Genomic DNA, 140,991 nt, shown 5'->3' on the forward strand with positions numbered 1-140,991 from the left:
TTAGCTTTTCTTCTTAGATATTTAAAACATATTTAAATATTTTATTTTTTAAAGTAATCTCTACACCCAACATGGGGCTTGAACTCATGACCCCAGGATCAAGAGTCACATGCTCTGCTGACTAAACCAGCCAGGACACCCAGCTTAGTTTTTATTTTTGTTGTATGTGCACCAAGTTGAGAGTATCAGATAGTTCTACAAGGCCTGGAACACTCATTAAATTTCCTTTTTCCCATAGGCAACACTTTGAAACTTTTAACTGATTGTTTTTTTTAAAGATTTTATTTATTTATTTGACAGACAGAGATCACAAGTAGGCAGAGAGGCAGGCAGAGAGAGAGAGGAGGAAGCAGGCTCCCTGCTGAGCAGAGAGCCCGATGCGGGGCTCGATCCCAGCACCCTGGGATCATGACCGGAGCTGAAGGCAGAGGCTTTAAACCACTGAGCCACCCAGGCGCCCCAGAAACTTTTAACTGATTGTTTTTGTACTTATCTTTATATTTTTAATTAGCATGCATATACTGCTACCTCTTGATTTTTCAGTTTTAAGCATCTACTGATCTCTCATGATAGATGATGAGTATTTCAATCTCTCGCATACCCTCTCCTTCTCCTATCACATCTGCACACATCCTGTCCCTCTTTCCTTGCTTTCTGCTCCAGTTACTTATTTCTGGTTAGATCAGCATTCATTGTTTAAATTATTATATTTATGCAAATATTACTGAGCCTTGAGATTTACCATACTTGTTTTCTTTTTTTTTTTTTTTAAGATTTTATTTATTTATTTGTCAGAGAGAGAGGGAGAGAGAGCGAGCACAGGCAGACAGAGAGGCAGGCAGAGGCAGAGGGAGAAGCAGGCTCCCTGCCGAGCAAGGAGCCCGATGTGGGACTCGATCCCAGGACACTGGGATCATGACCTGAGCCGAAGGCAGCTGCTTAACCAACTGAGCCACCCAGGCGTCCCTACCATACTTGTTTTCTATGCATCATTTTATTTCCCTTGCAGTTAATAAATATATATGAATATTTGCCTCATTCTCTATGACTTTATCCGTAATTTATCTCAAAATCTTCCCAAAACTATGTATCTCTCTTTCTGTACACTCAACACATTAATTTCATCTTGACGAGGTCTCTTAGAGCCTCTGGCTGCTCCAGTCTGGGCTGGTTGATTTCCAGCCCTTTTGCACTGGAGTCCCTGCCCGCCTCTCCCTGGGCTCTTCCCCGCCTCTCTCTAGACAGCATCCACCCTTTCCTGCATTCCACATCCTTTGTTTCCTTGGTTTAAATCCTAATTCTGGTGGAGTCCTCCAGCAGCCTCCTGAGGAAAGGACAAAGGGTGTCTTGCATGTCTGAAAGAGACATCAACTTTTGTACCTGATTGATCCTCCAGACAGAACCAGATTTCAAGGTGGGGATCATTTTTCCTCAGGATGTGGAAGGGTTTGCTTTATTTCCTTGTAGCTCCCAAAGTTGCTGTAGAAAAGTCTGATGCCTTTCTGATTCGCAGTCCTTTATAGTGAAACCTGCTGTGTTCCTCTCTGTAACCTTGAGAATCTTCTCCTTGACAGTCCCGTGGGCCTGCGTGCAAGTCCATGTACATTCACTGTCCCGGGCAATGTCCAAAACTCATATGCTTTGGTTCTGGAAAATGTTATTGAATTATTATGGTTTCTTCTCTCCATTTCCTTGGTTTTAGCTTTATGGAAGCCATACTATTCTATTATTCTCTTGGACTATTTCTCTAATTTTCCTTTCTCTCATTTCCCATTTCTTTGACTTTCAGCTCTACTTCCCATACAACTTCCTTTCAATTCTTCCATTACACTTTTTTTTTTTTTTTGCTTTCATATTATTTAGCATCCAAGGTGATACACATAGACACACACAGATACATAGTTTTCAGTATGGTACTCCTCCCTTCACTGTGCCTAGTGATCAACTCCTACATGGCTTGGTGCTGCCCGTTCCGGAGCCCTCTGTCCTGTGATATAACCCAGGTTGTAACTCAGCTTTTTCCTGTGCCAGTTTAGGGTTTAGCTTTCTTAGATCTGCTAAGTCAGTTATTACTTGCCCATTTGCTATTCTGTTTCCAACACTTTGTTGCTCTTGTCTCCCATGCCCATTCTTTGTCCCAGTGTTTTTTGTTTTGTTTTGTTTTAAGATTTTATTTATTTATTTGACTGAGACACAGTGGGAGAGGGAACACAAGCAGGGGGAGTGGAAGAGGGAGAAGCAGGCTTCCAGCCAACCAGGGAGCCTGATGTGGGCTCAATCCCAGGATGCTGGGATCATGACCTGAGTCCAAGGCAGACGCTTAAAGATCTAGCCACCCAGGCGCCCCAACCCAGTGGTTTCATGCTAAAAATAAATAAATAAATAAATAAATCCCCCATCACTGTCATTTTACTGGGTTTTGGGGAGACAATAGAGGCCAAAGCCTACATCCAACCTATCATCTTTATCTGGCAGTCTATTTCCAGATCCTAGTATATTTCTTAGCACACAGTAAGTGCCCAATACAGAGTTCTTGGTTGAATAGAGTATTAGAGATATTGGTTTTCCCTTCTTTGGTAACCTAAAGGTGAAAGCCCTTTAAATGGAGATCTTTTTATTTATGATGTTTACTGCATCTCAGCTTGGAGCTCACCAGGCTATCTACATTATATCTTAGGCAACATTGGTGAAAAGTTGGTACTTGGGTTCCGCTCACCACGGAACTGTGTCGCTGGAGACAAGCTACTACCACCCCTGAGCTTTAGTCTGCCCTTCTGAAAAATGGGAACAATAATACCTTCTTCAATTATCTTGCTCAGTGCCTAGAGTGCGTAAGAGTTCAGTACCAAAGCGACAATTCTTAGAAAGTCAGTGTTTTACTTAAGCTTAAAATTAGCCTTCACACTTGAATTGCAAATTGGTCCCTAATTAATGCCCGTCAGAGCAAAAATCTGTACTCAACCTGACTTGACGATTAGAAAGAGATTGCAAAATCTTTTCAGCAGAGAAGCAACTAACGTTGCTTACGGAGGGTCTACAATGTGCTAGCGCCCCTCTACGGTCAGGACGGTGGATCCAGAACTTACATCGGGAGTTACAAATATTTATCGTGTCTGTTCTGCAGACCTCGTGCTGAGCGACCCCTCATTCATTCTTTCACTCCCGCAGCACTCCGTCTGGCTTCAGTTCTGGTTTGTTGCAAGGCTCCCAGGGAGGGGATCCAGACCCTTAGCTTCCCTCTAACCCTACCCACCCGGGACCTAGCACCGCTCGCAGCAGGGGGTCGCACAGCACTTCTTGGTCTTCACCGGGAAGTCTCCCAGCCTACTGCAGAGGATCCCACTCTCTCCAGAAGAGAAACTAAGGCAGCGCCCTGGGAAAGCAACTCTGTGCAGTCTGGGTTCACTCTGATGCTCCCTCAGCCCTCATTCCTCTCCGCCCTCACGACCCCCTCACTCGCACGCGAGGATGGCAGGATTTGGAACGGGTCCTTGCGGCCCCAGCGCACAGGCAGGTGAGGGCGGGGTCTGAGGAGACGGCGCCCCGCCCCGCCCCGCCCTCCCGAGCCCCGCCCCCCGAGGCCCCAGAGGCGCGGGCCCTCGCCCCCTTCTCGCCGCAGCCGCGGAGCGCCGCCGAGCGGCCGGCGGGTGGGCACTCGCTCCGCCTCCTCCCGGCCCGCCGCGCCGGCTCCCGCCTCCTTCCCTCTCCGCCTGCTCCCGCCTCCCTCCCTTTCCGCTGCCGAGGCGGCGGGAGCCGAGCCCGAGCGGACCGAGCCGCGGCTGCAGCCGGGCGGCGGGCGCAGAGGAGGCGGCGGCGGCGGCGGGGCGGGCCGCGGGCGGTCAGGCAGGCGGCGGCGGCGATGCGGCGGCCCCGCTGAGCCCGCCAGCTCCGGGCGCCGGGGGCCGGCCGCGCGAGGCGGCCCGGGGCCGGGCGGCAGCATGCGGAGCGGCGAGGAGCTAGACGGCTTCGAGGGCGAGGCCTCGAGCACCTCCATGATCTCGGGCGCCAGCAGCCCGTACCAGCCCACCACCGAGCCGGTGAGCCAGCGCCGCGGGCTGGCCGGCCTGCGCTGCGACCCCGACTACCTGCGCGGCGCGCTCGGCTGCCTCAAGGTCGCCCAAGTGGTAGGTGCCGGGCGGGGCCCCAGGTGCGGGCGGGCGGCCTAGCTGGGCGCTTTCCCTCCCCGCTCCCGCTTCGGGGGCGCAGGCCCGGCCGGCCGCCGCCGCGCACCAGCGTCCCGGGGCCAGACTCCAGTCCTTCGCGCCCCCTCTTCCTCTCGGGGTCCTGGGCCACCCTCCCCCCTTCCCTGGGGACCGTGCCCTCAACAGCCCCGCACTTCACCTGTGCGCCTCCTACTCGAACACCTGCCCCCCTCCCCCGGGCCTCCCTGTTCACTCCCGCCTTCGCCGTCGCGAGCCTTTTTCATTTTTGGGCTTCGTGGTCAACAACGAAGTCCAGCGCGGAGGTCATGCTGTCCCCTGAGTGACTACTGGTCACAGCAATTTGTGGCAGGTTTTCGGGGCCCGCACAACCTCCACCTCCCCTGAAGGCCCTTCTCTGTGTCTGCTTCCACCACTGGGGATTGTGGCTTTATTTCCTGCGCCGCACCTAGCCCAGTGCGGGGCATAGGGTAGACACTCAACAGATGGGCTGAATGGAGGCATGTAGCCTAGATGCAGTGGGGGGTGCCCAGATCGGTCCCTCAGAGTCTCCAGTTTATAATGCGGAGGTTTGATTTCCCCTGATTAACCTAGAAGACCCAACCAGCATCCTTGAAGCCTCTGTCCCGGCTGGGTGGCTGGCATTGCCCAATTGGTGCCCAGAGTTAAATCCTCGAGGAGGGCAGCCAGTGTTGGAGGCAACAGCAACAGAACTTTCCGTCAGACTTGTCGCTCATTTCTCAGAGTTCTTATTTTCCGCTTCCAGGGTATTTAGGGCAGGGGCCTGCCAGCCCTGCTCCTCTTTATGGTTTTGTAACAGGCCTCACTGGGTAGTTGCTTACCTCTCTTGTGGACAAGGCATGCTCCAGTTCAGGAAAAAAGTGTGTCCCCACCTTCCGTGTCACAGGTAGGCCTTCCTCTGAGTCCCCACAACGAAACTTTATAGCCTTCTCAGCTAGAGAAGCCATTTGCTTGGAGCTGCAATGTATGTACATTTTGTTTCTTCCAAGCTCTGGGCTTATGCTTACTTGAGTACATAGATAAACATCCCTTAGGAGTAATACAAAATGTGGATACCCTTCAAGTAAAGGTCTCAGTATTTGTAAATTGCAGAATCTGAGACTGTTTTCTCTCTCTCCTGCTTGTTCTGCTGATGGCCAGGGGATATTTTTGAAGGGTTCTAAAGAAAGACGAATGGAATAGGTTATCCCTCCCTAGAATTTTAAACTGACCTTATCCGGTAAGCTGGAATGTTCTCAGGGATATGTTGGTTCTGTAGTTAGGCACTGCTGTTAGCAAGGAGAATGGAGGAGGTGGGGGAGGGAGGAGGGTGGTGCCTTTTAAGAGGCAGCTAGCCAATGTTTGAGTACAGCCCGATGATCAGAAATGAGTAAAGAAAAGAGCAGGGCGTGAACTTGGACCCAGGTGGAAAATAGGACCTTCTTACCTACCTTCCTTTATTTATTCCGTGGACTTTTGAAAGTAAAGAGAAATTGCCACTCAAAGGATCTATGTAAAAGAATGAAAATAAGTAGTTTGTATAAAGCTCTAATTGCCTTCTCAGCGCTGGAACTTTGTCACTGAAGGCCAGAAATGGAAACCGGTGGTGGTGTTTGTCATGGCCTTTTGGTAAGGTGCTGTTTTGTTGTAGAAATTTGCTTTTCATGTGGAAAAACGTGCGGGCCCAGTCCCTAAAATCTCACGTAATTCTGCCATTTGTCTCATGTTTGAATTTAAACGCAAGAGGATGTGTGGGTGAGTGAAAGAAAGGGACCTGCTGGAAGGCTATGGTAGCTTGAAACAGCCTCCCATGTATGTGGCTTCTCGGTCTTGCTCTCAAGTCAGGGAGACAGGGACCTGTCAGGGGACAGGGACCTTCACAAAGCTCGGAGAAATTGGCTTCTAGGTTTAAGAAGTCCTTATGAAGATATTTTAAAGATGTTACAAAGTTCAGAATCCCATCAGGAAATATGCATAAGTTTTAATTCTTACATTAGAGCTTATATTATGGTTAATGTATTGTTTTGAGAAGAATCTGACTCTTTCATTTTAGTTTTTCATGGATTTTTTTTTTTTTTTTTGGTTTGTGACCTTCTTGTAACCTGTAGCGATCCTTGGTACTCCCAAGTGTGGTCCACAGAACAGCCACGTTGCCAGCATCACAGAGCTTGTTGGAAATGCAGGATCAGAGAGCTTACCCAGGACCTTCTGAATCATAATCTGCAGTTTAACAGGATTCCCCCGGTGATTCACATACACTTTAAGTTTCAGACTTTTTTTTTTTTTTTAAGATTTTAAAAATTTATTTGAAAGAGAGTGGGAAGAGAGACAGAATGAGCAGGGGGAGAGGGAGAAGCGGACCAGGCTCCCTGCTGAGAGGAACCAGGTGTGGGCCTGAATCCCAGGACCCCAGGATCACGACCTGAGCGAAGGCAGATAGACTGAGCCACCCAGACATCCCTCTCTGTCATTTTAATATTAAAGGGTCACATTGGTGTTAGCAATCAGTTCCTTTTTGTTTGTTTGTTTCTTTTTAAAGATTTAATTTATTTACTTGACAGAGATCACAGGCAGGCAGAGAGGCAGGCATGGGGGGGGGAGAGCAGGCTCTCCTCTGAGTAAAGAGCCTGATGTGGGGCTTGATCCCAGGACACCCCGAGATCATGACCTGAGCTGAAAGCCGAGGCTTAACCCACTGAGCCACCCAGGTGCCCTGCAATCAGTTCTCTACCAGAACTCAACCTGAGGGCTGAGGGTTTTTTTTGTTTTGTTTTGTTTTTTAAGATTTTATTTATTTGACACAAAGAGAGAGATCACAAGTAGGCAGAGAGGCAGGCAAGAGAGAGAGGGGAAAGCAAGCTCCCCGCTGAGCGGAGAGCCCAATTTGGGCTCTGATCCCAGGACCCTGAGATCATGACCTGAGCCGAAGGCAGAGGCTTTAACCCACTGAGCTACCCAGGCGCCCCAGGGCTGAGGTTTTATTGTTAAAACAGGCCTGTGCCTCTTAAAAGTATTAAGAGAATGAGGTGATGTAGAAATTAGCACCTACGATTTTAGGTGCTTAGTTAAGAAAAGTTAGATACCACTTAGTATCTAGTGTATTCTTAGTGTAAGAAAAGATAGATACCACTGTTGCTAATTAATAAATATTTCCTGTCTTTAAAGAAACTTGGTGAAGTTGCCATCCCCAAATTACAATTCTATGTTTGAATTAAAGATAGTTTACTTCATAGTGATTTCTTTCTTTCTTTATTTTTAAGTTTTATTTATTTATTTTAGAGAGAGAGAGAGCACGAATGGAGGGGAGGGTCAGACGAAGAGGGAGAGAGAGAAGCAGACTTCCCCAGTGAGCTTGGAGCCTGAAGCAATCTCAGGACCTTGAGATCCTGACCTGAGCCGAAATCAAGAGTCAGTTGCGTAACCAACTGAGCCACCCAGGTGCCCCAGCTTCCTAGTGATTTATTTTTATTTTTTTATTTTTTAAGATTATTTATTTATTTATTTGAGAGAGAGACAGTGAGAGAGAGCATGAGCGAGGAGAAGGTCAGAGAGCGAAGCCGACTCCCCATGGAGCTGGGAGCCCGATGTGGGACTCGATCCCGGGACTCCAGGATCACGCCCTGAGCCGAAGGCAGTCGTCCAACCAACTGAGCCACCCAGGCGTATTTTTTTTTTAAAAGATTTTATTTATTTATTTGACAGAGATCACACATAGAGAGGCAGGCAGAGAGAGAGAGGAAAGCAGACTCCCTGCTGAGCAGAGAGCCCGATGCGGGACTCCATCCCAGGACCCTGAGACCATGACCTGAGCCGAAGGCAGAGGCTTAACCTGGCTTAACCTACTGAGCCACTCAGGTGCCCCTAGTATTTCAGTTCTAAAAAGATTTCTGAGGAAGCTCTTTCACCTCAGATCCTTTTCTTAAGCCTCTCCCATGGCTTATCGACTTTCTGACATTGCATTGCCATTATTTCAGAACTTTTTATAAGCAAAGTTGGGTGATATGAGGTGTTTAAAATCAGATTTTAGTTCTACTGATCTTGAAATCTCTTAACCCCATCCTTGGCTTGGCTTCCTCAATAGTATAATGTGGTCAGTAGTGACGAAGCCTTTTAGGAATTTTAAGAACTCAGAAGTCCGTGTGTGAAAGGTGCTTTCTTAGGTAATTCAAAGGCAAATGTGAGTATTTACATTTCAGGGTGGAGTAATAACATATCTATATTTGTTGGAAACCTTGTCTGCTTTTTATCTCAAGCCAATTGGGCACAGCCCCTTCTCGTGCTGACTGGGGGGCGGGGGTAGGGGGGTGGCGATGTGATAGGGCCTTAGGGTGAATGAAGTAGTGGATTTTGCTGCATTGTACTCTCGGATCTACCTTAGTGGCTCCTTGTAAAACAATCTCACTTTCATTTAGGAATTTAACTTATCTTTGGAAGTTGTCTTCCTGGCCGGAGACTTAAAACCAAATTAATTCTACCAGAAAAGCAAAGTTAAAACTACTCTTCCCTTTTATGGTGTTCAAAATAGTAAATTATCCTCCCAGACCTCAGGAAAGTGTTAAGTACACATCCACTTTATAAAGCCAGACAAAGACAGTTCAAGAAAAGAATACTCCAAACCAGCCGTTCTCATGAACACAGATTCAAAAATCCTCCACAAAATACTAGGAAATCAAATCCAGGGATAGTATATAAAAAGACTAGTATACCACCACCAATTGGGACTTATCCCAGGAATAAAAGCCTGGTTCAGTTTTCCAAAATCAATAGATGTAATCCACCATATGAACAGCTTAAATAACAAAAAACACATGATTATGTCAATGGATGAAGGAAAAAAATTTAACAGAATTCAACATTCATTCATACCGGATAAATGCAGCCAACAAACTAGGAAGAGAAGGGAACTTCCTTAACCCAAAAATGGTCATTTACCAAAAATCTACAGCTGACATACTTAGTGGTGAAAATGAAAGCTTTCCCCCTGTGATGAAACCAGTGATCTCTACTCTCCCCACAGATACTCCGCATTGTACTGGTATTGCTAGCCAGTGCAGGAAAAATAAATGGAAGGCATACAGACTGGAAAGAAAGAACACCCGTAGGACGCCTGGGTGGCTCAGTTATTAAGCGACTGCCGCTCAGGTCATGATCCCAGGGTCCTGGGATTGAGCGCCGCATTGGGCTCCCTGCTCAGCAGAAAGTTTGTTTCTCCCTCTGCCACTCCCCCTGCTTGTGTTCCCTCTCTCGATGTCTCTCTCTTCAAATAAGTAAATAAAATCTTAAAAAAAAAAAAAAGGAAAGAACAACTGTCTCTCTGCAGATGTCTGTGTAGACTATCCCATGGGAATCTCTAGATAAAGCTCATAAGCTCACAAAAATCAGTATTTCTGTATCCTCACAATAAAAGCAGTAAATTGTCAGAAACGGGGAAAAAACAAACCAAAAAACTTGACAGTTACAACAGCTCTTAGGTATAAATCAGATGAAATATGTACAGGATGCACACTGAAAATTTCAGAACACTGAAGAAAGAAATTAAAGACAGCCTAAGTAAGTGGACAGATTTACTATGTTCATGGTTTAGAAGACTCATTATGTTTTGTTTTTGTTTTTTAAAGATTTTATTTACTTGACAGAGAGTGAGCACAAGTAGCGGGAGCAGCAGGTAGAGGGAGAGGGAGAAGCAGGCTTCTGGCCGACTGTGATCCTGATACCGGGCTCCATCCCAGGACCCTGGGATCATGACCTAAGCCGAAAGCAGCTGCTTAACCTCTAATGACCGAGCTACCCAGGTGCCCCATAGAAGACTCAGTATAGGTTTAATACTCTACACAAATTAATTTATAGGTTTAACACAATCCCAAAATTCCTGCAAGATTTTTTTAGGTGGAGACAAACTGATTCTAAAGATTTGTTTGTTTGTTTGTTTTAAGAATTTTATTTTTTTTTTAAGTTACCTCTGCACCCAGTGTGGGACTCAAACCCACTGCCTCAGAATCGAGAGTAGCATACTGTACCGACTGAGCCAGCCGGGTCCCCCTCATACTAAAATTTAGATGGAAAGTCAAATTAGCCAGGCAAACAGATGGTGAAGATTGGTGGGAGAGTATTTAGGGGACAGGGAACAACGTAACATCAAGTCACCTTTGGTTAGGGATGCACGTGTGTGTGTGTGTGTGTGTGTGTGTGTGTGTGTGTGTGTATGCATGTGCAGGTGTGTGTGTTGGAGAGTAGAAAGATGGGGATGGGTTCTGAGAGTGAGATGTTTGGCCAGTTTCTTGTTCATGTCATGTAAACAGGTCTCTTGACTTACAATTGGGGTTGATGATAGTACTACCTGCGCTGATGAACATAGCAGACAAAATTCTGAGCAAAGTGCCTCCAGTATAACTCGTTACACCCCTGTTGGCACTATAGAATATCTCTAAAATGATACGAGCTGGTCGTGGCTGAAGGCCAGAGTAGAAGGGAGACCGAGTTTTATTGTATGACTTTTTATATTTGTTGAATTGGATGCCACATGCAAATATCTTCTATTCAAAAATTATTAAAATGTTAGCTGTTATTAGTTCTACATTAACATACATTAGCCTGAAAGCTGATGTACTGACCAAAACCTTTATTTATTTATTTAAAATATTTTTATTTATTTGTTTGAGAGAGAGATCACAAGCAGGCAGAGAGGCAGGCAGAGAGAAAGGAAACAGGCTCCCTGCTGAGCAGAGAGCCCGATGGGGGATACAATCCCAGGACCCTGAGATCATGACCTGAGCCAGAGGCAGAGGCTTAACCCACTGAGGCACCCAGGCATCCCAAAACCTTTATTTTTAAAAGATTTGATTTATTGGGGTACTTGGGTGGCTCAGTGGGTTACGGCCTCTGCTTGGCGAGGGGTCTGCTTCCTCCTCTCTCCTCTCTCTCTGCCTGCTTGTGATCTCTGTCTGTCAAATAAATAAATAAAATCTTAAAAAAATATATTTATTTTTTTGAGAGGGAGAGAGAGAGAGTAAAAATGAGGGAGCAAGAGCACAAGAGCAGGGGGAGAGAGAAGCAGACTCCCCACTGAGCGTGGAGCCCTTTTCGGGACTTGATACCATGACTCAATCCCTGGACCCTGGCTGGGATCATGACCTGAGCTGAAGGCAGATGTGTAACTGACTGAGCCACCCAGGTATCCCCTGACCATAACTTACTTTTAACTTGACTTTAACTTACTTTTACCTACTTTGTAATTTGGAGGCCCTCAGGGAGAATGATTTAGACAATACAGAACTGTTAAAGAAACTAAAAGCTTGAACATTTTTTCAGTAGCTTTTCCTGTTTAAAAAAAAAAAAGAAAAAGGAAGGAAGGATTCTGCATGATAGCAGGCACTTGATCTATTTAATGTATTTGCTAAAGGCAAAATTTCTTTCGTTTGAGAGGAATTTACCCTCATTCTATTAGTTGAAATGTCATATGGGTTTGTAACATGCTATAGCATGGTGACTGTTGTTAATAATCCTATATTACATATTTGAAAGTTGTAAGGGAGTCTATATTAATAGTTGTCATCACAAGAAAATAATTTTATAGCTGTGGATGATAACACATATTAACTAGAATTATTGTGGTGATCACTTCCCAGTATAAACAAATACTGAATCATTGTTGGACACCTGAAACTGATAAATTGTTAAATGTCAGTTATATCACCATTTAAAAAAACTTTAACAGGGGAACTTGGGTGGCTCAGTAGGTTAAAGCCTCAGCCTTCAGCTCAGGTCATGATCTCAGGGTCCAGGGATTGAGCCCAGCAGGGAGCCCGCTTCCCCTCTTTCTCTGCCTGCCTTTCTTCCTACTTGTGATCTCTGTCTTTGTCAAATAAATAAATAAAATCTTAAAAAAAAAAACTGTAAGAGATAGGAAATGAGGAAAAAAGAAATCTTAGTATGACAGAGCAAATGAAAAGATGTTTGGAGTTTTTCTTTCCCAAAGGCTTAATGGGATCATGATTTCCAATTTTTGGCTATTTAAGAAGAATGTTCAGTAAATGTCCTGCACTCTTCTTTTGATTTGTTACTACTTTTTGTTACATTTCAAGGAATGCTTTTATTAGATCAAGGACAATGCCATTAAATTTCTGAGCATTAAAGAATTGTGGTGCTGGTCAGCATTTCTGTACAATATGTCTGAAGGTCCCAGTTTATTCCAAGTCTGCAGTGTGCCTAACCTCAAGCACTTACAGTGGGGAACAGTGAGCTCCATAAAACTTTCTGGCTCCTCCAGGGTCACAGGGCAAAATCACTTCTTCCTTGACAGGCTTGGAGGAGGACCTTTTTTCCTAACTGGAAAGCAGGAAGAGCCTTTCCCAGGTCATGCATGGCCCTGCAGAGGATGCTGAGGGTAGACAGACCGGGAATGTATGCGCACTGCCCAGTCCGTGATGCCTCTCCCTCCTGGTAAAACGAATGTCTGCTTGGGTGCTCAAGAGAGGCCTGTTTCCAGCCTCGGGGGAGTTCCGAAGACACCTGAGATACAGCACATGCAGGGCCTGCCCCCTAAAGGGCTGAGGTCTGTGTGGCAGCTGAGGCTGATGGTTTTGGACGGTGGACCGGCTACCTCCACGAGCTCTTCGAGTAACCCACAGTGCCAGCATTTGGGCCTGACGCCCGCCGCTGCTGTCAGTTCCTCTGTCTCCTCATTGCTCGAAGTAGCTTCAGATCCTTTTGTAGGATGATGTCCGACTTCTATGGACAGTCCAGTTGTTAGTTGGAGAATAGAGCTGTACTCCAAGGCCCCTGACCGTGATCACAGATTCTGAATTTTCCCAGATGGTCCCCGTGTGCTGTGCTGTGTCATCAGATGATGCATAAGTACATCTGAAGTTAAAAAAAAATGATACAACTTTAAATTATGAAATATTCCAAGCATTGAAATTATAATGATTCATACAACAAGTACCCATGTACTCACAGTGTGTCCCGATATTGTTTGGAAAATGAGATTATCCCCCGGGGCGGGGGGCGAGAAGTGAAAAGCAGGGCTAGAGGAGCTGGGATCTGGATTCATTAGCGAGCTGGGACTCCAGAGAGCCCAGGGGGAAGGAGGATAGACCCGGAGAGGTAGAGAATGAGGGAACAAGGCACCCCCGGAGGAGGGCATGGCCTCAGCCTTGTGTGTGGTGGCGGAAAGCCAATTTAAACTTTCAAAGGCCCCCGTTCAAAGTGGTCCAGGACTGGGAGCAGGCCTGCAGCTGGCTGAAGAAGGGACAGATGAGTGGAAGGGGACGGGATTTAGAGAGCAACACCTCCTTTGGGAAATCTTGCTTTATTTTTAAGCAGTTGAACTTCTTGATGGGGAGGATTCTTGGTGTGGAAGATTCTCACTTGAAGTGAGGTCCGATGTTCATGGTGGTCTTGTCTCCAGTCATTAAATGGTGGGGTCCATCCCTGGTTTTCAGAGTGGGGTCCTCTGGGAGCCCTAGAGTTTATTAATGCAGAAATAATGAGATTGAGAGACCGTGGTGCAAGGTGCATTCTATTTCCAAAAGTCCAGTGTAGCTACATTAACTAGTAATCAGGCCACTTTCTTTTTTGGCTGGAATTTTAACGGTACTGATGATTTTATGTTGATCAGAAGCTTTGACTGACGTTTTGAGTAACACACTCCTGCCTTAGAGTCTTTGCATTTGAGATTTGTTCTTGTGTCCTCCACTCCCTGCCCCCTTCCTCCAAAATGTCACTTGGCTCTGTTCTTCAGCACCGTTGTTCTTCTGTTCTGCTCCAGAGAGACCATCCCTGACCCCCCTGTGTTGATCCCCATCCCCACGCTTGATCCCCTCTTCCTGCTTCCTTTTTCTTCATAGTTTTTACCACCAGACTAGAACCTCAGCTCGATGAGAGCAGACGTGTCGTGTGTTAAGTTTCCTGCTATGTCCCTGGGGTCTAAAACGGTGCCTGGCCATAATAAGGCCCTAGGCAGCCAGTTGAATATGCATCTCTGTTTAATAAAAGAGAGAAAAATAAAGGAGGATTACTTAAGGGAGCTTATAAAGTCAAACTGTTGGAAAACATAGGATCTTGGAGGGAAAAATAACCTATATTTGTGTACTTAGAAATAAGCTTCTGGACTCAGTTCTGAGTGGAAAATATTGGGGAGAAAAGTATGGAAACAAAATGCCACTGTAATTCTTCTTTTCTTTTTTTAAACTGTGAGTTTTAGAAGGGTATCTACTGCTACTAGGAAACAGAAGCTTTTGCTTAGAAGGCAGATTTTTGTAAAAGGAGGGGAAACCATAAGAGGCCTCGCCAAGCTTTTTGCTTGGGAAAGTGTAAGATGAAAACCAGGGATTCTCCGATTATTGTCGAAGTTGTCTGCTTTCTGATTAACATGTTAAGAGAGAGGATCGCTCAGGATCTGCCAGGCTGGCATCTTTGAGAGCCCTCAGAGCAGACGCTTAACATGTATAAAGAAAAAGTCGCAACCAGGATTGAGGCTGAGGGTCCTAGTGGTTGTCTTTATAAAGACTTTTGGAAATAAAAGAACAGCAGTTTATGGGGCCTGGGAAGGGAGACCTCGATCTTCTGGAGGCTGGAGGGGGCTGGAAGGAAATACAGGAACCCAGAATTTTGTCTCTGAGCACTTCAAATAACTGGCTAAATTTGGGAATTATATGGGTTAATAAACACTTAAAATGTTCAGAGTTCAATCAGATGTGGATAGTTTTGGATGGCTTCTTTTTTACCACTACAGTTTGATGGCTGGCACAGTGGAAGCCTTCATTTTTGTGGTTTCCCGTTGATCCCAGTGCCAGCTATGAAAAAAACAGTTTAAGGCTAAAAGATTTTTGTGCCAATAAACAAAACAAAACAAAACAACAACAACCCAAGCCCCAGGAGCAAGGGCTGTCCCAGCGGTGGTAGTTGCTGCTTTAGCTCGCGTGGTTGGTCTCAACCGTTTTTGGTCCAAACCCCGTACGTGTGTGTCCTTTAAGAGTTGGCTGAATGACTTGAGCGTTAGATCAAGATCAGAAGCTAAATGGTAAAGGTTCTAACGTATTCTTCCGTTTAAAAAAAAATCTGTACGTGTTTGAAACTCTCCGCTGGGTCAGCTGCTGTTACACACGAACAGGACAAAAATCCTTGCCTCGGATGGGCGCTTGGTTGGCTTGGGAGTGAGGGCGTGGTGTGCGCTGGAAAAGCACACAAACCATTGTTCCCACCAGAGCCAGGGGTGCTCTCTTAGGGGCCGGGGACGGCTTGGCAAGGAAGCCCTTGCCCTTGGGAACGGGGCCGTCCCATGTCGAGTGGTGAACAGCCAGTGGCTGGCGTAAGGCGTGGTGTGTCCCGTGGAGGAGAAACACACCAGGTGCTGGGAGTTGGGGGACAGGAAAGCGAAGAGGGCTAAACCCAGGCAGAGTTGTGAGAAGGGAGGAGGACCCAGGTTGAAAAGGGCCTGATTTGTGAGGCCGGTGAATTTGGATTTTTCTGGAAGACACGGGGAGCCGTTGGAGCTGAGGCTGCCTGGAATGTGGGTAGTACGAACTGAGATACGCGTTAAGTACTAAATACACACTAGATGATGAAGCCGTGACCGGAAGAGAAAGAATGTAAAATATCTCAGTTTTTCATATTAGTCACATGTCGAAATAATACTTTGGATATAATTGGGTAAATATACTCGGAAAATTCTGTTTCTTTTTACTTCTTAAAAGTCTGGCTACTAAAAAAATATAAAATCCCTTACGTGGTTCTCATGTTTCTCTTGCCTGTTGCTGGGTTAAAGGGGGCGAGGAGGGGTGGTTTTGAGGTGGATGCGATGAGAACAGCCCGCTGACAGGAGGCGTGGAGTAATTCAGGTGAGAGCTGGAGACCCAGCTGGTCTGCTGGCAGTGGTAGTGGAAAGGATGTGACAAATGCGATTTATAGGTGGCGGTTAGGTTTTATTATAGTCCTTGTTTTTATTTTACATTATATTCAACTCACTCTCAGCCAGAAAACTACTGAAGCTGACATTTATTGTGCCTCTACTATGTGCCAGACTGCGGAGTGTGACACACGTGTTCTCTGATGTAATGCCCGCAGCCGTCCTCTGAGGCAGATGCTTTCTAGAGGAGAAAACAGGCTCTTTGGTATCACTAACTCGCCCATGGTCCCCACGGCTACGAGGTGGGGAGCCCGGCAGCCAGCCTGCAGAGACCACGCCCGGGACCCCCTTACGGGGGTTTCTATAACCACGAGGCAGGTTTTGAGCCTTGCTCCAACGACCTGTGTCTTTTCCTGTCCTGTGGGAACTTAGACGATTTCAGTTTCCCCTCTTCATCTCGCCCTGCTCCTGGTAGGTCTGCCAGCCTCGAGAGCCCTTCCGGCTCCCAAAAGTTCCACAGCGAAGGGGTCACATATGTCAGAGTCTGGAGAGGTGCTGGTTTCATTGTAAAGGGGAGCCTCTCAGTCCTTCTCTTCTGGCTCCTTGGATTGCCAGTGAAATTTAAGAATTTCTAGATCAGAGCCAGTGAAAGTCTTGAGGAAGCTGGAGGCTGCCGGCTGGTGGAAGAGGGGCAGAGAGGTGAAAATTGAGGCTTGATTGTCCTGTTCCCCTTGAGCCAGCACCTCAAAGTATGTGGGTTTGAAGGAACTGTTGACCTCTGGAACCTGTTTTTCCCTTTGTAGAACAGCTACTGCACAATATTGGCCTCCATTTGGACTTTAGCTTGTTTATGGGCCTTACAAGATTGTTTTTAAAGGATAAAGTCAGAACTCTCGTACAAATACAAAAAATTTTATTAATTAATGATGGGATTAGTAAGATTAAACTTGTAAGATTACAATGTGTTGGAAGGAGAAGTCAAGACATTTGCACAGAAAGAGTATGTGTGCATCCCCCCCCCCCCGCAACACACACAGATACACACTGACCATGAAATGAATTTCCAATACATGCCACTTTGGCTTTAAGGAGGGTCACTTGTCTCTCCACCAGAAGATTAATTTGCCTGTCTACAGACAAGAATCATTTGCACTGCTTATCAGTTTCGTACAACTTAACAGAGTTGCAGAATATCTCAAAGGTCATAAAAGGCACAAATCCCACAGAATCAGGTAACTTGGAAAGTTATGTTCTAACAAGGCCCCTTCTTGTATTAAAGGTACTCAATAACCCTTTTTGGTCCATTTCAAAATCTTTGAGAGTTTATTCTGAGATGTGGGCTATCTGGAGAGAGGCCCCTGTGGGCTGCGTTTTCATGCGTGTTAGGCCCTCCCAGTTTCATTTGTGCCTTTCATTTGTCCTCTGCTCCTCCCGCTGTGCTGTTGGGTGGCTGGAAGAGGCCCGCCATGGCTTTCTGTACCCCAGTCTGGATTTCTCTGTTGTTTTCTTGCTTCTCCCTGGTCACTTTTCCTTCCCAGACACTTAGGGCCATGGTCTCAGCCTGGTCTTCAGGGGCCTGAGTCAGGCCAGAAGGGCAGGGAGTACAGGTAAGAGAACCACCAGCCGCCTCGGGGTTGGCGTGAGGTTGAACGGGAAGGGCCTCGCGTGGAACCTGGCCGAACGAAGGAAGTGCCTGCTGAGTGCTGCTGTTACCCTTCTCGCCCATGGGTCCTGGCTCCTCCGGCTGGGTCTGTTTCATTTCAGGGTCTGTTGACCTAGATCAGGCGTTTCCTCCTGGCTGGAAGCTCCGCGTTCTCCCGCAGTAACACACGGACCCTGCAAGGGCGCTGCAGCCCTTTGCCCAGCCAGAAGGTACCCTGGCAAGGAGTGGGCTGGGGTGAGGCAGGGTCATCCTCTTCCCTCTTTGCTCTCCCCCAGCCTTCTTCCTCTGGTCCTGCCAGGCCCGTCCTGGGTTTTTTTGGTTCCAGTTTGTGTCCTGGGATGGAACACCAGCTTACACTCCGTGTGGCCCTCCCTCTCTGGACTCCCTCCCTCGCTTCCTTCCTCTCCTTTCTCTCTCTCTCTCTCTCTTTTTTTTTTTTTTTTTTAATTATTTATTTATTTATTTGACAGACAAAGATCACAAGTAGGCAGAGAGGCAGGCAGAGAGAGAAAGGGAAGCAGTCTCCCCGTTGAGCAGAGAGCCTGACGCAGGGCTCGATCCTAGGGCCCTGGGATCACGACCTGAGCCAAAGACAGAGGCTTTAACCCACTGAGCCACCCAGGGGCCCCTCTTTCTTTTAAAACAATGTACTTATTTGAGGAAAAGAGTGTGCATGAGCAGCAGGAGCAGAGGCAGAGGGAGAGTGAATTTCAAACAGACTTGGTGAGCTCAGCACAGAGCCCAAGGCAAGGCTTAGTCTCATGACCCTGAAATCACAACCTGAACTGAAACCAAGAGTTGGACACTTAACCAACTGTGCCACCCAGCTGCCCTTCTGGCTATTTTTTTTTTTTTTAAGATTTTTATTTATTTATTTGACAGACAGAGATCACAAGTAGGCAGAGAGGCAGGCAGAGAGAGAGAGAGAGGAAGGGAAGCAGGCTCCCTGTTGAGCAGAGAGCCCGACGCAGGGCTGATCCCAGGATCCTGAGACCATGACCTGAGCCGAAGGCAGAGGCTTAACCCACTGAGCCACCCAGGCACCCACCCCCCCCACTTCTGGCTTTTTAAAAATTTATTTAAAATTTATTTTTTCAAGTGTTATTTATTGAAGTAATCGCTGTACTCAGGGAGAGGGGCTCAAACTCACAACCCAGAGTGGGCTGGGGTGAGGCAAGCCCCTCTGACTGAGCCAGCCGGGCGCCCCTGGATTTTCTGGCTTCCTGAATAGATTCGGGTATACTTACAGTTAATTGTCCTAAGGCCGTAAACACCTGCAAGGCAGAGACCCAGTTTGCTCCTGTTCAGTTTTCACAGGAGCAAACACTTGGCTGCTGGGTAAGCACTTCCTGTTCATCCAAGTTCAGTTTGATCTATTAGCGAGTCTAGAACCAGCCCCAGATCCAGGAAGAAAAGAAAAACAGCTAATTCACGTTGAGGATAGGTCTTCACCTGCTGTACAAAATCCCATATATTGGGTAGCTTTAATAATAATAGTTTTGTTGCTCACAGTTTTGGAGGCTGGGCCAAGGTCAGGGTCCCTGCAAGGTAAGCGTCATTCTGAGGTCACTTCTCTTGGCTTGCCATTGACAGTCGTCTTGCCGAGTGCTCACACGGCCTCTTCCTGCATGCAAGGAGAGAGGCATTTCTCTCCCTCTTTTTTTTTTTTTTTTTTTTTCCCCCTATTTCTCTTCTCTTCTTACAAGGGCACTAACCTCATCTCACCAGCTCTGTCCTTAGGACTTCATCCAACCCTAATTACCTCCCGAAGGCCCCATCGCCAGATACCATCATTAGCATATGAATTGGAGAGGGGGGATAGACTTAAGTCTGTAGCCAGGTGAGATCATGGTATAAATCAATTGTGGAGGTCCAAGTTGGCTCAAGAGATTCAGAAAATTCTTGAGATTCAGAAACTCTCAGAATTTTGGGTGCCTGGGTAGCTCAGTCGATAAGCATCTGCCTTTGGCTCATGTTATGATCCCAGGGTCCTGGGATCAAGCCCTGCATGGGGTTGGTCTCTGCTCAGCAGGGACCCTGCTTCTCCCTCTCCCACTCCCCTAGCTTGTGTTCCCTCTCTCACTGTCTTTCTCTGTCAAATGAATAAAATCTTAAAAAAAAAAAAAGTCAGAATTTTATACTAGGAGGAAACTTGAAGCCATTCATGTATGCCCCTCCTTTGTTTTATGGGTAATGAATCTGACCCCTAAACAAGCTGTGACTTGCCTGTGGCCCTGGACCCTGAGATTCAGGCTGGAATTCTTAGTTGCTTCTCTTCTGTGAAGACAGCTGTGGAATAGCTCTCTGAATTCAGATCATCTTTCTTACCCTTTAATGATTATGGGGAGAGAGGATGAGTAGTAAATATCCTTGGGTGCTTCCTAGGGCATTACTGTAGTAAAGACCATATAGAACAGATCAGGTCTTTGGTTGCGATGTCAGGCGGTAAGTGCAGTTGTCTAACCAGTCCAGGCAGGGGGCCCAAGTGAGCATCCTGGGGCCGCCAGTTGACTTGGGGGCCCTAAAGTTTGGATTATAACAGAACCCAAATGTTGGTAGAAATAAAGTTGCCTTTTTGTCCCTTCGTCTCTCTGATAATAAATTGAGATCAATATAATTTGCCAGCAGGTTGGTCTGTCTTCTTGTAGAGTACGGTTTGGGAGCTGAAACTGGGAACACAGACCCCATTTGTCCCAGGGAAGTAGATCCGGATGGCTCTCTGCACTGTCCCGACACAGCATGGTGACGGTGGAGGGGGTCTGAGGCCATTACAGGGATGGCGGTGCCCAGGCTGGTGCCGGTGGGCCGGCTGGGGAGACACTACAGATGCCGCGTCTGCACCGGATGCTTTGGGAAAGCTTCAGCTGTTGGGGTGCGACTTTGGGGTCCCCAGGGGTTGCCACTCTGATTAGATGAGTGAGACCCACAAAGAGTGACCAGTTGCCAGTTGGAGGGAAGCCTGCGGGTATCCTGTATGGTCAGTGTTTTGTGCAGCCCCTCCTTTTTGTCTGCTTCCACAGAATTCTCTAGGAGCCCTGCAGTTCTTTTTTGTTTTTTGATGGACTGTAAAATCTACCATTGTGTCTCAGGCCAGATCAGTAAATATGAAAACAAAGTTAAAAAAAAATTTTTTGATTCTACCTGTTTGTAACGGTAAACTTCTTTCTTTTCCTTTCTTCCTTCCTTTTTCCAGTTCATTTATTTGAGAGAGAAAGAGAGTCTGTCCCAAGCACACTCCGTGCTGAGCACAGAGCCAGACACGGGGCTTGATCCCACAACCGTAAGATCACGCCCTGAGCAGACGCCAAGAGTCGGTCCCTTCACCGACTGCAGTAGAAAACATCTTACTACTGGACACACAGATGATTAGGGTCCGCCAGCTACGGGATTTAGCCGGAGTGGTTCGGCAGTGTTAGTGTCCCTCTAGGACACTAGAGAGTCTTCATCGTCCTGCTGTGTCCAGAGCTACTTTGCACAGTTGGGCAGGTTGTGTGCTGCACAACAGGTCTGACTGGGAGGGTGAGGGGGTGCTGAGGTCCAGCCTGCACGCTGCTCTTGGCCCGGCACATGGCTGTTGCTGGGCTGTGTCCACTGGGAGGAAGGGTTGCCTCCTCCACTTGGTCAGCCCGGGTGTGTGTGTGTGTGCCATTTTTAACTCACTGTTCTCTTACCGAGCCAGGCCCACCCAGACTGGGCTCCGTCTCTAACCGGCACAGAGGTACGGATGCGGCAGCTTGTGTCTTTGGTACTTAATTGGGAAACATACTGGCAACACGGCTTAGCTAAGATATTAAGCTAGGTAGGAAAGTGTATTTTTAAATAGGACCAAATAAAGCAAAAAAACCGTAAACTTGGAATTTAATTTTCCAGATAGAGTATTTTAAACAGATTTATTTTGAATTAACAAGCATGTGTGTGTGCCGGGCCTCCCAGCACCTTATGTGGGCCTCTATGGGGTGTGCGGATGACGCAACTGAATGAAGACAGGTACAGGAGTAATTCGCTGACTCACTTGGACAAGAGCTCCCATGTCATTGAAATTAAGAGCTTTCAGTCCTGCTCAGAGGATCTGTCGGACACTTGATGGCATGTGATGGGTCAGGGGGTTGGTGCAGATAACTGGTTGGGACTTCCCCCCCTAGGGAATCCTGTTGGGGGGTGTGCACTGGGCCGCCTATGTGACCAGCTGGGTGGGCTGCTCCCGAGGGTGAGCCCATCCCTGCGGCCTTGGTCAGCTCTTAGTTCTTTGGGGTTTGCTGCGGGACAGGTAAGCCAGGCCTTGGGGGGAGCCCTGGGAGGGCCAAGCCGTAAGGCCTCACGAATCTTGGGAGTTTAACTTGAGCGGAGTGTATGGGACTAAGCGTTTCTTTCTCGCTGCCCAGTCAAGGGCCTCCCTTGGCTCCTAGGCTACAGAGGGCCCGTGTCCTCTCTTCGTAGAATGGACTGTGGACTAACCACGTCTGAAAGAGGACTGGGCTCTGCCCAGATTCATGCTGGTCCCATTCTAACCTGAGGCTGCCAAGTGCTTCATCCTCTGCCACTGGGGCTGCTTGGGGATGGATAATCTTGGACTTGTATCTGGCAGGAGCTTATGAGCATGGACTAACTTGGCCTGAGGACTTGGGGGCAAAAACTTGGCGGGGGTCAGGGGCCATGACCCCCACGGTGGAGGGCGGCATCTGGCGCTGTGTCTGTCTCACAGAGCCAAGGACCCGCGAGAATCCCCGGAGCAGGTCTGGTCCAGGACCTGAGAGGAAGTTGAAGGTAGTTTTCCTAATAAAAGTGAATGCTCTGGTTGCTTCCAAGAAGAGAAGACTGGCTGAAGAAAACACTGTTTTTAAAGTAAGGAGACTGCAGGGGCGCCTGGGTGGCTCAGTGGGTTAAGCCACTGCCTTCGGCTCAGGTCATGATCTCAGAGTCCTGGGATCGAGCCCCGCATCGGGCTCTCTGTTCAGCAGGGAGCCTGCTTCCTCCTCTCTCTCTGCCTGCCTCTCTGCCTGCTTGTGATCTCCGTCTGTCAAATAAATAAATAAAATCTTTAAAAAAAAAAAAATAAAGTAAGGAGACTGCAGGGAAGAGTCTGTGAAAACCCTTGTTGCCTCGCTCGCTCGCAGAGGGAAACACCATTTTGGGCTGTAAGGAATGCCGGAGTGAGAGGCCCTATGGAACAAACGCATTTCGCTGTTCAACGGCAGCCCATGAGTACGGGACAACACTCGACTCTGCAGGGTGACACCTCGGTGTTTTCTGGAAATGATTGCATCACCCCAAGAATAGCCCTTAAAGGTCAGAAGAAGCATGAAAGAACGCTTAGGAAAGTGCAGTCGTGTTGTTTTCTGATAAAGCTATAGCTGTACATGTTAGAAGTATATTCTGAGAGGTTATTTATTTTATGGTATTTATTCTTTAAACTCTATACCCACCATGGGGCTTGAACTCATGACCGTGAGATCAAGAGTCATGTGCTTCAGTGACTGAGCCAGCCAGGCGCCCCAAGTCTGATAGGCTGTGCAAAATGTTTATCCCAGGTCTGTCTGCTCTCTTGGCCACCAGCTGACTGAATTACAGGCAGCGTCTGATTGGCCTGATTCCCACTGACTTTATTTGGGTGGTGTTTTCCCAGCCAGGCCAGATTAGAGGTGCCTGGCCAGCCTGTGGACTGGCTGCCCTAGGGTCAGGCGTCCACCCCTATCGTGCATTCAGGGTCCTGAGCGTGACACCCCTGTGCAAGGAGCAGCCTGGGATCACTTGTAGAGGAGGGGAGAGGGATGGATTAGTTAGCTCTCTGAGGTATCAGTGAGCAGGGACAGATCTTTTCCTATGAGACTACTGTTAACTCTCCATCACACGCCTTCCTTCAGCTCTCCTTCTTCATACCTCTTCCAAATTTCGTGATCTCCCCCTGGGTCCACTCCCCTGCCTTTTTCCCATGTCAGGATCCATTCTGCTTGCTCACCATCACTCATGGGCCTCCCTCCATCTGAACACCATTATCACTGGCCTGATTTCTTCTCCCTTCTTCATATACAAATACCAGAGAAGGCATTTCTCTTGAGAAGGCTGCTTCTTTTTTTTTTTTTTTTCTTAAATATTTTATTTATTTATTTGTCAAAGAAAGAGACAGCCAGAGAGGGAACACAAGCAAGGGGAGTGGAAACTGGAGAAGCAGGCTTTGCACTGAGCAGATAGCCTGATGTGGGGTTCGATCCCAGAACCCTGGGATCATGACCTGAGCTGAAGGCAGATGCTTAACGACTGGGCCACCCAGTGCCCAATGACTGAGCCACCCAGGTGCCCCTTGAGAAGCCTTCTATATTTCTGTTCTTCATTCTCCAGCCACCCATCTGATAAAGTGTCTTTTGGGATCTGGTACTATGTGCGGCTTACAAAGCTCCTTTATGTCAAGAAGCACACAATGTTAAGTCATATGTAATAGATCTGTAATATAAATACCACATTTTTAACTTGATTTCTGTTTTCCAAAGTGGAAAAAACTTACTTTCTTATTTTAAAGGTATTTTGTATTTGTTGTTTTATTTTTTTTATATTTTTATTTTTAAAGATTTTATTTGTTTGTCAGAGAAAGAGGGAGAAAGAGCGAGCACAGGCAGACAGAATGGCAGGCAAAGGCAGAGGGAGAAGCAGGCTCCCTGCCGAGCAAGGAGCCGGATATGGGGGATCATGACCTGAGCTCAAGGCAGCTGCTTAACCAACTGAGCCACCCAGGCATCCCTGTATTTGTTGTTTTTTAAAAAAAAGATCAGGGGCGCCTGAGTGGCTCAGTTCATTAAGCATCTGCCTTTGGCTCAGGTCATGAATCAGGGGTCCTGGGATCGAGCCCCATGTTGGGTTCCCTGCTCAGCAGTGAGTTTACTTCTCCTTTGCCCACTGCCCCCCCTCCCCTGCTTGTGCTCTCTTTCTCAAATACATGCAATCTTTTTAAAAACACATAAATAAAATTTAAGAAGATCAGATATAAAAAAATGAGCAAAAGAAGTAAAAGTCACCAGTACTCTATTCTCAGTCAGTTATAAAGAATTTCCATTAGCGGGTATATATTGTAGAAATGGGATACTATACATGCAGCTCTGTAACTTGCTTTTGGATATATTTATAATTCCAAAAAATATCCTGTTTGAATTTTTTTTTTTAAAGATTTTATTTATTTATTTGACAGAGAGATCACAAGTAGGCAGAGAGGCAGGCAGAGAGAGAGAGGAGGAAGCAGGCTCCCTGCTGAGCAGAGAGCCCAATGTGAGACTCGATCCCAGGACCCTGAGATCATGACCTGAGCCGAAGGCAGAGGTTTTAACCACTGAGCCACCCAGGCGCCCCTCTTGAAATTATTTTTGTTTCATTTAATGACTGAATGGCAAGATTGAAGGCTTTTACTCTGTATTTGAATCTGGAAGAACAGCATTTAAAGGCTAATTTAGAATTTGTCATATTATGGTTTTGAACTAAATCAGCAAGAAAATATTTAATTAGGGAGCACACACCATTTTCTTAGCGCATAAGAAAACTGACAGAAGTTGAGCTCTGGAGATCTGGCCACATGCCAAGGATTTTGGTGGTCTCCACGTGTTCTGTTTTTTTTGTTTTTTTTTTTTTAAAAGATTTTATTTATTTATTTGTAAGAGAGAGAGGAGCGAGAGTGAGCACAGGCAGACAGAGTGACAGGCAGAGGCAGAGGGAGAAGCAGGCTCCCTGCCAAGCAAGGAGCCCGATGTGGGACTCAATCCCAGGACGCTGGGATCATGACCTGAGCTGAAGGCAGCTGCTTAACCAACTGAGCCACCCAGGCGTCCCGTGTTCTGTTTTTTCAATTAAAATACACTGAAATGAACTTTCTTGGTGTACAGTTCTGTGATTTTTTAAAAACAGATACATACATTGACGTAACCACTGCTGTAATTAGGGCACAACGGTGTCACCAGCCCGCAAAAGTTTCATGCTCCTTGCAGTCACACCCAGCCCTCCACAGCCATTCATCTGTCCCGCATCACTGTACTTCCGTCTTTTCCAAAATGCCATAGAAGTGGAATCACCAAGTATGCCACCTTTTGAAACTGTCACTCAGGGTAATACACTCGAGATGTGTTCATGTTGTGTTTGTTATTATTTTTATTTATTTGAGAGAGAAAGAGAGAGAGAGAACACAAGCAGGGGAGTGGCAGGCAGAGGGAGAAGCAGGCTCCCTGCTGAGCAAGGTGCCCGATCCGGGACTCGATTCCAGGACCCTGGGATCATGACCTGAGCCAAAGGCAGGTGCTTAATGACTGAGCCATCCAGGCGCCCCTCATCTTGTATTTGAATCATAGTTCATTCCGTGAACAGTTTTCCATTGTAGGTATGTTACCACAGTTTCTTTATTCATTTATGTGTTGAAGGACATTTGAGTTGTCAGTTTTTAGTGATTATGAATGGAGCTGCTGTAAACATTCATAGACGGTTTTTGTGTGCACATAGGTTTTTATTTCGCTGGGGTTGGTACCTGGGAGTGGAATTGCTGATCATATGTTAAGTGTGTGTTTAACTGTCTAAGAAACAACCATGGGGTTATCTCGAGTAACTGTATCATTTTGCCCTCTCTGGGCGATGAGGAGTGTTCCAGTTGCTCTGTATTCTGGCCAGCACCTCCCCCCTTTTTCTTTTAAGCCAGTGTGATAGATGTGTTGTGATCTTTTATGGTGGTTTTAATTTACATTTCCCTAAATGGCTAATGATGACAAGCATCTTGGGTTTTTTTGTGATCTGTATATTCTTTTCGGTGAAAAATCTGTTCAGGTCTTAACGCCCATTTTTAACTGGACGCTTTCTTTTCTTTCTTTCTTTCTTTTTTTTTTTTTTCTAAAGATTTTATTCATTTATTTGACAGAGAGAGAGAGAGAGCACAAGCAGGGGGAGCAGCAGAGGGAGAGGGAGAAGCAGGCTTCTGCCAAGCAGGGAGCCCGATGCAGGGGTGCGATCTCGGGACGCTGGGATTATGACCTGAGCTGAAGGCAGACGCTTAACTCATTGATGCTTAACCACTGCCCAGGTGTCCCGACAATGTATTTTCTTTTGAATTTTGAGAATTCTTTATATACTTTAGATAGAAGACCTTTGTTAGATACATGACTTGTAAATATTTTAACTCATTGTTTTCTTTTCATTCTCTTAACAGTGCCTTTTGCAGAACAAGTTTTTAGTTTTGATGAGACTTGGTTTGTCAGTTGTTTCTCATGGATTGTGCTTCAGGTGTCCTATCTAAGAATTAATCTTAGGTCATGAAGATTTTTTCCATTGTTCTAAGAAATAGTTTCATGTTTTACATTTAGATCTATAATCCCTTTTGAGTTAGTTTTTATGCCAGGTGAAAAATGTAGATTGACGTTCATCTATGTGCCTATTGGTATAAAGCTGTTCAAATACTGTCTGTTGAAAGGGCTGTTCTTTGTCCTTGAACTGCCTTCCCACCTTTGTCAAAAATCAATTGCTCTGTTTTGTTTCTGGGCTCTTGGCACAGTTCCATTGATCTGTGTGTGCATCCTTGCATCAATATTATGGTTTCTTGTTTACTGTAGCTTTGTAGTAATTCTTTTTCTTTTCTTTTCTTTCTTTTTTTTTTTTTTCAAGATTTTATTTATTTGAGAGCGAGAGAACAAGAGCGCAAGAGCACTAGAGTGAGCACAGGTTTGGGGGAGGGGCCGCGGGAGAGGGAGAAACAGATTCCTCTCTGAGCAGGGAGCCTGATGTGATCCTGGGGCTCCATCCCAGGACCTCAGGATCGCAACCTGAGCTGAAAGCAGATGCTTAAGTGACTGAGCCATGCAGGCATCCCTATAGTAATTCTTACATCAGGTAGTGTGGATCCTCTGCCTTAGTTCTTTTTCAAAATCGTTGTCACTATTTTAGTTCTATATAAATTTTATAATCAACTTGTTTCTATCTATTAAAAAAAATATTGCTGGGATTTTGGGATGGTGTTAAATGTACAGATGAATTTGTGGAGAATGGGCATTGTCACTATTTTGAACCTTCCAGTCCATGGATGCAGTCTGTCTGTCCACTTATTTAGGTCACCTTTGATTGCTTTCTTCGTAGTTTCATAGTTTTCAGTATGTGGATCCTGCATACAATCTGTTAGATTCCTGTGTAAGTGCTTCATTCTTTTCAGCTCTTGTAACTGATACAGATTTTTGTTGCTGTTGTTTTAATCTTGGTTTCTGGTGATAAATTGCTAGGATACAGAAATATGATTGACTTGTGTGTGTTGACCTTGGACCTTACAACTGTGCTAGCTCACTCAGTTGTAGGAACGTCTTGAGAGATTCCCATGGGATGGTCTGCATAGACAGTCATGCCATCTGCACATAGGGACAGTTGTTCTTTCTTTCCAGTCTGTATGCCTTCTATTTATTTTTCCTGCACTGGCTAGCAATACCAGCACAATGTTGAGTATGCGTGGTGAGAGTAGAGATTGTTGCTTCGGTCCCCGAAGCATTCATTTTCACCACTAAGCATGTTAACTGTAGATTTTGAGTAGATGCTCTTTTTTTGGGTTGAGGAAGTTCCCTTCTCTTCCTGGTTTGCTGGCAGTGTTTCTCATGAATGAATGTTGAATTATGTGAAATGTTTTTCTGCAGCCATTGACATAATCATGTGTTTTTTGTTATTTAAGCTGTTAATATGATGGATTACATCTGTTGATTTTTGAAAATTGAACCAGTCGTTTATTCTTGGATTAAGTCACAATTGGTTGTGATGTACTATTCTTTTTACAAATTGCTGGATTTGATTTCCTAGTATTTTGCTAAGGATTTTTGTGTCTCTGTTCATGAGGAATAGAGGTCTAGTTATCTTTCCTTGAACTGTCTTTGACTGTTATCAAGGTAATGCCGGCCTTGTAAAATGAGTTGGGAAGTATTCCTTCCTCTTCTATTTGCTGGGAGAGATTTTTGTCGAGTTCGCATTCTGTTTTTGACGTTTGGTAGAATTTGACGGTGAAATCATCTGGGCCTGGAGTTTCATTTTTTAGAAGATTTTTAAACTACTAATCCAATTTATTTTATGGATATTAGACTATTTAAGTTCTCTTTTACTTCCTGGATGAGGTTTGGTAGTTTGTGGCTTTCCTGAAATGGGTTCCCTGTCACTGTCAGGCTTTGTGTATTGATTTGTTTGTTGTATTTCTGTATTACTCATTTAGTGTTTGTGGGGGTTCAGAGGTATATCTTCTTTTTTAATTCATGGTAGTTGGTAGATTTTGTCCTCATTTTCCTCCCTGTATCCATCTGGCTAATGAACTAAACCAGTTCTTTTTGTTTCAGTGGTATTTCCCTGTTTTTCATTTTAGTGATTTTTTTTTTTTTAAGATTTTATTTATTTATTTGAGAGAGAGAGACAGTGAGAGAGAGCACGAGCGAGGAGAAGGTCAGAGAGCGAAGCAGACTCCCCATGGAGCTGGGAGCCTGATGTGGGACTCGATCTCGGGACTCCAGGATCACGCCCTGAGCCGAAGGCAGTCGTCCAACCAACTGAGCCACCCAGGCGTCCCCATTTTAGTGATTTTTAACTCTTTAGTATTTCCTTTCTCCCATTCACCTTACGATTTCTTTGCTCTAGGAAAAGTTTCTTAAGGGGTGATTCTTAAGGTGGAAATTTAGATTGTTGATTTGAGAGCTCTGTTCTTTCTAAGATAAGCATCTCACAAGTTTTTGATAAGCTGTACTGTCATTTTCATCCAGTTCAAAATATTTTCTAATTTCTCCTGAGACTTACTCTTTGACACATCAGTTATTCAAGAATATGTTGTTTAGGGATGTCTGGGTGGCTCAGTGGGTTAAGCCTCTGCCTTTGGTTCAGGTCATGATCTCAGGGTCCTGGGATCGAGTCCCACATCGGGCTTTCTGCTTGGTGGGGAGCCTGCCCCCCCCGCCCCCATCTCTCTGCCTGCTTGTGATACCTCTCTCCCTCTGTCAAATAAATAAATAAAAATCTTAAAAAAAAAAAAAGAATATGTTGTTTAATTACTGAGTGTTTGGAGATTTTTCCAGTTTTTGTTGCATTATTAATTTCTAGTTTAGTTCTGTTATGGTCAGAGAACATTCTTGATGCAATTTTGTTTTTTAAAGTTGAGTTATGGGCACCTGGGTGGCTCAGTGGGTTAAGCTGCTGCCTTCGGCTCAGGTCAGGATCTCAGGGTCCTGGGATCGAGTCCCGCATCGGGCTTTCTGCTCAGCAGGGAGCCTGCTTCCCTCTATCTCTCTCTCTCTGCCTGCCTCTCTGTCTACTTGTGATCTCTCTCTGTCAAATAAATAAATAAAATCTTTAAAAAAAAATAAATAAAGTTGAGTTATAGTTGCATACTTTATGCAGTTTTGATGCTTTCAAATGCAGTAAGGTATGTTTTCAGTCCAGGAAACAGTTGGTCATGATGTTCTAAGTGTACCTGTGAAGTTTGTGTACTCTCCTCTTGACAGGTGACATATTCTGTAATTTGTTAGATTCAGGTGGTTGGTGGTATTTTTTAGTACTTCTCTGTATATTTTAAAAATTGTGATAGAATATACATACCATAAAAGTTACTGTTAAAACCATTTTTAAAAGTGCAGTCCAGTAGTGTTAAGTACATTCACATGGTTGTACAAGCAATTGCTAACACTTATTTGTCTTGCAAAACTGAAACTCTACACCCAGTAAACATTTGCCTGTTTCCCTCTCCCTTAGGTTCTGGCAACTGTCATTCTGCTTTCTGTTGGAATCATATAATATTTATTTTTTTGTGGCTGGCTTATTTCACTTGGCATAATGCCCTCAGTGTTCATCCATATTGTAGCATATCTCAGAATTTCCTTCCTTTTTATGGCTGAATAATAGTCCATTGTATGCATATACCACATTTTATTTATCCATTCATCTGTCAGTGGGCCTTTGGGTTGCTTGCATCTTTTGGGTATTGTGAATAATGCTGTGAGGAACATGGGTATGCAGATAACTTTTTCAGACCCTGCTTTTAATTTTTTTGGATATATACACAACATTGGAATTGCTGGGTCATGCAGTAATTCTATGTAAAAATTTCTGAGGAACCACCATACTTTTTTCCATAGTGGCTACATGGTTTTGTGTTCTCAACAGTGCTCTGGAGTTCCATTTCTCCACATTCTCACCAACACTCATCACTTTCTTCTTCTTTTTAAGATATATATTTTTTTTATTTGAGAGAGAGAAAGAGAGAGAGTCCTCAAGCAGACCCCCCCCCTCCGAGCATGGAGCCCAAAGTGGGACTCAGTCCTAGGACCCTGAGATATGAACTGAGCTGAAATCAAGAGACGGCTGCTTAAGGGACTGAGCCCTCCAGGCGCCCCAAGACTTGGGGTCTGTATTTTTCTTTTTTGTTGGATAGTAGTCATCCTGATGGGTAGGAGATGATACCTTACTGTGGTTTTGATTTATATTTCTTTAATGATTAGTGATGTTAAATATCTTTTCATGTACTTGGTGGCCATTTGTATATCTTTGGAGAAATATGTCTGTTTAAGTCCTTGGCCCATTTTTTAATCTGGTTGTTTGTTATTGTTGAGTTGTGGGGATTCTTTATATATTCTGGATATTAACCCCTTATCAGAGACACAATTTGCAGATATTTTCTCCCATTTTCTAGGTTGTCTCTTTACTCTGTAAATTATGTCCTCTGATGTACGGAAGTTTAAAATTTTGTTGTAGTTCAATTTATCTGTTTTTTTACTTTTGTTTCCTGTGCTTTTGTTGTTATATCCTAGAAATCATTGCTAAATCCAGTGTCATGAAGCTTTTCCCCTGTGCTTTCTTCTAAGAGTTTTATTGTTTTAGGTCTTCTGTTTCACTCTTTGATCCATCTTTCTTCTATGTTCTTGCTGATTTTTTTGTCTGCTAGTTCTGTCAGCTATGGAGCAAGGAATGCTGAAGTCTTCAGCTGTATTTGTTATTTCTTCTCTCATTTGGATCAGTGTTTGCTTCATGTATTTTGAAGCTCTTTTACTGTATACCTATTTAGGATTATTACCCCTTTTTAGTGAATTGAAGCTTGTAATTTTTATAAATTTCACATTTTATCTCTGGTAATTTTCTATGCTCTGAGTGTCCTTTGGTATTAATATACCGTTCCAGCTTCTCTTACTGGTGTTTGTGTGGTGTATGTTTTATCATCATTTCCCTTCTAACCTACTCACATCATTGTATTTGAAGTGAGTTTCTTAAAGACGGCATGTAGTTGGATCCTGTTTTTTAATCCATCTGACAGTGTCCATCTTTAATTGGTATGTGTTTAGACTACTTACATTTAGTGTTATTAATATGTTTCGATTTAGGCCTACCATTTTAAAATTTATTTTCTGTGTGTTCCCTTTGTGCTTGGTTCCTTGGTTTTCCCTTTCCTCTCCTCTTTTGGATTTTTTGGGTATTTGCTAGTATCCCATTGTATTTGATATGCTGGATTTTGACCGTCTATGTCTTTCAGTAGTTTTGTAAAGTGTTTGCCTTAAGAATTAATTTATAGCATTTCACAGTCTAATTATAATTACTGTTTTACTACTTTAGGTAAAGTACAGAAACCTTACCATAACATGGGTTCAGTTGCCTCTTTACTCCCTTCCCTCATTTTAGTTGTCATATATACACTGAAATCTCATCAAACAGTGTTAGAAATTTTGCTCTCAAACATCATATGTATTTTAAAAGCACTTGAGAGGAGAAAATTGTCCATTGTATTTACCCAGGTTTTTACCACTTCTGTTGCTCTGCTTTTATTCCTGACATTCCAGGTTTTCCTCTGGGATCCATTCTGTCTGATGATTTGAAATTTTAGCATTTCATTTAGAGCAGATCTGCTGGCTATGAATTCTCTTAATTCTTTTTCTAAGAATGTCTTTTTTTTTTTTTTTTTTAAGAGTTTATTTTTTATTTGACAGAGAGATAGAGAGGGAGCATAAGCAGGAGCAAGTGGGAGAAGGAGAAGCGGATTCCCCACTGAGCAGGGAGGCTGATGTGATGATGGGGCTCGATCCCAGGACCCTGAGCTCATGGCCTGAGCCGAAGGCAGATCCTTAATGACTGAGTCACCCAGGTGCCCCTAAGAATGTCTTTATTTCACCTTTAAATCTGAAGGATAGTTTTGCTGGATATAGAACTTCTCAGTACTTTAAAAATGCTCTTCCTTTTCTTTCTGGCCCCCATGGTTTCTGATGATAAATTTGCATCATTCAAATCATTGTTTGACTATGTAGAATGCATCTTTTTTCTCTGGCTGATTTTAGGGCTTTTTTCCATAGTTTTCAGCAGTTTGGTTTATGATGCATCCAGGCACAGACTTCTTTAATTTTTTGTTTAGGATTTGCTGAGCTTCTTGAATCTTTAAATTTATGTCTCTTGTCAAATATGGGGATTTGTCTGGCATTATTTCTCCAAATGCTTCTTTCTTTTTCATGTTTTTTTTTTTTTTTTTTTTACCTCCTCTCCTTTTGGGATGCCAGTGACAGAAGTAAGTAGACCTTTTGGTATTATCCCATAGATCCCTGAGGTTCTCTGCAAGTTATTTTACTTGATCAGCTCCATTCTGCTTTTTAGCCCATCCATTGAGTTTTTTTTTTTTGGATATTGTTTTATAAATTTGCACTTGCTTCTTCTTCTTCTTCTTCTTTTTTAAGATTCACTCATTTATTAGCCTGCACACATAAGCATGAGTGTGGGAAATGACAGAGGATCAAGAGAATCTTCAAGCAGAGTCCTTCCTGGTTGAGCGTGGGGCCTGACACTAGGCTGGATATTAGGACCCATGAGATCACAACCTGAACTGAAGCCAAGAGTTGGATGCTTAACTGACTGAGCCACCCCGGTGCCCTTGGTTCTTTATATCTCAGTTTCTTTGCTGAGACTTTCTTTCTCTTTGTTTCAGATGTACTCATCCGTCCTTTATCCTTGGATTATTTTTACTACAGCTGCTTTGTAACCTGATAATTCCAGCACTGTGTCATTTCAGCATTGGCATCTGTTGATTCCCTTTTTTCATGTGATTTGAGATTTTCCTGGTTCTTTGTATGCCAAGTAATTTTGGATTATATTATGAACATTTGATTATTATGTTTTGAGACTCTGGTCTTGTTTAAATCCTGTGAAGAATGTTGATCTTTGTTTTGTTTGCTTTAGAAGGCCATCAGCCTGCTTGGATTCAGGTGGCAAGCCAGCCTTCTGTGGGGTTGAGGATTCTATGTCAGTTCTGTTTCAGAGCCTTTGTGATGCTATTTGGATGGTCCCCTTATGTGTGCTATCCAGGGGTCAGTCTCAGAGCTATGCGGTGACCTGTCCCATAGTTCAGTTCTGAAAGTTTTCACTGTGCTGCTTAAGGTCAGGTCTACACATGTCCAGTTTGGAGTGAGCCCCCAAGTTTATGATGGATCGCTTTCCCTTTCTGCTAGTTCCAGTTCCCCTTTTCACCCCCTTTTTTAGACATGTGTCCAGAAGCTGGCATGTTAGTTGTTATTGTTCTCTTTTCATGGCTGTGCCCATGCCCAGTAGCAAGCAATAGGAGGACTGGGACAGGGAAAGGAAGTCGGACTCCCTCTTGGAATTCTGCTTCCTTGGATCATATGGGAAGAGTCTCCTTCGTCAAAATTTAGGGTGTCTGCAGGCTTCTGCTGCTGCAGCTGCTTCTGCCACTTCACGCTCGCCTGGGGTCTGGAATAGGAGAGTGAAGGAAAAAAAATTTTTTTAAGGAAAATTAAAAACAGGATTTCCCACCAATATTTATAGTATTAAATAGAATGCCCTCGACACTTCTCTAGCCAGAACTGGCAGGATTGGCCTAGAGCTCTCTCTGTCCATACCTGGTTCCCTTTTCTGAGTTTGAGGTTGCTTTGAGTCCAAGTTGGGCAATACTGAGAGGAAAAATAGGAAACTGGCTGCTGGTTCAGTGAACTCTGAGTTCTGGTCTGCTTCCCTCATCTGCCTACTACTGTTTAAAGTGTCCTGAAGGAGCTGCTCCGTGCACTGTTTCCAGATTTTACAGCTGCATTCAGTTGGAGAGACGGGGTGCACTGTACTTAATCCATTAACTGGAACAGAAATTCCCAAATTGTGATATTTGGAAGCTTTTTAATTTGTTTTTCTTTCTTTCTTTCTTTTTTTAGGATTTATTTATTTATTTTAGAGGGGGATAGATATGCATGTGAGCAGGGATGAAGAGTAGAGGGAGAGAGTATCGCAAGCTGACTCCACATGACTTGGTCTCAAGACCTTGAGATTGTGACCTGAGCCAAAACCAGAAGTCAGATGCTTAACCGGCTGAGCCACCCAGGGGCCTACATTTTCTATAGCAGATAGGCTTTTGGCTTGTAGGCTGCAGGGACCTTAGTATGCTGAGGCTAGAGAGAAATTGTAGTGCTGTGGTGTTTTTGTTTTTTCATTTATTTTTGTTTTAGAAGTAAGAAAATATTTAAAATACTGCTCTGGATCTTCCTGGCATGTGCAGGGAATCACAAAAATACACTTTTTTTTTTTTTTTTTTTTAAGTAAGCTCCGGGGGCACCTACTGGCTCAGTTGGTTAACATCTGCCTTCGGCTCAGGTCATGATCTCAGGAGTCCTGGGATCGAGCCCTACATCAGGCCACTTGCTCGGTGGGGATTCTGCTTCTTCTCCTTTTGCCCCTCCCCACATCACAAGTGATGCTCACTCTCTCGCTCTCAAATAAGTAAATAAAATCTTTTTTAAAAAAATAAAGTAAGGGACACCTGGGTGGCTCAGTTGGTTAAGCAGCTGCCTTCTGCTCAGGTCATGATCCCAGCGTCCTGGGATCGAGTCCCACATCGGGCTCCTTGCTCAGCAGGGAGCCTGCTTCTCCGAGTCTGCCTCTGCCTGCCATTCTGTCTGCCTGTGCTCACTCTCCCTCTCTCTCTCTGATAAATAAATAAAATCTTTAAAAAAAAAAAAATAAAGTAAGCTCCACACCCAGCGTGGAGCCTAGTGTGGGACTTGAACTCACAGCACTGAGATCAAGACCTGAGCTGAGATCAAGAGTTGGATGCTTAACCGACGGGGCCATCCAGGTGCCCTGCAAAAATGTACATCGAAGTGAGTTGGGTCTTCTTATCTTTTCAAACTAACAGACAGACTTCATCCTGTAGGTGTGAAAATGGAATGTCCAAGATGAGAAAAGATGTGTGACCCCTCAGTTCAACCCTGCCATCAAAGTTTAAGTCTTCTATCTCATCCTTTACTGACTTTTAGCTTCAGTGTGACTGATATCACCTAAAATCACCTAAATTCCCTTTTCACTTGACGCTATTACCACATCTGGCCTCTTCCTTATTCCCGCAGCTGAATCTTTGACCCTTGAGTGTGTGTCAGAAGGCACTAGCCTGGCCCTCTATCCCTTTGGGGTAATTTTAAAGCTTATTATCTTATGATTTGACAGTCCCGGATCTCTGATCCACAGATAAGGCAAGTGATAAGCCAGCCTTGCATGTTTTCTGCCAAATAATTTCTAGAAGCTTACCTGGCCAGGGGTCATTCCAAAAGCCTTTCACCTGAGCCTGTGTTCTAGGTTGACCCGAAACATTAATTATCTCCCTGTGGACAGTGTCTGGTTACCTTGTGGGTATGGCTTCATGGTCATTTATTCGATGCCTGTTCATTGATCGTTGGCCGGTCAGTCATTAATCAGCTGGTTATTGAATGCCCCTTATGGGGGGACGGAGCAGGGACCAGAGAAACACGATTCCTGAGACAGGCACCGCCATGCAGTAACTGAGTGATCACGGGAGCAAGGTATGTCGGAGGCATTTCCTCCTTGAGCTCAGTCAGCAGGAGAGCCTAAAGGGCCACAGAGAAAATGAGACTGAGGGCAGCCTGCTTGGAAGACATCGAAGGGAAGCCTGAAGGGAGAAGGGCTACTCGTGGAGAAATCAGGAAAAGCTTCCCAGAGAAGCTGGTGTTTATCATTTTATCTGTTTGTTTCAAGATTACTCTTTAAAGAAAACATAACGGTACCACAAACTTATTTTTAGGGGAAAAAAAATCAGAAAGTACCAGTACCTTAAAAGAAAACAAGCGAATTTCCTGGAATCTTACTAATCAGAGACGAGCACTAATCACGTTGTGCATAATGCTTGTGTCTCTGTGCGTATGGATGGGTGTGTGGACACACACATACACACACACACACACACTACCTGCAGACTGCTTTATAACGGGATGGATAACATGCTTCTTTTATCAACAGACTTCACAGCCTTTTTTTTTTTTGGTTTCTCATTTTTATTTAAAAATTTTTTAAGTTGACACACAATGTGTTTTTCATTATTGTTCATTTGAATACAGTAAATTTCACTTTTTAAAGTGTATACCGATCTGTGAGTTTTGATAAATATATAGTCCTCTCTCCACTCCTACAGTCAAAGTTCAGAGTAGTTGCATCAGAATTGTCTCGTTCTGGCATGTTCTTGTTAAACATTCCCTCTTCTTCCATCCAGCCCTTGGCAACCAGTATGTCCTGTTTCTATCCCTATAGTTTAGCCTTTTCCAGGATGTCACGTAAGCAGACTCATACAGTCTTGTAGCCTTTGAGTCTGGCTTTTTTCACTTAGCATGATCTATTTGAAATATTCTTCCGTGTTCCTCTGTGTATCAATAGTTTGATCCTTTTTTTTGTTGGGGGTGGTAAGTGGTATTCCAGTTTTATGGGCATACCACTATTTATCCATTCCTTGAAGGCCACGTAGATTGTTCCCAGTTTTTGGTGATTATAAGTAGAGTTGTAGTAAACCTTACGTATAGGTATTAGTGTGATCATAATTTTCCTTTCTCTAGGGCAGACACCTAGGAGTGGGATTACTGGTCATATGGCATTAAGTGTATGTTTGGCTGTATAAGAAACTGCCAGACCATTTGTAGAGTGGCTTTATGCCATTTTGCTTTCTCACCAGTAGTGTATGAGAATTCTGGTGGCTTTGCATTGTTGTTATCTGTGTGAATTGTTATTTGTTAATTGTTATTTATTTTTTAATTGTTATTTTCTAAATTGTAGTCATTCTGGTGAGTATGAAATGGTATGTCATTGTGATCTCAATTTGCATTTCCCTAGTGACTGATGGTGGTAAGGGTCTTTTCTGTATCTGTTTGCCATCTGTGTATGTATCTTCTTTCATGAGATAATCTACCCACATTTTTTTTTTTAAGATTTTATTTATTTGAGTGCAACAGAGGGAGAGAGAGAGAGAGAACATGAGCTGAGGGAAGGGGCAGAGGGAGAGGGAGAAACAGACTCCCTGCTGAGCAGAGACACACAGCAGCCCCCCCCCCCCACCCAATTCAAGACTCTATCCCAGGACTCCAGGATCATGGCCTGAGCCAAGGGCAGATGCCCAACTGACTGAGCCACCCAGGGACCCCTCTTCTACCTGCTTTTTTAAATTGGATTGTTTCTTACTGTAAAGATTGGAGAGTTCTTTGTATATTCTGGATATAAGTCCTTCAACATCTTTTTAAAAGATTCTATTTATTTGAGAGAGAGAGGGTGAGAGGTCACGAGTAGAGGGAGAAGCAGACTCCCCACTTAGCAGGGAGCGTGATATGGAGCTCAATCCCAGGACCCCAGGATCATGACTTGAGCCAAAGACAGACACTTAACCAACTGAGTCACCCAGGCGCCCTCCACATTCTTTTTAAATTAAGGTTTTTATTATGGAAACTTACAAGCATTTACTAGTTGTATTAATCAGCATTCTCTAGAGAAACAGAACTAGTAGGATATAAAAGGAGATTTATTGTGAGAAATTGGCTCACATGGTTGTAGAGGCTGAGAAGTCCCATGATCCGCTGTCTGCAAGCTGGAGATCCAGCAAAGTCGGTGGTGTAATTCAGAGTCCTTTTGGCCCAGAGCCGATGACGGAAACTCCAACCCAAGGGCAGGAGAAGATGGGATGCAAGCAGTGGGCCAGGAAGAAAGGGATGAACTCTTCCCCTCTTCCCCTTTTGTTCTGTTCAGGCCCTCAGTGGACTGGATGGTGTTCACCACGCTGGGGAGGGCAATCTGCTTTACCGAGTTTACTTAAGGTTCAAATGCTGCTCTCCCCTGGATACCCTCACAGACCTGCCCAGGACGCCTTTAATCTGGGCACCCCTTGGCCCACTCAAGTTGACACAAAGAATTAACCTTCATCCCAGTACAGTGAATTGTATTATGACCCCCCCTCATATCCCCTTCACCCATCCTCAGCAGTTACCAACATTTTATGTTCTTCTTTTACCAGTTACCACCCCCTCCCAACTTTTTCTGGCTGCCTGTTAAAACCGGTCTCAGATACAGCAGCATTTCTGCTGTAAATACTTAGTATGCATCTTTAATGGCTAAAGACCGTGTTCCCTAAGTGACACGCCACAGTATTGTCACATCTAAATAATTAACAGTTCCTTAATGTCTTTTTTTTTTTTTTTAAAGATTTTATTTTATTTATTTGAGAGAGAGAGACAGTGAGAGAGAGCACGAGCGAGGAGAAGGTCAGAGAGCGAAGCAGACTCCCCTATGGAGCTGGGAGCCTGATGTGGGACTCGATCCCGGGACTCCAGGATCACGCCCTGAGCTGAAGGCAGTCGTCCAACCAACTGCGCCACCAGGCGTCCCTCCTTAATGTCTTAAGATCCAGAACGTGTTTCTTTTTTCCAGGGATCTCAGAAGTGCCTTTTTGGTTTGTTTCAAGTAGGATCTAAACAGGTTCCAAACGTTGCCTCTGCTCAGTACGCTTCTTAGGCTCTCCTAGTCTGCAGGAGCCCTCCTCTCCTTTTACGCTGGTTGTCTGTTGATGAGAAGAGGTAATTTGTTGTGTAGCGTTGCCCACATCTTGAATTTGGCTGATGGTCTCGTAGGGGTGTAAAGTTAACGTGCTTCTCTGACTCTTGCCATTCCTGTAAACTAGTTCACTCTGGAGGCTTGGGTTCGGGGGATGGCAAGAAAGCTCTCTCGGTGCTGCCGTGTCCATCCTGTTGCATCGACATCAGAAGGTGAAAGTGTCTGATGGTCTTGCTTTCAGTGAGACCAGGATCGATGACTCAGTATGAGTGTATTGGTCCATCTACTTAAAATTCCTCATCGGCCTTTTTTTTTTTTTTTTAAGATTTTATTTATTTATTTGACAAAGATCATGAGTAGGCAGAGAGGCAGGCAGAGAGAAAGAGGAAGCAGGCTCCCTGCTGAACAGAGAGCTCTGAGCGGAAGGCAGAGGCTTTAACCCACTGAGCCACCCAGGCACCCCCCTCATCAGCCTTTTACTTAGTAGCTTAACAGCCAGTGATGATCATGACCTGGATCTGTGGTTCTGAATGGAGGTGGGAGATTTTGCCCCTCAGGGAACATCTGACAATATCTGGAGACATTATTTTTTTGGTTGCCACTGCGGGAGTTGGGCACTGCGGGGGTTGGGCACTGCAGGGGTTGGGTTGAATGCCAACACCTTTATCAGCTTTCCTTTTTTTTTTTTTCTTTAATAAAGATTTAATTTATTTATTTAATTGACAGAGAGAGGGGCGCCTGGGTGGCTCGGGGTCAAAGCCTCTGCCTTTGGCTCCGATCATGATCTCAGGGTCCTGGGATTGAGCCCTGCATGGGACTCTCTGCTCAGCGGGGAGCCTGCTTCCCCTCTCTCTGCCTGCCTCTCTCTCTGCCTACTTGTGATCTCTCTGTCAAATAAATTAAATCTTAAAAAAAAATTGACAAAGAGCGCAAGCGAGACAGTGAGAGGGAACACAAGCAGGGGGAGTGGGAGAGGGAGAAGCAGGGAGCCTGATGCGGGGCTCCGTCCCAGCCTGGGATCCTGACCTGAGCTGACGGCAGCCACTTAACCACTGAACCACCCAGGTGCCCCTTTATCCGTTTTCCTAATAACAAGCTGATGCTTTAGCAACCCCCAAAGGCGAACAGTGGGATTTTCCCCTTGAACTGTCCATTAAAAACTCATGGCTTTTGTGTATTTAATATATTTCATTATTTTGTGGTCTTTTAAAAAGACTTTGGAATCTGAAATAATTTCAGACTCACACAAAAGTTGTGAGAGCAATACAGAGTAATCTGTACTTTCTCCTAGATTCTCCAAATGTTAACTTTTTACCACATTTGCTGTATCCTTTCCCTTTGTGTGTGTACAGACACATGTGTATGTGTATATTTATGTAGTATTTTAAGACTTTGGAGTCTTTTAAGTCTTTGGTAGTGTGGACTTGACACCGGTTTATCCTTAAATACTTCATTGTCCTTAAAGACAAGACCCTGTTGTTTCAAAACCCCAGCACATAATGATCAAAGTCAGGAAATTAACACTGATACAATACTAAAGCTAAACTGCAGACCTTATTCATAATTCTCTGGTTGCCTCAAAACCATTACACGCAGGCGCCTGGGTGGCTCAGTCGTTAAGTGTCTGCCGTCAGCTCAGGTCAGGATCCCATGGTGCTGGGATCAAGCCCCGAATCAAGCTCCCTGCTCAGTGGGAAGCCTGCTTCTCCCTCTCCCACTCCCCCTGCTTGTGCTCCCTCTCTTTCTCTGTCAAATAAATAAATAAATTCTTTAAAAAAACCCCGACAACCTGCTATACATAGTACAAGAACATCCTGGATCGCATGTTGCGTTCAGTGTCATTATAGTTCCTCAGCCTTTGTGTTTTGTGACATTGACATTTGGGAGGAATGCCGGCCAGTTATTTTGTGGCACGTCCCTCAATTTGGGTTTGTGTGACGTTTTCTCATGTTTAGACTCTGGCTATCTTGTGGTATTGTCAGGAATGCCGCAGAAATAATGCCTTATTTTCAGTGCCTCCTGTCAGAGGCCGATGACGTAGATACCTGCTCCCTTACTGGTGATCTTAATTTGGTTCAAGTGATAGCTGCCAGGCTTCTCCACTCTCAGGTTACTCTTTTTCCCCCTGTATAATTAGTAAGTATTTTTGTGGGAAGATTCTTTGAGTATGTAACTATCCTGTAACTCCTCAAGCTTTCACTCATTAGTCTTAATATCCATTGATTCTTGTTTGAATCCTGTGTTGTTACGATGGCTGGCAAATGACCACTGTATGGATCCGTCTTTCCTTCTGTCTTATTAGCTGGATTTTTTTTTTTTTTTAAGATTTTATTTCTTCATTTGTCAGAGAAAGAGCACAAGTAGGCAGAGCAGCAGGCCGAGGGAAAGGGAGAAGCAGGCCTCCAGCCGAGCAGGAAGCCTGATGCGGGGCTCGATCCCAGGACCCTGGGATCATGACCTGAGCCGAAGGCAGACGCTTAACGACTGAGCCATCCAGGCACCTCTTATTAGCTGGATTTTCAACTGTAAGAAAGAGTTTTCTCCTCTTCCCTGTTTATTTATGTCAGTATGTGTTCATGGGTTCATGTTTTATTCACAGACTTTAATATTTAATTGTTACCTATTTTGATGCTCAGATTGTCCCAGATTTGGCCAATGGGAGCCCCTCTGAACCATTTCCAGTGCCCTTTAGACATGTTCCCTTCTTACTCAGACACAAGAATTCCAGGCTCATCTTAGATCCTCCTGCCTCAGCCCTGGAGTTGTCCAGGGAGCCTTGGTTCCTTTCACTGGAAAATGATATTATTTAGAAATCAAGGTTTGAATGTTACTCAGATGTATACAATGTCCTCAGGTGTATACATTTATTTATATAAGTATTTATGTGTATATTTTTATGTATATTGTATAAATACATCTACTTGTATTATCTTGTTGGCCATTGGGAGCCCCTTCAGGTTGACTCCTGCCTCCTTCTGACAAAACCTCAATGGACTTCGACCTTATACTTGCTTTCGCATAGGCTTACCTTGTGTGTGCCCTGCCCCAGACCTGAAATCCGTCATTTCTCCTAGAAGTTCTTGTTCCTGTTAGTGTAAAATAATACTTAGAGACCTCAGTCTGGGCACTAGTATGGTTACGATTATTGACCTTGTGTTTCTAGGCCTTTTCAGTGGACACAGCTATTTTTTAAAAAAAATTTAAAAAGATTTTATTTATTTATTTGACAGAGAGAGAAATCACAAATAGGCAGAGAGGCAAGCAGAGGGGGTGGGGGGAAGCAGGCTCCCTGCCGAGCAGAGAGCCCGATGTAGGGCTCCATTCCAGTACCCTGATCATGATCATGAGCCGAAGGCAGAGCCTTAACCGACTGAGCCACCCAGGGTACCCAGTTGCTTAACATCTTGCCCCTCATTTTTAAAATTTCATTAATAGGATGGGAGATTAAAAATGCATCCATGTTCCTTGGGGCACCTGATTGGCTCAGTTGATTTATAGTATCTGACTCTTGATTTGGGCTCAAGTCAAAGATTGTGAAATTGACCCCTGGGTTGGGCATTGCTGGGTGTGCTGCTGCCTAAGTAAAGCGTCTCTCTCTCCGGCCCCCCAAACAAACAAACGTGTTCCTCTTGGAATTACCTTATGGTGATGGTTGTGTAGCTTTGAATATACTAAATCCCACTGAGTTGTATACTTTAAATGGGTGGATTTTATGGCCCATATATTACATCTCGATTAAAAACAAGCAGATCAACCGTGTGTTCTTCACAGGGCGGAATGAAGATGAAATCAAGTGAGAATGCTTGTGGCAGTGCCCACCACGTCATGTGGCCTACAGTAGAAGCGCTCAGCAAACGTTGAATTTAGTAGGAGGGCCACCATCCTTATTGTCTGTGGAGCTGGGGACACCACTGACAGATCCTGCTGAGTGGTAGTCCCCTAATTTGTATGTCAAGGTCTGGAGGAAGGTACTTAAATCTGCAAGTCGCTGACTGTGCAGGGGCCTGAGGGCCATGGGGTTTGGCCCCTGAAGTAGGTTCTTCTCCTCTTGGACCCTCCTGCCGTTGAATGATGCAGAGGTCCCGGGCTGGTCGGGCTCTGGGTCTCCCAGCTGTGAGGGTTTTCCAGGCGGGCTGCCTCCTGGCCTCTTAGGATAACGCAGTTCACTGTTGCGGCCCAGATTCATCTTTCGCAAAAAGCTCTTGAATGACTGGTTTCTCATTCAATGGGAAAAACAGTGCCCTTTTCACTTAAGGTGGTTTGTCAAGGATGCTAGGGTGCGGAGCTGCCTGAGCGTTCAAGCAGGGGGAGGAAGGAAAGGGGGCAGGTTTTGCTTTTGAATCCAGTAGGGATGTGATACTACTTCCTGGGGCTTCAGCTTCATCTGGGAAGCAAGGACTTGAGAAGAGCAGCCGGGAGAGGAATGCAGCCGCACAGTTAACTGCCTTCACATGTGGACGGTTTGAAGGCATCGCGTTTCCTGTGTCCTCTACATGTGCGTTGTTTTTTGCTCCATTACTAATTGAAACAGTCTGAAAATGTAGCTTTTGGGGCAGGGTGGCATTTGCAGGAAAATGTTGTGGGCATTTTTTTGGCAAGAAAGATGCTGACCGTCCTGTGGTTTTCTGAAGTCATGTGCAATTCTATCATCAAACCGCATAATAAGTTTTCGAAACTTTTTTTTAAAGAACAAGAAAATGTTTTGCATTTCATTGGGAACACTGATGGTGTGCTCTGCGTCGTTGGATGTCCAAAAATAAGCCTATTTTAATCTGTCTGGGACTGTGGTGTGCTGTGGCTAGCCAGTGCATACAAGTGACCCATGGGTCTAATGTGTGTGTGTGTGTGTGTGTGTGTGTGTATGTGAGAGAGAGAGAGAGAGAGAGAGAGAGAGAGATCAGGCTCACTTCTGTAAATATAATCATTGGTGTTAAAGGTGAGAGTCAAGCCAAACAAAGATATTGAAATGCAGTCCCTTGAGTTCAGCTCTAACTTATGTATGTCTTTAGGATCATAAAATGGCAAAATTATTGACACAGCAGAGCCCAGCTTGGAAAATATGTCAGGATCACTGGGCGAGTTGGCCTGGTAACATGGGCCAAGCCCGGACCAGACCAGGCTGGCAGCTTCCCAGACCAGCCGCAGCCCAATCCCTCCTGTCCTTCATCGGAAATGAAAATGAAGCCTTCGGAGTTGGGAGTGGCTGGGAATGTGGGTGCCCGTGGGGCACACCTGGCAGAGCCTCAGGTGCCTGTCACCTCCCCTGGTCTCCTGCTTTCTTCTTGCTGCTCTCTGCCCCAAGTCCTTGGCAGCCTTCCCTTTCTGTGCTCTCTCTCCCTTTCTTCTCAACAATAAGGCATTTATTTGCCTCTGCCCCTGGGCTCCTTTGCCTAACGAATTCTCCTGCCTGATCAGTACTCCCTGCCAGCCCGGATGGCTCTCAGCCCTTCCTAAGCAGGTAGTTCTCTTATTTCTCCTAATTCTCCGCCTCTCTCCAATCTATAGCTCCAGTCCATTGACATTGCAGTTAGCTCCCTGGTTTGAGAACCACCAAAATAAATAAATAAATAAATAAAATTGCTCATTGCTCTACTGTCTCAGGGGAGAGGAGGGAAAAATTTTAAATCCACTTTCCTCAGGGGATGGCCTCCCTTGACAGGAGCAACTCGTGGATCACTTTCCTTAGGGAAAAAAAAAATGTGTTTTGTGACTTCTGAATTCTTTTTTTAAATTTATGCTCCATTAGTCACCATACAGTACATCATCCATTTCTGGTGGGGTGTTCTGTGATTCCTTGTTTGCATATAACACCCAGTGCTCCCCGCAGTCGGTGCCCTCCTTGATACCCATCACCGGGCTCACCCATCCCCCCACCCTCCTAGAAAAATTAAGATGTGACTGTGGTTAGATCCCTTTGAGAACAAGTAACCAAGCTGTGAGCTTTGTCACAGGCCCTCGCGGCCCTGGTTGCAGAGGTCGCATACTGTGTTTCTGGAAGAGAAACCATGCAGGGATGCTTTCCTCCAGGGGGGTGCAGGGGGGACTGGACCCTGGTCAGTCACAGGTTAAACATCTGGTGTAGGGGAACAGGGTATGTGGAACAATAGCTTGGGGGCCTTGGATGACTCTTCTAGCCACATGACGGAGACGCCCTCTGCTTCCCGAGGGGGCATGAGTGTGACAGCAAAAGGACGGGGCCCAGCCCGGGGCCTGAGAGCATCGTCTGTTACTGATGCTCCTCTACACAAACCAGCCCAGGCTCTCATTTCGGAAGTCAGACACCACCTCACACAGGCTTTCTCGCCTGTTTCTCCTCTAAGACCACCTGAGTCCAGTGCCCTCCAGGCAGACTTCTCAAGCCCTCTGCTGCCGCCCACGCCCTCAGTGACCCTCTGTCATCCAAGCCTCAATAACTCCTGGACACTGGGCCTTCGGACCTGGGTAGTTCTCTCTCTGTGTGTATCATGAGGTGTGTTGGCTGCGTTGGTACTGAGACCCCAAGCCCAGCAGGCCTCTAGGTGCCATCAGCGTTACTGAAGAAACTGGCCACCTAGGAGCCACTGCAGATCGCATTGTTGGAGATGGTCTTCACGTGGGCGGTCCCTTTTGCATCTGGTTGTTCTAAGGCTCCTTAAAATTATTTTTAAATATTGTGATTTTTGCTTATATGAATTTTTTTTTTTTTTTAAGATTTTATTATTCATCTGGGGCATCTGGGTGGCTCAGTGGTTTAAGCCTCTGCCTTCAGCTCGGGTCATGATCTCAGGGTCCTGGGATTGAGCCCCGCATCGGGCTCTCTGCTCGGCGGGGAGCCTGCTTCCCCCTCTCTCTCTGTCTGCCTCTCTGCCTACTTGTGATCTCTCTCTGTCTATCAAATAAATAAATAAAAGTCTTTAAAAAATAAAAAAATAAAATAAAGATTTTATTATTCATCTGAGAGAGAGAGAGAATGAGGAAGAGCATGAAAGGAGAGGGGTCAGTGAGAGAAGCAGACTCCCTGCCGAGCAGGGAGCCCCATGTGGGACTCGATCCTTGGACTCTAGCATCATGACCTGAGCCGAAGGCAGTTGCTTCACCAACTGAGCCACCTCGGCTCCCTTACATGAATATCTTTGAATGAGTTTCATCAGATCCATTGGTAAACTGGTGATGAAGGAAGGTTAGGATTTTGCTTAATCTTCGAAAATGTCTTCACAGATTTTAGGGTCTCTCTTCCTTCCGGGGGAGGGGTGGTGGTGGTCCCTGCCCTCACTTGAGTCAGAGTTGTTACATGCTGGCCTCTAGGCTGTTCTGTGCCCACGGCTTGCACTTAGAGTGCAGTGGTGGCTGGGCTGTGGGATTGTGCTCTCAAGAAGGCTTTAGAAATGATGAACTTGGGATGCCTGGGTGGCTCAGTTGGTTAAGCAGCTGCCTTCGGCTCAGGTCGTGATCCCGGCGTCCTGGGATCGAGTCCCGCATCGGGCTCCTTGCTCGGCAGGGAGCCTGCTTCTCCCTCTGCCTCTGCCTGCCATTCTGTCTGCCTGTGCTTGCTCTCTTGCCCTCTCTCTCTCTGATAAATAAATAAAATCTTAAAAAAAAAAATTAAAAAAAAAAAGAAATTATGAACTCTTCTGATAAAGAAGCAGGACCAACATGGGCTTGCAGAATGACTCTCATTTTCCATTAGAGCTTTTAATGTCATTGTAAAATATTCATGAATTGTTTCAAAACAAATAAGGATTGATTCTTGGAGGTCACTAACGTGTAATTCATAATAAACCTGAGTGCTTCAAAAAGTGTTGATGGAGAGAATTTTGAATTTTTTTTTTTTTTAAAGAAGCACATATACTCATTGTAAACATTTTGGAAAATAAAAGACGCCTACTAAAAAAAGAAACAAACAAAAAAAACCAAAAACCAAAAAACTTATCCACAGTCCTATCACATAGATGCATTCCTGAAATAAAATTCTGCATATTTTATTCTTTTGTTTTAAAAGTATAAATAACATGGTCCATATCTCTATATCTTAAAGATTTTATTACTTATGTATTTGACAGACAGATCATAAGTAGGCAGAGAGGCAGGCAGAGAGAGAGAGAGGAGGAAGCAGGCTCCCCACTGAGCAGAGAGCCCGATGTGGGGCTCGATCCCAGGACCCTGGGATCATGACCTGAGCCGAAGGCAGAGGCTTTAACCCACTGAGCCACCCAGATGCCCCATATCTCTATATCTTAACCTTGACAATCTGGTAAGTGTTTGTAGAACAATTTGGATCTGGTGTCTTGAAGAGTGAGTGACACATTCATTCTGTAAAATTTGCAGCTTTTTTTTTTTTTAAGATTTTATTTATTCATGAGAGACAGAGAGAGGCAGAGGGGGAAGCAAGCTCCCCAAGGAGCAAGGAGCCGGATGCAGGACTCAATCCTGGGACCTTGAGACAATGACCCGAATCAGAGGCAGACACTCAACCATCTGAGCCACCTAGGCACCCAGATTTGTAGTTTCATACGAAAGATATGTTGTGAAATTTTACAGTATGCCACAGTACCTTTTCTAGTCAGTATGAGTTGTGTTATGCTGTGGCAACAAACAGATCTAACATCTCCCTCTGCCTGCTGCTCCCCCTGCTTGTGCTCTCTCATGCTCTCTGTCCAATGGATGAATACAACTTAAAAAAAAAAAAAAAACAACTTTAAAAAATGTCCTAAAACCCCATGTTTCTACTGGTAGGAGTGTCAGGTGTCAGGACTGTTCTGGAGGGCCCCAGTAAGGAACGGCGCTGTTTACCAGGATATCTTGTTCTCTGCCTTCCAGGCACACTGTGGGGTTGGACATTTGTTCTGTGAGATGTTCCCCAGGCAGATACACGCTCACCCTGGTGGAGTTTATGCCCCAGAACTCCACATTTGCCACTCTGGCTTCTAATCATGCCTCCTCTGGGCGGGTGGTGATGGAGTAACAGTGGGTGTTACGGGGATTTGGCTCATTGGAAGCCGAGTGAGAGATCGGTTATATTTGGTCCCTCTGCCACATCCACCCCTAGCTAGTTACTGTAGCCTTCCCGCTGCAGGAATGGCTTCCAGGTAGGCTCTGAGCTGACATCATGGAGAAGAAACGGGCCCTAAAACCCACAAGATAGATCAGGATTCTATTCAGTAATGCGGAATATGCAGTTATAAACACACTGTACATTTTCTCTGTTTTGGGTGGAAATCACAAAAAATAGAACTGATCAGAATCCCAGGGTCTGTGTGGCAGAAGCCTGCAGCGGTAGCACAGAGCATAGTCCGTGTGTGTGGGAGATCACAAGCCCTGTGTCCCCGTCAGATGAACTGACTTTGGAAGGCCCCCCGCCTCATGTCCCCAAATGGCACATAAGACTGCCTCCCATGCACTGAAACAGACTGAACAAATGTGTTAGTGATAAAGTGTGACACACTTGTCTATAAGTTCATGTATGTGGCGTAAGAGCACGCGGATTGTGTAATGGTGGTGTGCTCAATGCAAAATAGTGGCAGTCTGAAGTTTGAATTGTTCCTGATGTATACCGACATTTCAGATTAATTCTGTATACTTTTTTTTTTTAAAGAATTTATGTCTTGGGGCACTTGGTTGGCTCAGTTGTTAAGCGTCTGCCTTCAGCTCAGGTCGTTGATCCCAGGGTCCCGGAATCAAGCCCCATGTTGGTCTCCCTGCTTAGGGGGAAGCCTGCTTCCTCCTCTCCCACTTCCCTGCTTGTGTTCCCTCTCTCACTGTGTCTGTGTCATATAAATAAATAAAACTTTTCTTTTTAAAAAAAGAATTTCTTTCTTTGTCAGAGAGAAAGAGCTCAAAACAGGGAGCGGCAGGCAGAGGGAGAAGCAGGCTTCCCGCTGAGCAGGGAGCCCAAACAGGACTCGATCCCCGGACCCTGGGATCCTGACCTAAGCCGAAGGCAGATTCTTAAACAACTCAGCCACTCATGCACCCCTGAAATTTTTTTTAAAGTTTTAATAGTAACTTAATCAGCCCAAGTATTTTTCTCCCTCCCTTCCTGCTTTTTTGATGTTGTCAATCATAATTAGCGGCAGTGGTGGAAACCTGACAACCTTTGAATCCCAGCTCACTTACCAACTGTGAAAATACTCCTGGTCAGCTGGTCAGTGCCCTATGGAAACGGCTCTGTCCAAGGATGGGCAGGATCCCCCAGTTGGCAAATGCAGTAACTGTTACTTATTTGCATCTCTTTGAACATCTCTGTGCTGTTTCACATTGTGATGTTTGTCTACTGCCGAACTGTTAGAAGTCGAATTACTTTTCATTCCTTGGTTCCTTTGAAGTTGTTGGCTTCCCGTATAATTTTGAGCCCTTATTTCCTTCTTGTGGGTCTATAGGTAGCTTTTATTTTAGCAATGATTGTTAGACTTCACTTTGCTGAAGGAAAATTAGATATTTGCTGTGCCAGAAAGCAGGCAAAAAAGTGTCCTGTTTATTAGAAACAGAATATTAGAGGCCACCAAAATACTGGTCAAAAGGGGACTGATGAGGGACGCCTGGGTGGCGCAGTTGGTTAAACGACTGCCTCCGGCTCAGGGCGTGATCCTGGAGTCCCGGGATCGAGTCCCGCATCAGGCTCCCAGCTCCACGGGGAGTCTGCTTCTCCCTCTGACCTTCTCCTCACTCATTCTCTCTCTCACTGTCTCTCTCTCTCAAATGAATAAAATAAAATCTTTAAAAAAAAAGGGGGGGGGACTGATGAAATTATTACGAGCATTGTTGTGTGTGCGTGTCAATCTGTCCATATCTCTGCATTTGAATACTTGTGGTATTGTGTATACGTGTTCTTCATCTCATTTCTGGTGTGAAGCTCCTAAAACCCTTGACATTTTCTACATGATAAGAGGTGTCTTTTTTTGATCTTCTCAGCAACCCGCTTTCAACCACATCCGAGTTTGTGGTAATGAAGGGACCTAGGGCTGGGGGCTGGCCGCCAGGGAACCAGCCATGAGATTAGAGAGTTGAAGGTGTTGGGAAGAGGGCTACGGACTGAGCCCTATGGAAACTTGAACACAGGACACGACCGCTGCCCAGACCCTTGTGGACCTTGCCCTGCCTACCTCTTCATTCGCTGATCAGTTACATCCTTTTGTAACCTGGATGCCGGAGCCCCTGGCTCCAGGGGTTCCACACAGACCAGGTCTGGCTACTGGCCACAGACAAAATACAAAGGCAGAGAGAGACAGTGTGGTGAAACTAGGAAGGACTTTATTCCAGTGAGGGCGACACCAGGAAGACAGACATCTCAGAGCCATCTCTCAAGTGCTGAAAATACTTCTGGGTTTAGGTAAGGAAAATGTGGGGCAGAGGTTGGAGGTATAAGCCGGTCGGGGCCGGGAAGGTCAGGTGCAGGACGGTCTTGGGGTCAACCCCGCCGGGTTCTTGCTGGCTCAGGGCAGGCCCTGTTGCTTGAGGGAGTAGTTTCAGTTTCTAGCCCAGAATGCCTTGCCTGCAGGGTTTTTTTCCTGAGTGGAGAGATAAGCTTGAAAGAACTCAATCAGATAACAGACTGAGGTCAGAATGGAGGCTGTTGAAGTTCTCTTCCACGTGAATAGCCTTTCTAATAGACTGTAATGAACTTCGTAATAAATCTAGAACCTTCTCAGTGAGGCCTTCCATGTCACTCCCTAAAACTTCAAACACCTTTGCCCTAGTTAACATTGCATTCTCCTTCCCTACTTTGATTTTCTTCCCCCTTTGTACTTCATACGGCCTGGCACACTGTACTTTTAATTTCATTTTTGAAAGCTTCTCCTTAGACTATGAGCTAGAGAGCAGATTTCTGTTTTGTTCACTGCTGCTGCATGAGTGGCCTGTTAGATTTGCATATTCTTGAAACTTTTTATTTTAATATTTAAGACTGTAGGTGTTACCTTCCCACACAAATATGGTTGAAGTTAGCATACCAGAAACATTTGTAACTCATCAGTACAGTGTGTTATTTCTTGCCCAAGATTACTAGATCCAGTTACAGGGGGAAGAAAAAGGTTAGGAGTTTCCCTTATATGAACTACTTCTTTGTGAATTGATTGCAAGTCAAGCATGTAATTCAGACGGAGAATTCAGGTCCCTGATTCTATAGAAAACTAAAAGAGCCATTAGGAAAAGGACAAAGAATGTGCTTAAAGCCTCCTGTCTCTAATGTGCTGACTTACACTGTGAACCACAAATTGATAGGAGAGGTGTCTTTTATGATTGCTGGGCACAAATCTGGATAATGGATAGAGAGGAGCTGCCCTGCCCTGCCTCTTAACGGGGAGACCCTGCCAAGCATGTCAGTAACTGTGGGTGTAGGTATTTAGTCCCCCCACCCGCCTCCATTTGTTGACGATGTGCAAGTAACTGTGCTTGGTACCTCAGGTGGAGAGAGATGGGCTGGTCCCTGTCCTCAGAAAGCTCAGGAGGCAGAGGGAGGCATAATGTCAAGTATAAAAAAAGGGTAGAATGCAGTCACAGATGAACAAGCTTTCCTGGGAGAGGGTGGAATCAAATAATGTCTGGCAGGGAGAGAGACAATCAGGGAAGGCATGGGGAGGAGGTGGCACTGAGTGGTGCCCTGAAAGGCATGCGTGGGACTCCAGGAGGCAGAGAAGGGCCACAGAACAGCCCCTGCCTTGTGTTTCCCACGCTTCAGTCATCTGGGGATCTTGTCACTCCGACTGCATAGATCAAAGAGGAGAGGCAGAAATTCTGTACTTCAGCCGGCTCTCTGGTGATGCCGATGTTGCTGGCTCTGAGGACAGATCTGGGACCATAGAGCTGCCTGCGTACACATCCTGGACCTTTGCAGTGGGGGTCGCCTCACGTTCTGACCCAGGCTGGACATGTGGTGGGCTGCGAGGTACTTGGTAGGAGAAGTGCTAGAGTAGAGGCCAGGAGCCCAAGATCAATCTGGTTTTTGGTGCAAGACCACCTGACCTTTCATTGCTCCCTGGGCCATCCACTGAGCCTTTGGGCCGCCTCCTTCTCCTGAAATCTTCCTTTAAAAAGCTCACGTGGTAGGGTGCCTGGGTGGCTCAGTGGGTTGGGCTGCTACCTTCGGCTCAGGTTGTGATCCTGGGGTTCTGGGATCTAGTCCCGCATCGGGCTCTCTGCTTGGTAGAGAGCCTGCTTCCCCCTCTCTCTCTGCCTGCCTCTCTGCCTGCTAGTGCTCTCTGTCTGTCAAATAAATAAATCTTAAAAAAAAAAAAAAAAGCTCACATGTTGATTTCCACCGATACCTGTTTGACTGTGATCTCCAAGCTCTTAGGACCTATTGCTGGAATGTTACTTTGGTCCTTCAGGAAGAAATTGGTGCCATTATTGGTAGATTTTTCAACATTTTTTAAGATTTTATTTATTTGACACAGAGAAATAGTGAGAGAGAGAGAGAGCACATGCGCGCCCAAGCGGGGGGAGTGGCATGCAGGTAGGGAGAGGGAGAAACAGACTCCCCGCTGAGCAAGGAGCCCCATATGGGGCTCCATCCCAGGATGCTGGGATCATGACCCGAGCCGAAGGCAGCCACCCAACTGACTGAGCCACACAGGCGCCCCACTTTTTCAGCATTTTTATAAGCTGTCATTCTGACTTTGTAATGGCCAGGCCCGGTGATCGCCTTTAAAAAGCATAGCTCGTGAATGAATGAGGTGGGCCTCGCTTTTAGACGCTTGTAATTGGGAGAAGAGGGGATAATTCGCATCCCTTTCTGTTTTAAAGCCCTCTGGGGTCCCCGACCACCTGCTTGACCTCTGCCTGAACCCCCAGGGTAGCTGCAGATGGCATAAACAGACACCATTTGGACCCTGCCCTCTCGGCATCAGCATAATTGCGGTAGGGACTCGTAGGGACTCGAAATGAAAAACGTGTGTCGGCCGCGACCGCTTGCTGGTGGCGGAGGAAGCACTGAACACATGGCAGAGCCGTTCCTGTTTCCTCCCAGGGGCCGAGCCGCCCTCGACAGTGGCCGGGGACCACGGCGGGGCGGAGGTGTCCACGTTAGGACTTGGTCCCTTTGCCAAGGCCCCCATACCTGTTACATAAGAATTTCATCGGGTCCTGTTCCTGACGGCGATACTGCTGTCCCCTGAGGACTTCTGGCCGCATATAGCGGCGGCGGTGGGGTTTTATTTAAATGTGGCAGGCACATATGTCCACAGATGGATACTAAATATACACACGTGTGTGTGTTTCCAATTTTCTTCCTAGATCTTGGCCCTGATTGCATTCATCTGCATAGAGACCATCATGGAGTGCTCCCCGTGTGAAGGCCTCTACTTTTTTGAGTTTGTGAGCTGTAGCGCATTTGTGGTGACGGGAGTCTTGCTGATCCTGTTCAGTCTGAACCTCCACATGAGGATCCCCCAGATCAACTGGAACCTGACCGTGAGTATAAGCCCCCACCGCCCTCTGACCCTGAAAGGACCGGGTGCTGCCCAGCTCCAAGGGCGGCCCAGAGTCTCTCCGCCATCTTGTTGGGCGCCTGTTTATTTGATGCTGGGTTTACTGCAGTGCAGCTGTGAGAGTTTAACTTTCTTCACTGGGTTGAGTAAAACTGTGAAGTAAGTTGAATCTTCACCAACGGTAGAGCCGTCGTATAGCAATTATTTTGCCCCACTTGAAAGATGTCATTTCAGTTTTATGCTCCTCTGAGCAGATTGGTAATGTTGATATTTGCAGAACCTGGAAAGAAAAAAATGGAATTAATACGTCACACTGGACCCAAAAGCCGTTTACAAAAGCATTGATTCGGGAAGAATTGAAAATACGAGTGAATATGCCAGTGACTTGCAAAGCCTAGGATTAGCATTAAATTCAAAGGCAACTGGGAGGACACGGAGGGTTCTGTGCTTTGGTCAGAGTTGTTTTTTGGTTTTGTTTTTTTTTAAGATTTTATTTATTTATTAGACAGAGATTGCAAGTAGGCAGAGAGGCAGGCAGAGAGAGAGAGGAGGAAGCAGGCTCCCCGCCGAACAGAGAGCCCAATGCAGGGCTCGATCCCAGGACCCCAGGACCTTGACCTGAGCCGAAGGCAGAGGCTTAACCCACTGAGCCACCCAGGCGCCCCTTGATCAGAGTTTTGAGTGGAAGCCCGAGCTCTCAGGGGTTTGGGTTCTTAACCCCGTTTGACAGCCTTGCCTGCCGGTCTGCCCCAGCCGCTCCTGGCTGGTCACGTCTGGGCCAGTCTTGTGTTACTTTTCCTTATCCTGCTCAGTGAGAATGGAAACTTAGTAGCGCTTGGTCTTCTTTCTTTGTTTCATTTAAAGATTTTATTTATTTGACAGAGAGAGCAAACGAGCGAGTAGAGCGAGCGAGTAAGCAGTGGGAATGGCAGGCAGAGGAGAGGGAGAAGCAGGCTCCCTGCAGAGCAGGGGAAGCATGATGTGGGACTTGGTGGCAGAACCCTGGGATCATGACCTGAGCCAAAGGCAGTGGCTTAACCTTGGTTTTCTTGATGTTTCTTTGCAAACAAGCATGTGCAGGGGCTCAAAGGGAATCAGTCAGAGAATCACAGGAAAGCACCATCAACTGCCTCACATGTGCCTGTGGGAGGAGAGCCCTGTGGGGCCCCAACCCCAAGAGGGCGCATGGTGGCAGCAGCAGAGCAGGGCGCTGCAGACCACCTGCCCTTGTGGGAGCTCCCCTTCCGCTTGCCTTGTGCTGGGTGTGTGCAGCACTGTGGGAAGGGAGCCTGGGAGGAGGTGGGGCTGGTCGCCCTGCCTGACAGGGCCCCTCCCACGGTGATCTTGTGGCCTATGGAGAGGAGAGGGTGTTCCCACAGAATATTCTGTGTGGTGGTCAAGCTTCTAGGAGGGAGAAGAAAAGCAGAACTCAACTAGGGAAGCTGGTGTCAGATGAAAACTCAGCTGGTTGTGTCCTGGTTTTGTGACAGGTTTTACCATCTCAACTTGAGTGTGTGTGTGTGTGTGTGTGTGTCATCTACTTTTTTTTTTTTTTAAGATTTTATTTGTTTATTTGACAGACAGAGATCACAAGTAAGCAGAGAGGCAGGCAGAGAGAGAGAGAGGAGGAAGCAGGTTCTGCGCTGAGCAGAGCCCGATGCAGGACTCCATCCCAGGACCCTGAGATCATGACCTGAGCCGAAGGCAGAGGCTTTAACCCACTGAGCTACCGAGGCGCCCATCAACTATTTTTTTTTTAAGGTTTTATTGATTTATTTGACAGAGAGACATAGCAAGAGAAGTAATATAAGCAGGGGTAGGTGGGAGAGGGAGAAGCAGGCTTCCTGCCAAACAGGGAGGACGATTTGGGGCTCGATTCCAAGACCCTGGGATCAGTACCTGAGCCGAAGGCAGACACTTAACGACTGAGCCACCCAGGGACCCCGTCACCATTTTTTTTAAAAGATTTTATTTATTTATTTGAGAGAGAGAGAGTGCATGCAGGGGGTACAGTGAAAAGGGCAGAGAGAGCGAGAGGGAAACCCAAGCCGACTCTGCTTAGAGCCCCATATTGAAGGCCACCGTTGGTAAAGTAGAGACGACACTGCTTTGTAGGTTTTTTTTTTTTAAAGATTTTATTTATTTATTAGACAGAGATCACAAGCAGGCAGAGAGGCAGGTAGAGAGAGAGGAGGAAGCAGGCTCCCAGCAGAGAGCCTGACTTGGGGCTCGATCCCAGGACCCTGGGATCATGACCTGAGCCGAAGGCAGAGGCTTAACCCACTGAGCCACCGAGGTGCCCCTTACAGGGTTGTTTTAAGAATGAAACGAGACCGTGTGTATAAGGGACCTCAAGCCTGTGTACGCAGCTGCCATTCTGAGAGAGATTAATATGACCGCAGGCATATTGGTCTCCTACCAACCACGTTTCCCCTACAGACTTCTGCCAGGTTTGGCTTTACTCCCTCATTAAGTCTTATCTACTGATTTGACAGCTATAAATCTGTTAAAAGATTTCATACTGCAGCCTAATAACTAATTCATACTGGCCATTATCCCCAGAAATACCTCTTTAGTGAGCTTTCTAGAATTCTGATTTTTCTGTTTTAAACATGAAGGGCTTTTTCCCCTTGGTGGCTACCACATATTGGGTCATGCCGATGTGCATCTTTTTCACTGGGAAGTTCATGTACATTCTCTTTCCTGGACAGCATTGGGTAGGGCATACGCCTACATGTGATAGTCACTTGAGAACACTTTCAGCCCTCTGGGATCCTTTCCAGAATTTCCACCCTTTTGGAGCAGATGAAGGTATATGCATGCTTATTCAGCAGAAGAGTGCATGAGTACATGAACTTGAGGAAGTGTACTTACTGAGGGGAGCTCAGGTCATCTGTTCTCCGGGAGGGGAGAAAAAAGTGAGTTCTTCAGGGCTGGACACAGCTCACTGAGTCGCTACAGAGGGTTGGCCTTGACCATGTTTTTTCTCTAACAAGGTGGTGGGAATATTTTGTCCTCATTAGAGCCAGTTATGGCTAATGAGTGAAACAGGGTGTGATTGGTATAGAGTTAGAAAAATGGTGATTTCAGGAGCCTTTGTTGACACAAAAATATTCATGTAAAATGATAAATAAGGAGGAAGCTGCAAAGTATATATTTTATACTAGCATTATTTGATGCAAGCAGAAAGATTCTGTTAGCTCTGGACTTGCTTGATTTTGATGAATCTGTGGGACTTACCTGGTGATACTTGTTTTTCTCCGCATATTCGGGGCTCATACACCGTTGTGTCCCACCCATGTTTACCTTAATTAGTGCCCAGGCCTCCCCCCTCAGGCCGCCCCTCTCTTCCATCCCCGTCTGTTACTGAAAGCCATCTGCTAGGGGCTCCTACTCTCCTTAGGCAGCTCGCTGAGTCCCGTCATGGACTGCTTCTCTGAACTTCTAACAAGGAGGGAAGGTCTGTGCTCTATTCCCTTCTCCCCGTTACTGTTTTCTCACCTCTTACTGTCAAATATAGCTCACTCAGAAAACGTGCTAAAATGTACCGTTGAATGAAGACTGATAAAGGCTGTGGAGTATATCCACCTGGGTCAAGAGAGAAACCTGACATCCTTGAAAGTCCTCTGGTCAGGATCACTGGGGCCTCCATGGTCCTGGATCCTTTGGCTGTTCCTCTGTCTCCGTACACCCCCTCCCCGCCCCCTCCACTGAACAGTGCGAGCAGAACTGCCCTGGAATGTTCTGTCCCTCCTGCTGCACTCTCTGCTCTTGCCTGCCATGACACCAGACTGTCCTGGCTCTTCTTCCTCAGTGCCTCGGTGGCCCCTGCTCACCCCACAGACCTTGCACAATCAAGAACCCAGGTTGGCTGTTGAGTGGGGACAGTCTGAATCACCCAGAGGGGCCATCTGCAGATCCCCAAGGCCTTGGCCATGACTCGTGGTATAATGTTTCCTGACACCCCTTTTCACACCAAATATAGGTCTTTTTTTTTTTTTTTTCCTGACAACTAAATCTGTGTAGTATTTCCACACCAAGCAGATCTCTAGTTCTCTTGACACTAACAAGGTGTCCGAAAATTCAGCTCCGTTCCGACGCTGACTTCTGCAGTTGGCACAGACCCCCGGGAGAAGGGCCCAGTTGGAGACTGCCCCCTGCTGCAGACACCTGCCACAAACTGGGCTCTTGGGGGAACTTCACCGAGTGCAGCTTTGCCTCCTGGGGTTTGTAATTCTGTAGAACAATTTACAGAGCTTGGGAGGAGTGCTGTACTTAGGCTCACCGGTTTGCCAAAAAGGGTACAACTCAGGAGCAGGCAGACGGAAGGGATGCGTATGCATAGGGCAGGGTCCAGAAGAGTCTCAGCGTTCTGGAGCTTCTGTCCTTATGGGGTGGGGGTGCAGCACCAGCTCAGAAGCTCCCTGCACACTGTGGTTCGGGGCTTTTCGTGGAGATCTCATTACACAGGCATGATTGAGTTAAAGTCATTGACCGTTTGCATCCATGTGTAGAGCTGACACCAGAGCCAGCCACAGATCCTCGTGGTTTGGGGGCAGCTGCAGTGAGAGCCTGGGGCCTGAGCCTGTTTTCAGCTGTCTCACCTGTGGCCAGTCCAGCAGACACAGTTGGACACCTGCTTTGTGCTGGGATTTGGGAACCAAAAGCATGGGGTAGGTCGATGCAAGCTGCTCGCCCCTTGGTAAGTGTGCTTCGTGAGATCCAGTTTTGTGTAAGTCCTGGTGGAACATAGGCAAAGAGGTAGTACATGCCTTGGGGCAGAAGCCTGGAGTGGATGTCAGCAGGGGAATGTTCAGAGAAGAAGCCAGATGCTGGCTGGGCCTTGAAAGCTGTGTGGGTACCCACTGGGCCCAGAGTGTGGACGGATGGGGAGGACACGTTGCTGGATGGCCCATCCTCTGGAATGGAGATGGGGTTGGAGACAGTGGGCCTGCCAGGGCTGGGCGCCTGAGCAGATAGGCCGGAGATGGGGCGACAGGGCAGGTGGCTCTCCTTCCCAGTCCCTGCTATGTCATTGTTTCCGGGCATTTCTAGAACAGTTTTTCAAGAATAGCTAGAAGCTTCTTTTTTTTCTTTTTCTTTAAGAGGTTAGTTTTTAATGTGCAGTCTTCTGGTGTTTAGATGTTGGCGTGTTCAAATTTGTTTGGAATGCTGTGCATGTCAGACCTGTCTGTGGGCCAGATATGGCCAGTAGGCCTTGGGTTCACACCCTCTAGGCCACATCCTGTTGACCTGTTAGTGGAGTTAGAGAGGCTCACCCCTGTATCTACCAGTGTGTCAGCAAAGGAGACACCCGGAAGCCTGTGTTTGGGAGGGTGGATTTCCTCTTCATCTCCTAGCACAAGGATGGTCTGCACCCTTGGGTGTTCTAGGGGCCAGACCGGAAGCATAAAGTGGTGGGAGGTATGAGATGATAGGGAGTGGGGATGGCTGGGGCAAACTGGAAAGCATGTGGCTGAGAGAGTACACGTCCCAGGAAAAGCATTTTAAAAAATTGCATTTAAAAAATGGGTCACCTCATTGGTCAAGTTTCTGAACTCCTGAAAGACTCAGCCCATTCCTGTAAAATGGGAATATCTACTGCATAGGCTTGATGTGAGAATTAAATGAAAGCATGTATTGAGGAGTACATTAAAATGGAACTGGTGAAGGTAGATAATCAAGAATTATTACTTTTAGGGGGCACCCAGCTAGCTCAGTAGGTGGACTGCATTGACTCTTAATCTCAAGGTTGTGAGTTCAAGCTCCATGTTGAGTGTGGAGCCTACTTAAACAATAATAATAATAATAAATAAATAAATATTAAATAAAATGTTACTTCTGTATTTAAAAAAAAAATGGATCACACCATCATTGACTAACCCCCCCCCAAAGCCCATCAGAGGGCATGTCTGTGTGTTCCCCCTAATGTGAAGGATGAACCTGCAAGGCTTGATTTTTGTTTCCCAGACAAGGACCTCCAATAGTTGATGCTGACCCACACCCACGGTATTCCCCCTTTTAAGTCTTTTAAGCTGTACCGAGCAGTGTCTGTTACAGAAAAGCTGGAAGATGCAGGTAATAAAAAAAATAAAATCGGGCACCTGGGTGGCTCAGTTGGTTAAGCGACTGCCTTCGGCTCAGGTCATGGTCCCAGAGTCCTGGGATCGAGTCCCACGTCAGGCTCCCAGCTCCATGGGGAGTCTGCTTCTCCCTCTGCCCTCCTCCCCTCTCATGCTCTTTCACTTTGTCTCTCTCTCTCCCTCTCAAAATAAATAAATAAAAATCTTAAAAAAAAAAAAAAAAAATCATGTGATGACCCAAGACCAGTGAAAACATACATCTCCTCAAAACCTTGTACGTTCACACGAGGGTCATTCAGAATAACCGGAAAGTAGAAATAACTCACGTGCCCAAAGACGGACGAGAAGGTAGATAAAAACAAGGCGTATCTGTACGATTGAATATGGCCTAGTCATGGAAGGGAGAGAAGTGATCCAGCAGGAGTGATCCTTAGAACCGTCCTCTTGAGTAGAAGAAATCAGTCACAAAAGGCCACATAATATATGATTCTACTTATTTGAAGTGTCCAGAACAGGAAGACACAGAGACAGGAAGCAGGTGAGTAGTGGTTGCCTAGGATTAGGGGAGGGAATGGAAAACTGCCTGCTGATGCGTTTCTTCTTGGAGTGCTGACAGTGTTCTAAAATGCGATCGTGGTGACTGAATTGTGCGTTTTAATTGGGCATAGTATGTGGTATATGAGTTACGTCTCAGTAAAGCTGTCGAAAAGTCCTACAGGATAGAACCCATCGGGATAACCACTTGTATTACTTGGTGTGACAACCTTCCAGACCAGGTAGACTAGCTTTCCCATTGGCATTACGTGGTGATGTGTGAAGCAGGGAAAATGCAGCCATCAGAATCATGCCTTTTCACTTAAACTATCTTAGGTATATTCCATGCTAAACGTACAACTGCATCATTATTTTTAATGACCACATAGTGTTCCATTGTTCCGATACCATTTTATTTCACAAATCCCCAGTTCGTGAGCATATTCTTTGCTTCCAATTTTATTTTATTTTATTTTTTGCTATTTTAAGCTCTACCACAAACGTCCTTATACTTGGACCTTTCTGCACTAGCGTGATATTTAAAATGAATTTCCAAATGTGGAAATCACATGGACAAACAGCATGAACCAGCAAGGGCATGTAGGCCATTGACCACACGTGTATGTTTCTGTTGTTGTCCCTGATGTACATATAATGTTGTTTGATGTCTGACCTTAGCATCGTATCGTAAAGCATGCCCCCCACTTCTGAATAGTCTTTGGTTCAGAAAGAACATTTTGTAGTCTTCGTTACCCCTACAGCACCTTATGCAGAGCTGAGCATTCTAACTAAACACTCCCTGGTTGGAATTTGTGAAAAATCTGCCCTTGCTGAACACTGGCCACAGCTAAAAGTGGCCCCGCTGGCTGACATTTCTGGATAGTTCTGTAGTTGTGGGTACTCGCAGCCCACCGTGAGCCCCCGCAGAAGCCCACGCCAGGAGGGAGCCGGGCTTCCTGCCACGCATGCTCAGTACCTTCCTGATGAAAACGTTGTTCTTCCTGCATCTTTAGAAAGAGGAGATGGCCTTTGAGGGCCGCCACCCCGGGCACTTAAACAGTCTAACATGTTTTCCGTGTTCTCTGGGTTCTTTCTCTGTGGAGATGATAGAGGGGCTCTGGCATGGCCCAGGCTGTTGGGGGCCCACTGTCACACTGCAGTAACAGAAGCAGCACTAAATGCAGGGGACCGTAACTGTGAGCCAGGTGCGGGGTTCGGGGCTTCTCCTGCGTGGCTCCCCTGGGGCCCTAGGAGAACTCCGTGAGGCATGGGTGAAGTGGCTTATCCTACGTTGTGCCTGGTTAGGTCCCAGTCGGGCTGTGACACTTAATCGCTGTGCTCCGTTCCTCTCAACAGCTAAGAAAAGAGTTCAGTCTTGGAAGCGTTGGATGTGTAACCTCCTTTGCTTTTCAGAGAGCTTAGGAGAAAATCCTCTGGGTTTTAGCCACACAGAGCCTTGAAAGACTGTGTAAGCAAGAGCATGAGGTCCGGCTGAGTGTGTTGTCTAGGTTGGAAAACAGTGTGCTCGGAATGTCACACATGAACGAGGGCACACTGGAGGGGATATCGCCAGTTTTGGTATATTCTGGACTCCCGGGGAGTGTTGTCCATGCCAAGGTGTTTTGAACGTATTTTTTTAAAAAGACGACAATAGAATTCTAAACGGTAATGAGGGTGCGTGTCCTTGATGGGTTAGCCATTGGGTTTTTAGAAAAATTCACTAAGGAATGACTGTGTGGTTGGTTAAAACATGAATTTTGCCGTGGTGACCTATCAGGTGATGTACACTGTACACCCGTCCCATCTCTGCCTCCCTCCATGGGGCCAGCACCCCTGGGCCTTCAGGACTAAACTGCGGAACCATCAGAGAGGCTGGATGTTGTACTTCTTATTTTGGAAAATCCTTCCCTTGCTTTCAGAGCAAAGCATGAAAAAATTCTTTTCAAGTGACTTTATTTTTTCTTTAGGATTTGGTCAACACTGGACTCAGCACTTTCTTTTTCTTTATCGCTTCGACCGTACTGGCTGCTTTAAACCACCAAACCGGGGCAGAAATCGCTGCTGTGGTAAGTGCACTCGGCTGGTGAAAACCCAGGCCGATTCGTACATGCTATGACTGGCTCTCCTCTGTCCCCTAGGATGTGTCCTGCTTGTTCTTCTTGGGCTTTTTCTTTGCTAATGATGATGTTACTGAGACAGTGGAGGTCCTGGTTCCTTTAGTGCTGTGGTTCTCAAAGTATGGTCCCCAGAACAGCAGCCTCTGCATCACCAAGGAACTTTCTGGAAAGGCCATTCCCGGGGCACCTGGGTGGCTCAGTGGGTTAAAGCCTCTGCTTTCGGCTCAGGTCATGATCCCAGGGTCCTGGGATCCAGCCCTGCATCGGGTCTGTGCTTGGTGGGGAGCCTGCTTCTCTTCCTCTCTCTCTGACTGCCTCTCTGCCTACTTGTGATCTCTCTGTGTCAAATAAATAAATAAAATCTTAAAAAAAAAAAAAGAAGAAGAAAGGCCATTCCCAGGCTCCCCCAGAGCTACTGAATCAGAAATGCACCCCCCCAACTTTAAGGATTTATTTATCTCTTTGAGAGAGAGAGCATGGTGGGAAGGGGCAGAGGGAGAGGGAGCGAGAGTCCCAAGCGGACTCTGCGCTGAGCACAGATGGAGCCTGACGCGGGGCTCGATCTCACGACCCTGAGATCATGACCTGAGCTAAGAACCAAGAATCATACCCTCAGCCGACTGTGCTATCCTGAAGCCCCTGAACCAGAAATACGTTTTAACAAGCCTTCCAGGCGCTTCAGGTGCACACTCAAGTTTGAGAATCACTCATTTCGTCTGTTCGCAACAGAGCTCTGGGTATCTGTTAGTGTTGTTGCTTTTAAGAGCCTGATCTGTCGGTGTGGGGCTCTTAATGAAGGAGAGGGCAGTCCTGATGCCATTTAGCAGTCAGATGACTTTTTTTTTTTTTTCTCTTCAAGGTAGAATGCCTCTGCAGGCAGGGTAGGAAGCAGATCATGTTAAGATTCTCTGTGCTTTGCATTTCTGTGTTGTTCTGTATTTATAATGAACAGGCAGCACTTTCGTGATGTGAAGGGGAGTTTAAAAGGTTTGTAAAAAACCACGGAACAAGCTAGTCACCTAGGTGTCACTTGATAGGTTGATCCGTCATTAGCAAATCATTAAAATTCTGCTGCTGCTCACCTAGGAGCTGCCCACCTGGGGCTGTCCAGGGGAAGGCATCTGGGCAGCAGGCAGAGGCTTGGGGGCCACAGTTTGGGACGTCAGGCGTTGTGGCTTGACACTCCTTTGCTCTCTGTTTGGTATTTTGGCTACATTGTACTTTCTTACCCGAGACCAGTGGCCACGAAAAAGAGGCACTTTCATGAAGTGTGTGTGTGTGTGTGTGTGTTTCATAGATCCAAAATACTTCAAGAGAAAACCTCAGGCTGTCTGTCTTCTGGTCAGGCAGGACTTTCTGGGCATCATGATTAACCACACTCTTGGCTGTCGTCTGATAGCCAGATAACAGTGGGTCTGGGCATTGTGGGGACGGCTCAGGTCAACAAGAGCCGCTCGGGGCCGGTCCTGCCCGGACACCCCGTCGACGGCTAATGGTCCGAGGACTAACCGTGCCCGTGTTTTGTAGATATTTGGCTTCTTGGCAACTGCGGTGTATGCGGTGAACACGTTCCTGGCGGTGCAGAAATGGAGAGTCAGTGTCCACCAGCAGAGCGCCAGTGACTACATCCGGGCCCGCACGGAGTCCAGAGATGTGGACGGTCGCCCTGAGATTCAGCGCCTGGACACATGAGCCCCAGGGGCCCTCCTCCCTCTCATCCTCGTGCCCACCCTTCCAACCAAGTTTTCTTTTCCTCGTCACGTCAGATCTTCCTGTGATTAAGCTGAATTTTGTCCTCTTGGTAAAAGCTCATTCCGGGAAAGGGTTTTCGGAGAGTGGCCCTGTTGGCGGGTCTGTGAGGCGGGACCCCAACGGCAGCTGCTGAGACGGGGGCAGGGGCGGCTGGGAGAGGCCCGCAGCTTCTCCAGCATTCGGTAGCTGTCGAGCCGCCAGCCTCACTCACTGGCTGCCGTGTCTCCTCTAGGTCCTCACTGTCCCCGAGTACAGGCTTCATTCACATCTGACGCGGAGCCACCCTGTCCTAGGTTTTTGTGACAAGTCAAGACTTTGGATTAATGGGAGCTGCTAAGAGGGGTAAAAAAAAATCAAGGACTGAAGGTGCAGGGTTGAAGAGCCAGCAGTAGTCGCTGGCCAGGCCCCCGCGGGCGGCAGCGTGTAGTCCTCCCCCCGGACCCCTCCCCTGCTCCTCGTCTTCCATCCCTGGGCCGTGGAGACGCCGAGGGTTTGGCCCCGGGTGTGCTGCTGGAGCTGTTTGCAGGGTCTGGACTCTATGGGGATGGGAAGAGCTGCTGTCCTCCGGGCACAGCCCGGCAGGCCTGCTGCCATGCGGGAAGGTCGCCCTTCGTTTCCCGCCCTGCTGAGAACTCGCTCCGCTGCTCCTCCCATGCGTCACCTCCCCGAATCCCACGATCTCCTCCAGAAATATGGGACCATCCTGTTTTCCAGTTTCCTACCCACCCTTGTTACTTGGAGGCCGAATTGCAGACTCCCTGCAGTTTTACCTTCTCAGGTAAAAGTCACACAAAAAAGTACAGTCCATTCCACCAGCCAGAATGCTTGCCCATTTGCTGGCTTCATGGACCACGGGTGGGGACACATCTCTGTTTTAGGGACGTGTGCTAATTTTTGAATGCCTGAGGACAGTTGTAAAGTGATTCTGAGTAGGTTTGTCTAGGATTTGAAAATACTTGAATTTCCACCACGACACATGGTTTCACTGATGTTTCGGGAGGCACAGATTGTCGCTTTCGTGCCTCAGGGTCCTAACTATGAACACTGATCTTGGAAGTTGTGGGGAAGAATTCTGGTGACGTCAGATTTTGAACGGATTCTTGAGAAAGTGAAGGTTATGTAGTGAATGTGTTCATTGAGCCCCTCTGATGCTGTAGTGTAGTGGTTTTTGTCCTTCGTATTCTTCCTGTTGGAGACTAACTGTATTGCTCACGGAAAAATTGTTTTCCCTTGTCGGTTTCCCCTCTCTGAACTGTTCATGTTTACAGACCTTCTTCTCGCTCTTCTTACTCTGCGTTCGGCCATCCCCCGAGAGGAGACCTGTCCCGCTGGGGGGGACAAGTGTGCAGCCCCGGGAGAGCCCCTGGGACGACCTCGCGGAGTGGTGGACGATGGCAGTGGTGGCCGGGCACCGTGTAAGGGGGGAGCGGACGTGAGTGTGTTGGGCAGTGGGGGGGACACAGCATAGGTGAGAAAGCGTCCACCCCTGCCCATGCCTCTGATTTCCCAGTGCAGGTCCCACTGCTCAGCCTGCAGTTCTTGAAGGGTGGGGGCAAGGGGTTAGCCCCGTGGACAGGCCATCCAGTACGATTGGAATTCTGCTGAGCTTCCTTTCTGGGGCAGTGGCCTGGGTCACGTGTGTAAGCTCCTTGTCTGTGTCCCGTGCAGACCCCCGCTCCCACGCAGGTGGGATGGAGCCCCCGGCCCCTGTCTGTGTTGGGAGGCAGCACCAGTCAGGAGTCGCAGACCTTGAACTTAGTAGATGTAGTGACTTTGGAGGAGATTAGGACATCTGGATTTTATCTGCTCCTTTTGTGTATTTATTCTCCATTTGTTGAGTGTCGTCAAAAATGGGCTTATCTCCCTCTGAGAGTTCCAGTTAGACACAGGGTGGCGAAGACTCAGCCCTGCATTCAGCGGGGCCCACTTGGAAAGACCACCCTGCGCTTTATCGGCAATCTGCCGGAATCATGTTACTTGGCCTCACTAAAAAGCCGCCTTTGAAGTGAGATCAGGGGGAAAAAAAAAAAAATACCACTCAGGCAGGTTTGCTGCCCAAGTTTTCCGAAGTCACTACAATAAAACCGGTTTATCGTCTGGTGAAAAAGGGCCTGTTGATCTCCTGAGGATGTGTTGAAAGCTGCAAGAAATGGTTCTGAAGTCCATCAAAACTGTAAAGGCTTACAGGTGATAACAAGTGACGGCATCTTGTGCCACAGAGGGGCTTAGAGTCAGTTTGCATCGTAGTGTTAGAATCTTCAGAATTATTTATGTCCCTGTAACTATTTAATATCTTTTGTGCCATGAGGTTCCCCCATGCTTTTTGTAAATACATTGCTTTATATTTAATTAGCTCCCAGCAAACCCAGCAGCGGCCAGGCCCGCTCTCTAGCTCACAAACCTGGGTGGCGTGGTGACACAGATGGTCGCGCCGGGCACTGTGGCAGTGAGCGCTGGTGGAGGGAATTTGGCTGTCGAGGGCAGGTGTGACGCTGCCTGCATTTTCCTTGTGTTGCGTCTGTGTACAAACAAGATAGTCTAGATGTAGGGGGGCTTAACAGGCCTTCCCCCCCCCCTTTTCTCCAAATTGAAGGAAGCCTATTTGTGCATTTAATAGTTCCAATATGGACCACATTGATTTGGTTTGGGGGATTTTTAAGGCTAAGGCAATCTTCATGTTGCTCAGCTTTCTGGTAGGATGATGCTGGCTTTCAGAGTGGGAGCCAGACTTGATGGGAACTGCAGTTGCTGTATAAGTTGGAATTTGTTCCTGGACACTGTGTGGTTGAAACCCGCAAGCATCTCGGGGAACTTCTGGGGGTTTTGGATGGATGCAGACACTGACGTCTTCAGGGAAGGTTGGTCTTGGCACTGATTCAGTTGATGTGGTATTTTTTCCCTCCGTTTCTCCTGTGTCTTTTTTCACTGCTGAAGATATGGAGAGAGAGGTCTTTCCCTTACAAACAGAAGGATTACAGTCATGGAGGCTTAAAGACCCTCATTGGCCTCATAGAAAGCCAGGGAAGGACAAAGGCAGTACGGATTACACTCTCATAGAAGTTTGATACAAAGTATTTTATTTTCGATTTTTACTCTATGCAACACTTGTCCAAGAGGGATGACCTTTGCCTACCAAAAGGCAGGGATGGCATAGCCTGTCCAGCCCCCTTGCTTTCTCGGCAAGCAGAGATGAAGTGCCCTTATGGGCAGAGTCTGGCCCAGCCACACGGAAGCCAGTGGGGACCCAGTATGGCTCTGAAGGTTCAGCTCCGGGAGGCAGAGCCCACCCCCAGCCCTCGGGGCACCGTGACAGTCCCCTGGCAAGGATGCTCTTGCCCATGGGTAGAGGTGGTAAATCTGATGTGTTGGATGCTTCTGGTGAGAGCTTTTGACTCCACTAAAAACATGTCTACTCTCTTAAAATTTGCAGTTTCATCGGTCTTTCTTTGATGCTTTCTTAGTGATTCAGTCTTCAGTTAAGCCATAGGCAGTCTCCTGGGGAGAGGAAGCACCAACTTCTTTGTCTGTGCACGTATGTGAATTCTCGCTTGCAGCCAGTAAGCCTGGAATAATGCCTCCGTGTGTCATATCCTGTGTTTGGTCCTTCTGTAGACACTCGTGTGCTCTTTGGGAAGAAATTCCTCACCCCTGCATGTGTTTAAGAGGTGGAGCGGGTTCTAATCTCTGGCTTTGCAAGATCTTCCCTAAAGATGAATAGCGGTGTGGAGGCAGTGTGTGGCCAGTTCAGTGATTCTGGGAGTCAGTGATGGTTTAAGTGGTCCCCATCGTGCCTCGGTGTTCAAAACCAAGCAACCATGAAGTCATTTACCGCCACCTGATGTTTTTTCCCTATCTTGTTTATAGGAAAATAATGACATTAAACAGGTAGCAAAAGGCAAAACAAAACAGAAAACACTTTCTAGACTTAAGGCTTGTGCCGCTTGATTCTCTCCAGCAAAATAAAAAGTTGCTTCTTGCCCCAGGGATTGCCATGAGCTTGTGAGGTCCCAGACGCTTTTTTAGTTCCTAGTGAACTTTACAGAACCCAGGGGGTTCTGTCTTTGAGTGTTTCTTACCTTATCAGCAAGCACCCACTCTGAGGACCAGCTAGGCGATGGCCTGGAGAGGTGGGAGCAGGGGGTGGGGCCTGTTCGGGCAGTGAGAGGAGGGAGGGGCTCAGCACACCCAGCTGTGTACTGGGGGATCCTTCATCACACCACACGTGGTGACCCACCTGGGCCATTTGGAAAAAATGTACTTGGTGACCTACCTTCCTATCCTCTTGCGTTGGAAAAAATGAGGTCTTGTGTTTGGAATCAGCCTGAGAGTGAGAGCTGGATGTGGGGACTGGCCCGCCTTGGAGCCCTGACTGGGCTCTGGGTGTCTCTTGAGTCTGGGCGGGGTGCCTCAGATTTCGGGGTGCCTCAGATTTCGGTGTGCCGGCCTAGAGGGAACGCCGCCCTGACGCTGCCCGCCTTGAGCTTTGTAAATCTTCCTGGCTCTTCATAAAATCTTGTGTTTCCTCTCTCCTTAGCAGATATTACTGAGATCATAAGAACTGTCTGGTTGAAAAGGTAGTTTGAAATATTTGAACCCTGTCCCTTGCTTTTCTTTAGAAGCCATTTCTGACAGAAAACACCCTCAATACCTGTCGATCGGGAATTTCCTTCTGAAAATGAATGTTCCGGTTGACTTTTCCTTACACCTGTAAGTGGCATTTATACACTCCTGGGCTTGAAACAGAGCAATGGGTCCTCATGTGTTTTGGTCTAGATTACATTTTTATTCCATTTGGATGTCATTTCCCAACCTTGGGGATTTTTTTCCCTCCTTTCCAGTTTTTCTTATTCAATCAACAGTACAGAAAAAAGTTACCTATAAGCCCACTGAGCTTGAATCAGTGGCAACTTGCATAAAGTAAAACTTAGATTATGGATCCTTTAATAGTGCATCATTTTTATAGGGTTAGTTTTTTTGTCTACATTTTTATGCCAGGACATTAATTTGGTGACTTGCTTATTAGACTCCTGGGAGTGGCCGGTTTTCTTTGGGATGCATTGTACACAAAGGTCAGAGAGCAGAGAGCCTTCATTAAGGGGTTAAAAGCCTGGCTTGTAGGGAGCTCTCAGAACTTTTTTGGTTCCAATGAACTTGTCTCAGAGGACCTGAGTGAGCTCTGGTGATGGGATTAGGGCTCGGCCTGAAGTTTCTTTTCCGAATTGTGCCTCCGAGGAGTGGAGGTGTGACAGGTAGATTCAGGGGCTGGTTTGTATGGGACTTGATAATAGTCTGAACGGGTCAAATCTGAGTTGTCTCTGGAGGAGGATGCCAAACACTGGTGGGAAGCATCTTGTTTAACCAGGAAGTGAGGACACGGGGGAGCGGGGGAGGTACCCAGGCCGGGTCTAATGGATGGCTGCCCCCCTCTGTGGGCCATTTTGCTTTCCTGCCTTTTCCAGAATAGGTTTGCAAGTTTTGAAACTCTGTTCCACTCTCTAGAGAATGGAGGAAGGCAAATCATCAGGGCTTGAAGAGAGAACTGGCTGACCCAAGGCTGGGGGAGGGCCGGCTCCCTGGGAGAGGACGAGGGCAGGAGGCCTGCATGGACCCCCAGGCCGGTCCAGACCCACATGGGGGCTGCCTACTTCCAGCGCTTCCACTCTGTAACCCAAAATGAGTTTTCCATTCCTGCCTCATGATGAAACTGACATATGTGGATAAAACCAGTGCTTTTAATAACTTGATTTTGATGTTCCCTCGAAGCGAATGTAGGGATCGAAACTATTTGTATATTTTGAAGTTTGTAGGGGTTCAGGAACCCGTGGCAAAAACACTTAACTATTTATTACAGGTATGACTGTATGTGTCTCCCCCCTCCCCACAAAGTAGGTAATTCTGTCTTTGTATATTTTAAGACAAATAATAATCTCTTCACCTTTGGTGCCTTCCGTGTGTCAGTCACATAAACACTTGTCAATCATGGAATTGAAAAAAAGATGTACATTTAGTTAAACCAGATGACACTATTTTTGTAGCATGATTTTAGATTGTGTCCTTTTAATATTGCTTTTAGCAATGATGGTTTTGAGGTTTGGCCATTATCCCTTTAAACTTCGTTACGTATTTTAAAAAAGAAAAAAAAAAAACAACAACCCACCTTGGCTATTCCCGTCTCCTCTCTGCTGCTTTCTCTCCCCAGCAACTTGTTTCTGCTTATTTCAACAGTCTGAGAGTAAGAGTATATTTCTGTGAAATGATTATTAATCAGTATAACTGCATCTGGCATTTTTAAACCACTTGGTCAGTTAGAGAGCCACTGCTCACCTCAAGCAGAAAGGAGAAAGTGGTTTCATAAAAAAGGATAGACACACGTGGTGCTGACTCCCCCGTCTTTGGGTCCAAAACAGCGAAGAGCCCCATTGTTGGGGGCTGGTGAGGCTGAGGGCCTTCTCCAGCCTGATGTCTTCCAGGACCGGCTCGGGCCAGTGCTCCTGCCCTGCAGGCTGGCTTCCCTCTGCCCGCGGGAGACGGGCTGCCCGCGCGGCCTCCACTGGCTGGCCTTCTCGGACCTCACATTGGTTTACGGATGCGCGGGGTGGGCTCCGTGGCCCTTTCTGATTTTCTGCCTGGACAAAATAGATGTCCTGCTGCGAGGAGCTTCATGAAATCAAGATTTGCCTCTACCTGCTCCTTTGGCTTTCCCACTCCTGTAGGATGTGGGTTCTGTCTGGTCAAGAAAATTCTTGAGTAAACTAGCTGAGCCGCTGCAACATGAAGGAATGGATTTATGGAAACGTAAGATTATAGCTTCTCTTTTGTCCCTTTGAAGGGTCAGAATATGTAATTATTTTAACAAAGGACGTCAAGTCAGATGGCTAATAACTCTAATATGATTATTCATTGGTACTTGGCCCGGTGGCACTTTGGAGGGCAATGTTAATTTAACATTTTACATTTTGCTTCTAAAAAGTCTATTTCCTTTGCTAGTTGGACACAGCTGTGGGCATTCTGAGGTGATGCCCATGTGGCACACAATGGTTTATGCTGTTGGTGGGTCACCTGGCTTCTCAGACTCTAGCTTGTGGGTTTGACTCTATCCATTTGGAGTGGTTTTGGCGCCCCAAAGCCTTTGCTCCTGGCGGTTTGTCCCTGACAGCAGACAGAGCCTCACATTGCCCTCAATTTTGCCCCTTTATTTCTTTTGAAGGACCTATTTTTCATGGTACTTGTCCTGATTGTTTTCATAGTGTTCAAATCTGTATTTTTGTATGTAGAGGAAAATAATTTTCTCAACACTAATCGCTAATAAATATTGTATTAAATTGTCATGAAGGAGTACTTGTTTAATAAATGGACACATAAAAGTGGCATTGTCTCTGTCCTTGCTCTCACTTCCCCTCTGTACTTTCGAAGGCTGTGGACCCAGTTTCTGAAACAGGCCTCGGAGGTGGAGGCAGAACACAGTCCGCGTCCACGAGAGGGGCCATGGTGTGGGTGTCGACAGGCAGCAAGGCTGGCTTACCTGCACAGGCAAGGTGGGGCAGAAATTCCCGCCATACACTCCTCTCGGCATCTGCACGCCAGCTTTCAGACAGGTTTTCGAACGTGTGCAAAAGCTGGAGCACAAGGCCTAGGCCAGATGCTGACCCAGCGTCATCCCCAGGCTCCAATTCTGAGGTCCCCTGTGCAACCAGATTCCAAACCACGAGAGCCCCAGGTTGTGGCTGCCTCAGAGGCGCGGTAGGTCATTAACCTGACACTAAGTGAGAGGGCCCTGGGCCCCTTCAAAGGGGCTCCAGGGACCAAGGCAAGCTCCAGAACCTTCTTTCAGTTTCCTGTACTGTGAACCAGGACTGTGTGAGGAGTGAGGGAGAGCACATGCGTCAGAGGCGTCGGCGATGTGAGCTGTGGAGCAAGAGCTGAGCCCCGGAGCTGTCAGACTCACCCTCGACAGGAGCCATCTGTGCTGAACAGGACACTGGACTGCACTGCCCTGGGTGGTGTGAGTTGTTTTCAAACACATACACTCCAAGCACGGAGTCAGTCTGGTTTAATCCATTATGGCTTTTTTCACATGCAAGAGAAGAACAAAGGTTACAAATGCCCAAGACATGGGTCCACATCTGGCTCATTCATGAGGCCTCTTGGGTCAGAGGAAATGCCATTTAAAAAGCTACTTTTGTGTAAAAAAAGAAAAAAAAATTACAAAAGTTATAAAATCCCATTGAACATACACAGGACGTATCCTCAGGTGAACGCAGAAGGCACATCTCACCTCTCGAAAGGCAGTCAGGAGACCTGCTCTGGTGTCGAGAGACTATCATCCCGAGGGCCCGAGAGCCCCTCGCTGGCTGGCGGGCCCCCGGGAAAGAAGGTTTGGCTGGGCCTGCCCAGCCCCCCCAGAAACCGTCAGTTATTTCATGGTTAGGTATCCGGATCTTTTGGACCTAGTAAGCTGATCTACAGCTGTCAGGTCCCCCGGAGAAGACGTGGCCCCCCAGGGTGAGGGATGCCTGTTCTGGGCACTGTGACCTGCTTGCTCCTAGAGGACAGCAAAGGTCAGTTTTCTTCCTGCTTCAAAAACGAAGAGGGAACTGGTGCTCCTGGAACAGAAGATCTTGCAAGGATCATTCTCAACAAAGTGCTGGCGTGAGTGGGACACCAAATGCAGACAAAAATCCCGGGGGCCTAGCAGGTTGGCCCTCTGGTGGCTTTGGTCCTACTTTTACCCCCCTCCCCGCTGCAGGTGACGGAGGTAACAAGGCCCCATCAGCTCTGTCCCCTTGTGCTTATTTTTGGCAGAGAGTGTACAAGGCTAAAGGTCTGTGGGGCAGAAATGAGGAGGCGTGGCAGACTATTCACGATGCCCCCGTGTGTGCAGTGGTTATTAGATGCTGCTCAGCCGAGGGGTGCTGTTGGGTAGGCCAGGCTTGGGCGTGTCACCTCGGGCCGTGAGGAGGCCGGCTCTGTCAGGAGCTCCCACTGCTGCTGGAGAAGTCACCGCCTCTCTCTCAGCGCACGTGGTGTCTTCTTGACGGAGCCCAGCCAGAAGGCACGACTGTAGGGGCCTGCGGGGCTCGGGTCGTTGGGGCAGGGCTTCAGTCAGAGTCAGAGTCGGAGTTCTCTTCTGAAAGCAAAGCAAAGGGGATGCTTGGCAGGAGTTTGTAGGCCAGCGGGGCCTGGAAGCTGTTTCTGGGGGGACTGGCTGGGTTTCTGGCTGTTGGCTAGAGCCCCAGGCTCAGACCCCTCCCGCATGGACTGTGCTGTTGGTGGTGGCAGCTTGGCAGGAGGGCTGGCCTGGGACCCAATGCTGCAGTGGCAGCAGCTGTCACCTCCAGGATGTGACCACATGGAGCGGGGAGCCCACATGCTCCTGCTCCAGGCCCTCTCCAGTCTCCCCTGGGCCGTGAGTGGGCTGGGGCTTCAGCGTGAAAACTCACCAAACTCAACCCTACCATGCAAGTCAGCAGGGCAGGGTGGGGTCAGTTCTTTTCTGGCACAAGAAAGTAAAATATACTAGAAAATCAGGAAGCTGCTTTTTAGCCATCTTATAGTTTGAGTCCCCCTTGCCCCCAGTCCGAATTTTATATGGTAATCAGACACATTTTATGATGTTAAGGGCCTATCTAAATTTTGAGTCAAGGGTTCCTGAAGTCCAATATTGAGTACTCTCTAGAATCTTCTGGAACCCCCACTCCAGGAAGGAAAAGCACCCAAGTCGTTAACCCTCCAGCCTCAGCCCCAGTGCTAGTTGCTCATTTCAGGGAGGGACACCCCTTCACCGGCCAACTCTGTCTCTCGGAGCCCCAGTCTGTCCTCACACTGTTGCCGGGTCACGGATGAGCTCTGAGAGCCTCTGTAAACCCGGACTCCCTTGGCCCTGTCCCGAGGGTTAGACTGGTCTGATTTGGAGGACTTGCTGTATTCTAACACATAAACTAGGAATCATTTTACATCAAAAAAATCATAGTCCATCTCCAAGTCTCAAAGCCCACAATACTCAAACACATGTCTCCATGGTCATTTCCTACTTGCTTACTGGGCTAGTGATCTAGAAACACCCAGGGCAGGGAATGAGTAGGTCACAAAGGCCTAAGGAAAATGTCTAGGGTCAGTGACCCTAGGTGTGGCTGAAGTACCGGATGGGAAGATATGAGCCTCATCCATTCTTAGCAGGAGGATGGTTTCTGCTCATCAACCTGAGCTTGCCCAGGTGCTGCGGGTAATGATGAGAACCTGGTTCTCTGGCCCCTGAGCCACGGGCTGGTGAAACTGGGCAGGTGCCTGGGTTTCAGGGTAGGTGGCCGCTCCGGCTGCCTTGGGGGCTCACGAGGGAAGGTCTTGTCAGCAGGAGGTGCCGGGCCTGCCCTCAGCATGCCTTTCCTGGAAAGTCCGAGGCTCCGGGGAGCCAGCCCAGCCCGCTTTATGATCCATGTCCCATAAAGGGACAGGAGAACCAGGCTGGGAACCCATTTCCTGCCCATATTGGGAGAGGGAATGCTCCTCCAACCTCAAACTTGTCTAGTATCCCTAAAGGAGAACAGGGTCCCCAGCAACAGTCCTGGGTTGAGAAGCCAGGGTCCCAGGTGAAAACCCACAGGGTGGCCACCTACCTTCTGCCTTATCGGCTGTGTTCTCTTCTGCTGAGTCCCCTTGTTTGAGGAATTTGGCGACATCATTAAAGATCAGGTAGAAGTCGATTGCGAACACAATGGTGGCAAAGAAGCCAAACACCTGTGAGACGGGACAGGATGGATGGGACCAATCCTCAGAAGCTGGGAGTCCCGGGTCCGAGAGCCCGGGAGAAGTGGAGAAGCTGCCGCCCTGCTCGATATGCTCGGATACGTAGCTCAGACAGCAAACACACCCCTCCCGGTACCAACAAGAAGCAAAATGAGCTGTTACCTTGGCTCGGCAAACAGCCTTCAAAACTTGGGGCAGATTAAGTCTCCAGTAAGAGGAGTTTGGAATCTCTGAGATCCCCTGTGGGCAAAGACTCTGCCCCAGACGCTGAGTGTCCAAGGGGCATCTGGGGCTCCATCAGGGGTGGGGTGAACTTGAGGGGGCATTGCTGGGCAACCCCTTCCAGGGTTAGGGTGGCTACTCACCCCAGCTGCTTTGGAAGCCCCGTCCGAGTACTTGGCGACAGCTGTGATGGAGATGGCGAAGTAGATGAGAGCAGCTGTGACACAGCGCAGGAAGTCCTGGGGAGAGGTGGGCGTGGTCACTGCCCTGGGCTCCCAGGAGTGGAGCACAGCTTTGGGATCTGGAGCAGGGCTGGGAGCCCAGACAGGGGCATGGGCTCAGAAGGGCACCAGGTGGCAGGAACGGGGCTGGAACCCACTGTTCCCAGGGGACAGTGGGCCCTGCAGGCTGCATTAACACACCTGGTGCCCTGCAGGTCTGGCACCCCTGGGGCTCCCGCCCTGTCCTGGCCCCACCTTGCACTCCCTAGTTCTCCCCCGCCACTCCCATTCCTGCCCTTGCCCAGGTGCCCCTGGAGGCTTCCAGCAGCTGGGCTGCCCCGTTCCGGGTCCAGCTGGCCATCCCCTGCCCAGTGGACAACAGGACATGGGCCAGCCTGCAGTTTGCCCTGTGGCTGGGCCCACAAGCACATCTCCCTGTTCGATGAGAAGGATGTGGGAAACCTGGTCACTTGCTTCCTGCTGGCTCTCCAGTGGGGGGAGACCTGGCCTTGGGCCTCGCTGTGCCACATACTTGTGGCAGATACATTTACCTATCATGGTTTCTGCTCACCTGTTCCCAAAATGGGGACACAGGGTGCAGCCCATCAGGAAACACATTGGATATGAAGCCAAGGAACCAGGGTTCACTCGCAGCCCTTCTGTCCCTTCTCAAACAGCAAAGTTTGAGGTGGGGCTCTGGGGCCTCCTGGGTGACCAGGCAAGCTGCCAGATGGCTGGGGTCTGGCTGAACCCCGCAAGTCCTCATTTAACCTGTCCTGCTCTTGTGGAAATGGCTTGAATTCCTGCGGCGGAGGCTCATTCCAGCCGGCCCGGCTGGGAGCAACAGCGCCACCTGGTGGCCAGTGGCCAGGATGTCAGCTGGGGTTCTCGGCCTCATCCAGAGACCTCCCAGAGGTAAGACAACCTGCTCTGGGTCACGTGTCTGCTGAGTGGGGAGTCCGGGCTCCAACCAACTGTAAAGAGCCCCTTTGGCGCACTGAAGAAAGGATGAGGGTCAAAATGCAGCCAGCCCCTTCCTCCTGGGCCCAGCCCTCACCATCATGGGCCAGCACAAGCCCTGCCACTTGTCATTCAGCTGCATCGCATCCGCAAAGAGGAAGTAGAGGGCCAGCAGGAACTCCAGCAGAGGCGCTGCGAGGAAGGCGGATGCAGAGGACGCCACATAGCAGACAAAGGTGATGAATGAGAGACCCTGGAGGGGATGGGAGGAAAAATCAGAACCTTTTTTACAACCCCTGGCCCTGGGCTCTGCAGCCAGGGCCAGAGGTCCCTCCAGCAGGGGAGGCGACCTGCCCACAGTCCTGTAGCTGCCAGGATTAGAACCCGATCATGGGGCCTTGGCCCACATGCTTGCTGCCCTTGAGGCCTCTGGGCACAGGTTTGCACCCTGATTCCCGTGCCTGTGCCCTGTCAGGACCCAGTCAGGACGCCCCAGCTTCCCATGTGTATCCAGCCCCCCAGGAGGCTGCCTTCTGCGGCTGCATACCCAGCCCCCCTACCCCAGCAGGCTCTATGGCAGAATCCACCCAACTTAGATGGTGCACAACAGGGCAAATCAAACCCAAGCAGTCTCAGAGGCAGCTCATGAAGCAGGAACCACTTCAACAAATGACACCCAACTCCCGAAACAATACACAAATCTTGAATTTAATGATATGCATGATGAAGTGCTCAGAGTTGAAATGTACTGATGCAGGTAATTTATTCTGCACGAAAACCTAACTGGTGGACAGACAGAAGGATAAGATGCGTGATAAAGCAAAGCCGGCAGCAGGTTAACAACTGTACAGTCTAGGCAGTGGGTATATGGGCATTGATGATTTAACTCTTTGGGTTTTCTGTTTGCCAGTTCATACGAAGAAAAAACCTCCGGGAGGGGAGTGCGTTGACCCTGCCGCTTCAGTGCACGCTGCACTAAGGAACAAGAATCAGCATTCTCCGCTGCCCTGTCCACCTGCTGTGGGTGGGAACTGATGCCTGAAGATGCTGAGGCCCCCTGGCCAGTTCTGCAGACCATATGAGGCGCTGTTTCCCTGGCCAGGGCCTGAGGCTTGGGCATCCTCACAACCACCCATACACGGGTGCTGCCCACAGCCCACCTCACAGATCATAAGACTGAGGGACAGACAGGTGAAGTGAGTTGCTCAGTATCATGGGGCCAATAAGAAGGCATCGGAATTTGAACCCAGGGCTGGCTGACCACACACCTGTAGTTCTTAAGGAACCCTGCCCTATGAGTGCTGGCCTTTATCTGTCTTGATTTCTGTCACTATGGCTGGGCAGGGTTTGAGCATGTCTATGGCTGAGTAGCTTGGAGTGGAGCCCAGGGGGCCCTGTAGGGACACTGAGATGCCCCACAGGAAACACTGTGGCTGCTTCAGACAAATGAGCTGCAGAGATCCCAGGGAGTCCCCAGGGCACCCAAAACTGCCTTGAACAGGGCCAGGGAAGTAGCCGGGTTCAACCCGAACAGATGGCAAATTAAGGCACAGAGAGGGTCCTCCCAGGAAAACAAGGCCATGAGACCCTGACCCACCCTGCAAGTCCTCTTCTTATGTCCCTCCCCTTCCTGTCCACCACCCCCCAAAGCCGGATTCTGGGAAGCTCCCCTTCTTTCCTGTTTCCTCATTCGCTGATTCCTGGTGGCTACTTCCTCCCCTTTCCTGTCCTTCAGCCTCCCCATTTCCTTGGGCCCGGAGGCAGTGAGGGGTGACCAGAGGGAGGCAAGACTGACCAGAGTGGCTCCCTTTGTGATCAACTCTAACCAGTTCTTCCTCCCTACTTCTTCATCCTCCTAGATCTGGATTCCTGACACCCAGCTCCACCAAGGGCCTCGTCTGAGGCTGGCTGGAAGGGGGTTGGGGTTGGTGTCCCTCACTAGCCTGTGGATTTAAGGCTTCTCTGCAAAAGTGGCTCCCATCCACCTCCAGGTTGGGACTGGGGTGCCAACCAGAGGCAACGAGAGGAGTGTGGGCTGATGACCTCTGGGCTGACCCCAGGGGTAGAAGAAGTGGCAGGAAGGCCTCCCGCCATCTGCCCTGGGCAATAGTTAGAAGAGGTCTGGGGCAGAAGCCTCCTTCCTCTGATCCCCACTCTCATCCTTCCCTCACCTGACCCTCAAATCCTGTCAAATTCCCTAGACGTCCTAGCCTCAGCCTTCTTGTCTGCAAAGTGGGAATAACAGGGACAGCCAAACTGCCGGGGATCTAAGTAACAAGAGCTGCTCCTCATCTCGCCTTCCCTGCGCCGGGCCACTTCGCTCCCTTCCCTGCACAGAGGCCCAGCACCAAGACCCCGCCCCACCCGCGGATGGTGCGGGAGTTCTCGTAGTGTCCCCAAGACAAAGGCCTGACAGGCCCGGGTGGGGGTTGCGGGAAGGAGGAAGGAGCTTGGCGGGGGCGGGGCGGCTGGATCAGAGCAGGGGAGGGGAGGAGGGGGATGAAGTCACCCCGCTGGGCTCCCGCCCCCGCCCCCTGCACCCGGGGGGAGGGGTCGGCCTGCACACCCCGCACTGTGCGGCCCGGGCCTCACCCAATCCCGGGGGTCCCCTTCCCACTTCCCGCAGTTCCCCGTCTTGCCTGGCCGGAGTCCACCCCGGCCTCCGCCCTGAAGCTCGAGGCCCGGCCGGCCCTCCCTGCGCCCAGGAAAGCAGGCAGGGGCGCGGAGAGCCCACCCTGGCCCCGACTCGGGCATCGTGAAATACCGAGCCGGCTGATTTCTCCCGGGGCGCAGCCAGAATGGCGGGAGAGTTTGGGGAGCGGAGCGCCCAAGACGGATGCCAGAAGATGCGGGGCCGCAGCCCGTTCCGGGGGCCCAGAGACGGCGGAGGCGCCCGAGGTCACACAGTGCCGGGCTGAGTTTCCAGGGGCCCGCCCGTCGCCTTGGCAGGCCCGGGCCTCAGGCTTCCCGAGCAGCCCCCAACATTGGGTCAGGGAGCCCGAAGGGCCTGGGTTCGGGCTTCGCCTCGTTTCTGCCTCCCGCGTTGAGAGCTTCGGCGCCCCCCGACGCCTCGGGAAGTGCTCCCAGGTCCGCCCGTCTTCCGCGCCTCCGAGGGCTCGGTGGGGCCCGGGAGTCCCGACGGCGCCTCCGCGGTTCCATGCCCGGGCCCCGCGCCGCACTCACCGACTCGGCCAGCAGGAGGCGGCCTTTGAGCGAGCAGAGGAAGGCGCGCGCCGGCAGGAGGGCGCGGAGCCCGGGCATCGCCGCGCCGGGCGGAGAGCGGCCGGCGCGCGCCGAGGCCGGGTCCGGGTCCGGGTCGGGCTCCTGGTCTGGTGGCCACATGGCGGCGGCGGCGGCGGCGGCGGCGGCGGCAGGGACCGAGGCGCGCCCCGCTCCTTCACCCCGCACCGGGGAGGGAAGCGGAAACCCGGGCTGTGCGGAAGGAGAAAAAGGCGAGACCCAGGAGCGGGGGCGCATCCCCCACCGCCCCGCCCCCGCCCCGCCCCGCCCCTCCTGCCTCGTCCCCTCCTCCCCTCCTTAGCCGTCTCCCGCTCCGCGCGGCCCCGCTCGCTTCTTCCGCTCGCCCCCCTCCTCCTCCCTTCCTCCCCTCCGACCTAGTTTGCCCAGCTGCTCCGGGCCCCCCGGGGCGGGAGCGCCCGTGGGGCTGGCCTGAGGCCCCCTCACACCCCCCGCACTCTCCTCACAGCCCTGGCCCGGAGCTCCGAGACCTTCTTTTTGCGTCCCGTGAACGCCCCGTCGGGGCTTCCAGTCTTCTCTGCCTGCCCTGAAAGCTTGAGTACACTCGTGCGTCGTTTAGCTTCCTGCCCGTGTCCTTGCTCATGTCCAGGACCCAGGAAGCCAGGCGCCCAAAAGGCAAGACCCCTGTTTGGTCCTCCTGCGCTTTTCGTGGAGCGGTCAGCTCCCCACCCCACTCCCTCTTTCTCCCCTGGCCTCCCCTCCCATCTTTGGCCTGCCTGGCCTCCAGTACTGGCTGCCCCAGCCTGCCTTCTGCTCCCTCTTCTCATTCATACCCGGGGGACTCCCAGAGGGCACCTGGGCCCCAATGAAGGGCACCACCAGCCATCCTTACCCCCCCCCCCAAGATCTGAGACCCGAGGTTGTCCTTGTTCTCCCTCACCCTTACCGCTAGTCCATCACCAAGGCCTGTACCTCTTCACCTCCTAAAGCCTTCTTTGTCTCTGTTCACTTTTCACCATCACCAAGACCTCTAGAAGGCCCCAGAATACTCCCGTCCCCTCCCAGGACTGTTGGAAACATGTCTTTAAGAGGCCTCTTTGCTTCCTCTGTTGGCAGCCAGAAAGGTGCTTAAATCCTCAATCAGGATCACTTCCATTTCCCTTATCCCCCAAGCCTTGGGAAATGGGGAGAGGCCCATCTTGCTCAGAGTCTTGGTATAGAGACTAAAAACGTTATCTCTTGGTGTTCTCTGCTCCCTCTCTCTCCCACACATAGTCCTTACAGTTTCTTGAACAAATTGCACTCCCTCCTCACTCCAGGGCTTTGGAGCCTGCTGACCCTGCTACTCAGAATGCTCTTCTCCACCTCCTTACCTGATGAACTCTTCACTCTGGGATCATCCCACAGTGTCATTTTCTCAAAGAAGACTTCGATGGCACCTCCTGCTGGGTAAGAGGCATTCATTCATTTATTTATTAATTCAACAGCAGTGCTAGGAAGGTTGCATTTGCAGGATGCAAGGATGCATCACCTTAATTTGCGGGGAGTGGGTCAACAGTGTGTCCGGAGACCCCTGAATGAGATGATTCTTGGTAATAGGCGTCTGGCTGGTTATGTCCGGTTCCAAGGGTTGCCAGGAGACAGATGGTAAAGAACCAGACCCTGGTGTTTGGAGCTTACTCTAGATCCCCTGGGAGAAGGCCAGGTGAGGGTTAGAACAGAGACAACCCGATACTAATCAGTGTTATTTTGGCTCAAAATTGTAACTCACTAAGAAGTAGAAAACAACCCAATTTTTTTTTTTTGATTGGCCAAAGTTTTAAACAGACAATCCAACGAAGATATATGAATGTCCAGTAAGCACTTGACAATGTATTCAATTTTATTAGACATCTAGGAGTGCAAGTTAGAGCCACTGTGAGATACTATTTTATACCTAATTAAAATGGCTTCAGAAAAGGGGACTCTCCCGTTCAAGTGCTGAAGAAGATGTGGAACAACCGGAATTCTCATACACCCCTGATGGGGGTGGAAGTGATGACCCCCACTGCGGAAGATTGTTTGGCAGTTTCTTAAAATGTTAGAGACATACCATGTGCCCCGGACATTTTATTTTATTTTAAAGATTTTATTTATTTATTTGACAAAGAGCGATTGCAAGTAGGTAGAGAGGCAGGCAGAGAGAGAGAGAGGAGGAAGCAGGCTCCCTGCCCAGCAGAGAGCCTGATGCGGGACTAGATCTTAGGACACTGAAATCATGACCTGAGCCGAAGGCAGAGGCTTAACCCACTGAGCCATACAGGTGCCCTGCCCTGTACATTTTATTTGGAAGGATTTACCCAAGAGAAATGAAAGCGCGTGTGTTTCGGAAGGCTTGAATCTGAACGTTCATAGTGGCCCTATTTTTATTTTTTAATTTATTTTCTATTATTTTTAAAGATTTTATTTATTTACTTGTCAGAGACAGAGAGAGAGTGCATAGGGGTGCGTGAGCTGGAGCACAAGGCGGGGGAGGGGCAGAAGCCTGGAAAAGCGGGCTCCCTGCTGAGCAAAGATGTGGAACTCAGCCCCAGGACCCTGGGATCCTGATCTGAGTCAAAGGGAGAGGCTTAACCGACCGAGCCACCGCTGGGGGCCCAAGGCTCTATTTTTTTTTTTTTTTTAAGATTTTATTTATTTATTTGACAGACAAAGATCACAAGCAGGCAGAGAGGCAGGCAGAGAGAGGAGGAAGCAGGCTCCTGCCCAGCAGAGAGCCTGATGCAGGGCTCGATCCCACATGACCTGAGCCGAAGGCAGAGGCTTTAACCCTCTGAGCCACCCAGGCACCCCCCAAAGCTTTATTTTTTAATTACTCAAACTGCACAACGCCCAATGGCACATTACAGCAGAGAGTATGAACTCACTGCGGGGGGCTTTCCGCCCCTGGAATGCGCTCAGCAGGAAGAAGGAGTAAACCACACACAGATGCAACAGTAGGGATGCATTTTGCAGACATGATGTTGAATGAAAAAAGCCAGGCTCAAAAGGGTACATGCTGTATGATTCCATTTTTATGAATTTCTGGAACAGGCGAAACTCAGCTGTGATGACGGAAGTCGGATCAGTGGTGACCTGGGTTGGGGGCAGGAGAAGGCTCTCTGGAGCGCTGGAACTGTTTTTTTATTTTCATTGAGGGTGATTGTTGCACAGAAATATGCATTTGTCAAAGCACATCAAAATGCTCCATTTAAGGGGCGCCTGGGTGGCTCAGTCGTTAAGTGTCTGCCTTCCGCTCAGGTCATGATTCCAGGGTCCTGGGATCAAGCCCCGCATCGGGCTCCCTGCTCAGCAGAAAGCCTGCTTCTCCCTCTGCCTGCTGCTCCCCCTACTTGTGTGTGTGCGCTCTCTCTCTCTCTCTTTCTCACTATCAAACAAATAAAATATTAAAAAAAAATGCTCCATTTAAAATGGTTGCATTTTATTTCAAGTAATCTCTATCTCACTTTACTGAAAGGGAACTCGTGCAAAATAAATAAATAAATAAATAAATAAATAAATAAATAAATGTGACTCACTGGGGTGGCTCAAAGGGCCCAGGGGGAGGCAAGGAGAACCCGAGGGGTGCCCCTGCTTGAGGTGACTGGATGCCTGTGTTTGCTGTTCCTCCACCACAGGCTGTGAGCTGCATGGGAGACTGTCCTCGTCCAGCCCAGAACCTGTCACTCAGATGGCACCAGGAAGTGTCTGCTATGGGATGAAGGAAGGTGCTGCTAATTCCCTTTACATTCCTGCGTAAGGAATATTTTCTGTTCTGCACTGATTTTTTTTTATTTTATTCTATTCTTTGGGTTATAATTGAATACTATCATGCTTGATTTGTTTGTTAAATTGTTGAATCTTTGGCCTTTATTAGCTCCTACTGGTGGGCTTCTGGGTACCCCTCCCCCATCCTTTCCTCCTCCCCATTTCCTTATTTTCTGGCCCTATAAGATGCGTCAGGTTCATTTTGTATTCTCCCCATCCCAGCCCTAGATTCCTCCAGGAAGCTCTGGTTTTTACTGGAGAATGGTATTTAAAGATAAATCCCTCAGGGCGTTCCTAATTTGCATTTCTCTAGTTATGAGTGGATCAAGGCGGGGGTGGGGGGGGTTGTCGGGAGGTGGGTTTTTTTTTTGGTTGCTTTTTGTTTGTTTGCATATGTAACAACCATTTGCATTTGCTTTTCTGAGAACTGATTTTTCATATACTTTGTGTGTTTTTCTATTAATTGTTGGTTTAAAAAAATGGGCACATAAGAAAGCATATTTTCAGGAAATTAGTCCATTTTCTGAAATTTGAGTTACAAATAGTTCTTCCTGGCTTATCATTTGTCTTTTACTTTGCATTTTTGCCGTACAGATTTCTCCTTTTAGAATGTGGTGTTTTTCACCTTCAGTCTATGAATGTGGTGACTGACGATAGCAATTTTTTTCCCAGGGCTCACTGTCCTTATATTCATGGGATGTGCCTTTAATGGTCATGTTGCTTCGCTATTTTGATAAACCCCTAGATTCATTTAGTTAGTATTTGGGGGGAGATTTTTGCCTTTATTTTCATAAATAGAATTGACCTCTAGTTTTTGTTTCATTTTATTTGTTGTATGTTGGGTTATCCTTTATTTAAGTCTTTGTTTCCTAATGAAGGCATTTAAAGCTATAAATTTTTCTCTGAGGACTGCTTAGGACACATTCTTAAAATAATGCTCTAGCTTTTATCCACTTCTAATTAGCTCGTAGTTTCCATTTTAAATTTCCTCTTTAATCCAAGAATAATTTAAAAGGTATTTTAAAATGTTTAGTCTACTTGTGATTTCTCTCTGTCAAATAAATAAATAAAATCTTTAAAAAAATGTTTAGTTTGATAAATTTTTGGCTGCACTTTTATGGTGAATATCAAATTTTAGTATTTATTTTATTCAGAGAACAGCTCTGTATATTCTGCTTTTTGGAACTTTTTGTGATTTTGAGTTCTGATACAGATCAGATGTTGTAAGTGTTCCTTGCGTGCTATAAAAGATCGAAAATTCTCTCTTAGCTGGATACCATGTATCCATTAGCTTGTTAATTATATAATTTAAACTCTGTATACTTACCCCCCTTTTTTTAAGGTTTATTTATTTATTTGAGAGAGGCAAAGCATGAACGCAGGAGCCAGGGGAGAGGGAGAGGGAGAATCTCCATCAGACTTCCCCCTGAGCCAGGAGCCAGGTGCAGGGCTAGATCTCAGGACTCTGAGATCACCACCGAACTGAAATCAAGAGTCCAATGTTGTAATAAACATGGGGGTGCAGATATCTCTTCAACATGATATTTTTATTTCCTTTGGCTATATACTCAGAAGCAGAATGGCTGGGTCATATGGTAATTCTGTTTTTAATTTTCAAGATATTTACTATTTCTGTTGCTCATCCTTTATCCTTGAAATTCTGTGTTTCTTTCCCAGTATATTCTCCCTACTGTCTAAAGAACTTCCTTTGGCCCTTCTTTCAGAGAAGATCTACTAGCCATATGTTCTCTTCGTTTTCCTCTTGTTTTTTTAGACTTATTTATTTGAGAGAGAGTGTGTGGAGGGGAGGAAGCGTAGGGGGCAGGTTAGAGCGAAAGAGACAGAGAGAATCTCCAGCAGACTCCCTGCGGAGTGCAGAGCCCATCTCATGACCCAGGAATCATGACCTGAGCTGAAATCAAGAGCTGGATGCTTAACTGACCGAGCCACCCAGGCACTCCAGTTCTCCTCTTTTTGACAATGTCTTTTTTTTTTTTTTTTTTTTTAATCCCCATTCATGAAGGGTATTTTTTTTTTCCCCAATTTATTTATTTTCAGAAAAACAGTATTCATTATTTTTACACCACACCCAGTGCTCCATGCAAGCTGTGCCCTCTATAATACCCACCACCTGGTACCCCAACCTCCCACCCCCCGCCACTTCAAACCCCTCAGACTGTTTTTCAGAGTCCATGGTCTCTCATGGTTCACCTCCCCTTCCAATTTACCCAAATTCCCTACTCCTCTCTAACGCCCCTTGTCCTCCATGCTATTGGTTATGCTCCACAAATGAGTGAAACCATATGATAATTGACTCTCTCTGCTTGACTGATTTCACTCAGCATAATCTCTTCCAGTCCCGTCCATGTTGCTACAGAAGTTGGATATTCGTCCTTTCTGATGGAGGCATAATACTCCATAGTGTATATGGACCACATCTTCCTTATCCATTCATCCGTTGAAGGGCATCTTGGTTCTTTCCATAGTTTGGCGACTGTGGCCATTGCTGCTATAAACATTGGGGTACAGATGGCCCTTCTTTTCACGACATCTGTGTCTTTGGGGTAAATACCCAGGAGTGCAATTGCAGGGTCATAGGGAAGCTCTATTTTTAATTCCTTGAGGAATCTCCACACTGTTCTCCAAAGAGGCTGCACCAACTTGCATTCCCACCAACAGTGGAAGAGGGTTCCCCTTTCTCCACATCCTCTCCAACACATGTTGTTTCCTGTTTTGTTAATTTTGGCCATTCTAACTGGTGTAAGGTGATATCTCAATGTGGTTTTAATTTGAATCTCCCTGAGGGCTAATGATGATGAGCATTTTTTCATGTGTCTGATAGCCATTTGTATGTCTTGATTGGAGAAGTGTCTGTTCATATCTTCTGCCCATTTTTTGATGTGTTTGCCTGTTTCGTGTGGGTTGAGTTTGAGGAGTTCATTATAGATCCTGGATATCAACCTTTTGTCTGTACTGTCATTTGCAAATATCTTCTCCCATTCCGTGGGTTGCCTCTTTGTTTTTTTGACTGTTTCCTTTGCTGTGCAGAAGCTTTTGAGTTTGATGAAGTCCCAGAAGTTTATTTTCGCTTTTGTTTCCTTTGCCTTTGGAGACATATCTTGAAAGAAGTTGCTGTGGCTGATATCAAAGAGATTACTGCCTATGTTCTCCTCTAGGATTCTGATGGATTCCTGTCTCACGTTGAGGTCTTTTATCCATTTTGAGTTGATCTTTGTGTATGGTGTAAGAGAATGGTCGAGTTTCATTCTTCTACATATAGCTGTCCAGTTTTCCCAGCACCATTTATTGAAGAGACTGTCTTTTTTCCACTGTATATTTTTTCCTGTTTTGTCGAAGATTAATTGACCATAGAGTTGAGGGTCCATATCAGGGCTCTCTACTCTGTTCCACTGGTCTATGTGTCTGTTTTTATGCCAGTACCATGCTGTCTTGGTGATCACAGCTTTGTAATAAAGCTTGAAATCAGGTAAGGTGATGCCACCAGCTTTATTTTTGTTTTTCAACATTTCCTTAGCGATTCGGGGTCTCTTCTGATTCCATACAAATTTTAGGATTATTTGCTCCAGCTCTTTGAAGAATGCCGGTGGAATTTTGATCGGAATGGCATTAAAAGTATAGATTGCTCTAGGCAGTATAGACATTTTAACAATGTTTATTCTTCCGATCCAAGAGCATGGAATGGTCTTCCATCTTTTTGTGTCTTCTCATGAAGGGTATTTTTACTGGATATAGAATTCTGGGTTTGACAGTTCTTTTCTTTTAGAGATTTATTTATTTGAGAGAGAGAGAGAGGACACGAGCAGGAGGGGCATAGGGAAAGGGAGAGAGAATCTGAAGCAAGGTCCATGCTGCGTGTAGAGCCCAGTGCAGGTCTCAGTCTTGACCCTGAGATCACAACCTGAGCTGAAACCAAGAGTCGAATGCTTAACCAGCTGTGCCATCTGGGTGCCCTGACAGTTATTTTCTCTTAACACTTGAAAACTGTGCTGTTTCTTCTTGGGCTCCTTGGGTACCTGATGAGAAATCCTCAGTCATTCAAATTGTTACTTCATTTTTCTGTAGGTACTCTCAATATTTTTTTCTTCATCTTTAGTTTTCAGAAATATGATAAGATGTATCTTGATAGGCATTTTTTGTTTGTTTGTTTGTTTCTTCTGTTTAAAGTTTACTGAATTTCTTGAATCTGTACATTTATGTCCTTTGCTAATTTGGGGAATTGTCAGCCATCATTTCTTCAAAAAGTTTTTTTGCCACACCCTTACTCCATTCTTTGTGGGAATCCAGTGATACAAATATGAGACCTTTTGGTATTGTCTCTAAAGTCCCCAAGGCTCTATTCATTTTGTTTCAGTCTTATTACATTCTTTTGTTGACATTGGATAATTTCTATTGAACTATCTTCAAGTCCACTAACTCCTTCCTCTGCCATTTCCATTCTGCTGTTAAGCACACCCAGTGAAATTTGTATTTTGGTTATCGTGTTCACTTCTAAAATTTCCATTTGGTTTTTAAAAATATCTTATATTTCTTAACTTAAGACTTAAGACTTTCGGGGCGCCTGGGTGGCTCAGTGGGTTAAGCCGCTGCCTTTGGCTCAGGTCATGATCTCAGGGTCCTGGGATCGAGTCCTGCATCAGGCTCTCTGCTCAGCAGGGAGCCTGCTTCCCTCTCTCTCTTTCTGCCTGCCTCTCCATCTACTTGTGATTTCTCTCTGTCAAATAAATAAATAAAATCTTAAAAAAAAAAAGACTTAAGACTTTCTACCTATCCATTTATTTCACTTATTCTTAGAGCATGGTTACAATATTCTCTTTCAATTTTTTTTTTTAAAGATTTTTATTTATTTATTTCACAGAGAGACACACAGCAAGAGAGGGAATACAAGCAGGGGGAGTGGGAGAGGGAGAAGCAGGCTTCCAGCCAAGCAGGGAGCCTGATGCAGAGCTCGATCCCGGGACCCTGGGATCATGACCTGAGCCAAAGTCAGACACATAACGACTAAGCCACCCAGGCACCCCTCTTTCAATTTTTGTCTAATCTTCTACCATTTGTGTTATTCTTGGGTTGTTGTCTATTGACTGTCTTTTTCTCATATATTGTTGAGATTTTTCTAGGTCTGAATATGTCAAGTAAATATTGAATGTATCTTGGACCTTTTTAATATTCTATGAACTCTGGAGTTAATTCCTATAGACATCATAGGTTTTTGTTTTGTTTTGTTTTTGATTTTTGTAAGCATACAATCAATTGGTTAGATTTAGGCCACAATATCCTATCCACCATTGAACTGTGGCTCCAATGTCAGTTCAATTTTCTTTTTGTTTTTTTAAACAATTTTTCAAGGTTTTATTTATTTATTCAAGTGAGAAAGAGAGCACTAGCAAAAGGGGCAGAGGGAGAAACAGACTCCCTGCCAAGCAGAGGCCTGACTTGGGGCTCAATCTCAGGACTCTAGGATCATGACCTGAGCTGAAGGCAGATGCTTAACCGACTGAGCCAACCAGACTACATCTGTAGTCATAACAAATACTGGTATATAGTTTTCTTTTTTTGTGATATCTTCATCTTGCTTTGGTGTCAGGATAGTGCTGGCCACACAAAATGAGTTAGGAAGTATTCCTTTGTCTTCTGTTTTTTGGAAGAGTTTGAGAAGGTTTGGTATTCATTCTTTAAATGTTTGGTGGTACTGGACTTATATTTGTTGGGAGGTTTTTGGTTACTACTTTGATATTTTGTAGATCTACGGGAAATTTTCTATTTCTTCTTGAGTCAGTTTAGCTAATTCGTGTGTTTCTTGTGTGTATGTCCATTTCATCTAATTTTCTGGCATACAACTGTTATGGAATTATCTTGTAATCCTTTTTATTTCTCTATCATCAGTAGTAAGTGTCCTCACTTTCAATTCTGACAAGTTTTTTTTTTTTTTTTTTTTAAAGATTTTATTTATTTATTTATTTATTTGACAGAGAGAGATCACAAGCAGGCAGAGAGGCAGGCAGAGAGAGAGGAGGAAGCAGGCTCCCTGCTGAGCAGAGAGCCCGATGCGGGCCTCGATCCCAGGACCCTGAGATCATGACCTGAGCCGAAGGCAGTGGCTTAACCCACTGAGCCACCCAGGCGCCCGATTCTGACAAGTTTTTTGTTTGTTTCTCTTTGTCATTAGGTAAAGACTTGTTGATCTTGTTGATATTATCAAAGAACCAACTTCTGGATTTGTTGATTATTATTTTTCTACTCTGTGTTTTATTTATCTCTGCTTTAATCTGTCTTGTTTCCTTTCTTCTAGCTTTGGGTTTAGTTTTTCTTTTACTGGTTCATCAAGGTGTAAAGTTAGGTTATTCGTTTGAGATCCTTCTTCCTTTTAAATGTAGGCTTTCACACCTATAAGTATCTCTCTGAGCACTGCCTTTGCTGCATCTCATAAGTTTTGTATGTTGTATTTTAGTTTCACTCATCAGTACATATTTCTTTTTCTGATTTCTTCTTTGACCCATTGGTTGTTTTCCACATATTTGTCAGTTTTCCTTCTGTTATTCATTTTTAGTTTCATTCCATTGTGATCAAAGCAGATGCTTTGTATGATTTCAGTGTTCTTAAATTTACTGAGACTTGGTTTGTTCCTAACATCTGGTCTATTTTACAGGCTGTTTCATATGTACTTTTTTAAAAATTATTTTTATTAACATATAATGTATTATTTGCCCCACGGGTACAGGTCTGTGAATCATCAGGCTTAAACACTTCACAACACTCACCATACCACATACCCTCCCCAACGTCCATAACCCAGCCACCCTACCCCTACCTCCACCACCTCCCAGCAACACTGTTTGTTTTGTGAGATGGAGTCTCTTATGATTTGTCTCCCTCCTGATCCCACCTTGTTTCATTTTTTCCTAACCTACCCCCCAAACCCCCCACTCTGCCTCTCAAATTCCTCATATCAGGGAGATCATATGATAATTGTCTTTCTCTGATTGACTTATTTTGCTCAGCATAATACCCTCTAGTTCCATCCACATCATTTCAAATGGCAAGATTTCATTTCTTTTGATGGCTGCATAGTATTCCATTGTGTATATATATATACCACATCTTCTTTATACATTCATCTGTTGATGAACATCTAGGCTCTTTCCATAGTTTGGCTATTGTGGACATTGCTGCTATAAACATTCAGGTGCACGTGCCCCTTCGGATAACTACATTTGTATCTTTAGGGTAAATACCCAGTAGTGCGATTGCTGGGTCGTAGGGTAGCTCTATTTTCAACTTTTTGAGGAAACTCCATGCTGTTTTCCAGACTGGCTGCACAAGCTTGCATTCCCACCAACAGTGTAGGAGAGTTCCCTTTCTCTGCATCCTCTCCAGCATCTGTCATTTTCTGACTTGTTAATTTTAGCCATTCTGGCTGGTGTGAGGTGGTATCTCATTGTGGTTTTGATTTGTTATTTCCCTGATGCCAAGTGATGTGGAGTACTTTTCCATGCGTCTGATGGCCATCTGGATGTCCTCTTTGTGTCTGTTCATGTCCTCTGCCCATTTCTTTCTTTTTTTCTTTTTTAAGATTTTATTTATTTATTTGACAGAGATCACAAGCAGGCAGAGAGGCAGGCAGAGAGAGAGGGGGAAGCAGGCTCCCCACTGAGCAGAGAGCCCAATGCAGGGCTCGATCCCAGGACTCTGGGATCATGACCTGAGCCGAAGGCAGAGGCTTTAATCCACTGAGCCACCCAGGTGCCCCCTCTGCCCATTTCTTGATTGGATTATTTATTCTTTGGGTATTGAGTTTGATAAGTTCCTTATAGATTTTGAATACTAGCCCTTTATCTGTCATTTGTGAATATCTTCTTCCATTCTGTCAGTTGTCTTTTGGTTTTCTTGACTGTTACCTTTGCTGTGCAAAAGCTTTGATCTTGATGAAGTCTCAATAGTTCATTTTTGCCCTTGCTTCCCTTGCCTTTGGCGATGTTTCTAGGAAGAAGTTGCTGCTGCTGAGGTCGAAGAGGTTGCTGCCTGTGTTCTCCTCAAGGATTCTGATGGATTCCTGTCTCACATTGAGGTCTTTCATCCATTTTGAGTCTGTTTTTGTGTATGGTGTAAGGAAATGATCCAGTTTCATTCTTCTGCATGTTGCTGGCCCATTTTCCCAACACCATTTGTTGAAGAGTCTGTCTTTTTTCCATAGGATATTCTTTCCTGCTTTGTTGAAGATTAGTTGACCATAGAGTTGAGGGTCTATTTCTGGGCTGTCTATTCTGTTCCATTGATCTATGTGTCTATTTTTGTGCCAGTACCATACTGTCTTGATAATTACAGCTTTGTAATAGAGGTTGAAGTCTGGAATTGTGATGCCACCAACTTTGGCTTTCTTTTCTTTTTTTCTTTCTTTCTTTTTTTTTTTTTTTAAAGATTTTTTAGTTATTTATTTTGGTTTTCTTTTTCAACATTCCTCTGGCTATTTGGGGTCTTTTCTGGTTCCATATAAATTTTAGGATTATTCATTCCATTTCTTTGAAAAAAATTGATGGTATTTTGATAGGGATTGCATTAAATGTGTAGATTGCTTTAGGCAGTATAGACCTTTTAACAATATTTGTTCTTCCTATCCACGAGCATGGAATGTTTTTCCATTTCTTTGTGTCTTCCTCAATTTCTTTCAGGAGTACTGTATAGTTTTCTGAGTACAGATTCTTTGCCTTTTTGGTTAGGTCTATTCCTAGGTATCTTATTATGGTTTGGGGGGCAATTGTAAATGGGATTGACTCCTTATTTTCTCTTTCTTCTGTCTTGCTGTTGCTGTATAGAAATGCAACTGATTTCTGTGCATTGATTTTATATCCTGACACTTTACTGAATTCCTGTACAAGTTCTAGCAGTTTTGGAGTGGAGTCTTTTGGGTTTCCTACATAAAGTATCATATCATCTGCAAAGAGTGAGAGCTTGACTTCTTTCTTGATTCGGATGCCTTTATTTCTTTTTGTTGTCTGATTGCTGAGGCTAGGACTTCTAGTACTATGTTGAATAGAAGTGGTGAGAGCAGACATTCCTGCCGTATTCCTGACCTTAGGGGAAAAGCTCTCAATTTTTCTCCATTGAGAATGGTATTTGCTGTGGGTTTTTCATAGATGACTTTGATGATATTGAGGCATGTGCCCTCTATCCCTACGCTTTGAAGAATTTTGATCAAGAAAGGATGCTGTACTTTGTCAAAGACTTTTCAGCATCTATTGAGAGTATCATATGGTTCTTTTTCTTTCATTCATTAATGTATTGTATCACACTGATTGCTATGCAGATGTTGAACCAAACTTGCAGCCCAGGAATAAATCCCACTTGGTCGTGGTGAATAATCCTTTTAATGTACTGTTGGATCCTATTGGCTAGTATTTTGGTGAGAATTTTTGCATCTGTGTTCATCAAGGGTATTGGTCTGTAATTCTCCTTTTTGATGGGGTCTTTATCTGTTTTTGGGATCAAGGTAATGCTGGCCTCCTAATATTAGTTTGGAAGTTTTCCTTCCATTTCTATTTTTTGGAACAGTTTCAGGAGAATAGGTAATAATTCTTCTTTAAATGTTTGGTAGAATTCCGCTGAGAAGCGTTCTGGCCCTGAGCTCTTGTTTGTTGGGAGATTTTTTGATGACCTTTTCAATCTCCTTACTGGTTGTGGGTCTGTTCAGGTTTTCTATTTCTTCCTAGTTCAGTTTTGGTAGTTTATAGGTCTCTAGGAATGGATACATTTCTTCCAGATTGTCAAATTTGCTGGCATATAGTTACTCATAATATGTTCTTATAATTGTTTGCATTTCTTTGGTGTTGGTTCTGATCTCTCCTCTTTCCTTCATGATTTTATTTATTTGGGTTCTTTCTCTTTTCTTTTTGATAAGTCTGGCCAGGGGTTTATCAGTCTTATTCATTCTTTCAAAGAACCATCTCCTAGTTTTGTTGATTTGTTCTATTGTTTTTTTGGTTTGTTTGTTTTTTTTTTTTCATTGATTTCTGCTCTGATCTTTATGATTTCTCCTGCTGGGTTTAGGCTTTCTTTGCTGTTCTTTCTCCAGTTCCTTTAGGTGTAGGGTTAGGTTGTATACTTGAGACCTTTCTTGTTTCTTGAGAAAGGCTTGTATCGCTATATACTTTCCTCTCAGGACCACCTTTGCTGTGTCCCACAGATTTTGAACAGTTGTGTTTTCATTTTCTTTTCTTTCCATGAATTTTTTTCAATTCTTCTTTAATCTCCTGGTTGACCCATTCTTTCTTTAGTAGGATGCTTTTTAGGCTCCATGTATTTGAGTTCTTTCCACCTTTCCTCTTGCGATTGAGTTCTAGCTTTAGAGCATTGTAGTCTGAAAATATGCAGGTAATGATCGCAATCTTTTGGTACCAGTTGAGACCTGATTTGTGACCCAGGATGTGATCTATTCTGGAGAATGTTCCATGTGCACTAGAGAAGAATGTGTATTCTGTTGCTTTGGGATGGAATGTTCTGAATATATCTGTGATGGCCATCTGGTCCAGTGTGTCATTGAAAGCCTTTATTTCCTTGTTGATCTTTTGGTGGATGATTTGTCCATTTTAGTGAAGGGGGGTGTTAAAGTCCCCTAATGTTATTGTATTATTGTCGATGTGTTTCTTTGATTTTGTTATTAATTGGTTTATATAATTGCCTGCTCTCATGTTAGGGGCCTAGATATTTAAAGTTGTTAGATCTTCTTGTTGGACAGACCCTTTAAGTATGATATAGAGTCCTTCCTGATCTCTTATTGTACTCTTTGGCTTAAAATCTAATTTATCTGATATAAGGTTTGCCACCCACTGAGCCACCCAGGCGCCCCCTCTGCATTTGTATAGGGAATGCAAATGAGCTATCTGACGTCTTATAAGGACGCTAATCCTATTGGATGTGGGCCCCACTCTTGTGACATTAACCTTAATTTTATTTTTAATAAAATTAGGCTTCAGGCTCAGCAGGGAGCCCAGCATGGGGCTCGATCTCATGACCTTGAGAACATGACCCGAGTTGAAACCAAGAGTTGTTTGCTCAACCAACTATGCCACCCAGGCACTGCCCCCTGTCAACCCTGCCCCTGCTTCTTAAAAAAAAAAGATCTATTCTTTTTGGGGCCACTGCAGAGGGAGAGTCAGTGCAGAGCCTGACGCAGGGCTCAATCTCAGCATCCTGAGATCACAACGTGAGCTGAAATCAAGAGTAGGATATCCAGTCACCTGTGTCACCCAGATGCTCCTGTCTTGTCCTCTTATATCCAGGTAGTCTGTGATGTTTGGTTTTGTTCTCGTGTCAGTAATATCTTTGAACTGTTTCTCTTGCTCTGAGAACTTTCAAGATTTTCTCTTTATCTTTCAAGTTCCTTTATTTTACTGAGCAATGTGGACTTTATTTTCCCTGTTTCTAACTGTCCCTTCTATTAGTCAATCCTTCATTAAATTTTAAAATATTTTTAATAAACTTCCGCTTCCCTCCCTGACTAAGACCTGCTGTTAATTATCCTCTTTACAGTTTCTGTTCTAGGCACACAGTATCTGTCTTTACTCTGAATATGCTAGGTAAGATTTTTCAGAATCTGCATTTTGACCAGATCTATAGGTGATGCAATCGCTACTCCTAGCAGGTGTTCTGATGTAGTTTTGCTCCAAAGGGGCATCTTCCTGAAGTCTCTGGTGACCACAGCCCTGTCCCAGGGTCCCTTTTTCTGTATGACAGGTGGCTGCATCGCTATGTTCCACCCCCAGGCCTGCTCCCCCCACCCCTGCCCGCAGGCCTTCTCTGTCTGTATGTGGGGAACCTCTGCGCAGAGAGCTGCCTCCAGGGAATAGAGGAGTGGCCACACAGAGATGTTCAGCAAGGTCTGCCGTTTTCCATGAAATTCTGAGTACGGTCCTATTTAGTTTACATTTTTAGATAAAATTTACATATGAAATACACAGGTGTTAAATATACAGTTGAATGCTTTGACAGATGTATACTCCGTGCAACCACTTCCCCTAATGAAAATAAAGAACTTTCTCATACCCTCATGCCCCTTTGTAATCAGTCCTCTGGCTCCTCTTGAAGCAACTAGGGTGTCCGTTTCTTTCACTGTACTTTTCCCTGTTTTTGAACTTCATAGAAATGGAATCGTGGGGTACTGTCCTTCTTTTGTGTCTTCCTTCTTTCACTCAGTATGATGTGAGAGTCATCATTGTGACTATTTTATTTCTATCATTATTCATCATTATGTTGTATCGGTATTCTTTTTTTTTATTGCTGAGTAGCATTCCATTTTGTGAATGTAGCACGGTTTGTCTCCTTTTGAACAGTTAGCGTCTTTTTTGCCTTTTGGCTATGATGAACGTTCTATTACACTATTCGTCCTGGCTCAACCCCGAGGAGAGGAATTTTGGGTCCCATGGCAGGATAGGGTTTTCTGTACAAGGGACCTCCCTCGTGTTGCTCCCACTTTCCGCAGGGTTGTGCCTCCCCTGCCCAGCCTGGGTGGGTGCTGGGGTGCTGCAGAGGGAGTAGGGACTGGAGGCGTGGGGGGCCTGTGAGTGGGGCCATCTAAGCCCCTGGCTCTGCATGCTTCCCCCCACTCCCCTGGAATGCTAGGCTGCATCTTCCATCCAGCCTCTTTCCTGGCAGAGGCGGACTGTGCCACTTCAGGGACTCCCCGTGGCACACAGGCCACGACTCGAGTCACAACCGTGGCTCCCATGGACCTCTCAGCCTGCCTCTCATCTCATTCCTGGCTGGGCTGGGGGGGGTGCCTCATTATCTACCCCCCCCAATCTCCTCTAGCTCCTCATGCATCAGTTTGGGACCTTGCTTTTCTGTCATCTGGATGACCCTTCTTGTGCCACATGGCTGGTCTGTCCAGTGAGACTGTGGCCCTGACTGAGGCCTGTGAGTGAGAACTGTGGCTCCAGGGCCCAGCTGACCCTGGCTCAGGCCTTATGCCCTGGTCCTCACTGAGGGAGACACTGCAGATCCTAGAGGGCTGCTTGGAGTCCCCTCAGTTCTTCCTGTGCCCATCCTGCCTGGCCCATGTGCCAGCCTGACTGTGGCTCTTGAAGGCCCTGAGCCCTGAGGGGACGAGTCCAGCTCTTTACCCTCCTCCCGAGTGCACCTCACTGGAGGACCAATGCTGAACTACCAAGTAAGAGGAAGGCACGCCAACAACTGATTTTTCTCATAGGAACTACCCAGATGCTTTTTAAAAAAAGGGGGGGGGGAATAAAAATAGCCATATGAACAAAATGTTCATTTTCTTTTGTAGTCTCTTGTTTTCCTCTGGCCCTTCAGGCTGATCACTGTTGACAGCCGGTGTCACCCACACTGGTGGTCCCCCAAAGCTCATGTGCCCTGCAGGTACCCCAAGAGCCCAAGGTCTGGCCTTGACCTCTGCACTAAAATTTTTGTTGAACAAAATAATGTTTACATCAACTTTAAGCTTTGAAATCCATTTAAAGAGGAATTTCTTTTCCAAGCAAAGGTGATTATTAGGATGGAAAGGAAAACCATTCTGGAGAGAAGACAAGACAGACAGCGGACATATGGTTTGTGGTAAAACACGCCATTGCTTTGACAATGGGGGTCTCTTTGCCATCATTTCTTGCCTCCCTTTCCTTTATCCTTGGCCTTTTCTGGTGCCTTTTCCGGGGGCTTTTCTCCTGCCTTTTCCGGTGGCTTTTCTGGTCCCTTTGGCTTTTCCCTTGGTGGAGGGGGAATCAGCACATTCCTTTTGACTTTCTTGCCTTTGAAATGTTTTCTTTGAAGACATATATCGATTAAAGCGAAAAGTCCAGCCACACCAATGAGGATCTGGAAACAAAAGAATGAACTTTTACTTTTTGTTCCAAAGCTGGCATAGTCTTTGCTTGTTTTAATTCATCAGCAGGTACTGGTTAAGACATCCCCTGGTCCCCCCAAACTTCCAGATCAGAGATACTCCGATTTTGCCCCTCTCCCAATCTCAACCTCCCTATCCCCCCCCTACACCCCCCCCCCAATGGATCTCTCTTCCTTTCTCTTAAAGCCCAGCCTGGATGTGGCCCATTGCCTTAGGGATCAGGGCAAGTAGTAGGAGGGAGCCCTTAGCTCCCTTGGCTTTCTGGACCACATCTTCTTCACTGGAAACACTGACCAGCTTTACTTCTAAACTTTGCCTGGGTCCCAAGGTTTTTTTAAAAGAAAACAAGTCCTTAAGTCAGGAGAGAACACCCATTCTCCAGAAGAGGTGATTTCTGAGCAAATGAAGTGCCCAACACGGAAGACTCACCACAGCAATGAAGTAGGGCGTTGGCATGCTCGTCCGGCTTTTCACCCCGATGACAATGGCCCCCACAAGGAAGATGAAGGCGAACAGGTCATTGAGAAGGTCCTGAAAGCGTGGGAGGTAGGAGAGCCAACCTCAACTAGAACCAAACCCCCTTCAACACCCAGCCTGGCCTCGCTTCCCCCGGAGGGGATGGTTTCCAAACTTTGGCCTCATTTAAAAAAAACCTATGTGAGAATATGAGTATGCATCAGCTGGTGGACGTGCTGTGCTTCCAGGGCTGGGCCCTGTGTGTTGAGGCCCAGGGCGCCTAATTGCCTTCATGGACCCCTCTGCTGCCATCTCCTCTGAAATCACACATTTAGTGGCTCTTTCTCCCCCCCCCAATATTGATTTAAGTAAATGCACAACTGTTCAACTTAATTGTGATACAACCCCTCATCATCTTTCTGTTCTGGGGGCCAGCTCCCCTCTCTGGATCCAGGGTGGGCTCTGTCACTGGCAGGAGACTCCGTTGGATTCTGGCCTCCCCAGCTGGGAGCTGGGAGCTGGGAGCTGGGAGCTGCCTTCTCCACCCCTGCCCCCACACCCCCTTCCTGTCTTACTTCCTAGACAGTCTCCCCTTTGCAAGGCCACACTGCCTCCTCCACCATCAGCCCTCCTCCGCATCCCTTCTGGCCTCACCCTTACGCTTGCCCCATACTTGTCTCCCTTACCTTCCTGAAAAGGTCCAGATGTTTGTAGACTGGGCAAAAGGCTGCTTTCCCAGCAGGCACCATGCACAGCCACTCCCTGACATAGCCAAGCTTAGAGTTGGCCAAAGCATGGCCATCGCAACACAGCTGCCCTCCCCACCGCTCGTGGGGGGATGGTGACCCAGAGTTTGTGCACCTTCTTAAGCCTCTGGGCAGCAGCCAACACGGCAGCCCTGGACGAGGCCCGCCCTCCCTTCCCCTTGGTTCCTGTGATGCCGTTTTCTGTTCATTGTCCTTCCCTGGCTACTTGTCGAGGGCCTGTTGTTTTCTTTTTCAGGTTTTTGAATTTTAATACATTTCAAACCTCCCATTCCCCATTCCAACCTCCAGCAACCATGAACTACTGAGATTAAACGGATGTTACTATCTTGCAATATTTACTTAGATTGCTTAAAAAAAAAAAGCCAGAAGTAAAACTTCTCAGAGCCACAGTCACCATTCTAGGCAACTACATGCGTTGGAGCTAATGGATACGTTTCCCAGGAGTGTATTCGTATTTTCTTCCATATTATATATTCACAGGCAGTATATGCTGTTTTGTGTGTTTCAGAAATTTTAAATTTAAATAAAATATATCTTCTAGCATTGTCTTTTTTTAAAAAAAATATTTTATATATTTATTTATTTGGAGAGGGCAAGTGCTTGTGCAGGGTTGGCGGGGGTGGGGTGGTGGAGGAGGAGGAGAAAATTTCAAGCGGGCTCCATGCTGAGCACAGGGCCTGATATGAGACTTGATCTCACAACCCTGAGATCATGACCTGAGCTGAAATTGAGTCAATTCCTCAGTTGGCTGAGCCCCCTAAAGGGCCCCAGCATTGGGTGTGTGTGTGTGTGTGTGTGTGTTTGAGATTTTATTTATTTATTTATGAGGGAGAGAAAAGGGGACGCAAGAGCAGGGGAGGGAGAAGCAGACTCCCTGCTGAGCAAGGAGCCCAACTCCGGTTGGCATCCCAGGATGCTCTCATCATGACCTGAGCCAAAGGCAGACACTTAACCGACTTGAGCCACCCAGGTGCCCCACAGCACTGGCTTTTTAAACTGAACAAAGTTTGTGAGATTTGTCAATTTTGAGAAATACATGTTGAATTCACAAATTTTAACTGATGTATCCTATGAAGAAACCAAACTAGAGACATTAGGTTGTTTTCTACCTTTTAGGAAATTATTATTACAAACTCTGCTGCAGTGAAAACCCTTGTCTGTGTCTTCTTTGCTTATTTCCTCCTGGTATGAATCAGTAATCAAAAATCTCCCAGTGAAGAAAAGCCTAGGACCAGATGGCTTTCCTGGTGAATTTTACCAAACATCTAAAGGGGAATTAACACGAGTCTTCAAGCTCTTCCAAAAAGTCAAAGAGGAGAGAACCACTCCCAAAAATCATTTTATGAAGCCATCATTTTCCTGATACCAAAACCAGAAAAGGACACTACTGGAAAAGAAAATTTCAGACCAATCCCTGATGGATAGAAATGCAAAAAGTCTCAATGAAATACCAGCAAACCAAATTCAGCAGCACATTAAAAGGATCCTCTACCATGATCAAGTAGGATTTGTCCTTGGGATGTAAGGAGGTTTTAAAGGTATGCAACCTGATCCCTGTGGTAGGTCATGTTAGTAGAATGAGAGAAAGAATCACATCATCATCTTAATAGACAACGAAAAAGCATTTGACAAAATTCAACAGCTACCCATGAAAGAAACTCTTTACAAATCAGGCATAGAAGGAGCATATCTCAACATAATAAATACCATACATGACAAACCCACAGCTAACCTCATATTCAATGTTGAAAGGTTGAAAGCTTTTCCTCTAAGATCAGGCACAAAACAAGGGTGCCCATTCTCACTACTCCTGTTCAGCAGTGTGTAGGAAACTGAAGTAGAACAGTCAGACAAGAAGAAGAAATAAAAGGTTTCATATCCCTGATCTCATTCTTCTTTTCTTTTCTTTAAAGATTTATTTATTTATTTATTTGACAGAGATCACAAGTAGACAGAGAGGAAGGCAGAGAGAGAGAGAGAGGAGGAAGCAGGCTCCCCACGGAGCAGAGAGCCTGATGCGGGGCTCAATCCCAGGACCCTGGGATCATGACCTGAACCGAAGGCAGAGGCTTTAACCCACTGAGCCACCCAGGTGCCCCAATCTCATTTTTCTATCGGTTTTAAAAATGTTGTTTACGATGTCTTCTGTTTAAGTTTTTAATTTTAATGCGATATATAGTTTGTCCCTCTCTCTTGCTCACACACACATTCCCAGGAACATTTATTAAATATTCTGTTCAATGGTTTTATAACGCTACCTCTTTCATATACTGATTGCCATATGTATGTAAGTCTGTTTCTGAGTTCTCTTTTTATTCCTTTGTTCATTTTCTCAGGCGACCTTAGCAAGATACCACAGATTGGGTGGCTTAGACAACAGATATTTATTTTCTCACAGTTCTGGAGGCTGGAAATCCACCATCGAGGTGTCAACATATTCAGTTTCTGGTGAAGGCTCTTTCTGGTTTGCAGATGGCTGCCTTCTTGCTATGTCCCCACATGGCCTTTCCATGGTGTGCACAGTAGGGTGGAGAAGAGGCAAGGGGAGAGGGATGAGGGAGAGGAAGAAGGAAGGAGATCTCGCTGTTGTCTTTTCTTATAGGGACACTAATCCTATTGGATCAGGGTCCCACTCTTAGGATTTCATTTCATCTTAAGTACTATTCTAGAAGCCCCATCTGCAAGCTTAGTCACTCTAGATGTTAGGATTTCAGCCTGTGAATTTGGGGGATACTCATTCAGTCCGCAACAGTTCCATTAGTCTTTTTGTTAATCCTTGAGCTAATACCAAAGCTTTATCGTAATTCCGGTATCTTGTTGGGTGAGTCCATCCTTGTAAGAATTTTAGAATTACCTTGTAAAGTTCCAGGAACAACCTCTGTCAGGTTAGAATTTCATTTACTTTATAGATTACTGTGGAATTAAAAGGGTATCATCTTTATGATAGCAGTTCTTCAGATCTGTGAAGTATATTTTTCCATTCTATGTAGAATTCTATGTAGAGTTTTCTTTTCTATCAATAAGTTATGATCTCTGTGTAAAGTCTTACATATCTTTGAACAGGTTTACTATAAGATTCTTCTAGTTTCTGTTGCTGTTTTAAATGGTTACTGTGAAAAGTCAGATTTTCTCCTTGTTCATTGCTCATATTCAGAAAAGATACTGTATTTGTCTCTGGTTGCCCTGTGGCCCTCAAGCGGTTCTGAAAATTTCACTGTAGATACTCTTAGATTTTCTATGTAGAGAATCATATTATCTGTGAATGATGCTAGTTTTTACCCCTTCTCTATTCGTACACTTTTTGTTTTTCTTGTTACATTGGGACTAATTTAAGATCTTCAGCACAGTAATGTACAGGATGGGGGACTGTAGGCATGGCTAAGGAAATGCTTCTAAAGTTTGACCATGAAATGCACTTGTTATTGTCTGTTTGGGTAGGTACTTATTATTAAGATAAGGAGGTTCTCTTTTAAAGTAATTTGCTGAGAGTTTTCTAAAAATTAGTATTTAATATTATTAGCTTTCCTGAAGCTTTTGAGATGACATGGTTTTCTTCTTTAGATACAAGATTTTAAATTAATAGGATTTTGCAGACTAAACCATCTTTGCATTCCTGACCCATACCCTGATCATAATGTATTGCTTGCTTATACATTGCTTGATTCAGTTTGCTTGTATTTTTTTTCAGTTTGTTTATATTTTATTGAGGATTTGTATACCCACATTCAGATAAGCCAAGCATATATACTTTACTTTCCTTATAGGTCTGCTTTTAAGGTCAAAAGCCTACTAGATAATACAACATATTATCAAGCCTTTAAAAAAGAAGAAAAAAGGGACAGATCAATGAAACCAAATGTAAAATCTAGAAATAAACCCTGCATTTGGGATTTTAACATTTAATAAAAATGCCAGTTAAAATCAGTGGGAAGGGTCACCTGGGTGGCTCAGTCAGTTAAGCATCTATCTCTGGCTCAGGTCATGATCCCAGGGTCCCTCAGGGAACTGTGTCAGGCTCCTTGCTCAGTGGGGAGGCTCCTTCTACCCCCTTCCTTTTTCCCCCTTCCCCCACTTATGTTCTCTCTCATTCTCTCACACATGCTCTCTCTCTCTCTCTCAAATAAATAAAATCTTAAAGTCAGTGGTGAAAAGATATACTATTTAATAAATGAATAAATTGAGTGATAGGGTAGAACAACTGGATAATCATCAGGATATAAAGCTAGAAGGGCACCTCGGTGGCTTAGTTGGTTAATCTGACTTGATTTCAGCTCAGGTCATGATCTTGGGCTTGTGAGATTGAGCCCCACATCAGACTCTGCACTGAGTGTGGAGCCTGCTTATGATTTTCTCTCTCTCTCTCCCTTTGCCCCCCCCACACCTACCACCTGCTCATGTGCACACCCTGTCTCTCTTAAAGGAAAAAAAAAGATATAAAACTGAAGTCATCATTCATACTTTTACCAAAATGACTCCAAATTAGTTTTTTAAAAAAAATTTTATTTGAGAGAGAGAGAATGAGACAGAGAGAATGAGCAGAAGCAGACTCCCTGATGAGCAGGGATCCTGATGTGGGGCTTGATCCCAGCACCCCAAGATCATGACCTGAGTTGAAGGCAGTTGCTTAACCAACTGAGCCACCCAGGCTCCCAAAATAACTCCAAATTCATCAAAAGATTTAAGTGTAAAAAGTGAAACAAGTGCCAAATAAAAACATGGTTGAATTTTTTATAACTTGTTTTTCTATTTCTTTTTGAGTCAATTTTATGTAATATTTTTTCTAGGAAATTAACAATTATCTAAACTTCACAATTTATTGGCATAAAAGTCCACATTTTCCCTGTAATCTTTAAAAATTTCTTTTTGATCTTTTTTTTAAAGATTTTATTTATTTATTTGACAGAGAGATATCACAAGTAGGTGGAGAGGCAGGCAGAGGGGAAGGGGGAAGCAGGCTCCGTGCTGAGCAGAGAGACTGATGTGGGGCTGGATCCCAGGACCCTGGGATCATGACCTGAGCTGAAGGCAGAGGCTTTAATCCACTGAGCCACTCAGGCACCCTGATCTTTTTGTTTTAAAGATTTTATTTGAGAGGGAGAGAGCTTGAGCACAAGCAGTGGGGAGGGGCAGAGGGAGAAGGAGAAGCAGACTCCCCCTGGAGCAGGGATCCTGATGTACCCATTTCTGGGAACCTGGGATCATGACCTGAGCTGAAGGCAGATGCTTAATGCCTGAGCCACCCAGGCACCCCAATTTTATGACTTTTTCAAAGAATTAGATATTTTGTTTTGTTGGTCTGTACTGTGGATCTTTGTATCCTATTTCATTAATTTTAGCTCTTATCTTTGGCATTGCCTTCTTCTTAATTCCAGTGTTTTATTTTGTTTTGGTACCTTCTTACAACTATTTTCAGTCTTCTTTTCTACTTATATAGATTTGAATTTGAATAGTTTAGGGACATTCTACGGATAGTATCTGTGAATAGTACATAAATAATCTTCATATGTTTGGGGAACACACTAAATTTCCCAGCAGTCAGGGATTGAGTTAAATTTTACTGACTGATTTCTAATTATATTACACTGAAATTAGAGAATATGGTCTGTATGATATCAATTACTGGTTATCTACATTTACACTGTGGTCTTATTGAGGATAAATTTTAATGATTTATTTATTTATTTATTTGAGAGAGAGAGAGCACACAGGAAGAGGGGGAAGCAGACTCCCCGCTGAGCAGAGAGCCCAGTGCAGGGCTCGATCCCAGGAACCCGAGATCATGACCTGAGCCGAAGGCAGACACCCAACAACTTAGCCACCCAGATGCCCTGAGGGTCATTTTAAAAAATAGATTTATTTACTTATTTGAGAGAGAGAGAGGGAAAGAGGGCATGAGGGGCCGAGGGAGAGGGGGAAAATCTGTTATAGACTCCCCACTGAGTAAGGATCCAACATGAGGCTTGATCTCAGGAGCCTGAGATCACAACCTGAGCAAAAATTAAGAGTTGGACCGACTGAGGCACCTAGGAATCCCGAGGATAATTTTTATGATTCTTCCAGTGTACTTAAGAAGAATATATAGCCTCTTCTGTCAGGTATAGTGTTCCACATGTTCTATGTATGTCATTGGATCAAGCTATCAGTTGCTGACAGAGGTATGTTAAAATCTACCACTATAGGGGCGCCTGGGTGGCTCAGTGGGTTAGGCCACTGCCTTCGGCTCAGGTCATGATCTCAAGGTCTTGAGATCGAGTCCCGCATCGGGCTCTCTGCTCAGCGGGGAGCCTGCTGCTTCTCTCTCTCTCTCTGCCTGCCTCTCTGCCTACTTGTGATCTCTCTCTGTCAAATAAATAAAATCTTTAAAAAAAAAAAAATCTACCACTATAGTTGCTGTTTGCCAATTCTTCCTTATAAATAACTTCATTTATATATATATTTTTTATATTTGGGGGCTATCTTGTTAGGTGCATACAAGTTCAGAATTACTACAAATGGTAATCTTTATAAATTTTAAAAAAGTATAAAATTGGCTTAATCTGGTATTAAAACTATGCCATCTTTCATTTAGTTAGTATTTTCCTTTTATTATTTTTTCCATCTTATAGCTAGATTAAAAAAATCAATTATTAGAGTCCTCTGTCTTTTAAGTGAAGAATATTGTTCATTTATATTTGCTACCATTTATGATATATTTGGTATATATACCATATAAATGGTATTTCTACCATTTTACTTTTTCTATTTAACATACACCACATTCTTTTTCTCCTTTTCCCTTCTATTGACTTAACTCTATTCTCTTTTCACTCTTTCTCCTCATTAGGTTTGATGTTATATGCTTGGGAATTCTATTCTTTTTTTAAAAATTTTTTATTAATATATTCCTTAGCAGAATACAGAATTAATGTTTAATATGTTAGTGTTAACATCATTACCAAATGTCCTTCTAAATCAACGACTTTTCATTCCTGTCATACACCACTGCTGTGGTCCTAACCTGTTACTGGGTTGCTGCTGCTTCATTTCTACCTTTAGTGTTCTCTCCCCAACTCCTGAAACTGTTAATACTTTTTTTTTTTAAACCCCAATTCTGTCTTAATGTTTATTTAGTTCAATCCACAAGCTCACTAGGCTCTTTGCTTAGTGTTCCTTTTTCACATTATATCTCTTTTTGGTTTAATTTCCTTCTTCCTGAGGTACATCTTTCAGTAGTTCTTTCAGTGAAGGTCAGGGACAAGAAATTGTTTCATTTGTTGTTTAAAAATATCATTATTTTACTCTTGCCACCTCATCCCTTTAAAGAAATTATTCCAGTGTTTTCTGGCCAGTGTCACTGCTGTTGAAATATATGAAGTTAAGTCTAATATTTTGAGGGTTTGGGGGGGTTTTCTTATGGGTTTTTTTCTTTTGTTTTAAGGTAAGTTGTCTTTTCTTTTGGTTTGGTTTGAAGTTTCCCTTTGTTTCTGGTGATCAGCAGTGCCTCTATGACATGCCTAGGTGTGGTTTTGTGTTTGTTTATTTTTCTTGGTACACCTTTGAGAATTCAGGTCTTTCATTAAATCTGATATTAGTATGGCCACCTCAGCACTTTTTTGGTCACTTTTTACATGAAATATCTTTTCCTGTTTTCACTTTCAACCTATTTGTATCTTTGGACTAAAGTGAGTCTCTTATGTTCATATTATATCAGTTTAAAATGGATCACTCAAAAAATCCAGTCTGATAATCTCTGCCTTAATTAGAGAGTTTAATCCATGTGCACTTAAAGTAATTACTGATAAGGACTTATTTCTGTCATTTTGAGGTTTGTTTAAATATTTTATTTACTTATTTGACACACACACACACAGAGAGAGAGAGAGAGAGAATGAGATCACAAGTAGGCAGAGAGGCAGGCAGAGAGAGAGGGGGAAGCAGGCTCCCCACCGAGCAGAGAGCCTGATGCAAAGCTCAATCCCAGGACCCTGAAATTGTGACCTGAGCTGAAGGCAGAGTCTTAACCCACTGAGCCAACCAGGTGCCCCTTGATGTTTGTTTTTTATATATAATATCTTTTTGTTCCTCAATTGCTCCATTATTACCTTCTTTTGTGCTTAATTTTTTATAATGTACCAATTTCATTCCTGAAATTTCATTTCACTTTCTACACCCTATTTAGTTAATTTCCTAGTGGTTATCTTGGGGTTACAGTTAATATCTTACATTTACATAGTGTAGCTTGAATTGATACCAACTTAGCCTCAATAGTATATAAAAACTTACTGTTGTCATTACAAATTATATCTTTACATATAGTCTTATTAATATAGATTTATAGTTATTTTTGTATGCATTCATCTTTTAAAGCCTATCAGAAAAAGAAGCTACAAACCAAACATACAATAATACTAGCTTTTATATTTACCTATGTAGTTATCTTTACTGGTGTTCTTCATTCTTTTATGTGTTCAAATTACTGTCTTGTGTCCTCTCATTTGAGATTGAAGGACTCTCTTAAGCATTTCTTATAGGGCAGATCTACTAGCAACAAACTCCCTCAACTTTTGTTTTTTTATCCCTCAACTTTTGTTTTAATTTCTCCTTCATTTCTGAATGATAGGTTTTTTTTTTAAGATTTTATTTATTTATTTGACAGGCAGAGATCACAAGCAGGCAGAGAGGCAGCAGAGAGAGAGGAGAAAGCAGGTTCCCCGCTGAGCAGGAAGCCCGATGTGGGGCTCGATCCCAGGACGCTGGGATCATGACCTGAGCCGAAGGCAGCAGCCTTAACCCACTGAGCCACCCAGGCGCCCCCTGAATGATAATTTTTTTAAAAAGTATTTATTTATTTGAGAGAGAACACATGTGAGAGCAGGGGTAGGGGCAGAGGGATGGGGAGAGAGAAAGAGAGAAAGAGAAGCATACTCTGCACTGAGCCTGGAGCCCAATGCAGGGCCAGTTTCAGGATCCTGATATCATGGCCTGAGCCGAAAGCAAGAGTTGGGTGCTCAAATGACCGAGCCACCAGGTACCTCTTAAGTGGTAATTTTTTAAAAAAGATTTTTTATTTATTCATTTGAGAGGGACAGAGAGTGCAAGTGAAAGTACAAGCAGGGGAGAGTGTTCGAAGGAGAGGGAGAAGCAGCAGACTCCCCACTGAGCAGGGAGCCTGATGTGGGGCTTGATCCTAGGACCCCGTGATCATGACCTGAGCTGAAGGCAGATGCTTCGCTGATGAGCCCCCAAAGTGTTCCTTGAATGGTAATTTTTGAAGGATAATTTCAATTTTGAAGGGTATTGTATTCATTTCCTGGAGTTGCCCTAACATAGTACCACCAACTAGGCAGCTTAGAACAACATAAATTAAAACAAAACAAAACAAAACAAACAAACAAAAACTAAAAAAAAAAAAGGGCACAACATAAATTTATTGTCTCATGGATCTGGAGGCCGAGGTCTGAAATCAAGGTGTTGGCAGGGTCATGCTCCCTCTGAAGTGCTAGGAAATGATGTGTTCTGGCCTCTCTTCTAGCTCCTGGTAACTTTAACTATTCCTTGGCTTGTTTCACCTTCCTGTCTTCTTCCTGTGTCTTCTCACATCACCTTCCCTCCGAGCACATCTGTCTCTGTGTTCAGATCTCTCCTTTTTATAAAGATACTAGTCATACTAGGTTAGAATCCACTCTAATGACCTTGCCTTAACTAGATCTGCAGAGGCCCTTATCTCCAAATAAGGTTATTTTCACAGTACTGGGTGTTGCGACTTCAACATATTTTGGGGGGACACAATTCAACTCATAACAGATAGCAGATGTGAAAGATAGGATTCTTGGTTGGCAGGGTTTTGTTTGTATTGTTCCATTTCTTTCCTAAGTCCATCATTCCACTGCCTTGGGGCTTCATAGTTTCTGATGAAAAATTGGCTGTTAATCATATTAAAGAGGCCCCTATAGGAAATTAGTTGCTTCTGTCTGGTGACTTTCAAGACTTTGTCTTTAAGACTTAGTCTTTTGACAGTTTGATTATAATGTGTCTCAGTGTGGATCGCTTTGAGCTTATCCTACTTGGTCCTTTCTGGAGGTATAGATTTGTATCTTTTATCAAATTTGGAAAGTTTTTGACTATTTCATTAAATATTCCTTCTTCTCCATTATCTCTCTCTTCTATTGGGATTCAGCATATGTTAGTATACTTGATGGTGCCCCATAGGTCTCTTTAATTTTCTTTTTCTTTCTGTTCCTCAGACTGGATAATCTCAATTGACTTATCTTCAAGTTTACGGATTTATTCTTCTGCGTGCTCAAGTTCACATTAAACTGATCTATTCAGTTTTTCATTTCAATTATATTACTTTTGGCTCCAGAATTTGTTTTTGGCTCCTTTTATAATTTCTCATTACTGATATTTTCTGCTTCTGCATGAATTGTTCTCCTGGTTTTAGTTCTTTAAGCATTTTTAAGATAACAGATTTAAACTCTTTGTCCAATAAGTCTAATATCTGGCCTTTCTCAGAGACAGTCTCTTATTAATTTTTCCCCCATGAATGGGCCATACTTTCTTATTTCTTTGCATGCTCTCTAATGTGTTTTATTTTTTTTTATTTTTATTTTTTAAAGATTTTATTTATTTATTTGACAGAGAGAAATTACAAGTAGATGGAGAGGCAGGCAGAGAGAGAGAGAGAGAGGGAAGCAGGCTCCCTGCTTAGCAGAGAGCCCGATGCGGGACTCGATCCCAGGACCCTGAGATCATGACCTGAGCCGAAGGCAGCGGCTTAACCCACTGAGCCACCCAGGCGCCCCCTCTAATGTGTTTTAAATATTATAATGTAGTTACTCTGTAAACCATTTTCTACCCCCCTCCCCAGGATTTGTTGTTGTTGATTGTTGTGAGGTGTAGACATTTGTATGTTTAATGACTTTCTTCTAAATTGTTTTTTTTTTAAGACTTTATTTTTTATTTATTTGACAGAGATCTCAAGTAGGCAGAGAGGCAGGCAGAGAGAGAGAGGAGGAAGCAGGCTCCCCACGGAGCAGAGAGCCCGATGTGTGGCTTAATCCCAGGACCCTGGGATCATGACCTGAACCAAAGACAGAGGCTTTAACCCACTGAGCCACCCAGGCACCCCAAAATTATTGTTGTTGTTTTTTTTTAAAGACTGTTTTCTTCCAGTGCTGCCACTGAAGTCCCTGTTTCACTCGCTTAATGGTCAGGTAGTGATTTGAAAGAGATTTCCTTAAATATCTGAAACAAACACAAATACTCTACCAGTCTTTGCGAGCTGGCTTTGTGTTGAGGCACTCCTTCAGCACCTGTCCAGGCTGTTTAGAACTCTGTTTTCACTTGCTGCTTGTGCATAGCCTAAAGGTAGGTAAGGGGCAAAAGCTCAGGGTCTTTTATGACTGTGTGTCTAGCCCTTGCCATGTGTGTGGCCTTCTGGAGTCCCTGAGGTATGTGATAGCTTTTCACGGGTCTTATTCCCCCACTGAATCTCCTTCCCTAGCTTCTTCCTTCCCAAACTTGTGGTCTATTGCTTGCCTCATCTGGTTTCCCTTGCCTCAGGTGGTTATAGTTAGTAGATATGCCTTTAAATGCTTTTTTGACAAATGCTATCCAGGAGGCTGCTTCAGCCCTGAAAAAGCTCTGTGGCAGGTGAAACAAAGTCAAGTTCCTGGGCCCATCCCCAAGGAGCCACCAGACAGCTAAAAACACACAACCATAATTTTTGAGAACAAGGTCTCAAAGAATGTGACCGGGAATGTGGACTGTTGTCTTCATGGCTCTGGACAAGCTAGGATGTGAAGGTTGGGGGACAGTTATGTTAAAATGCCACAAGACTCTTAGCAAATTCAACAGCTTCTTTCTTTATTAAGCATTCCCCTGGTTGTTGTTATTTTAAAGATTTTTATTTTATATGTTTGAGAGAGAGAGCACAAGTTGGGGGAGAGGCAGAGGGAGAGGGAGAGGCACACTTCCTGCTGAGCAGGGAGCCCCAGGTAGGGCTCAGTCCCAGGACCCTGGGATCATGGCCCAAGCCAAAGGCAGACACTTAATCAACTGAGCCACCCAGATGCCCTGTGTTGTAAGTTTCTTTTAAGGGTTTGTTTATTTATTTATTTGAGAGAGAGAGAGAATGGGGTGGAGGGGTTGAGGGGGAGGGAGGGAGAAACTCAAGCAAACTCCATGCCCAGGATAGAGCCTGATGTGGGGCTTGATCTCAAAACCCTGAGATCATGACCTGAGCTGCAACTAAGAGTTGGATACTTATTTGATTGAGCCACCCTGGTACCCCATAAGGTTTTTTAAGTTAGATTCCAGAGTTCTGAAAAAGTTGATTCTGGCAGTTTTTGACAGCATTGCTTTAGTGGAGAGACAGAGTTTTGGCGTTTCCAACTCTGCCAATGACTAAAATGACTAATGACTAAAAATAGTCATTAAATGGGGCACCTGGGTGGCTCAGTGGGTTAAAGCCTCTGCCTTTGGCTCTGGTCATGATCCCAGGGTCCTGGGATTGAGTCCCACATTGGGCTTTCTGCTCAGCAGTGAGCCTGCTTCCCCTTCTCTCTCTGCCTGCCTCTTTGCCTCATTGTGATCTCTCTCTCTCTGTCAAATAAATAAATAAAATCTTTTTAAAAAATAGTCATTAAATCTGGAGAGTTCGCAGTCATTTTCATGTTGAGTATTTCTCCTCCTCCATTCTTTTGAATCTCTTCTTCTGGGATTCCTATTAGACTTATGATGGACTTTCTCATTCCATTTTCTCTATCTCAACTTCTCTCATATTTTTTCTCTTTATCTCTCAGTGCCATATTCTGGGTAATTTCCCTGTATCATTTGGTTTGCTAATTCTCCAGTTTTGTTTGATATGCTTTATAACCCATTTATTGACATTTTCATTTCAATAACTATATGTTTTAATTCTAGATATTATATTTTATACTTAAAAAAAAGTATATTCTGTCCTCAGAATGTCTTATTCTGCTCTTAGGGCTCTGTTTATGTCTTTAATGATTTTAAGTATATTTCTTACTATTTCCAGACAGCTCTTCTATTAATCTCATATTCTCAGAGTTCTAATCCTCTATTTTGTTGTTTGCTGATTCTCAATTCTTGGACATGGTAATGTTAAAACTCAGGTGTTTTGTAGTTTTGGATTGTGAGTTTGATTTTGAAAAGCCTTTCCCCCCAATCCCCACCGGTCCTGTGGGAACCTCTTTATGCTCTGATTGTGACTTTGCATTTGTTTCTGTCAGGAGCCCCAGGGACATCACCAGAACATGATTAAGTTAGGATCAGTTTTTATGCTAACTCCCAGGTACACATAGGCTGCATAAAGGTGAAGGGTTAAAGTAGTAAAAATTCAAATCAACTCTGTACAAAATTCAGGCTCAAGGTTTCTATTTCTCAAGGCAGTCTTTTTTCCTTTCCTTTTTTAATTCCCCCCACTCAAAGCTCAGACAGAGGTAAACATGGCTTCTTGTTCCTGTGTGTGGAACAAAAGTTGTCTTCTCTCCCTCTCTTTTCCTTGTCTTTGCAGGGTGCTGGCTTATGTAGGGGTCTCAATTCTAACTCTCCATTTTTGCTTGAGACCAAGGTTTTTCCTCCTCTAACTCCTGCTTCCTGGGGCAATGCTTCAGGGCCCATCCTGGCCACACGCCAGCGCTGAGTCCTCGCCACCTCTGTTTTTCCTTTCTGGCACTCATGTGTTTCCTTTTTTTTCCTACTGGCTCAGCCATTCGGCTACAGCAGTTGTGTTTACATTTTTTGTAGTAGTTTTAGGTAGGTGCAGGAGGAAGATTTTCAGGGGTGATTGATTTTTCATTTTGCTGGAACTATCTTCTCAAGTGCTTTGGCTGGGAACTTGCCCTCTGGCTGTCCCTTTGTCCACTGCTTATCCCTCTCCCAAGAGTCTTATTTGGTCCTCCTCTCCTTTCTCATTATTTTTTTTTCTCCTTTCTCATTATATTGGGGGTCCTCACCTACACTGCTGAGACCAATGAATCCCTGGGCCCGAGGCACTTTTGATCAGGAAGCAGAACCAAGTGCAGTTTCGGGCTCGGAATCTACTGACAAAGCTGGGTTTCGATCCTTTTCCTGCCCCTTACTAGCTGAGTTACCTGGGGGTGGGTCTGTGGCCATTCTGAGACCGTTTCATTTGTAAGGCGAGTAAAACCCTGAGTTTAGTGGGCTGGAGGCATGCTATGAATGTGCAGTGAGATGGGAGTTCAGTGGGTGTGCTCTGTGGCGACACATATGATGGCCAGGGTTTCAAGTCCCTAAGTTCTCAGGTACAGCATCAAGCACTTTGCATTTATTTCTCAGGCATAATCCCATGAGAGGTTATTACTGCCCTCATGTTATAGAGGAAGGAAACAGAGGCCACAAGTGTTTGGGTAACTTACCCAGCTCCTGTTCCAATGGATGACTGCTTTGGGCTTAAGTTTGTTTGTTTTTTTTTTTTTTTTTTTTTTTTGTTTTTTTTTTTTGAGAGAGAGAGAGAGAGAACATGTGCATGTAAGAGGAACAGAGGGAGAAGGAGAGAGAGAATCTTAAGCAAGCTCCATGCCCAGTGCTGAGCACTACAGGGGCTTGATCTCACAACACTGAAGTCATGACCTGACCCAAAATCAAGGGTCAGATGCTTAACCAACTGAGCCACCTAGATGCTCCTATGCTTAACATCCTTTATGGGGATAGTCCCTGGAGTTCTAAGACTGCTTTAGAAGGGATTTCTTTAAAATTCTCATTTTATTTTAGTGATTTATTGGAAGACTGGTTTTCTTCTTTGAATTCTGGGGATGGGGTACCTTCTGGAGTGATCTCCCCACTCAAGTGTGAGCTGGCATGGAGGCCCACCCCCACGACCCCGAAGCTGGGCTCTTTGACTTTCCTACCCAACTTCAGCTGCCCCTACCCTGGCCCCATGGCAGGTGCTGAACCCGCAATATTGCGGGGCAGGTGGCACATGTCTCTCTGTTCAGTCACTTTCAGGGACCAAGACCCACGCGTGAATGGTTCCCAGCCTCAGGCGCCCCCCATCTCCTTTCACTTACAGAAATGGGCCACAGGATGAAGGGCATGTATCTGTTGATGGCGAAGGTGTAGATAATGAAGAAGAAGCAGAACACGGACAACTCCATGGTGATGATGAGTGTCAAGAGAGGGTGCACGGTGGAGCCGGTGAACATAACCATTGCAGCTATGAGGCAGCCCTGCTGGGAGACACGCACCTGAGCTCCCGGCAGAGGGTTCTCACCAGCTCTACAGCCCTTCCGGAGCCCCTCTGCAGCCTGCTCCTTGTCTCTCTTCCCATCATCTCCTCCCTCCCCACCCCAGGGGTACCAGACCAACTTACCAAGCTCAGGAGCTTGACCTCGGCGTGCCCCATAACCCAGAACTCTTTATTGTTGTCCTTGAATTCCCACTTGTAGCGGCGACAGCCCTTCCTCGTGCCCACCTCATCCTGGGGCTGCACCGACTTTTCCTTTTTCTTGGGCTTCTGATCTTTGTCTTCGGGTTTGGGGTCCCCCGGAGGGGGCGCGTCTTCGGGCGCAGGGGCTGCTGCTTTGCCCTTTTTGCCTTTGTCAGCCATCTTTGCGTGGGAGTTCTTAACTTCTCACCGCCTGCCCGATCCCTCCTGCTGTGCCCCGACAGGCCTGGCCTCTGAGCGAGCCTGGTGCCCACAGACCTGCTCAGAGGTCCCGCTCAGCCAACGGCCAGGACTGGCGAATGCCAACGCCTGGTGCTCCCCCGCGCGCCGCGTCTCCCTGCGCCGCATCACCTGGCTCCGCGGCGCCACCGCTGCCCGGTCGCACCGCGAGGACCCCGGTGGGTGCCGGCTGACTGCCTCCAGGGTCACCCACCTCCATGCGGGAGCCCCCGCCCCTTCTCCCCCCACCCCCAGCCGCAGGTGGGTTGCGTGGGTGGGAAGCCCGGCGGGGTCAAGGCCCTGGCCACCGCCCCCTGGGGCAGCCTCGTCAGGCACCGGCGCAAAAAAAGGTAACTCGACTTTCACACAAGGCAACACGAGGAAGCACAAATGTTCCTGATTTAGCAGCCCTGGTTTTATGACCGCGTGTGGGCCTGGATGGGTGACAGCATGCAAGCTCAGTGGCGGGATTATCGGGAGGGACGAGGCACAGACGCTTATGTCCGCGAGGGTGGCAGCGAGGATGCCCGTGAGGATGGCATCGTGGATGGCTTCGAGGATGCCTTTGAGGATGCCTGGGTGGATGCACGCCTGGAGTCTGCGGCGGGGGCCGGCGTGGGTGCCTTTCCCGCTGCGGGCGTGGGTGCCTTTCCCGCTGCGGGCGTGGGTGCCTTTCCAGCTGCCCGCGCGGGTGCTTTTGCAGGTGTCTTCGCCGGTGCCTTCGCGGGTGCTGCTGCGGGTGCTTTTGAGGGTGCGGGTGTGGGTGGTTTTGAGGATCCTGGTGTGGGTGCTTTTGAGGATCCTGGCGTGGGTGCTTTTGAGGATCCCGGCGTGGGTGCTTTTGAGGATCCCGGCGTGGGTGCTTTTGAGGATCTCGGCGTGGGTGCTTTTGAGGATCTCGGCGTGGGTGCTTTTGAGGATCCCGGCGTGGGTGCTTTTGAGGATCCCGGCGTGGGTGCTTTTGAGGATCCTGGAGTGCCTGCTTTCCCCGCTGCGGGTGTGGCTGCTTTCCCCACTGCGGGCTTGGGTGCTTTCCCCGCTGCGGGCGTGGGTGCTTTCCCCGCTGCGGGCGTGGGTGCTTTCCCCGCTGCGGGTGTGGGTGCTTTCCCCGCTGCGGGTGTGGGTGCTTTCCCCGCTGCGGGCGTACCTGCTTTCCCGGCTGCGGGCGTGCCTGCTTTCCCCGCTGCCGGCGTGCCTGCTTTCCCCGCTGCCGGCGTGCCTGCTTTCCCCGCTGCCGGCGTGGGTGCTTGCTCCGCTGCCGGCGTGCCTGCTTTCCCGGGTGTCGGAGTGGGTCCTGGCTCAGGTGTCTTCTTGGGTTCCAGGAGCAAGGAGGAACTGCTTTCATATTCGAGTCCCAGGAGTCTTCTCATTTTATCCCTCATCTTCTTGGTGACCACAATCGCATCCAGGATACACATGATTGCCGCTGTGAGACACTGGATCTGTCAGACACAAGACCATACATGGGAAGGGAAGGCTGGGTTATTTTGCGGCTCTGTGGCAACCTGGCTTCCCTCTCCCATCCCATTCCCCTCTGACCCAGCACTACCTGTTCGATGTCTGCCTGGCAGGCCACTATGGCACATTCTGCAATTTCCAGAAAAAGGGATTTTGGAAATGGTGGGTTTTGCTGCCACTAATGACCTCACCGGATGCCTGCAGCACCAGAAAGGACCAGAGAGGACTATTGATCGGCTGTAGGAAGCTCTGGATAAGTATGAGGTCCTGAGAAGGCCCTTCAGCAGAAAGGACTCTTGGGCTTTGTTCGAAAAGAGCAGGAAGGAGTTGCCAAGGGGATCAACCGGGAGGAAAAGAACTTCAGATCATGGACAGGGGTCTCCAAGGAGGGTGGTGTCCCTCAGACCTCTGGAGCTGGTGAGGGAGGGGGCAGAGTTGAGGCTAGGAAGTGTAGAATTTGGGACTTGATCAAGAGGTGAGATCAGGTGCCAGAGTCAGAAAGCACACGTGCAGTAACCTTAAGGTGAAAAGGACAGGAGGCAGGCACACCCGGTGGGGTGTGGTGCGGGCTCCTGTCATCCAAGTAAGAACTGAGGGGCTCCAGGTGGTGGGAGCCCCTGGCAAGTAGGAGAAGGCTTGGTGGCTGAGTTAGCAGATGGGGACCTGCAGCCCATAGTAGGATTCTTGGTGCCTCCCCCATCCTGCCTGCTCCAGATGTTTCTCTTTACCTGTCATTTAATCCCCAGTTGCTTGAATGCATTTTCCTTCTGTAGGTCTTGCCCCAGCTAATCTGTGGGCTCCCATAGGGATAAGGGACTTTGTTCCCAACACTAAGCCTGGGCCTGGAACAATCCAATGGGATTGACAAATATTTGCTGATGATGGAATTAGTATAAAGAAGTCAAACTCTTTTTTTCTAGATTAATTTCTGTTCCCATTGCTTAACTTCCAGGACCAGAAGTCTCATCTCATTTCCCACCCTCTGTCTTCAAAGCATTTTAATCTGCCACTTCTTGTGCTCTTCATATGGTAAAGATTTGAGTCCCAGCTTGTCCCAGGCTTGTGAGCCAGGGCAAATTATTTAACCTCAGTTCTCATATCTGTAAAAATGAGAATTGTAAAAATCAAGTCAGAACATGCCTGGCTATGTGTGGGACACATGCTGGCAGCTTCCTTCCTTCATTTCTTCCTTCCTTCCTATTGGGCCATTAATTTTTGACAATGTGCTTTTTTTTTTTTTCTAGTCCTGTACTTTTCTTTTCACCTGCTTTTAAAATACAATTCTCTAGTCCAAAAGGGTCAAAGCCCTATTTATAGACAAGAATACCTTGTTGCAACATTTCAAGAAATGTGTACATTTCTCGAAAGGGGAGTTTGTACCTATTTGGAGAATGAGTATTAGGATGAAGATTTTCATGAGTTTAGAATTTATGTAACTTTACATCATCTGAAGAAGTCAGTGCAGAAGAAGGGGTGATGGTAGGGATATTATTCTGCAAACAAAGTAATTACGATCTGCCAGTTTCCCTTTGCAGAGTTTTGAAGTACTGATTTTTTTTAAAAAGACTTATGTATTTGTTTGGGAGAGAGCGCAAGCAAGTGGGAGGGGCAGAGGGAGAGGAAGAGAATTTTAAGCTGACTCTCTGCTGATCGCCGAGACCGAAGTGGTGCTCCATCCCATGACCTTGAGATCACGACTTGACCTGAAACCAGGAGCTCACCCTTAACTGACTGAGCCATCCAGGCACCCTTGAAATACTAATCTGAAATGGGGTCATGAAGGCTTTGACTTACCCCTCCAACATAGAATAAATGCCTTCTTTCCACTTCTTGCATCGCCAGGATGGCAACTATTAAAAGGAACACAGCTGTAATGAAACTGTTGACAAGATCCTGTAATACAGAATTGAAAACTGTCAACTCTACATGAAAATGTGATTTCATAAAATATTTTAAATTAGTGAATTACCCATCTAAGGATGGGTGTCTTTTTAAAACTTTCCCTTTGATTAATATTACTGCACTGTTAACAGCAAAATTCTTGCATCTTCTAAGACATGAGTTTATGTGATCTTAAGGTCCTGGATAGAACTTTGTCAGCAGAAATGGGTTTAATGTCATTAAAGAGTGCCTTTAAAAAAAAAAAAACTGACAACTTCCCCATTATATTCCCCTTAAAGGGCATAAGAAAGTGAGCATGAAAAACACTAGAGGAATAGGATGCTACGTCCATAAATATGATTTTTAATAATCCTATATGTTAAATTAATATAAATCCTTCATTCTATTCTGTAATTTATTTTTGATATAAAAATTAAATTTTAGGTTATCACTTTATTAATTTAATTGCATTCCCAAATCTGCAGGTAGAATCGCTAGTTTGGAAGTTAGATGGGATTTATTCTGTGGGTTCACATATCCCAAGGAGGCAGGAACACATCTGGGGAGCAGGGTTGGTATTCTAGAGTGAATGCCTATGCTGTTGACTTCTGTTCTTTCCTAAGAAATGGCTGGAATTGGGTCTTTCCTGGCATCTGTGGGCTGTCTTTGTCCTCTCTTCTGGATTCCAGTACTGGGTTCTGTAACTGCTAGCCCAAACTGCAGCTTTGTGTGCCAAATAAAGGACAAGAATGAGTAGATGGAGGCCACTCCTGGAAATAAGCAGAGGCTGGACTTCGGTAATAGAGCAGTAATGGAAAAGTGGGTACTCAGTGGTTCCGTGGCACCAGGGTGGAGACGGTCAAAAGCTCAGGGTGGTAGAACCACGATATGGCCCAGATACCTATCTGGAACATTTTAAGTCCTTAAGTCTTGATGGCTTGACTTGGTAGCGTCAGCCTGTCTGGTGCACCTGCCTGATTCTAGCAAGGAGCCCTACCACCCAGTGTGTGAAATCATAATATCTCCGATGGGAACTCTTCAGTGTGCCCAGTATTTTCCAGTCCTTACCTTATCTAACCCTCACAGACACCCTCCAGGGTCAGTATTGTTATGATCCCTATTTTAAGAGGACACAGCAGAGGCTTAGAGAGGTTTAAGTTGTCTAAGATAGGGTATCTGCCGAAGAAGGGAGTCAGAAACCCTCTCACCGTTGCCTCCCGTCATCCCCCCAGACTGGAAGTACAGCACCCATCTTGGGCATTTTTCTGTGGATAATGGGTCACAGAGGGGCAATATGATACGGGACATGTACGGTCGGAGTGTATTTTGTTGATGAGCTCTCTTGGCCTGCCAGTTTCTAGATGTGTGACCTAGGGCCCATTTTATCATCTCTCTGTGTCAGTATGTTCATTTAAAATATGGGAATAGTGATTGGGATCCTTTGGGTGGATCTGAGGAGTAAACGGTATAATGAATCTAAAAGTACCCGAGGAGTGCCTGGCACCGGCCCCGAGTGGGTCGTGAGTGCATCACAATGTGGACTTGTGCGGTCTGCCTTCAGAATGTGCACAGAAGTTGAACTGTCTGCAGACGTTGGGTGTGCTTCCCATTGAGATCGCTGAGCAAGGAGTCCTGTCCCTATCACGGAATATGACTTGCCTCATGGAGGGACAGCAATGATTTGGACCCCTGGTGGGTAACACTGGGGAGAAAAGGAGCGGGGCTGGTGAGGGTTAGAAGTAAGATCCAGCTGCGTTCTGTGGGCTGCATGACAGTTCTGTCCCCAGTGAACCAGCACAGCGGTTCGCAGGTTTGCAAGAAGCTTAGTCCTTTAGGATTATGTGAACCAAGAGAATAATAATGCACAAGAACTTTTACAACTAAGAAGCACAATGTAAACTTCTAAAAACAAAAATTAACTAGCTGTGGCCATAGGTGGTTGAGAATTTAGGTGAAAGCTAATGAATAATGATAATACTAATAAACCAAGTGTAGACGAGGCTTGGCTAGCCCCTTGTTGACTCCCTGTTGTAATTCCATCTCCTCACCGGAATACTAGACGTTCCTCTACTCTGTCCTTCCTGGAATTTACTCTGCTCCTTGCTCACAAGGAAATGCTCTCCCAAACTGTCCTTTGGAGCTGATGTTTGCCTTATATCTAACATTCTGTCATAGCTCACGCCTCGTGAGCACTTCCTGTGTGTCACATACTGGGCCAGGGTGTTAATCTCATTTGATTCTCACAACAGACTTTCATTATCCTCCATTTACAGATGGTTTAGCAACATGCCTGGGGCTGCCCAGCCAGTAAGTGGCAAGGCCCCTCTGTAGCCTGACTTGAGTGTCCAGAAGCCTTCTCTGGACTAACCCCCCTCCTCCCTTCTGCCTTAGACACATCAGTGTTATTGGCCTCATCTTTGACAGAGAGGGAGATAGAGGAGGGAAAGAAAGAGAGAGAGAAAGAGATGTTCTCTCCTAATGGAGTAAAATTGCAGCTGAGTCTTGTCATATGCCATCTTTACCCATCATCTTTTTCTTTCCCCCTTGAATAAATGCCCTACTGACTCAGGTGCCTCTTCGGACTAAAATGAGAGATGGATTTGTTGCTTGACTGTTATTTTTCCATAAAGCTCCCAAATTCCTTAGATAAAACTGTGTAGAATTTTTAACTGGGAAAGAAAGAGACGCTTTATTGGTGAATGCTTATTTTTAAAAATCACTGAGTATTAGAAAAAAATTTGAACATTGACAGTTTGTTTCACAAAATGTGATATTTGTAGCAAGAATATATATGTGGTAAACACTGTATAGTATTCAACTAGCTGCAACTCCCACTGACTCCATTTGTGCCTGGAGTTCTCCAAACGTGCGGCATAACCTGATCAGAAATGACCAGAACTGTGGTTTTTCATTAATCTTATTTGAAGGGGACTTTCAAAAGCTGACACTTCCTCCTTATAAATGGAAAGATTTTGCTGGTCGTTTTGGAATCATCAGAGTTTTAGTTTAAAATGCTTATTGTGTTGTGGTTTTTTTTTTTTTTTAATTGCTTTCTCTAGGCAGAAGCATCTGCTTGACCAGAACTCAGTCTCTCTGACCATATTGGATAATATTTTTTATAATGTAGAAGTGTTAAAAATATGGGCTATTCAGAAGGGAATTACAATTCATACTTTTCTGGGGTATGTTGACGGATGACACTAGAGTCATGGGAAAAATTGATGACAAAGTCTTACAATGAAGACAGTGACCCCACCATGGGTGGGGTTAAGGAAAGCTCTCTGCTCACTAGCTCTGATGCAGGCCCAGGATATCGAGTCAAGGACTGGCTGGGAGGTGGACCCTTGGCTGTCAGAGTCACTGTCATAGTCTTCACAAGAAGCCACAAGATGAAATTGAGAATGGAGTATGGATTCCGCAGCCCAGGCTCCACCATCTCTCCGGAGGAGGAGGCTTTGCCAAAATGCAGTCCCAGACTCCATAGATCTCAGCAGGTCCGTACGCGAGGCCAGTCCTCTTTGTTGTTGCTCTGCTGACCACCTGAAGCCCTGATTTACCAATCTTTCTATTTCCGGACTGGGAGCCTTTATGACCAGCCTCTTGCCAAACAAGAATGGGAATAGAGGAATCAGGACCTCCGTACTCCTGGGAGCCTCTAAGGAAACCGCCACTTAAAATCAGCACTAAGGCTCTGCCTTGGGGGCAGTGAGAATTCTACCACTGAACTACCCATGCTGCTCAGCGCCGGGGACACCAAACCATCTTGCCAGGAGAGAGGGTCTGTGCACGCTGGATGCCTCCACATCTCCAAGTCCTCCTACTCTGAAGTGACCAGGAGTCCTCTCCTAGGCACACAAACTCTCCCTAAACCAGCACACTGTGTTCCGTGCCAAGGCCTCCGTGGTACCACGCAGTGGTAACTACCCTTCTGAACAATCTCTTAGGCACACGGCCTTCACCTTATGGAAAGAGGAAGACCAGAAAGGAAAGGACAGGATAGGGGAACACAGTGTTGAATCCTGTTTTGATGGGTCTTTTAAAAAAACCTTCCAAGTCCCTTAGATTACACACGCCACCTGACCGGCTGCGTTGGTTAGTATGTGGCGGCTTGGTGTGGACCCCCAGTCCATTGTTCCTCTGAATAACTAAGCAGCCTTCACGGTGCCCCAACCATGGAGCTGCTGGGAGCTCACCAAGACCAGGCATGTCCATGTGAATCGTGCTTCGGGGCTCCCAGAGTCACCCAAAGGAAAGAGGTTGCTCTGACCCAAGGATAGCGCTAGGCCTGGGACCCAAGGTTAAAGGGGGCCTGGCTTTATCAGAGTTGACCGAAGGCCTGCGATTCTACAAACGCTGTCGTGAGCTGTCTGTGACCCCTGTGAGAACAGTTCTTCTCATAGGACCTTCCTGGTTCATTTAGGAGCCCCCACTTCCTAGATCTTCTCCCTCGTCCCTACATAAAGCATTGTGCATTGTGCCTTGAGGCTCCCTCCAGCTCCCCAGCTTTATGGCAGCAGACCTTTCTTTCCTCTGAGGGCTTCAGTCCCTCTGACCACAGCTGACCTTGGTGCTTTGAAGCCCTCAGTCACCAGCCCTAAGGACCTGTACCCACCCACCAGGATAATCTGCTCACCTCCAGCTCCATATTTTAAGGAAACCATGAGAAAACAGAAGATACAGAGAACATAAAATTTAGAAAATCCAAGGATGATAACAATGATAAAAATGAAGGGAGAATGGAGACAGAGAAACCGTTGTAAGGCAATAAGGCAAAAAGTCTGGAAAGAGCCTGGCCTAAAGCCAGGTCTGAGTTTCCAAGCGACGGCCCATGGCCACGGGCAACTTTACCTTTCATCACGTCTTCTCATCCGCTAAACTACAAGCCCACTAGATTGTTGTGAGGATTAAATGAGTTAACACGTATGAAGAAGTATCTGGCACATGCTGTGTGCTCAAAATGAAGATTTTCTCAAAAATCTCCAAGGGCCGAGATTTTGGTTTCCCTTCAGAACCCTCTTTATCCTTCTAGCTCTCCACAACGCAGAGGGTCTTTCATGGGTCCGTTTAGACTCGCTCACATTTTGTTGTGTCTGCTTCCTGTTGTTCTGCACTCTGTGCGGCAAAGAGAACTCAGCAGCTTTTTCAGAGAATGCCTCACTTCAAAAATGTTATTTTGAGTTTTAGCTCAATGCCAAACAATCCTATCTTAAGGTTAGAAAAAGGTACTGCACGGATGTGGGATGGGGGAGAGGCCTGACCTCTGAGTTAGGGTTGCTCGCAGTGCAAGAGAAAATGGTAAAATCCAGCTAACTACCTTATGGGGTCTGATGGACACTTTGTAAGTGAATGTTTGCTTTTGCTTTGTGTTGAGCATTGTGGTGTTTGCTTTAAACACATTTAAATGTTCCAGGAACCCTATGAGGTAGTTATTATGATCACCCTTTTCCTTTGCTGAATTTCCTGGATGGGGAAACGGAGGCTAGTGTTCACACACTAGGAAGATGCCAGGGCCGGGAAGTGGTCCCTGTCTGTACCCAGGCAGAACAGTAGTTCTTCTCCATTCTGCAAGGACACAGAACCTCAGGCCCCATAATAAATAGGATTTATCTGAGACCTGAGGGATTAGCCTCAGGAATTTTTCAGTTGGTAAAGAATAGGAAGTTCTGGAATAAGTTACTGAAGAAGGCAATGCAATGTTCTTTTCTTGACTACTCTGCCATGTGGCACCCCTTTGGGAGTATGGGCCCTTAGTACCCAAGAAGAGATTGACTCCTGCAGTCTTTCAGGGTGTGGGTGACCATTTTGGACAACTCTGCCATGCTGACTCTTGCTTACACAGGGGGGAAATGTTTATAATGTTAGAGTAGCTGCTGTTGGAAAATAAAAGCATGTGCTGTTTTACAAGCAGTAGATGAGAAGCATATCCCTAATATGCAATTAGGTACTGCATATACCTAATTGAAATTTTCTTTAGGACAGGCTGCGAGTTACCACTGTTTTCAGTGCCCCAGTGAGAAGGAAGCAGGTGTGTGTGTTGGTGGTGCTGTGGACAGAGGTGTCTAAGGGATCTCTCTGGGTGTTGGGCTAGTTTCTCCCCTGGGACGAGGGCAGCACCTCTGTCACAGCTCAGTTTTGTTCTTGTCCAGAGAGATTAGCTCTTCCGTTTTCCCTTGAGGAGAGACTGTACTCTAGGACTGAGGCTTATATTTGAATTATGAAAACGAACACTTACAAGTAAGGACCAATCTAAATTAATCAGCAAGTGGTGAAGGGTTAGCATATATATTAGAATAAAAAAAAGAACGATGCAGATTTCCAGAACTGTGATGGCTATGTACGGCTCATGGGCTTTGGCAATGATGAAAGAAACTAGTGCTCCTATGAGAAGACCCTGCAAGAGAAGAAACAGGACGTGTTTTAATGCACACGGGCTAGTGAACAGCAAAGCAAACCCATCAACTGTTAGAAAGTAAATCTGGTGGGCGCCTGCGTGGCTCAGTGGGTTAAGCCGCTGCCTTTGGCTCAGGTCATGGTCTCAGGGTCCTGGGATCGAGTCCCGCATTGGGCTCTCTGTTCAGCAGGGAGCCTGCTTCCCTCTCTCTCTCTCTGCCTGCCTCTCTGCCTGCTTGTGATCTCTGTCGGTCAAATACATTAAAAAAAAAAAAAGAAAGTAAATCTGGTGATATTGCACTTGCCTGTATTGTTTTGTACATATATTTTATTTGTAAAAATGTCTCGTATTTCCAGAAGTGAAATAATACATGGAAATAATAAAAGTGCAATTAGGTAGAGAAGAATGAAAAATAACTCCAGTTTCTTTCTTCTTGCTCAACCCAACCCTAGTCCATCTTCTGGAAAGTCACCGCTGTTCACCGGGTATATTTCATACTGGAAAGAAGTATATACAAGTAGAATAAATATATACTGATTTTGATAGAAAAAGGTAGAGCTCCAGTTTTCTTTCTTTCCAAACAGTTGCTGGTTATCCCAACATCATTTGTTGGGAAACACCAGTATTTTCCCTGAAATCCAACCTTTCTCATGTAGTAAATGCCCAGGTATATTTGGGTCTCTTTTGAGAATATGCCCTTCCATTGAGGTGCTGATTTCTTCTCTAGTACTTTTGAAATTACAGGCAATTTATTTTATATTATTGTCTGACCTAGTCCCCCTTTCAGTGCTAATCCTCACATTGTTTGTGTCTCCCATGTTTGTCTTGGTCAAGCTCCCCAAGCTAAGCCTGTTGGTAGTTTAATTGGGATTTCGTCTAACTTCTAATTTTGAAGGATTAAACAATTCACTTTTACTACTCAAGAACAAAGTATGTCTTTCCAGTTATTTTAGTTATCTAAGTTTGTCAAGTTTTCTTGATGTAGGTCTTTCAAATTTATTTCATTTAGTCGTAGATGTTTTACCATTTTGATTGTTGTTATAAAGAGAAATATTTTCTTCTATTTTAAATGCTTTTTTGTTCATTTCTGCTAGTGAGTTAGTAGAGATTATCTTGTTCTAACTTGTTTCCCAGTTGATTTTGAGATTTTTAGACATACAGCGATGTCAGCTGAAAAAATGATAAATTTTCCTAATCTTTTCAACTGTTACTTATTTCTCCTCATTGTGATCAGCAGTTCCAGAAAAATACTGAATATAGTATTGATGAGGGCATCCTCTTTGTTCCTCATTTAATGGGAGTACTTCTGATGCTTCATTATATATGGTGCTGACTTTTGGGTTTATCTTTAAAATGTCAGTAAAATATGTATACCTATTTTATGGATTTTTTTTTTTTTGCAATCAGAAATGAATGTTGACCTTTGTCAAATGTGTTCTTTTCCTTATCTGACATGATCTCCTAATTTGTTGTTCTTTTAACCTAAAATGTTGGTTAGTTTAACAGAGTCCTAATATTGCATCATCATAGTGTATTTTTAAAAAGTACTGAATATTTTCTGATAATATATTAATACTTGTTGATTTGATACAAGCGAGATTTCTATTTTGTCTGACTTGGTCAGGTTTTGATATCCGTGTTATACTACTTTGAAGAAATAATTCAGAAGGGCTTCTTCTTTCTCCATTCTTTGAAGGAGTTTCAATAGTATCAGAATTACATCCCATTTAAGATTGAAAGAGTTAATGTGTAAAAAAGGCTGTCCCTTATATATTTTTGAAAGATACTCATTTGATCAGTTCTCATTTTCTTCTGTGTTTACGTTGGTCTGGCTAGGTTTTTCTCTATCCTGGGGTCAGTTTTGGTAATTATATTTTCCTAGAAAATAAACTGTTTCTTTCAGGTAGTCGGGCTTATTTGTTTTGTAAAGTACTCTTGGGGAATCCTCTCAGTGTCTTCATCCTTAGTGATTATTTTCCCTGTCTGGTGTCTTAAAGTTCTCTCTTCAGTCTTTTTTCATATTATACTAGCCATTGGTTTATCAATTTTGGTCAATTCTGTTATTTTTGTTTGTTAATTTATACGTTTCAGCTCTTACTCTTTCTGCGTCCCCTAATTCCCTTTTTGAGGGAAAACCTGAGAAATACAAAGGCAGGAAAACCAGCGCTGGTTTAGTAATCCGGGTCGAGTGTGGGGAGGGGCAGGGGAGAAGGGAGGAAAGATGGGGCAGAACACACTGGCTGGCAAAGGGAGGTAGGCAAGTTTTCCCGACGCGGCGTCCCCGGGGATTCCCCAAGGCGCACCCACCCTGCATCACCAGCTCTCTCTGCTCACCAGCCTTATGACCTTCATCATTCCCGTGGGCGTGAAGAAAAAACGCTTGAAGCTGTCCCTGAATTTGATCGGGACTAGGGCCCGTCCTTCCGCACGCTTTTGCATGGCGGCCTTCTCAGCTTCGCTCTTGGGCACCTGCGGTGGCTGGGTGGGTGTTCTCGATGTTGCATCTTTTGACTCACCGAGTGCTACGTTCTTGGGTTGCGCGGAGGGCCCTGAGCTTGCGGGTGTCCCCGGAGGTGCGGGAGCCCCTGGGCGTGCAGGTGTCCCCGGAGGTGCGGGAGCCCCTGGGCGTGCCCGTGTCCCGGGAGCTGCGGGAGCCCCTGGGCGTGCGGGAGTCGCTGGGCTTGCAGGTGTTCCCGGAGCCGCGGCAGCCCCCGGGCGTGCGGGAGCCGCTGGGCGTGCAGGTGTTCCCGGAGCTGCGGCAGCCCCTGGGCGTGCGGGAGCCGCTGGGCGTGCAGGAGCTGAGCGTGAGGGTGTCCCCGCAGCTGTGGCAGACCCTCGGCCTGAGGGTGTCCCCGGAGCTGGGGCAGACACTGGGCGTGAGGGTGTGCCCGGAGCTGGGGCAGCCCCTGGGCGTGCGGGAGCCGAGCGTGAGCGTGTCCCCGGAGCTGCCGCAGCCCCTGGACCTGCGGGACGCTGCTGCTGTTGCAAGCTCCCTGTGGGGGTCCTGGTGGTTTTGGCATCCATGGTGGGCCCCGGGGGCCTGGCTGTGTCAGGCAGGCCCTGCTGCTCGGAGCCTGCCGCCACGGGCAGGCTGGCCCCTGGGAACCAGCGGCGTGCCCCAACGGCTGCCGGCCCCCCGTCCCTCGCGCGCACCCAGCTCTGTGTCCCGCGGACAAACCAGGCCCTCCAGCCACCTTCATCGCCATTTGGGATGCGATGCCACTGCCTAGCCTAGGAACTCATTTTCCCTGCAACCCCACCCCTCCGTGCTGCCAGCCGACCAGGAAGGGGGCTCTGGAGACCATTTAGGGTGGTCTGGGTGCATTCTTCTCTGCCACCCGGGCCCAGGAGGAGGTAAACCCAATCAGATCAGGATCAGTGCTGGCTTGGAAATGACGATATGGGTGAGCGCTGGGTCCAGAGTTCCCACATCTCTTCTTCCAGTTCCCATATTGAGATTAAAATGAGAACAATCACAGGAAATATGTGGAGGAATAAATACATTTAATATACTTAATACTTAGCATCAACTAAAGAGTAATATAAAATTACAAAACTTATATTTTGTCATGAATAGCCTGTTTCTGATAAGGACCACTTGGATTAAATAGAAGCTTCCGGTAAATAAGGACCCCGTCTGCAATACAGCACACTCCCGCCAGGATTCCAAACACCTGGAAACGAAGACACTTTGTCACTGCTGTGGCCACGTTCTGGACCTCAGTCATTCACAGGTTTTAAGTGGTCTGCCCCCTGGCTTCCTCTCTTGCTTCCACCTGATACTGAAAGGGGAAGAGACTTCAGAGATGATTTCATTCTCATGCCCACGTTTTCCCAATACCTGCCTAAAGAAAGGAAAAGGTAACTCAGGTGAGCAGAAATAATATTGAAGGGGTGTGGGCTCTGAAACAAAGACTTGTCTGGATCTCTTAACTTGCTCCCGCATGTATGATTTAAAGCCCTACTGAAGGTATCTAGTTATCAATCAACATTTCCGCCCCAATGTTCAGTTGCCTTTCTTCCTACAGACTCGGCTCAAGGGCCAAAGGTAACAGCAGCTCAAGATTAAACCAATGCAACAGTAGCTGTGACGTGCACTTTAGAGAACTGGAGTGGTTAAGGTGATCCAGAGTGAACTCTTAAGGCTGGGCTACATCTGTTTAAAGGGTGGGATTCTAAATAGGCCTCAGGGAAACAAACAAACAAACAAACAAAAAGGCAAAGGGAATAAACTAGAACTTGGTCTTTAGGTACTGTGATGGCTGTTTGAGAGCTGGCACCTGGGCTGGAAAAGAGGGATACCATTCCTTGTGTGCTATTTGGTCAGTTCCATCCAATGGCCAGGAAGTCTGGCCCCTTGGCTCTAGACACCACTCCATTTTCCATGCTGAAACTCAAACTCAGCTTCTTAGCTTCTGACCACACTGAGTACTTCCTGCCCTTCCATGACTTTGGTACTCTGCGTGTTGCTGGTTTCTCTACCTGGAACCACCCCCTTCGTCTCCCCTTTATTCCTGGCAAGCTGCATTTCCACTGCCAGAGCGAGGTAGTTGCTTCCTCTTTTCTGTGCCCTGAAGTACTCTGTCAATAGCTTATATACAGCTGTTTACATTTCTCTTCCCTGTATTGGGCTCTAAGCAATTTGAGGATAGGGCAGGCTCATGTTCTAGCCCAGTGCTGTCCAAAAGAAACAGAATATGAGTCACCAATGTAAGCCACATAATTTTTTCTAATAGCCACATTAAAAAGAAAAAACAAGGGGTGCCTGAGTGGCTCAGTCATTAAGCGTCTGCCTTCGGCTCAGGTCATGATCCCAGCATCCTGGAAGCCTTCTTCTCCCTCTCCTACTCCCCCTGCTTGTGTACCCTCTCTCACTGTCTCTCTCTCTGTGTCAAATAAATAAATAAAATCTTTAAAAAAAAAGAAAGGAAAAATAAGTGAAATTAATTTTAACAACATATTTTGTTTAGCCTAGTATATCCAAAGTATAATTTTAACATGTCATCAATATAATAAAGTTATTATGAAATTATGTACATTTTTGGGGTAAGTCTTTGAAATCCATGTGTATTTTACCTGTATAGCTCATCTCAATTAGACCAGCTACACTTCCAGGGCTCAGTAGCCGCATGTAGCTAGTGGCTATGGCATCGGACAGCGCAACTCTATACTCTGTCAGCATCTACTGAAGTGCGCCCTTGTAAACACCGGGTCAGTGAATGAATGAGTAAGTGAATCAAGGTCCAGGTGACTTTTGAACAACATGGCTTTGAACTTCATAGGTCCACTTACGTATGGACTTTTTTCTGATAAATATAGTAGTACAGTACTGTAGATGTATTTTCTCCTCATGATTTTCTTTAGCTTACTTTATTGTAAGATACAGTATATAATACATCTGATACAGAAGATATGTGTTAACTGTTTATGTTTTTGGTGCTTCTTGTCAACAGCAGGCTATTAGTAGTAAAGCTTGTGGGAAGTCAGTTTTAGAAGTTTCAGCTGTGGGGACACCTGGGTGGCTCAGTGGGTTAAGCCGCTGCCTTCGGCTCAGGTCATGATCTCAGGGTCCTGGGATCGAGTCCCGCATCGGGCTCTCTGCTCAGCGGGGAGCCTGCTTCCTCCTCTCTCTCTCTGCCTGCCTATCTGCCTACTTGTGATCTCTCTCTGTCAAATAAATAAATAAAATCTTTAAAAAAAAAAAAAGTTTCAGCTGTGTGGGGAGTCGATGTTATTCAAGGTCAACTGTAAATTCCATGCCTTGTCCCTCTTTCTCCATAGAAGAGGGTTAAGATGATCTTTTTTGTTTGTTTAAAAGTTTTTTTAAAATTTTATTTATTTATTTATTTATTTTTAAAGGTTTTATTTATTTATTTGACAGAGAGAGATCACAAGCAGGCAGAGAGGCAGGCAGAGAGAGAGGAGGAAGCAGGCTCCCTGCTGAGCAGAGAGCCCGATGCGGGCCTCGATCCCAGGACCCTGAGATCATGACCTGAGCCGAAGGCAGCAGCTTAACCCACTGAGCCACCCAGGCGCCCTGTTTGTTTAAAAGTTTAAAAAAATATTTATTTTATGGGGAGTGGGGTAGAGGGAAAGCCAGAGATTCCTCAAGCAGAGTCTCTGCTGAGTGTGGAGCCTGACTGAGGGCTCCATCCCAGGACCCTGAGATCCGGACCTGAGCCAAAACCAAGAAGAGTTGGATGCTTAACTGACTGAGCCATGAGATAAGATTATCTTTAAAGATAACTGGAGGAGATTGCTGTTACAGCATTATCTCATTTCTAGAATAATTCTCATCCCTCATGAAGTTGCTTGGGTCTTTGTAAGGAGATGAAAAACCATGGATTGTGACATACGTGGCTGTCTGAGAATGGTTAGTTCTCCCAAGAGGCCCATACTATGGAAAGACAAGGAAGCAGGAGGGAGATTTATTTAAGAACTTTCGGATTTTTTAAAAAAAGAGAAAGGTCTTTCGTATTCACATCTCTAGATAAGAATCTAGAAAAGCCAAACAATTTTGAGCCTCCTATAAAAAATCTCAGAAGTATATCAGATGACACTAAAACTCAATTATTTGACTCTTGTTTATTTTGGCTTGCCTTTCAGGATAAATTCTGGTTAAACTGGCTTGTTTCTCTTTAAGCAACGTTCAAAATAAATCCTTTACTTGTAAGGTTTCCTACAACCTTTTCACCAGACATCTTGTATTATATTCCATCTGAAGAAAGGTCTGGACAAAGAATAACTGAGCTCAGAGCCATCTGTCTCACCTTAACAAATGGTATGTATCCTTTTCCTTAAAAGCGAGCACTACGAAACTCATCCGTGGTCTTTTGCTTGCCATCAGGTTTCTCAGAGCTAAGTGTAACAGATTCCAGTAACTTTTCTCAGTCTAGTCCAGCTCTACATATTGATGTGGAACACATGGGAAATACTATTTAGTTAACTTCCGTTTTAGGGTGAAATCATATTCCTTTAGGTTTATCAGGGCATGTACTCACATAAGAAATATTAAGCCACTCGGAACCATATACTGGCCTAGGAGACACAAGGATGAGTATGGTATAGATTCCTGTTCCTATATCTGTTTTTCAAGTAAGTTTGAATACCAATCAAACCTAAAGCAAGAAATCACAAAGACCTCCACTTACCCCTCCAAAGGCTATAACTCTTGTGGTTTCTGGTAACAGTGCCAACACAGATATAATTACCATGAATATTGCCGCTATTACTGAGTTGAGGATATCCTAAAACACAGAATAAAATTAAAACACAGAATAGAAATGTCAACTTTATATGAAGATCACCAAAAAAAAAAAAAAGGGGGCGCCTGGGTGGCTCAGTGGGTTAAGGCGCTGCCTTCGGCTCAGGTCATGATCTCAGGGTCCTGGGATCGAGTCCCACATCGGGCTCTCTGCTCAGCAGGGAGCCTGCTTCCTCCTCTCTCTCTCTGCCTGCCTCTCTGCCTACTTGTAATCTCTGTCAAATAAATGAATAAAATCTTTAAAAAAAAATTAAAACACAGAATAGAAATGTCAACTTTATATGAAGATCACCAAAAAAAAAAAAAAAAAAATCAGCTGCCTACAGATTTTGAAAGTTCCATTTAAAATTTTTTTTAAATTTCTTTTTAAGGATTTTATTTATTTATTTGAGAGAGAGACAGAGAGAGCATGAGAGGGGAGAAGGTCAGAGGGAGAAGCAGACTCCCTGTGGAGCTGGAGCCTGATGTGGGACTTGATCCTGGGAGTCCAGGATCATGACCAGAGCTGAAGGCAGTGGCTTAACTGAGCCACCCAGGTGCCCAAAATTTCCATTTTATTAAACAAATTTAGTGAGTTTTTTTTTTTAATCCAACTGCAATAGTAAGAGGACACCTATATTATGTTTGGTCTACAGTGATGCCTACTGGTTTTCTTAATCTATGATGCTATGATATACCAATCATTTACACTTAGGCTTATTTCTTTTCTATTTAAATACAGTTGGAGAGAGAACACATCTGGTTGGGAATGCAGGATGTATTATGTGGAAGGTTTATGATAGAGCGGTACACTGGAAATTCAGAATGCTGAGAGACTATGTGGAGTAGTTTACATTGTAAATCAAACAACTTTATAATGTTACTAAAATGCAATTAATAAAAAGCTGCGCACATTTGGCAGAAAATGATAATTTTCAGGAAAAAACTTTCCTACATCTGTATGTAGGCTGATTGATTATACTGTTATTTCTGATGAGGTGGCTCATTCATGTAATAATTTCTAGAAACAGGACATTTGCCTTCTGAACAATGGCTTTAAGGGCTGCAGCTTACATTATGAATGGTTGTATAGCGTGAGAGAGGTAAATCATCTTTATTCTGGAGTGGTTTATATCTGTTTGCAGATAACACTGGAGGCAGGAAGGTATTGTTAACAGAAATATCAGACTTCAAACTCCTGGTAACTTAGACATGCGGTTATTTAAAAAAAATGGGGGGGTGCCATGGTATCATGGAATAGAATGTTAATTACAAAAACAAAACAAAACAAAAACCAAACAAACTAACAAAAAAAAAAAAAGGAGATTTCAAGAAATTTTGAGCCTGTACTTGGATATCACTGCAAAGCCCTGGGTTGACTCACTGTGCTTTCTGTCATTGTCATACTTGAGGGAAACAGAGCAGCCTGCTTTACAGACTGTCAGTTACTGCAGCTTTGGGATAGTGATAACCATACTAAATCTGAAAGCGGATGACCACGCCCTTTCCTCATCAGTGAAGGCAGTGGCCGTGAGGCAGAAGTTATCTTTCCCCGCGGACACATTAATTGAAATCTAATTGAAATCGTCAGCCCTCTTTGTGTCCTTCACTTTTGTCACAGTAGAAGAGCCCCAGGCAGCTTCTCCAGGGCTGTGCTCTGGCTCCCATCCCCTTCACCACTCTGCAGGAACCTTACTGTGTTTCTGACCCTACTTTGTCCCTGGCCAGCTTTCCTCTGTGGCTCCTTGGATTACAGCTGTCTCTCTTGCCCTGCTCAGGCTCACCATTCCTTCAGCTTTCCGGTTACCTATCCACTTGAGAGGCACACCACTCTGGTAAAGGGGCCTCTGGTAACACAGCCTAGGAATACATATTTTTTCCAGGACTTATTTTTGTTCTCTTTACATGTGACAGTATTCACCACTCCTTTCTGAGATGGTTTTCTCTCTTGCCTTCTGTGACACAGGTCTCCCTTGCATTCTCTCCTGCCTTTCTCTGGCTCTTCCTCCTTTAAATCACCCTGTGTATTGGCGTTTCCCAGTTTTACCTTCAGCTTGCTATTTTCTCTGCACCATTTAGGCCAGTCCTAGAGCTCGTCTGCCATGACAAGGTGATGACTTCCAAAGCTGCAGCTTTAACTTCTCACTCTCCTGAGCTTCAGACCTGTTCTGAACATTTCTATCTGAATATTCCATAAGCAACTCAAACCTAGCATTTCTCAGACTGAACTGAACTGCATTCCTCTCTGTGGCCCGCCCTTAAAGTCAGTCCTCTTCGTACTTCCTACCTCAGGATCGTCTCCAGATATTGAAATGGCAGGCATTCTTAATTCTTGTTTACTTAGTCCTATCAATTCTACCCCAGTAACCCCTTTCTCTGTAGATACTGTTAGGGCCATAGTTCAGGCCTTTATAATTTTCATGCCTGGATTACAGAACAATGTTTGAAGTGATCTCTGAGACCTACCTCTAGTTTTGCTCCTCTTTAAGTCATTATTGACACTGGCACCAGCAATTTCCTAAATTGTAAGCTGCTTGTGTCACTCTCCTACTTAAAAACCCTTAAAAGCTTCCAATGGTGTTGGTTTAAAACACAGGCATATAAAGCCTTGCCTGCTCTGACCTCCTGCTGCCCCCCAAGCCTCCACTCTTACCCCCGTGCCTCCACACTATCCTGGCTGTGCATCCATCCCAGCCCCTAGGACAGTGAGTTGCTCTTCTCTCTTGCTTCCCTGAAAATTCCACAGGTATAAGATTTGTGTTTTATCAAAGAACCCATTATGGAAGCTGGGATTAGCAGACACTGAACACCTGCTGAATAAATCATTACGCTAGATCAAAAGCAGAGAAGAATCTGGGTTTCATAATGGAGTAGCCCTGTAGTTAGCCATATGGCACCATTTCTCAAAGATTACAATATCAGCAAAGTCTGATCCTCAGAGATTTGGAGACTAAATTTCAGTCTACACATAGGCCACCCTCTCTCCTGGTGTATTCTGTTACACTTAGGACTCCAAGTTTATTACAGGGACCTATAAGCTCCAGAGAATATTATAGTTTGGAGAAAAAAAATACTAAAATGTATTAGTTTTAATTAACCTTGGAAAGCAGAATGTGAAGAGCAACTATACAACTTCCTGAGTAAAGAGGATATGGACCATGCTTCTCATGTCCTTGAAGAAATCCCTGGAATAATTTCACTTAGACCTTTCTGCTACTAAATAACATTGTGTGCACTGAGGGCCCACGGATGAAGATATTGTGACCTTTTCCCCTAGGATACCCTCCAGTCAGGTCCAGCTCTAAAATTGTGATCAAGTAGGAGTTTGGAGAGTTGCTATGAAGATCCTATTTCCCAGCTTTCTCCTTTGGGACTTTTTCAGCTTGTGTTTAGCTTGATTGGCCTTCAAAGGTGGTTCTAGAAGGTACCACTTGAAGGCATGCTTAAAGCTCTAAAGTCTTCTCTGCTTAATAGGGGTTATCAGCTTGGATATCAGCACCTTGGAACCCAGGAGGATGAGACAAGCGCAGCCGAGGAAGACTTAAGTGCAGCTACCAGTCCAGCCAAAAATGGGAAGGGCAGCTCGGGTCTTAGCAGGGAGACCTACAGAGACAGGATAGCGGAGGTAAAACTTGAAAGAAGAGAGAGAGGTAAAGCAACTCAGTTTTTCCTAGAACAGGAGTAGTCCAGGCTGAAGGGACATGTACACCTTAACAAGCATCTCGAACTTGCCTATTTTGACAGTTTCCAGAATCATTTAGGCGCTTCACTGGGCAGCTATTCTCAGTGCTAGAAGTGTGGCAGGGGAAGTTCATATGGTACTAAATAAATTAGCATTGATGATTATAGACATTCATAAGATGACATTGTGCTTTATTCAGCCTCCCAGATTATTTCAGTTTTCCATTAGTGATCAGGGATGTGCAAGATGTGAATACTTGTGTATCTATTAGTGACCAGGGATGTGCAAGATGTGAATACTTGTGTATCTATTAGTGACCAGGGATGTGCAAGATGTGAATACTTGTGTATCTACCTCCATCTCTTTCCCCAATTTTGAGGCCATATCAACATGTACTTAAAAGGGAAGTGAAGATTAAGAATGCTTTATAAGTTTCTTAGCCATGATCTTAAATTTAAATTTCTTTAGAAAATCAACACTTAAGTGACTTCTCCTAATAGAAGAGTCAGTCCCACCTACTGGTAGGTGGGAGCTCAGAGGAGACTTTATCCTCTGTGGATCTTAAGGGAGGGACAACACAGGACATGGTAGCAGTGGGCAGAGTTCCTCCTTCCTAAGCCTACCAGACATTCCTTAAAGGCTTCTTCTAAAGAATAGCTTATTAAAATGTCTCACTATGACAGCAAAAAAGTAGTTAATTTTAACCATAAAACTGAACACTTACAAGCAAAGGCCAAAATAAACAGGCTATTAATCGATCAAGTCTCAGCATATATAAAATTATGAAAAAGAAAATAACAGTAACTTCAAATCCAGTGATGACAATGTATGGTTCAGGGGCTTGTCCAATGATAAAAAAGGTCATGGATGTCACACTTAGTGCCTGTAAGGATGAGAAAAAACATGATTTAGTCAACCATTACTGAATGCAAGTTTAAGCTGTAAAAAATGATCATTTCTAAAGTAACTTAATAAATGGGTTTAGGCCACATACACACACACCTAAAAGAAGAATTACTACAATGTATGGATATTGCCTTCTCTTTGTGTTCTAGGGAATCAGGTGTCCCTCTCTTTTTTCCAGTTGTACAACTAATACCATCTCTTCCCACATCTGTTCCCTTAATCTTTTTCCACTACATATCTTCTTTTTTCTCTCAGACCTTCAATCTCTCCTCACTGGCTCCTTTCCCCATCATACTATAAACATATCCAAGTCGTCTTCTCCTAAAACACACAAATGCATCCCTTCCATTCACCCTGCTCCCCCAAAAAACTCCCGTTTTCTATTTTTCCCTATAGGTTCTTCTCAAAAACGTCTGTGTACTGACAGCTATAAGTCCTTATCATCTGCTCATCACGCTTTAACTCTTAGCAATTTGGAATCTACTATCAAACTTAAACTTAGGATGTTGCCATGAAAAATATCAGAAAAATGTTTAAAATAAATTGTTAGAGAAGAACAATTCTCCAAAAAACACTGTGGGGGAACAAAGGAAAAAAAAACTCCCAACATTTCTGATGCTTCACTTTTTACATATTTTTTCTAACCTAAATAGAATGCAATCAGAATTGATGAATATTTTAAGTAAAAAAAAACAAATCCTGAACATTATTAGTCAATCCACTCTCATTTACTAATGAAGATATAAAACACAGGAATGTTAAGTGACCTAAAGGAAAAATAAGCTCATAGGTCCCAGTGAGTCGGTCAATGTCATATTTCTAGGAGCTGTCATGTTATAGCTCTATCCAAAGGCTCTAGGTTCTTGGAAAGTGGATTTGTCAAGAGTTTTCCCTGGCTAGACTTTTTATGATCAGTCTATCTGCTAGTAGTGTCTACATGCTCTTTTTAACCTTAAATCTCTATGGGCTACTTATTCATGATTCTTTCAATTACCTTATTAGTACAAAAATAGCCTACCTTTGAACTTCTAAATTGATCAGTTTGATTATGTAGCAAATATACAATCAGTAACTAAATAAGCCGTTCTTTATAATTAATATAATTACTATTAGCAACATTTCACCTCAAAGCACTTGATTTACTCTATTGAATCACAGTCTTGAGTCCATGGATTATGAAATTTTGGGTCACTATTTCAGCCCCCATCTTCTGTAAACTTTCTACACCATGGAATTTGACACTGGTGATTAATTCATTTTCTGATAAGTTCCTATGATTTGAGTCATACTGAATTCTCCCCCCAATCTGTTATTTACAGCTCTTCTATATTACTCTTAGGCTTTGTCTCCAGTTCTCTTTTAAATATCCCACTAATACCTCAGACATTTCTTCATCACTTTATGGAAACTGCTTTTGCTCAGATTATCAGTGATTTCAGAATTACTAAATTTAATGAACATTTTATTTTTTAGTTCTTATCCTGTTGGACTCCCATGGGTTAATTGCCATTGGCTGTCTGTTTCCTATTTTCCTACTCCTTTGGCTTGCATGTCACTTTTTCTACTTCTTATAAACTCTGCAACTATTCACCCTTGGTGGGCTTCTCTCCTTTTACCCATCCTTTGAAAACACTGGCATTCCTTTAGATTCTGTTCACCACCCAACTGATGAATGTGGGTTCCTATTGGAGGTCATTCCTCAACATCTCACACGTAAATAGCCATTTGCAATCTTTATCTGAATACCTATAGGAATCTCAAATTCACCGTATCCAACACTGAACTCGTCTTGCCCATTCCTCCTGTATGCATTATCTTAACTGGTGATACCACCACCTATCTTATCCCCCACCCAGAAACCTATTACCAGTGCTCCTAATACTCCCCGCAACTGATCAATCGTCAGGTCTGCTGATCGAATGCTAACCATCTTGGGAAACCACTCCCTCCCTACAGCTACTGACCTTCAGAATTTCCCCTGAACTACCATGACAAAGGTATTATAGTATAATATCTAAAATGCAAATGCACTTCTCAGTGGCTTCCTGTGTCCTTTAGAATAGAGCCTACCTCTCACAGGATAAGTCCAATGTTTAATTCTCAAATTGAACTTCTGATCCTCCTCCTACAGTCGCCTTACCCACAGGCTTTCAGTGGATGGCAACTCCACCCTTCCAGTGCTTAGGCCAAAGACTTTGGAGTTATCCTGACTCCTCTCTTTTTCTTACATCATACCTGGTTCATCAGCAAATCATATTGGGGCTACTTTCAAACTATATCCCAAATATGATCACTTCCTGTAGCATACTGTGCCAACACCCTGGTCCGAGCCGCTATCCTCATTTCCAGATTACTGCAATAGCTCTAACTGGTCTCCTAGTTCTACCCTTACTTTTGCATCAATACCCTCCTGTCTCTCTGACCAATCCATTGTCAACACAGCAGCTGGTCTATTTTTTTTTTTTTTAATGTTAGTCAGATCATATACAACCTTACTCAAAGCCTTCCTCATCTACTGTGTCCCCAGTCACTCCACTCCTGCCATACTGCTTTCCTTGCTTTTTCTTGAACCCTTGAGGTACATTCCTGTCATAGGGCCACTGTAATGGATGTTCCTTTTTCAAACCCTTCTCCTCCAAGTATTCTCATAACTAACTCCCTAGCCTCACTCAACTCTTTGCTAAATTATCATCTCAACAAGGCCTAACCTGACCACTCTATTACTGGACCCTGCAACCTTCCTCTCCTTACACTCCTTTCCCTGGCTTTTTTTCCTGTTTTATAGCACGTACAACTTTTTACAATACTGCATCATTTATTTACTGTGTTTACTATTTGTCTCCGCTGCCTTCCCAACCCAATATGTAAACTCCATGAGGACTAGGGATCTTTGCTTTGTTCACTGATATCTCCTCAGAGCCTAGAGCAGTGCCTGGAACATGGTAAGCTTTCAATAAGTATTTCTTGAATGAAAAAAAATAAGGCAACACCTATCTTGTTAAAATTTGCTGCAAAAATCATGCTGTTTTTTTTCCCCCTCATGTCTTTGCTCATGGTAGCTCATGGCTGCCCCTCAGACCCTACTCATGTTCCTCTAGGAAGCTTCCTGATACCTCTCCTTCTCTTGTGCTTGGTTAAATGTCTCATTCTCTGGCCTATCCCCATCTTATCATGTATTTTATAGCTATCTGCTCATAGGTCTGTCTCTTTGACTAACCTGAATAACTCCATGAGCCAGGGACTTCTGTCTTGGTTGTCTTTGTTGTTCCAAGGCCTAAGTCAGGTCTTACAATACAGCTAAATACTCTAAGTGTTTGTTGAGGGGATTGATATGTCTGAAATGAAACCTTTCTCACAAGATCATATTCCCCCTCCAGTGTTCTTCCAGAGCTTTCAGTACTGGGGATAAAACTCTAGACCTGCAAGTCACTTCTTCCCTGATTACTCCTAACCCAAAGTAATCTCTGTCCTTTGAATTCCAGAGTAGTTTCCTAAACCTCTCACATACACTTTGACTTCTATTACATTAATTTCTCAGAATCACACACTTTTGGTGTGGGAGGGACCTTTATTCTAGTTTGTTCTACCCACTCACCGGGAATTACAGCATCTTCCCTAGGTGCTTATCTGTGCATTTTACCTTTGCTGTTTGGGAATGTACTGCCTTCCCAAGTGATGTGGCCACTTAATTTGGGAAATTTTCCCAATAGAAAATTCTTCCTCATATTAAGTGGAACTGTTTGCCTGTAGCTTTTAACTATTTCTATCCCCTCCCCTTTAGGGATCACATCTTCAAAATTTAAAAAAATGTTTTTCCTTCCCCTCCCCCCGCCCCCAGTTCCTTCAACATACTCTCCTGTGACAGTCTCCACTTCTCTAACTAGCCAGGGCACCTCCTTCAAATGATGGCTCATTCTCTCCAGACCTCTGTACAGAACTAACTGCAGTGCGCCCGGCATGCCTGACGCCCCGAAGCCCGCAGCCCCGCTGTCATGTGCGGGGTACAAGCGCAGCTGCCGGGCCTGCTAACCTGGGTATCTGGTGTGCAGGTCCAAGTGGGGGCCACTCAGGCAGACGCGCTTCCTTGGCTTTAAGAATGTGTCTGTGAACCCCTGAAGGGCAGGACAGTGCCTTCTTTCTCTCCTTCTGTCCCCAGGGTGCCCCGGGAACCGCCTTGCCTCTGGGGAGGCCTAGGCTGAAAGAGAAGGTAGGGGATTCCTCTTTATCCTTGAGAGCCATCCCCCGCTGCCCCTGAGCACGCCCCAATACCACCTCCACTCGCCCCAATACCACCTCCACTCGCCCCAATACCGCCCCCACTCGTGGCCCGGCCTCACCAGCCTTAGGATCTTCACGTGGCCTTTTACGCTAAAGCAGAAGGGACGATGCTTCGGCTTCAGGGTGGGCATCATGTCTGCAGACTTGCAGCAGCACCACTTCTCCCCCTCATCCCCTCTCCTCCCCGCACAGCTCTGCCAGGCCTCGAGTGGGGACAGCAACCGCCACTAGGGCTGCGAACCACCCTTCTAGGATTCCCGCCCTCGCGCGCGCATGCGCACGTCACTACGGTCCCCCCCCCCCCCCGCCCCGCGCTCGTGCGCATGCGCCTCACGGGCTGGGCGGCAGGCCTCTCTGACTTTGCTGCCTTTTGGGGTTCGTCTGCTGCATTTCTGTGGACCTAGAGGGGTTGTGGGGTGGGGGGGCGCGCCTCACAGGCAGGCGGGCCTTAGCGCTGCCCTGCTCGGCTCCGCCGGGTACAAACAACTGCTCTCCAGCTCTAGGTAAGTGCTTTCCAGTCAGGTAGTGCTTCCGGAGAGTGGTCAGGGAGGGATTTGGGGTGTTCAGGAATGGCTGCAGAGTTACCCCGGACTATGAGCATCTCAAATACCAACTCCCTAGAGAAGCTTTCCCGTGGTCACCCCGTCTAGAGCAGCCACCATCACCCTCGTCACAACACTTATCAGTAGCCAATATATTTTACTATAAATTGCACAAAAGCCAGGACCTGCCTGTGTATACTCCTTTCCCTGCAGGGTTCCCAGGGTCTGGCACATAGTAGATGTTTTTTTTTCAATTTATTTATTTTCAGAAAAACATTATTCATTATTTTTTCACCACACCCAGTGCTCCATGCAAGCCGTGCCCTCTATAATACCCACCACCTGGTACCCCAACCTCCCACCCCCCCCGCCACTTCAAACCCCTCAGACTATTTTTCAGAG

General features: G+C 45.8%; 5 protein-coding genes across 8 annotated transcripts; 1 reads left to right on the plus strand and 4 right to left on the minus strand.

Moving 5' to 3' along the window:
* The first annotated feature begins 3,897 nt into the window (after window positions 1–3,897).
* CMTM4 (CKLF like MARVEL transmembrane domain containing 4) lies at window positions 3,898–71,725 on the plus strand. Its single transcript, XM_044256009.1, has 4 exons — window positions 3,898–4,124; window positions 53,678–53,854; window positions 62,456–62,554; window positions 64,133–71,725. The coding sequence occupies exons 1-4, from the start codon at window positions 3,939–3,941 to the stop codon at window positions 64,295–64,297; spliced, it is 627 nt and encodes a 208-aa protein (XP_044111944.1). The 5' UTR covers window positions 3,898–3,938; the 3' UTR covers window positions 64,298–71,725.
* A 665-nt stretch (window positions 71,726–72,390) lies between these two features.
* On the minus strand, window positions 72,391–79,879 carry CMTM3 (CKLF like MARVEL transmembrane domain containing 3). Its single transcript, XM_044256010.1, has 5 exons — window positions 79,687–79,879; window positions 76,601–76,756; window positions 75,466–75,561; window positions 74,971–75,091; window positions 72,391–73,484 (listed from the first exon to the last, which is right to left on the minus strand). The coding sequence occupies exons 1-5, from the start codon at window positions 79,843–79,845 to the stop codon at window positions 73,456–73,458; spliced, it is 561 nt and encodes a 186-aa protein (XP_044111945.1). The 5' UTR covers window positions 79,846–79,879; the 3' UTR covers window positions 72,391–73,455.
* A 17,192-nt stretch (window positions 79,880–97,071) lies between these two features.
* CMTM2 (CKLF like MARVEL transmembrane domain containing 2) lies at window positions 97,072–114,151 on the minus strand. Its single transcript, XM_044260398.1, has 4 exons — window positions 113,915–114,151; window positions 113,613–113,771; window positions 97,787–97,888; window positions 97,072–97,329 (listed from the first exon to the last, which is right to left on the minus strand). The coding sequence occupies exons 1-4, from the start codon at window positions 114,149–114,151 to the stop codon at window positions 97,114–97,116; spliced, it is 714 nt and encodes a 237-aa protein (XP_044116333.1). The 3' UTR covers window positions 97,072–97,113.
* Window positions 114,152–114,705: 554 nt separating this feature from the next.
* On the minus strand, window positions 114,706–126,962 carry CMTM1 (CKLF like MARVEL transmembrane domain containing 1). The gene is made up of 7 exons (XM_044260058.1): window positions 126,916–126,962; window positions 126,478–126,796; window positions 126,273–126,407; window positions 123,780–123,938; window positions 117,461–117,559; window positions 115,356–115,650; window positions 114,706–114,950 (listed from the first exon to the last, which is right to left on the minus strand). The coding sequence occupies exons 1-7, from the start codon at window positions 126,960–126,962 to the stop codon at window positions 114,706–114,708; spliced, it is 1,299 nt and encodes a 432-aa protein (XP_044115993.1).
* A 525-nt stretch (window positions 126,963–127,487) lies between these two features.
* On the minus strand, window positions 127,488–140,181 carry CKLF (chemokine like factor). Of its 4 annotated transcripts, XM_044260399.1 has the most exons (4): window positions 140,107–140,181; window positions 135,588–135,746; window positions 131,090–131,185; window positions 127,488–127,612 (listed from the first exon to the last, which is right to left on the minus strand). In XM_044260399.1, exons 1-4 carry the CDS (start codon window positions 140,179–140,181, stop codon window positions 127,496–127,498), a joined length of 447 nt encoding a protein of 148 aa, XP_044116334.1. In that variant the 3' UTR covers window positions 127,488–127,495. The 4 variants fall into 4 exon arrangements, with proteins under 4 accessions (XP_044116334.1, XP_044116337.1, XP_044116335.1 ...); XM_044260402.1 differs by lacking the exon at window positions 135,588–135,746 and having other exon boundaries at window positions 140,107–140,178; XM_044260400.1 differs by lacking the exon at window positions 131,090–131,185 and having other exon boundaries at window positions 140,107–140,178.
* Window positions 140,182–140,991: the final 810 nt, after the last annotated feature.

This window comes from Neovison vison, chromosome 7 (assembly GCF_020171115.1).
Source record: "Neovison vison isolate M4711 chromosome 7, ASM_NN_V1, whole genome shotgun sequence".
In the NCBI taxonomy this organism is placed as follows: Eukaryota; Metazoa; Chordata; class Mammalia; order Carnivora; family Mustelidae; genus Neogale; species Neogale vison.

Coding starts and splice junctions, on each gene's coding strand:
- CMTM1 (XM_044260058.1), bottom strand. CDS start 126,962: ATGGATGCCAAAACCACCAGGACCCCCACAGGGAGCTTGCAACAGCA. Junction 117,560..123,779: donor ATTTAGATTGGTCCTTACTT/GTAAGTGTTCGT, acceptor TCTGTATTACAG/GATCTTGTCAACAGTTTCAT. Junction 114,951..115,355: donor GCCCGCAGCCGGGAAAGCAG/GTACGCCCGCAG, acceptor CACCCTCAAAAG/CACCCGCAGCAGCACCCGCG.
- CMTM2 (XM_044260398.1), bottom strand. CDS start 114,151: ATGGCTGACAAAGGCAAAAAGGGCAAAGCAGCAGCCCCTGCGCCCGAA. Junction 113,772..113,914: donor AGGTCAAGCTCCTGAGCTTG/GTAAGTTGGTCT, acceptor GTCTCCCAGCAG/GGCTGCCTCATAGCTGCAAT. Junction 97,330..97,786: donor CGCCCTACTTCATTGCTGTG/GTGAGTCTTCCG, acceptor TTTTGTTTCCAG/ATCCTCATTGGTGTGGCTGG.
- CMTM3 (XM_044256010.1), bottom strand. CDS start 79,845: ATGTGGCCACCAGACCAGGAGCCCGACCCGGACCCGGACCCGGCCTCG. Junction 75,562..76,600: donor GCTTGTGCTGGCCCATGATG/GTGAGGGCTGGG, acceptor ACCTCTCCCCAG/GACTTCCTGCGCTGTGTCAC. Junction 75,092..75,465: donor GGGCTTCCAAAGCAGCTGGG/GTGAGTAGCCAC, acceptor CCCGTCTCACAG/GTGTTTGGCTTCTTTGCCAC.
- CKLF (XM_044260399.1), bottom strand. CDS start 140,181: ATGATGCCCACCCTGAAGCCGAAGCATCGTCCCTTCTGCTTTAGCGTA. Junction 131,186..135,587: donor GTTTATTTTGGCCTTTGCTT/GTAAGTGTTCAG, acceptor TCTGTGTTTTAG/GATATCCTCAACTCAGTAAT. Junction 127,613..131,089: donor GAGTTATAGCCTTTGGAGGG/GTAAGTGGAGGT, acceptor CTTCGTTTCCAG/GTGTTTGGAATCCTGGCGGG.
- CMTM4 (XM_044256009.1), top strand. CDS start 3,939: ATGCGGAGCGGCGAGGAGCTAGACGGCTTCGAGGGCGAGGCCTCGAGC. Junction 4,125..53,677: donor GCCTCAAGGTCGCCCAAGTG/GTAGGTGCCGGG, acceptor TTTTCTTCCTAG/ATCTTGGCCCTGATTGCATT. Junction 62,555..64,132: donor GGGCAGAAATCGCTGCTGTG/GTAAGTGCACTC, acceptor CGTGTTTTGTAG/ATATTTGGCTTCTTGGCAAC.